The sequence below is a fragment of the Rhamphochromis longiceps genome, linkage group LG6, assembly GCF_057381845.1.
Source record: "Rhamphochromis longiceps isolate RC_006_pf linkage group LG6, R_longiceps_female_GT1.1, whole genome shotgun sequence".
In the NCBI taxonomy this organism is placed as follows: domain Eukaryota; kingdom Metazoa; phylum Chordata; class Actinopteri; order Cichliformes; family Cichlidae; genus Rhamphochromis; species Rhamphochromis longiceps.
The window spans coordinates 33,234,761-33,378,939 of NC_140562.1; the positions used below are offsets into that span (position 1 = coordinate 33,234,761).

The 144,179-nt window shown below is 39.0% G+C and overlaps 1 protein-coding gene across 1 annotated transcript; it reads right to left on the minus strand.

The window, feature by feature from the left end:
- Window positions 1-18,798: 18,798 nt before the first annotated feature.
- On the minus strand, window positions 18,799-104,468 carry LOC146668402 (dolichyl-diphosphooligosaccharide--protein glycosyltransferase subunit TUSC3). The gene is made up of 10 exons (XM_085410304.1): window positions 104,328-104,468; window positions 59,404-59,573; window positions 56,831-56,948; window positions 54,532-54,672; window positions 51,461-51,601; window positions 51,161-51,250; window positions 34,172-34,235; window positions 31,056-31,130; window positions 23,120-23,210; window positions 18,799-19,014 (listed from the first exon to the last, which is right to left on the minus strand). The coding sequence occupies exons 1-10, from the start codon at window positions 104,430-104,432 to the stop codon at window positions 18,999-19,001; spliced, it is 1,011 nt and encodes a 336-aa protein (XP_085266430.1). The 5' UTR covers window positions 104,433-104,468; the 3' UTR covers window positions 18,799-18,998.
- Between the last annotated feature and the right edge of the window lie 39,711 nt (window positions 104,469-144,179).

The following is a 144,179-nucleotide window of genomic DNA, read 5'->3' on the forward strand; positions in this document are numbered from 1 at the left end:
TCCCACGCCTGATTCTATCCTAGCCTGCTTTTTACATCCAACACCAAAATTGCAGTCGTGGTGCTTTCGATTGTACTCAGAACTCGGAAATTCTGCCTTCTGAATAGAAAGATGTAGACCAGACTGAAGATGAGCTGCATACAGAACTGGACTGGGACAAAAAAATCGTCCCGGGCATTTTGACTAGAGACCGGCCCACCATTATAGGAAAAATCATAAAGCCTTTGAATGAAAATAAACACTGTTGTGACAGTGATGTACACTGTTCTGATGGTATATATGTATCAATCTATCAATTGTTTGTTGCAAGACTTAGAAAAGGTTGCTACTTAGAAAAGTATCCTGGTGTTATTTGTCTCTCAGAAACAGTTCATAACTTCCCTTCAACTCATTCATGTCACCTAAAAGGTAAACCTGTTTCTCCATCACAGCTCTGATGGTTCAGTAAGGACATCTCCTGGTTTCGTCTTCGTGTTTCCCTCTCATCACATAACCAAACCGATATCATGACCAGCAGCTTTACAGCTGTGGCTCCAGCCAACATCAGCTGATAGTAGAAATTAATATTAAATAAATTCTAACAACAGCTGATCAAGCTTAAAAGTGCTGCTGTTGTTTACCGCGACATCCGCTGGTTTCCTCTTTCTGACGCAAAGTGGGGGATAAATAAACAAGAGAGAAAAGCCGATCAGCTGATCATTGATCAGTTTCATGATTAAAGTAGCAACAGGAGAGAGAGGGGAGAGAATGAGAGAAGAAGAGGCAGCTGTGCAGCAAAGACAGAATAAATCCAGCTTTGTGTCTTTTTCATTGTAGCTGAAGTCCGGGACAAACTGTTCCTTTTCACCTCAATACGAAACGCGTAATATTTTCTCTGAATACGAGACGATTCCGTTTTTTACGGGACGGTTGGAAACTCTAATAATTAACCTTATGAACAAAATAAAGTCCCACAACTTAGACATTCACATTACTCACACTCTCATTACACATACATATAGGATCTTGGGGGTGGGCACGATACACGGAATCCAAAGTACCATCAGGGTGTACACCCCACCCCTGGCGTCGTTGCCCACCTCTCAATGTTAAATACACGTAGACATTGAGGGCCAGCAGGAGGGACCATGCGCTTACCTGCTGCTCTCTGGCAGGTAGCTCCATGCCCTCCTGGGTTTTAAATGTACCTTAGAACACACATGCATCAACACTACAATGAGCGGGTGGAGGGAGGTTTGGAGTCTTCTCTCACCCCCATTCTCTGCGACCTGCTGGAGCGGGGGGGCTAGGAGGAGGAGTTGGCCGTCCGACTGCGGTCTGGAGTGTGGGGCCTCCCTGCTGCTGCGGAGTCGGGGCAGTCTGCCTCCCCCCACCGCAGGGAAAAGGGTAACACCACCTGGGTCTGGGTGCAGTTCCCCCCCTCCAGGGGCAAGGGTACCTAGACCCGGGGCTTAGAGTACGCTTGGGGAGTGTGATCGTGTGTACAGCGTCTCTTTATGTCTGTCTCCACGTTGGTTGAGTGTGGAGTAAGTGTATATGAGAGCATGAGGGTGGGAATGGATGTTTGTATATGTGTGTGCCTGTATTTCTGTGTCTATATGTCAGGTTGGGTGTCAGGCGCCACCTCTCTGGGGACATCTTAGGCCCTCCAAGGTTTGGAGGCCTATCTCCCCTTACCACCGCTTCCCCTGCCAGTGGCGGACTCCCTCAGACATCGGTGCGTTGGTGGTTCTTTGTGTCCGGGGATGGGCGTCCAGGAGCAAACCGGCTCACTCCTTGGCGGCCGCTTATCGGGGCCTGGAGCCTGGGGCTTGCTCGGGCCACTTCGGAGGTGGGGTGCCCCCGGCCTCTCGGCCTGGGGCTCGGTCACTCAGGCACGGCTGGCTGCCGGCGGAGCTCACGGGCGCGTCACTGCAACTCCCCCTGGCTTCTGCTCCGCGGCTGCTGAGTGAGCCCTCATCTGGGACTCTCCTCAGCTCTTTCTGATCTTTCGTTTTGATCTCCTCCATACCTGCTTCATGCCCTGGAGGACGGGGCTGTGGCCCCCCCCCACACCCTCTAGCAGATCATTACATGAAGGAACCTTTTAAAAAACAAAAAACAAACGCGTCCATGCTCACAGGTGTACACACGGGTGATCACACCCACAAACTACACCCTTTTTGGCTCCTACCTCAAAGCACACTGTGTTCTGTTGATCTTATGTGCTGCACAATAATGTTTAATATTTAGTATTTACTGTCATATTCCCATATATCATTGTGATGTTGTTTATTCTATTACTCTTGTTCTCTTCTGCTTGTTTTCTTTTTTCTTTCTCAGCAGGTGACCCAGGTGATTGATATATGCATTTTTTTTCTTTTTTTCTTCTTTTTTTTCTTTTTCTGCTCATTCTGTTGGTTTTTGGTTTTTGCCCTTCTCCCCCGTCCCTCTTCTCAGCTGTTTCTCTTTCCCTCTTTCTTTCTCCCCTTCTTTCCCCCAGTCATGTCTGTCCCATATTCAGTAAGTGAAAATAAAATAAACAATAAAAGGTGAATCAAATGGACCATTATGGCAAGGCTGGGATGGTCAATTTGGTAAAGTAAATCCGTTGGGCATCTTTCTTTGCCTTTAGACAACAATTCTGATGGCAAAAGAGCCAAACGGGACAGGCAAAAAAAAAAAAAAAAAAGAGAATAAAACATGCTCATGTGTTGTAAAAAAAAAAAAAATGAACAAAATAAAGTTCAACATCAGTAACATAGCACTCACCCAGCTGTATGGAAACTCCGTCATGCTAGCTAGTACGTAGTACGAAAAAGACAGCATAACGAAAATAAACTCCACCTAAACTTGGTTCATATCTGACCCAGATGGACTGCAGGTTATAACTTCTTACCTGAAGTTCAGTTCACCTGACGCTCGGACCAGCGGCCGCTTCGGGTCTCTCCTCTTGCCTCCCTTTTCCTTCATCCACCTGCTGGCCTCCACCACTTGCTAATGTTATTGAATCTGTGGAAGCTCCGCGATAGCCACCACACGAAGTAACGAATAACGAGCCTATCTAAATCCCAGTAACGATTAACGCGTTCCTGATTTTGGCATAATAACTAGTTACCGTGCTCGTTACCACAATAATAACGTAGTTACTGTAATGCGTTACTTAATAACGTGTTAGTCCCAACACTGATGCACACACACAAGAAAATTAAAGTCCAGACACAAAAATAAATAAATAGATTAGAGATCGTAACCATTTCATGAACTTGCATGAAAGAGTGCTGAATATGTACTATAAATATACAAATAAATAAAGTAATCAGCCTTCAAAAGTAGTTTAATTAATGCTACTGATTCTAAATATTTGCAGCTTAGGCAAATGAACAAGATAGGCCAATACATCTGTGCGTGTGCATGTATGTCACTATCCTTCTTTAACATTGTTAGTGAATCTAGCAAGTGCGGAAGAAGGAGGTGGCAGTGGGTGACAAGAGACACAGTGTTGATATAATTAAAAACTAATTTTGAGGGTTATTACTTTTTCATCTGATTTCATCTAAATATGGCAGGTTGTTGCCGAGGGAGAGTGTGAAAAATATAGAGACAGGAAAAAAAGAGGTGGAAAGTGAAAATAGAGAGATGACAACAGAGACTGAGAGTCTCCATGTAATAATTAAAACTCCCTTTGAAGGCTATCCTTTGAAGGGTTCTTTTCCTCAACTTCCAGCACTGCACAGCTAAAAAGCTCTTCCCTTTAAAGTTCTAATGTTGATGATGATCTCAGACCCTTCCAGTTGTGGTACAAAATGTGTGTTTTGACAGTTTGTTTGTGAAAGAAAATTAGCTTGTTGCTCCCTGGCAGGATAGCCACTGAATTATCTAATTCCTCCCTTTGAAGTCTTGGAAGAAGGCCTTTGTTTGTGTTGGGGTTGGGGAGGGAGGAATCATAGCTGTCAGCCCCCTGGGAGACCAAGGGTGGAGCATATTTGGTTCCTGCCTTGGCACTTTAATCAATTTATTAATTATCCACAATTATACTGTTAATTAGGAGGTTATGGTGATTTGATGAGTTGTGATTGTTGTCTTTCTCAAGGTTCAAGGTTCTTTATTTGTCACATGCATAGTTATACAAGTATAACACACAGTGAAATGTAGCCTGACACGCTCCTCGACATGTGCAAAAATTGGGGGGGGGGGGGGGGGGGGGGGTGTAGAGGAAGAACATTATATATATATATACATACATATAGTATATACACTGGGTGAATGTGCAGTAGTAGCAGCAAGCAGGTGAATTCTGTACATTAATGTGAATAGACATCTGACTATTTTACAGGATAGACAATATAAACATATTTAAAGTCAAAGGAATTGAAATGTACATTGTGCCTTGGTTTAGAGTGTCTGGAAGAGAGTCCTGTCTCAGTCAATTATAGATGATGTGAGTGGGCGGGTGTGTGTGTTTAGGGCACGGATGGCTTGGGGATAGAAGCTCCTCTTGAGTCTCTCTGTCCTTGCCCAGATGATGCGGAACCTTCTACCAGATTGCAGAAGTTGGAACAGTTTGTTGCCTGGATGGGACGGGTCCTTCAGTATCTGCGCTGCTCTAGTCCGGCATCTCCTGGTGTAGGTGTCCTGAAGCGGGGGGAGAGCAATCCTGCAGCAGCGTTCTGCTGTACGGATCACTCTCTGGAGAGCATTTTGGTCCTTCACACAGCTGTTCCCAAACCACGATGTCATGTTCTGTGTGAGGATGCTCTCCACAGCGCCTGTATAGAAAATCCTGAGGATCTTTGGAGAGACCCTGAACTTCCTCAGTTGTCGTAGGTGATACAGGCGCTGCCTAGCCTTTTTGGTCTGGACCTGAATGTGGGCAGCCCATGTCAGGTCTGAGGAGATGTGGAGATACTTGAAGGACTGCACCCTCTCCACTGGAGCTCCATTGATGATGATGGGCTTGTAGTCTCTGTGCTGACCCCTTCTGAAGTCCACCACCAGCTCCTTGGTCTTGCTGATGTTCAGCTGGAGGTGGTTGTCCTGGCACCACGATGCCAGATTCTTCACTTCATCCATGTAGGCCGCCTCATCGTTGTTGGGGATGGCACCCAACACCACTGTGTCGTCAGCAAACTTCACAATGGTGTTGGAGCCGTGGGTGGCCACACAGTCTGAAGTGTAGAGGGAGTAGAGCAGTGGCGAGAGGACACATCCCTGAGGTGCTCCTGTGTTGATGGTGATGCTGTTGGAGAAGCACCTGCCCACCCTCACCACCTGAGTTCTGCCAGTGAGGAAGTCCAACACCCATGCACACAGACGGCTGTTAAGTCCCAGATCCCTCAGCTTTGTGAACAGTCTGCAGGGCACTATTGTGTTAAACGCTGAACTGTAATCAACAAACAGCATTCGCACATAGTTACCCTGTTTCTTGTCCACGTGGCTGAGAGTGGTGTGTAGGACGTGGGCGATGGCATCCTCTGTGGATCTGTTGGATCTGTAGGCGAACTGCAGCGGATCTGTGGTGTCTGGGATGGAGGAGGAGATGATGTTCTTCAGCAGCCTCTCAAACACCTTCATTACTACCGAGGTCAGTGCAACTGGCCGGTAATCGTTCAGGGATGAGGGTTTGCTGTTCTTGGGCACAGGGATGATGGTGGATCTTTTGAAGCATGTGGGGACCACAGACTTCGCCAGGGACTCGTTGAAGATGTAAGTGAACACACCTGCTAGCTGGTCAGCACAGCAGCGCAGCAGACGGCCGGTGATGTCGTCTGGCCCCGCCGCTTTCCTTGTGTTCACTCTCCTCAGTGCCGCTCGGACGTCATGCTCTGCGATGCTGGTCACCGGTCTCTCGCTGATGACGTCACTGTCCTCGGTAGTCAGGCGGTAGATAGCATTAGCCGCCTGGCTAACCTCGAAACGGGCGTAGAACCGATTCAGCTCATTGGTGAATGCAGAGTCGGCGTTGATCGGCGCAGTGTCCCTGGCTTTGTAGTCCGTAATGGTGCGTAGTCCGTGCCACATACTCCGTGTGTCGCCCTGGTGGAAGCGGGACTCCACACGTTCCCGGTACCGGCGTTTGGCATCTCTCACCGCGCGCCGCACGGCGTATGAGGCCGCTTTGTAGGCGCTCATATCGCCAGTGGCGAGACCCGCGTTGTAGGAGGCGGTCCTGGCGTTTACTGCAGTGCGGATCGATCTGTCCATCCACGGTTTCTGGTTTGGGAATGTGGTGACTCTCGCAGTGGGGATAATCTCCTCCGCTAGCATATTGACGAAGCATACTGCTACTTCCGTAAACTCGTTGATGTCGACTGCGCATGCTCTGAACATGTCCCAGTCTACGTCGTTGAGTGCGTCCTGTAGCGTAGCTTCTGATTGGGCAGTCCACCGTTTTACCTCCCTCTTGGTCACATCTTCCCTCCGTATGCTTTGTTTATACTGGGGAATGAGGAAGATGGCGTTGTGGTCAGACTTCCCAAAAGCCGGGTGTGAGACAGCTTTGTAGCCCTGCTTGTATGGCGTGTAGCAGTGATCCAAAATCCGATCCCCTCTCGTTGGACACGAGACATGCTGGTAAAAGTTTGGCATGACTTGTCTGAGGTTCGCTTTGTTAAAGTCTCCTGCTACAATGAGGGCTGCGCCCGGGTCCTTGTTTTGAAGCGAGCTCAGCAAATCATGTAATTCGGACAAAGCCATACCTGTGTCCGCTTGGGGTGGGATGTAGACCGCCGTGGCGATGACTGAGGTGAACTCACGGGGCAGATAGAAAGGGCGGCACTTAATGCTCAGGAACTCCAGATGTGGCGAGCAGCCGCTGGAGAGAGTAGAAATGCTCCTGGCATCACACCACTTTCTGTTTATCATGAAACACACTCCCCCACCTTTGGTTTTGTTCGACTCTGCCGTTCTGTCCGCGCGGAGCACAAAGAATGAATCCGACGGAGTTACGGCCTGGTCCGGCACGGTGGGGGTCAGCCATGTCTCCGTGAAGCACAGAATGTTGCAGTCCCTCATGTCACGTTGGAAGGTGACCCAAAAAAAAAAAAAAAAAAAAAAAAAAAGGAAGGTGACCCTTGCTCTTAGGTCATCGAGCTTGTTCTCCATGGATTGTACATTGGCCAGTAGGATACTGGGCAGTGGTGCGCGATGCGCCTGCTGTCTCAGTCTGTTCCTAATACCAGCGCGTTTTCCCCGGCGCTTCTTTGTTCTGTGCCTCAGATGAGCGGCCCGGCCTTTGTTGTTCTCCGCGCCGCGTAGAATCTCTGGCGGCCAGGAAGGGTCAGGTTTAAAAGTGTCCAAGATTAGATGTGCAACCTTGGCACCGATGTTTACAAGTGATCCGCTGTCGTATACTATAAGACTAGAGGATTTTGGGATGTAAACCAGAGCAAAAAATAGGTAAAAAATAAGAAAAGTGGATAGTCGGAGCGGAGCAGTCAGGAAGGCGTCTGGACGTGGCCGCGCCATCTTGTTTCTCCATGTCCTTAGATAGGACAGAAAGGGGAAATGGAGAGAAAGATTGATAGGCTCTGATAATTTGGTGAGAATGGGTGAGTTAAAGTGAGTTAGAAAGAGTAGTGACAATTACTGTGTATTACATGTTGCTGTAGGACAAGTACACTTCACAGAAAATGAATCAGGAATGTCAAGAGTCAGCCTTGAAACCTAACCGTCCTACTCCAGCTGGGTATCAGCGTGACTGCATATGTGAGCCTGTATTACTGGGCAACACAGTGTACCCACTTGAGGTATTAGAACCAACGGCAGGCTGACAGGCCCCAAGGCCGTCACTGTAACAGCATGTAATTATATGCTGCATGGTACAGAGTGCGTGTGCGAATACAGCTGTGTAGGTGTCTGCCCGTGAGCGTGTCTCTTTGTATATGTGTGCATGACAAAGTGCAATTACAGGCTCACTGCCAGATAAAAAAAAAAAACTTCACTAACCCTCTCAAGTCAGTGACTGCAAAGAAAATGATCTTTTTCAAAGAAAAAAACCACGTAGAGAAATCCTGTTGAAAAAAAAAAGTAATTAAAAGCTGTAAAAGTTATATTTAGAAAACATGAGAGGAAAATGCAAATGCAATTTGGGTCTAGCAGCTTGTGTAGCAACCTTGTTTTTCCCTCTAATTTTCTTGTCTTTCACATACACACGACTTAAATAAATACACACGTACACACTTTTTCACAATGATATAAGCGTACTTTGTAACTGGGTCTCAGGGCACTGGTTGCTGGAGATGTGGTGTTGTAGGATGGAGGTTCTGATAACAGCTCTTCAGATCGCTGCAAGAGAAAAGTTGCTGTGGAAGTTGACTCGTGTCTCTTGCAGGATCTTTGTGAAGATAGGAAGAGTGTTTTTTACAGCAAAGGTATGGATGAGAAAGGAGTTGTGCGTTGGTTATGTTATGGGCAAGGTGGCCGTGACTCAGTGGGTCGTGGCAGAGTGGGTCATCTCCTATTTGAAAGATTGGTGGCTCGATCCCTGATTTGTTTAACCCACATGCCAAAGTATCCTTGGACAAAATACAGAGCCTCAAGGTGCTCCCAATGCATCTATTGAAGTGTGTGTGTGTGTGTGTGCATGAGAGAAAGAGAGAGAGAGGGAATGTGTTTGAAAGTGCTTAGATGTAGATAAAAGAACTGTATGAATGTGTGTGAGATTGGGTTAATGAGACTTGTAGTAAGAAAGTGCTTTGAGTGCTCAACTGAATAGAGAGGTACCAGTCCATTTATCATTTATCTCCAGATTCTTCAAACTATATGCAAGTCATGCAGAGTAAAAGATACAAGCTAGTAATATAAATGATGATTTACTCCCCAAAGTCCTGTAGGTATTCAGTGTAGAGAAAAGAAAATTATATATGTGTAGCAGACTTTAGGACCATTCCCAGTAGTTGTGTATTTTGGACACAGTTCTTCGTTTCTATTCTATGCAAATAAGTATGAGCTGGTTCTGGATTGCTGGGGTGGGATCAATGGATTTGCATTTTCACTGATCTGTGAATACAAAATGAGGCACAGATGAAGCATTAAATCTACAGTCTACAAAGGTTTTAATCTTTCTTTCTTACATCAATTACAGTCAGCAACACTTGCTAAAGGAATTAAACCCAAACGCCACATATGAACTAAAGAAAGTTAAAGTAAGACTGATGGAAATGTAGTTTTGCAAGTTTTTGGACATAGCCCAAGGAACGGGAAAGTTAATTTAATAGTGAGTTCATGGTGGTGCTAAAAAGTTAAGTGAAAAAGAGTGAAAGGAACTTTTAAGATTTTTTTTTTTTAATCGCAACATGTAGGGATTTTCATAAGAAGATAATGAAAGTTTGACAGTATAGATAACATTACATCTACTCTGTCCTTGACTTCACATATATACACCCACACACAAAAGGTTTTTTTTAAAAAGATTTTTCCCATAGTGGTCGAGGTTATCAGGGTTTTATCAGAAATATAGATGAAATAGATGAGTTCCCCTGCAAGCAAAAGCACACATGTGGTAGATGGTTCTTCTGAACCCTGCATCTCATAAGATATCAACACCAAAATATTATGTTATCTTTAAACACTTTCTTTTAATACTTTTTTTTTAAACAGACTCTGCAGTTACTCTGTCCCTTTCTCTTGTAAGGCTGCTATGATATACATTTGTGATTATGTTTGAGGCCAAACCCAGGCTTATCTTCATGCAGGGCATTTGAGTTCAGTGAGTACAATTTATTGCCATGTTCAAAAAAGCATCCTGAGATGATGTGAGCTTTGTGACGGTGTTTTCCTGCTAGCAGCCATCAGAAGGTGAGTAGACTGCAGTTATAAAAAGACAGACATGATCAGCGACAATACTTAAATGCTGTTGCATTTAAATGATGGTCAGTTGGATAGTAAGTGGCCCAAAGTGTGCCAAGAAAATATCTTGCAGAAAATTGCACAACATTAGCCTGAACCTTTGACACAAGGCAGGATACACCCAAAATGTCATATTTTTTTAAGCCAAATTCCGATCCTATGATCGGAATGTTGCAACAGAAATCCCCTTGTAACGTCAGTTTCACGTTCTTAGCTGACACGAGTGGCACCCTGATTTGAGGTTTGATGTGTTGTGTGTTCAGAGATGCTTTTCTGTGTGTTTTGGCTTTAATGTGTAGTTATCTGAGTTGCTGTTGCCTTCCTATCAGCGCAAAAATCCCAGCACGTTAACAGATATGGAACTATTCATACCAAACCATATGACACATATCATCTATCCAATCACTTAAATCATCTGTCTTTTACCCTTTTTCATGCTCAGTTTAAACTTCAGCAGGTCATCCTGAGCATGTCTACATGTTGTTTAATGCAAACAGTCCCTGTAGGCGAACGGAAGCTCCCCTCTTCCTGGAGTGTGACTTCGTGGTATTGTGTACATTTGGTTTTGTTTTGTAGGTCTGAACCTTTGATCTGTCACCTGACTTGAATCTTTTCTTTACCCCTTATCGTCAATTAAAGTTTTCATAACTTTAATCCCAGTACTCTGTGGCCTTTGATCAGATACTTCTGCAAATGAAATTCAGATCTCTTCCACTAACCTCTGTTTTCCACGTCTTCCATGCAGTCTTCTGTACAAACAACATTTTTGTTATTGTTGATGGTTCTGTGATGGTTTACCCACTCAGACTCACTCTCTATGTCCACCATATGCTGGGATACTTTAAATACACCAACACAGAAAACCAAAAGAAAACAGGACTTGGAGTCATTACTTCAAACAATGCCTAAATACACTGAGTTGCTGCCATGTGTTTGGCTGCTTAAATACTTGCACTGATGAGCAAATAACAGGTAATAAAATATGAGCGTAAGTGGTTGTTAAAGACTTGTGCATGGAAACATAGAGTTATTGTCAATCCTCCAGTGATTCCTCCTGAAATAGCTTTTCTCACTGATGTGATTAGCGTAAAAGGCAGGAGCAATTAATTAGCCTATCCTAGCTGTCATGGGGAAAGTGGCAGGCTACACCCTGGACAGGTCACCAGTCTATGGCAGGGGCTAACACAGAGAGACAGACAATCATTCATGCTTACATTCACATCCACAGTCAATTTAGAATCACCAGTTAACCTAGCAATCATGTTTTTGGATGGTGGGAGTATCTGGAGAGAACCTATGCAGGAACATAGAGAACATGTAGTCCAACAGTACCAACCACTGCATCACTACTTTTTTAAATTTATTTTACAACACAATTTAACTGACAAATAATTTAAACAAGAACTGCCAATTAACATAAAAGATACTTATTTTCTCCTGTCATTTGTTTCTTTGCTCTTCATATTTTGGGTTTAATAGGCTGTTCTACAAAATGAACAAACAATAGCTTATCAAAGGCGGCCAGCCAACAATGCTACAAAGTGACAGAAGAAAAAAAAGGGAGAGAATACTGCGAAGTAGGGCTGAACGATTATGGAAAATAATCTAATTGCGATTTTTTTGCCCCAATATTGCGATTGCGATGCGATATGCGATTATTTTTTAAGGTCTTTGTCTTCTGTATTATTAAACAAAGACAAGCAATACATCATATAGTATGGCCAATACTATATTACATTAATTTTAAACTGTTCTTTCCTGGAAGACAGACCTCTGTTATGATGACATGAGGTGATGCATGAATTGATGACTGACATTTTTATTTAACTTCTTCAATCACAACAGTATATTTGAACATACACAATAGTTTATTTTTAGCTTACAAACATCTGAGCATAAAGTGCTGACAAGGAACCCTGGTGTAAACATTAAAATGAAAGTCAGTACAATGTGCAGATTGCAGAAATATACATAAAAAAAATCAGTGGCTTTACCACACTCAGTTTTTCGACATCTGTGAACTACTAGACAGTCATTCAATTAAAAAATAATATTAAATAAATAAAACTAATAAATAAAAAATACACACATCTTACTGATCTCTGCAGTCAGTAACATTACACATAAAGTGCAAACATAATAGCAATTGTATAAACACACACACAAACACGCCTTTAAAATTTAAAGGCGTGAAATTGGACGGTCTAGTTCTGATTAGCGTCACCGCTGTCTCGGTGGAGTTTAATAAACTCGGCCGTCTGCTTCTTGCTATCTAAAATATAACCAGACACTGGTGTAAATTCTCGACTGTCTCATACTTCTGTTTAATAAGTTTTCTGTTTGATGTTTAGTCAGCTGTGTGAAAACCAAGGAGGAACCCACCCGGGGGATTAATAAAGTTTTATTTTATCTAATCTAATAACTTTAATCTCAGCCAAACCGATTTACTCACGAACAAACAAAACACTGAAAAAAGCCCAACAATAACATTTTTAGGTTGTCTAAGTGACTTATATATTACGTTTAACCCGAGCAGCGAAACTCCGCGGTGATCTGAAAATGATGTGCCGGGAGTTGTGCCGTTCTCGGCCGCATCAGTAACCCTCGAGCTCCCGGCTAGCTGTCGAGCTGGTGGGTAGCAGACGCCTCTGAAAACGTCGAAGCACTTTTGCAAATATGGGATATCTTGATAAACCGAGCAGATATTTGATGTTTACACAACTACTTTCTCGCCTGAAAATATGTTAAAAGTTTATTTTGTGACCCAGAAAGATTAGTACGAGTAATTTTAAAACTTAGTAGCGGCCGCCATTGCTGGAAACTGGAGTTTGGCTGGGCCGCGCTATGAATTCTGGGATATGGTAGTAATTTGGACAGCCTTCGGCGCGTCGCTGTGACGTAATCGGTCTACAAATGCGGCCTCAGGAGGATGCAGCCCATGAATTTGGACATGTCCAGAGTATAATCGCAGCCTTTGCGGTTAGAAAATTGCACTTGATCATGTCGCGATATTATCGCAAATGCGATATATCGTTCAGCCCTACTGCGAAGTACTCAAACTGCTAAATAATTCTTGCTTCTAACTTCTCTCAGTCTATCACAGCTGTTTCCCCATAAATCAAATATGCCTTAGCTAATAAATTCAACAATACAAAACATGCATGTACTCATGGATAAACACACACACACTTTGATACATTTACACAAACTCAAGAGATACAAGCACACACCACAGACAGTGATGCAACAAAACAGCAACAACTACAGCAGGTCTCTGATGATAATCATTACAGCTCTGGGTGCCTGGAGAAAGTGTTTGTGGCCTATGGGAGGAAAGGTTGATCCACAGTGAGGTGACACCATGCCCTGAACAACAGACAGCAGAAGAGTTTTTTCAAAGTTGGTCGTGGCACAGCAGTAGTTGAAATACAGGTCAGATAAGCCAAGAACATCAGGCAGCAGAGTCAAATCAGACCTGACAGCAGGTTGCAGCATCATTTCTAAGAAAAAGGCTCCAGTGGCTGTGAGGCTGTTTAAAATTACAGGCAGCATGAGATTAGAGACATTTAAATGAAAGGTAAAATTGTGTGGAAAAAAAAGAAGATAAATCTAATTTACACATTTCAGAAAACTGACTTTTTTGAAAAGTTATTTCAGTCCACATAGTTTATTCATGATTGGCAATGATGAACAATAGCCTTTTTTTTAATGCCAGATATCAATATCCCCAAAGAGTACAAAGTAACAGATAAAATAACACAACCAACCTGCAGCCAACTCTTGAATCCATTAGAGGATGGTAGGGACAGATCATTAGTTCTTTGTATTTCAGACTGTAAATAAAAAAATTAAAAAAGATGCTGTTCTTCACCAGTTGTTGTATGTGTGCGATACAAAGTGCAGACATGAAAGACAGGCTCCAGAAAAGAATTTATCTGAATTGCTATCTATAGAACCGAACCACCAATAACTCAGAAATGTCAGACCTGCCATCTTCACAAAATGCCACAAAGTGTATTTCTTTGATTTTAATGCTTAACTTGATGCATGGAAATTAATATTAGCAGGTACTAAAGAACTATAATAACCACTTCTTCTTTTTTTTTTTTTAAACAACAACAATCATGTAACCCAGCTGGTGTGCTTTTGGACTGGAGCAGAATTCATGCTTTTGAGGCATATTACAGGTTTTTCCTAAAATCTATGAAAATATTTTCTTTTCACAGGGGTAGAGGCACATCCTGGCATAGGCTAGACTGCAAGCAGCCTGAGTACACTCTTGCTACCTCTAAGTGAAAGAAACTAGTAACCCCACATATTTACTTCAGTTCGGAAATCCACTTGATGGCATCTGATTTACTCATATTTACAAAAATAATGACCTGAGCTGATCTGAGCATTTCAGAAACTGCTGATCTGCTGGGATTTTTTTACGCCCAAGCATCTCTAGTGTTTACAGGGAATGGTCTGAAAAGGAGCAAGCATCCAGTGAGCAACAGTTCTCTGGATGAAAATGCCTTGTTGATGCCAGAGGTAAGAGGAAAATGGCTAGAGTGCTTCAAGCTGATAGTAAGGCAAGATTGATTCAAATAACCACCAGTTATAACCAAAGTACGCAATGCACAACAAGTCGAACCTTGAAGCAGATGGATTGCAGCAGCAGATGACTACATTAAGTGCCACTCCTGTCAGCTAAGAAGAGGAAACTTCTATTGTGGATAAGAGAAGATGACAAGTCTCACATTTCAGTATGACATTGTAGGGTCAGAATTTAACATAAACAACATGAAAGCACGGATCCGTCCTCCTTTGTGGTGTGGTACATTTTTTTGGCACACTCTGGGCACCTTAGTATTGTTTACAAGCCACAGCCTATCTTGGTATTATTGCTGACCACGTACCTCCCTTTATGACCCCAATGTGCCTGTCTTTTGATGACTGCTTCTAGCAGGATAATACCCCGTGTGACAAAGCTCTGATAATCTCAAAATGGCTTACTGAACATCAGAGTGTTTATGGTACTCAAATGGCCTTCACAGTCACCAGAACTCAGTCCACTATAGCACCTTTGGGATGTGGTGGAAGATTTGCATTATAGATATTTAGCAGCAAGTGTGCGATGCTATCATGTCAGTTTAGACCAAAATCCCCAAGGAATGTTACCGGGACCTTGTTGAATCCATGCTACAAAGAATTAAGGCATTTCTGAAGGAAATAGAGTGTGGAGTCTGGTACCAGCAAGGTAATGACTGAAGTGGCTGGTGACATGGTTTTTCAGTCAGTTTCATATTTGATGAGAATTCTAGATAAATGTGATTTTGAAATAAGGGACATATAGCAGCAAGGGTTCACTGCAGAACATGCAAAACCCAGTTACAAACAAAATATTCTCCTGTGCATAATATAAATTGTGTTGATGGTGTATTTTAAAGAGGATTAAAGGTCTAAAGGTAAAAGATAGACATTAAAGGTAATTGTAAATGTATGGCTGCTGTAAATACTGGCATTAATTTATATGCAGTGCAGTGGCCACAATGTCAAAGTAAATCTAATTTCTGAGATTTCATTTAACCTTGTTTTAATTACTGGGCTGTATTTACTGGAACTGGAGGTGGTCTTCTGATGGATGTTTACAAGGTTTATAGGACTGAACCTGTTGCCATCTCACATTATCAGTTCTGGGAGTAAAACATTGTATTACATGTGGCATTCATGCTAATTTTAGTGCAATAAAAAGAAAATAAATAAAAAAAGAATGTCAAGCTATTGTGCAAAACAGATGAACACATCTGGAAGCTGTGCAAGTTAATGGGCTGTATTTTTAGATTTTTGGGTACCTGCACGGAGGATACACATTATAAAGGACTCAATCATTTAATAGCTTAAACGGTCTTTACAGCAGAAAAAGTGTGTTTTGCTGAAAAGCAGTGTAATCTAAACTTGTAATTTGCATACACTAATGTAGCTGTGAAAGATTAGTGTGTAATTTTAGCCTGCAAACTGTGATTTTTTTTTTCTAACCAGCAGAAAGATTATTCTTCATGTAATTGTGTATTTTGTTCTACAACTGTCCTCTATCTAATATCCACATTGATTTTGCTCTCTTTGCAAATACTTATCCCCCCTGAAGGTGACATTTGTTCTGCTTTCTTCCGACACACGTAAAGGCCAACAGTTGAGGGAAAACAGATGGGAGATTCTGCTTGCAGTGCTGATGATCAGCATTGTTCTTCACTTTTATTCAAATATGTCGCAGCAAAGGGCCTCTCAGCTTCAGACGGCACTTAAAAACCCTCAAAACATAATGCCTCATTTTTGGCCCAATCAATAAGCTCAATATGGTATAACTTGAGGATAGATATTGCGGTGATTACACTTGGTCTCCAAGGAAGTTAGTATTTTCCTGCAAGCCTTAAGAGGGTGGGCATTTATCGAATTGGGTCACCTTTCATATTGGGTGGCTATGCGTATTACCATGCTGTTACACATATTTAGTTGATTACACCATGTCCTACCTGTAAAGAATAAGCCACTCTGTTACCTTTACTTAAGAACGTGTTCTGATGAACTCAAATACTTAACTGTGTATTTTGAAAACCATATTTGAGAAATGGAGAATGGTTCACTGTTCCCATGATTTAAAACAGAAATAGACAAGAATTGGAATATTTTTATAACATTTGTCAAACCCAGTCTATCTAAAGTACCATTTCTCTGTCTGCCCACACACAGCAGGTTACATAAATGGATCCATTGCACATCCCACTCACTGTTTTAGTGGGCAATACAAAAGTGAAGGAATTAAAAATGTATGTATTCTCTAAATGACCTATGCTTCTCACTTTCTGCAAGAAACATAACATTACTACCAACCATTCTTCTCTAAACTCAGTACACGAGCTACCATTTTACATTGGTGATGAGTTCAGTGGCAGTTTAAGGTATGTTTGTTAATGTATTTATTTACTGACTTAATTTTGGGCAGCTGGTTTGCCGTTTGTGTTCTGCAGCACACTAATCATTTTTGATGTTTATTTTTTTTCTATTACATTACAATCACAACCTTTGCCTTATTTCACCCAAGTGGTTTCAGCTGCATAACATGAAGTATAATTTAGCTGCCAGATGACAATATAGTATATACCCAGCAGCTAAAAGACACGTAGTCAGCATATTGAATATTTAGAAACAGCAGGAACAGAGACATTTAAATAACATATTTTCATCTTAGGTTAAGACAATATGTTACAGCTACACAGATGGAATCACATGGTGAAAACTTGAGCGAAACCCATCATCCTGAGTCTCAGCTACCAACAAAAGCTCAAAGCCCTAACGCCTCAATTGCAAATGACTTGATTTATTTATTTATCCATGTTAATCCATATAATGTTACACAATTATGTATCATTGTCATAAACTTACACTCTGGCCATTTTATTAGGCATAACTCTTAACACAAGATGTCTAATCAGCAAATGCATCAACTCAGTGTATTTATGCATGCAGACATGGTCAGGACAAACTGCTAAAGGTCAAACTGAGCGGCAGAACTGGGGAAGAAAGGTGATGAGAGTGATTTTAACTGGTGTGAATGTTGGTGTCAGATGGACTGGTCTGGGTATTGCAGAATCTGCAGAACTACAGACTTTCCCACTAAACCATCTCTAGGGTTTGCAGAGAAAGGCCCTATTAAGATAAGCCAGAGATCGGAGGAGAATGATGTAAATGCTTCAAGCTCATAGGAAGACAAAACAAATTTAAATACACACTAGTTCCAACAACACATTGACCCCTTGATGCACATGGGCTACAGGAGCAGAAGGCCACACCAAATACCACTCCTGTCAGATAAGAACAGGAAACTAAGTCTACAATTCACATTGACTCATCAACACTGGACAATCTAAGGAGCTTGGAAAGAAAAGTGTCTGGAATTCTTTGAGTTGCTTGAAGACGTTCCACCTCTCATCTGAGAAGCTTCTTCCGTTTTAAGGGTCAAATGGTGGAGTCCCAGATTTAAACCCAGTGGGAGTTTCCCCCCAAAGAGGGACGAAGGACCCCCTGATGATCCTCTACCTAATCACATGAGCCAAGGTGTGAAAGCAGGTGTGGGTCACAATCAGCCAGAGTTTCGGGTGAGCTCATTGTGAAACATGGCCCCACCCTATCATGTGATTTCCTGAGGTCAGATGGCCCAACATGTGAGTGGGCGTTAAGGCATCTGGGAAACTCCCACTGGGTTTAAATCTGGGACTCTCCACCATTTGACCCTTAGACCTGAAGAAGCTTCTCAGATGAGAGGTGAAATACTTTAAGTAACTTAAAGAAGTCCAGACGCTTTTCTTTCCAAGCTTCTTAGACTACGATGACCTGGATGACTGAGAACTTTCACAGACAACACTGGACAATAGAAGATAAAGAAAAAAAAGTTGTTTGGTCTGATGACTCCTTAATTCCAATGAGTGTCGAAGCTGTGATGTTCAGATTGTGGGGACAGAATTTGACATGCAACTCCGTCATGCTATTGTTCAGTATGGACAATCAATATGGGGCTATGCCATAAAGAATTAAGGAAGTTCTGAAGGCAAAATGGAGTCCCACCCAGTGCTAACAAGATGTACTTAATAAAGAGGGTTACTTAGTCCATGTTACTTAAAAATACTGAATTGACCTAGAGATTTTGGCCCCATTTTTATCCCCATTAACCCACCATAAATCTTTCGTTTCCAGTTTTACTTTTAACAGCATTTTTGAAAAATATGGTTCAATTCATGTTTACAACAATATGTCACAAATGATTAGACTGCCACTGTCACTGGTCAGTTTATATAACCACATAAAAAACTTCAGCGCTAAAGAGTCATGAAAAAACAACAAAGATACATGACATGCAAAATGGTGCCTTTATTGTCCAGTGTATGAAGTGACAACCAATTCTTATTCAGCTTGCAGATTTAATGGTAGTAGTTAAGTAAAAACAAAACAAAAAACCCCCCAAAAAAACAAACAACCCAAAAAACAACAACGACACATACACTAATAGAAACCAGACCATGCACTTTAGACTCAGTAGTGACACTGCCTCCTCTTCAAGTATGTTCTCAACTCCTCTTCTTCTCACCTACCACCTCTTCGACATTTTTTCTGGCTGCCTCTACTGTGTTTGTTCACTTAATAAGGAAGCTGTGAGACAGAGATAGATTAAAATAAGTAGAGAAGGAAAGAGGGTAGAAAAAAACAAGGAGAGGGAAAAATAAGAGATATAAATAAAGTATTTCTTTGTCTAACCTTGTGTTACATTAAAAACATTTTCGTGAAACACAAAGCTAAAAGGAAAAAAGAAAAACACATTTGGAGTATAAACTGTTTCTGGAAGCATGTAAACAAGAAACATTTCTGAAACGGATTTGCATTTATGAAACAGAAATCTAACTGATGAATAGTTGAATTAGCCCTAAACATTTCTGTATGCCACTCTAACATAACATGGACTTAAGAATAAAAACAAAGCCACAATCAGACTTAAGTAATAGGAATTTAAAACTGTACTGCCGTATTTTTCATAGATAAGGCACAGCGGATTATAAGGCGCATTAAGCGAAAGAAAACAGTCAGATAAGTCAAACTTTACTCAAATCATTCTTCTTGCTTCCTCCACTTCTGTACTATTGATTCATTAATGTTGAATTCTCTCGCAGCTGCTCTATTCCCATGTTGTTGCAGTATATTAATGACTAACCTCATATTGTTGATGGATTATCTCAGTTGTTCTCCTGACTGAAGTTTGGTCCGTTTACAGCATCCTACCATGCGATTGCATTTGTTGCTATATCATGTTTAGGTGGAAACTAGTGAGCTAACTTCCTGCTAACTTGTAACTCCGTTAAATTTAATAAATTCTGTTTTCATGGATGCCTGGATGTTAAACTTAATTGCTACACCTGGTAAAGTAACAACGCTGATCATTTTATTAAGGATGAAAGAATTTAGACAGTTTTTAACTCTCAGTGATGCCGCAGTGTTCTTTTGACTTTGGGACCTGAAGCGGCTGGAGTTTTGGACCCAGATTACTCTGCAAGGCTCCTGACTACGGTAGCCGTAATGCTCCGACAACCCATCAAGTGGTGCGGCTTCGTAGCTTACCAAAGTTGTGCCAAAACAGTTTTTGACAGATTTGTGAATGCTGTGTGCCACATAAAATCTCTTCGAGGTCAATAAGTACGACCAGAATTCATACATAAGGTGCATCGTCAATTTTTGAGAAAATTAAAAGATTTTAAATGTGCCTTATAGTGCAGAAAATACAGTATATGCGGTACTGTATGCAAAAATTGCCATAAATAATGCCACTTTAGAGACTTTTTTCATAAAAGTTTCTATCCTTGTAAAATGTTTTAATTTTTATGACATTTTTATATTTTAAATATAAAATATTAACTAATCAGTATATGACAAGTCCCAATACATCCATCCATATTTTAGCAACTTAAAAATGGACCCTCAGCTAGGCCTTTTGAGACTGTATTTTAAGTCAAGACCTTGCTACAGTCTTACAAACCACATCACATATATTTCCAGCGTATGTAAAATATTAGAAATAAGTTATTGAGTAACCAGTGGAGTCCAAGTGCATTTCAAAAAAAGAAAATGTGCAATTCCTTTAAACCCAACATTCAACTAGTACAAAGAAAACCCAACATTGAAAGTGAGAATCTTTAATAATACATGCTAATTCTGATGTACAGTGGGGCAAAAAAGTATTTAGTCAGCCACCGATTGTGCAAGTTCCCCCACTTAAAATGATGACAGAGGTCAGTAATTTGCACCAGAGGTACACTTCAACTGTGAGAGACAGAATGTGAAAAAAAAATCCATGAATTCACATGGTAGGATTTGTAAAGAATTTATTCGTAAATTAGGGTGGAAAATAAGTATTTGGTCACCTCAAACAAGGAAAATCTCTGGCTCTCACAGACCTGTAACGTCTTCTGTAAGAAGCTTTTCTGTCCCCCACTCGTTACCTGTATGAATGGCACCTGTTTGAACTCATCATCTGTATAAAAGACACCTGTCCACAGCCTCAAACAGTCAGACTCCAAACTCCGCCATGGCCAAGACCAAAGAGCTTTCGAAGGACACCAGGAAAAGTATTGTAGACCTGCACCAGACTGGGAAGAGTGAATCTACAATAGGCAAGCAGCTTGGTTCTGCTACTGAAGCCAGTGCATGTCCAGGCCCGTCTGAAGTTTGCCAGAGAGCACATGGATGATACAGCAGAGGATTGGGAGAATGTCATGTGGTCAGATGAAACCAAAGTAGAACTTTTTGGTATAAACTCAACTCGTCGTGTTTGGAGGAAGAAGAATACTGAGTTGCATCCCAAGAACACCATACCTACTGTGAAGCATGGGGGTGGAAACATCATGCTATGGGGCTGTTTTTCTGCCAAGGGGACAGGACGACTGATCCGTGTTAAGGACAGAATGAATGGGGCCATGTATCGTGAGATTTTGAGCCAAAACCTCCTTCCATCAGTGAGAACTTTGAAGATGAAACGAGGCTGGGTCTTCCAACATGACAATGATCCAAAACACACCGCCTGGGCAACAAAGGAGTGGCTCCGTAAGAAGCATTTGAAAGTCCTGGAGTGGCCTAGCCAGTCTCCAGACCTCAACCCCATAGAAAATCTGTGGCGGGAGTTGAAAGTCCGTGTTGCTCGGCGACAGCCCCAAAACATCACTGCTCTCGAGAAGATCTGCATGGAGGAATGGGCCAAAATACCAGCTACTGTGTGTGCAAACCTGGTAAAGACCTATAGTAAACGTTTGACCTCTGTTATTGCCAACAAAGGTTATGTTACAAAGTATTGAGTTGTATTTTTGTTATTGACCAAATACTTATTTTCCACCCTGATTTACGAATAAATTCTTTACAAATCCTACCATGTGGATTCATGGATTTTTTTTTCACATTCTGTCTCTCACAGTTGCAGTGTACCTCTGGTGCAAATTACTGACCTCTGTCATCATTTTAAGTGGGGGAACTTGCACAATCGGTGGCTGACTAAATACTTTTTTGCCCCACTGTATTTCACAATAACAAATAAAACCCTAACAATGAAAACACTCAGAGATTGTGCAGGCATAATAATATTTCTTTGAATTCGGTGATTGAGGCACTTAATAGCAATGAAAGATCCATCGAATTGGAGGAATCGCAGTATGCAAACAATAGTGCCACAAACCTGATATTGAATGACGGCGCCTTAGACATGACTATATTAGAAACAGCTCTGTAGTAGAAATAACTAAATGGGCTCAGGAAAACCATTTCAGTGAATACCATTCATTGTTACATCCATAAATCCAAGGTTAAACTACCAAACCACTCTATCAAATATAAGCAAGACCAGGCAATGTTGCTATCCCCTGTGCATTTAAGATGGGATGGAATGAAATGGAAACTGTTTTTATGGTCTAAATTGAAACAAAACTTGAAATTCATTTTGGAAATCATGGTCTCAGCAGACCTATAAAGAAAAGGTTTATCACTTTCATACCACAATAAAGTCTCAAGACAATCGTTATTATATTTGAACTCCATCCACTGAACTAGAAGACTACAATTTGTGTCTTTTTAAAGGAAGAGTTCATAGTTCAAGCTTCTATTATTGTAAAGTATCTGCCTTGATGAAGACCCCTTGACATCCTGTTCAAAGGTGAGTTTCAAGAGTTTCAACAGCTAGGGGGTTTGGCTGCTGTAATGTTTTAAAGCTGCTCACGGACGGATAAACTGAACCCAAACTCTGAAGAGTTGTGGGATATTTTCCGTTAAGCATTAAATCTATTATTATGGTGACCTTTAGCACACAATGGAATCAAATTGCTGTAGGTTGACTAGAAAATGGGTTTTAATGTAAAAGTGTGTTCACTACATGAGACCCTTTGGAGAAAAAACCCCTATGACTTTTACTATTTAATTGAGGAAACTTTTGTGTTATACTTTGTATTGAATATACTGCCTCTATGACTGATTCTTTGGCTCTGTGTCTTATATATTTTGGAGAGAGTATTTTTGATTGAATAGCTGTCTTTAAATCAAGGCAGTAATTTGAACTGATGGATCTGTTTTGGCTCTGATTTTTGCATTGTGAAAGCAAAAACTTTGCAGTGATTTTATGTCAGCTTCAGTGATTTTCAGATTCATTGTTTGCTTGTATATTGCGCTTGAATAATTGTTGAGCTGTGGTGGAAGCATCTTTACAGTGGTGTGTGGTTGCTATAGTTACCTGTAGGGGTATCCATGGTACTTCGACCTGAAGATGGAGAGCAGGAAACTAAAGAAAAACACCACCAGGCCAAGGCCAACCAGGCAGATGACTGCAAGAAGACAAAGACAGACTTGTTTTACTGTGCATTACTGGTTAGAAGTCTTGTGCTATAATATCATTAACAATATTTCATTACACAACGACCTCTAGATTTTAAGTTACTACAAGCACATTTTATTCTTGCACATTTTCAAATTCATGACACCCTAATATGTTCTTTTATAATAACTTGAAAAAGGCCTGAGATTATTGTTTTTCTTCTTGGTTAAAGGCATTCATTTCAAGCATTCCATGCCCAATATAAACACAGAAGCAAGTGTTTCTCTGATCCATTTTCAAATTGAATATGCTTACAGGATTCAGACATAGCACATACTAAAAGCATCTTTTTATCTGCATGTTGGTAGTTTACATGTATAAACACAAATTTATAAGCGGCTAAACACAAAAACATACAACTCACTGGTAACATAACATGATAATAGAATATTACTAGAAAGGGAATATAAAACACAAACTAGACATTATGAAAAAAGTCTCCTTTAGCCTTTTTTCTTTAAAAATAATCCCTTAAAGTATGTGCTACTGTCTCTTTGTCGTGATAAACCCTGCTGGGTTACAGAAAATTATCTTTGAAGCCATTATCATCATATTTCCTCAGTGGCTATTCTAAAGTGAAATATACATAAGCATGACCTTTTATCTGCCGAGGAATTATCACTGTATGTGCAAGTGTATGAGTGTATGCACACCCCTGTGCAGTGGCTAATCCCTAAGAAGTACTGTGTTAAATTAAAACTGTCACCACCGACTGATATTGTTAATCAGGGATTAGGATGAGTACCTCTCCTGGAGACTAAATAGCGAGATATGTTCTTGTCCTTACACGGGGCACACACACACGCACGGGGTGTGCGTGCGTGTGTGTGCGTAAAGGAGAATTAGAGTGTTAGAGAACAAGAGGGTGAGTGTGGATGCACGAGAAAGTTGACATCAAAACATTTGGCTGGTAAAATATAAGATGTACTGTATAAGACTACATTTGCTGTTGTGATATTTAAGAGAGCAAGTGATATTGCACCCCAAATTCCCCCAAATCTGTGTAATAAAAAAAAAGAATGCAATTATTTGCAAATCTTATAAACCTATATTTTTTCACAGAACATAGAAAACCTATCAAATGGTTAAATTGAGAAAATTTATTATAACAAAAATTTGAGCTCATGTTGAATTTTATGGCAGCAACATGTCTCAAAAAGTTTGGACGGGGCAACAAAAGGCTAGAAAGGTAAATGGCACAAAAAAAGAAACATCTGGAGGAACATTTTCCAGCTAAATAGGTTAACTGGCAACAGGTCAACAACATAATTGGCTATATAAAAAGTGTGTCTTAGAGAGTTTCTCATAAGTAAAGATGGGCAGCGTTTCATCAAACTGGAAAAAAATTGCATCTACAAATTGTGCAACAATTTCAGAATATTGTTCCTCAACGTAAAATTATCATCTATTGCAAATAATGTTATCGAACAGCTCTGAAAATATGCAGAAATCTCTGTGTGCAAGGGACATTGCCTGCAAACCTCTCACTCTCTGGTGGAGCTGCATTAGAAAAGCTATGATTCTGTCACAAAAATCTCTGCATGGGCTCAGAAACATCTACTGTATTGTAAACGGGTTTACATTACCCTGTTTTTACATTACTCTGATCATTTTGTTTATTCTACTTGCATTGCTCTGTCAATATATTGCTATGCTAATAGGGCACAAAACACTTTAACATTCCATTTGCACAAAGTACATTTTCAGTTATTTAATTTAAAATTTCAGATTTTTAATTTAAACATTACTTTACTTAATGTTTCTCTTTTGCACAGTCAAGGAGCCGTTCAGGACACACCACTCTTATGACTATGCATAAGACAAATAAAGAATCTTGAACATCTCCATCGCCTGTGATATCTCCATGATATCCACAAATGCAGGTTAACACGACATGCTGCCGTGTTCTCCAGGGCAAAGCTCATTTAAATGAATGGAGACAAAGTGGGAAACTGTTCTGTGGTTACATGAATCAAAAATTTGAAATTCATTTTGGAAAACATGGACCGAGCATACTGTGGATTAAAGAGGAGATTGACTATGCACCTTGTTATTAGCACATTGTTTGAATCTCTGATTCTGAGGGGGTGAATAAGTGCCTATGGAATCAGCAGCTTGCACATCTGGAAATGCATCACAAATGCTGAAAGGCACATACTGTATGTTCCTTTAAAACTTGTTCGTTTCCATGCATCAAAATTATGTTAAACCCATTACAGCATGTATCACAGCTGAACTGCTGAACTGACCTACCTGCAGTCTGGACCTTTCACCTGTTGAAAATCTTTGGTGTATTATGAGCCCCCCACCAAAAATAAATAAATTCAAGAAAAAGGTGGCACAACATTCATTTCCTACAATTCCAGCAATTGGTCTCCTCACTTCCCGGATGGTTACAGGCCGTTGTTAAAGGTGAGGGGATGTTATGCAGTGGTAAACATGGCCCTGTCCCACCTTTCTGGAGATTTGTTGCTGCCATCAAATTCAAAATGACTAAATTTTAAAATTTAAGCCTTCAGATTTGACATTTTCCATTGTGAATAAAATGATGGTTGAGATTTCCAAATCAGTGCATTCTCTTTTTATTTACGTGTTACAAAGTGTCCCAACTTTTTTCAAAGTGAGAATGCATACTGACGACCTAGTGCATTGACCACACGGTACAAATCACATGCTCACAGCACTGAAGACAGGGGACATCTGTCACAATGGTAAATTTAAGCTATTTAAAGGTAAACAGTTTTTTAACCTTAGTTTAAAAAAACTTGACAGTGTTTTTCTCATTCACACACACACACACACACACACACACACACACACACACACACACACACACACACACCAGCAACTTGGGATTCACTGTTTTCCCCAAGAGTAAGGGGAGAGGCTAGAGACTGAGCTGCTAAGACTGCGAGTGGTGGAGAATCCCCTCTACCTTATGTTCCTTTTGAGGTCAAATAAGGAATATACTGATGCCCAATTGATGAAAATATCCAAGTACTATATTACAGAAATGTGCTACCAAATGACTTAATTGAAAATAATGTATATTTTACATAGTCTGCACAGAAAGTGCATGTGTCCTTGCTCTTCCAGGGTTGCAACATCCACATATACAGTGGGAACATCAGAACGTCTGTGTATCTTCATTAATTAAGTAGAAAGGGATGCATTTCCCTTACCTCATCAATTATGACTGAGAGATCTTAGTATGCATCCACGGATAATGATACACACACGAGGCATGCAAGTATGCCAAGTGATTTATGACCTTGGCGAAATGACAAGTTGTTTAAACTGAATGATTTCCCTCAGCGACAAAAGTGGTAATCCCTCTTTTGACTGTATGACTTGGCTCAAATCACAATATATTGGCATGGTAAAAATAAATTTACATTTCCCAAGCAAGAGGAAGTCAATAAACATATTAAGTTAAGCCTATTTAATTAGGAGGAGAAAATGAATAGACTGTAAAGCTAAATGATTCCTCATGTTTTCGGCAGCCAATTGCTAATCAAAGAATAAACTGTGAAGTGACTCCATCAGAAGATACAATCACACATAAGTCATTGACTTTACAACAAACCAAGCAGATAGAATAAAAGCCTCCTCCCCCATTACAAAAATATAATTGTTCACAGTGATTTCTTTTTGTTCACTAATATATTCTTTACTGGGGTAGGCTGGGGACAAACATCTTGGCTGGGCCAAACCAAATAATGAGAAAAGCTTCTTTATCTATATTACATGTGGATAATTCCAAGTCTGACTTAATAGAGTGACAGCAGGGTGTTGTAAAGAGACAAATGGGAGAGAGACAGAACCACTTCATTCTTCAGACACATGCTACATACACCTATTTGTATTTTTAAGGAGAAGCATTGATGCTGCAGCAGTGTAATGGCCCCAAACAGACCTCGAACAAGCTAAAAACCGAAGAAGAGTCAAATAAGTATTTGTCTTTTGGGAACAGCTGAAGTCAAGACAAAGCTAATTAACTATTTAAGCTCAAGAAACTACGAAACACTGCAGTACTGACTGGATAAGATACATGATCAGGTTTTGCACAAACTCTTTGCTGTCATTAGACCAACAATGTTGCCCCAATTTGATAGCATATTATTTTTATAAGGCAGATGATCTCCTTTGGTGACCCCTAAAGGTAGCAGCTAAAAGACAAAGGAAAATCAACCCCCCCATAATTAACTTACATTTGAAGAAAACAATATTCATTTTGGCAGTGTATACCTTTAATTCAAAGTTGGCATCACCCCATTTCCTGTACTGTGTTCCATTTTTTCCACCCCCTCCTTGAATAAATCCCAATCTATTAAATGACTTTGATACGCACGTGTTTTTCTGTAAATTGCATAGAAGATTTCTGTAAGCACTAAAATTATTGTGTTTCATTATAATGTAATCCTCATAGTGTGGTTCCTTTAATTTATGTAAATTAGTAGGTAGTATTTCAACAAAAGAGGCTGAATTGAAGTAGTCGATATACTAAAAATACTGCTGGAAATTATGGAGTCCTCTGCAGTGTGCGCATAATATGTTGTCATTTTACAGGTGATAATTAAGTGTGCCACCTACGCATGTGTGTGTCTCTATGTATGTAGAGTGGTATGTGTTTGTGTGATATTGGAAAAACAAGTCCTGATGTTGTTAAAAAAAATATTATATTTTTAAATGTCAAGCTTTAACATCTGAAGAAGTACTCAGGGTTGATACTCTTTCCCTTAGATATTTAGAGTGATCATTTAATATGGGACCTCACAAAGACAAGTGAAACACTTTTTTGAGTTGGTTTTTCATCACATTAACTCTAATTAAATCCCCTAGTGTGTAACCGTGTCTATGTGTTTGAGGTAATTACCAGAGAGGTCATCTAATATCCATCTCCTGCCATAATCTACAAATTATCCTCAAACTCTTGTAAAATATTAAGGGCTGTTTAGAGGCTTGCACTAATTTTCTGATATGATACCCAGTTTGAAGCATGCAGTCTGGTACAAAAAGTACCAGAGAGGAGAGCTCTATCTTAAAATGTATTTATTTAAAGTAAATATTGCAGGTGTAAATATTATGATAACTGACAACTATTAGATGAAACCTAGGAGAAAGACATGTAAATTACTTCCATATTATCATCAATTTAATATGCATATTTAAGCAAATACACACATTAGAATGAAGTAATAGTGACAATATGTACATATACTTAATATGGAATTATTATAGTCAAGTGACCACTTTGCATCTGTAATGTGTCACAATCATAAGACTCCCAGACATTCATGTGAGGTCAGGGACCATAATTTCTTCCTAAAAACATGCTCCACTTTTTAGTACCACACCAAACCAAAGGTATGATCAAGGTGATTAAATAAATAGTCAAATGTGTGCACACCAAGCAAAAGTCCCCAAGGGGTGAAAAGTGAAGCACACATTATAATGTATTGCCAAAAATTGCAACTTCTCTAATCGCAACTTGAGGATGGCTGCAAAAGTGAGTCAATCTTCAGACTTCTGCTTTCACTGCAAATAAAATGGGTTCATAGCCTGGTGCAGACTGGAAGTGTTACAAGCATTTTAATAAAATTACTAGAATTATATTACAAATAGCATGGAAAATTATGGTTCTTAGCACATCTAAGAAGTATGTGCTTAAATTTTGGTAAGCAAAATTGATAAAATCCAAGCCTCTAATCTAAATATTAAACTAGTAGCTTTAAAAAACGAACACGGCTGCAGCCAAAACATCCTTTTTTAGTCTAAAACCAATGATTTACCTCATGGTGCGCGTTTAAAGATAAGGGGTTTATTTAAAAACGGCTACATCCATATGTAGACTAGAAACCTGTATAGGAATTTCTTTTACTTATGTATTAATCACATTATTTTATTGTATGATGCCTTGGTGCAACTGGATTTTAACAAGTCTCACACTCATACAGTAAGACAAATGGTGGGGGTCTAGTAAGGAAGTTGGGGGAAGCAAACAGCTACACAGGAAGAATCTTTTGTCTCTTTGAGGACTATGGGAGGTAGCAAGGGAGTGTGAACCTTAAGGTGTGAAACAGCTGTGTGCTGCCTTTTGTTCCCGGAGAAGGTATTTAACTGAGAGCCATGATAGGCTCAGGGAGACTCTGCTGACCGTCTGCCCCACGGTCATGTAGGCCAGTGGTCCCCAACCTTTTTTGCGCCACGGAACGGTTTATGCCCGACAATATTTTCATGGGCCGGCCTTTAAGGTGTCGCGGATAAATACAACAAAATAAAACTAGTACCGGTACCGAAAAAAAGAAGAATTATTCATAACACATGTGAAAAGACCCAGGAAAACCGAGTAAACGATAAAAACGATAACAAAATAACGCTGAAGACCGATAAAAACCCTGAAAACTATACATTTGACACCTGAGCCTCAACTCTCGCGGCCCGGTACCAAACGACTCACGGACCGGTACCAGTCCGAGGCCCGGGGGTTGGGGACCGCTGATGTAGGCTCTCCACAAGCTTGGTTGTCTGTTCTTTGTGTGTTTTGATTAAAGAATGTTAGCTACCGCTCACCGCTCGTCTGCAGGCTTTATTTAATGGAAAACTTCCACAACAAACCTAAATCTTAAAGATTAAAGGAGTTACAAATTGTAATCCCAGACTCGCCTTAAATGTGATCAATGAAGTGCCCTTTACAAATATAATACAAACTGATCAACGTTTACTATTAGCCTCTACTCCACCTGACATGAAGTTTCAGATAATTGAGTGTATCATTTGACTATATATATGTCCAGAATCAGGTATGATATAATCTTTATTTTTTTAATCTCATAGTTTGTGCTTTGTCCTAGTGTCTTTATGTCTTTTTTTTAAACTTCACCACCCAGGTGGTTACAGCAGATGGCTGTCCAACCTTGGGTCTGGTTCTACCATGTCTTTGTGTTAAAAGGGACTACTTCCTTCCCACTGTTACCGAGTACCTGCTTGTAAAAAAGCCTACTAGTTGGGCTTTTCAAACTAATATTGCATTCTTTTACCTTGAAGTGACTGTTGTTTTGAAGTTGCATCATATAAATACAGCTGAACAGAAATTCTATTGATCCTGCTCTGGTATAACCCATGCTCTTAATAGTTGTGTTATATCGCTGGGGGAATGTGTATTTTTAAATTATTCTGAGCGTTATTATGTGAATCTATTTAGCATTTTACGTACATTAATTTAACTTTAATTGAATACCAATAATTTCCGTAAAACGTTTCCCACAACACTACTTTTAACAGTTCTCAAGTTAATACTTTTTAACTTTCAGGTCATAACTGAACTGTGGCATTAAACTTCTTTACTTGCAAATTGCATAGTTGGTGGCTGCATAATTAGTTGCTGCTTAGTAAATCAGATGTTAATTTCAGACAGACTGCGAGTGTAAATTCAGTAATTATCAGTATTTTTTTTTCCACCCATTGTTAATTGCAAAGATCATAGACGGATCCAGCTGGATACCATTAGCATTTCCATTAGTTTCTGTTTATGTGATATTCATGTAGATTAAGAACATATTTTGCATGAATGATTTTTCTTCTATAAAGTCACAGAAAATTAACTTTTCAAGTTTATTAGTGATACCTGAAATATATTCAATATAAGGGACGCAAGTATGCCACAGCTCCAATGTATTTAGTTTCAGTTAGACAGATACATATGCACGCACGCACACACACACACACACACACACACACACACACACACACACACACACACACACACACACACACACACACTTTGTCAACTTACTTCTTCTCTTGCCAACATCTCCCTTGGAGGTGGCAGCTTCATTGAGAAGCACCATCCCCATGGTGATTGCAGCATCTGGGGCAAGGTTGTCAAGGAAACAACAGACTCGTAAACACGAAAGAAGAAAGTAGAAATTTATATTGAGAGAAAGGTTAGTTAAACTATTAATTTTAATGACTATTGTGGTGTAGCAAACAGAACAGTCTATAGAACAATGAAAAATCTAAAAGAAAGAAAGGATGTTATATATTAGGGGTGCAACGATACACAAAATTCTTGGGTCGGTTCGATACTCTGGTGTCACGGTTCGATATTTTTTCGATACAAAAAAATGTTCATGCCTTTTTAATTTGTCATTTATTAAAATTATAAATATATATTTTTAACTCAAAAGTACAGTTTTTAAATGTAATGTTGCTGAAACAACAAAATATATAAAAAATAAATAAATCTATCTGATCGAGAAATCACTCATCTTTGGAAAAGAGAGTTTATTACAGAGAAATGGCTCTTTCCAAAATAAAAGCTATACTATACGCTTCTTCTGGGCTATATTCTCAGCAGCATATTAAACATATCAGGTCCCCATAAGGAGAATCATGTGCTAATGGCTGTCTAAATGACTCGGGTAAAGTTTGTAGCATGTGCGCTTGTTGTTTTTGTCTGCTTCCACTTGTCTTTGCACTAGGATGATGTCGGTGTAAATGTGCAGTCATATTCATTGTGTCCCCACTAGTGCTGTCAGTGTTAATCTCATTAAAATGACATTAACACCATAATGCGGCAAATCTCTGTTAACGAGTTACCGTGGATCGCCCCGTGCATGGGGGTGGACGGCGTCAACACGTTAACAAGCTAAATGCGCATTGCGTGGCACATCCGACATACTGTTTTACTTTTGTCCATGACACACTTACCACCAGGGTCATACTTCACATGAAAACCAAAATAGTTCCAAACGCCAGATCTGAATGAGGATGGAGGAGGTTCAATTTGCCATGTTGCAACAAGCTTAACTTTTGTCTCGCTAGCTTGCGCTGAGCTCAGTGGATCTGCGCTCGACAGTGCAGCCTTGGCGGAGTCTGAGTCGAACGCAGATCCACTGAGCGCTTAACACAGACAGCATCGTCAGAAGAAAAGTTGATAAAATAAATTAAAAATTTTGTATTGTTAGATACATATGCGTACTGAACCGAAAGCACTGTATCGAACGGTTCAATATCGATACGAGTATCGTTGCACCCCTAATATACACATATTAGGGGTGCAACAATACTTGTATCGATATATATACACACACAAGAAAATAACATAAGAGTAATAAGAATAATAACATAGCTAGTATTTTTGAACAACAAGTCTTTGTCTGTGCTCATGTAGAACATGCATAAAGTGAAATTATTAATAACACACAGCTGCAGAAAGACAAATCACTTTAATCCTAACTGCAAAAAGTAATTTGCAGTTAGGATTAAACTTTAATAATTGTGAACAATTCATACAATACTCATACAATATTGTAAACACTTATATATTACAGAAGCAAACATTTTTTCATTCAACACCTGAGCTGTTTTTAAATCACTTCAAGCACAGGCTCACATGGCTTAGGGCCTAATTACAGATTCTTCTCTCTAGCATGCTCTGCATACAAATGCACACAACTAGGCAAAGCCTGATGGGGTGCACAAACAAAGACTGCCACATGGGAACATACAGGGGAAAAACTAAGGTATTCTCTTGATGTTGGGGTAAAAGATATGGCATGCTGGTGCGACACAAAGACAAGATCTCAAAGTACAGCAAGGTGGCTGTTTGGGTGGCTATACAGAGTGTCACAAAAATTATTATAACTATAGACCAATCTGCATTGATATAAAGTTTCCATCATGTCAAAGCAACCACAGCTTTTTCTCTTACAAGGAGCAACTGAACTTGAAAAAGACTGTAGCAGGGCTGAAACTATTAAAAAAACAAACCAATAAACAAAAAAACAAAAACAAAACAGTCCCTTGGCCTGCAGGCATCCTACACCCTCATCAGTCTATAGTAACAAACATTATGAATATGTGAACCTTAGATTATGAAATAAAAAGCATATTAACTATGCAGTAGCTACCTGTAGGAGAGCTGCTTTAGAAACACAACTAAAACAGGTCTTTGTTTGTTGGATATTTTTACTTTTAAATTATTTGCTTTGTTTAAAGAATATAAAATGTCATTTTGAACAGTCACACCATGTTTGATAAACAATATAAAGCCCTGGAAACATAACAAATTAACACTTGTTTAACACTTCATTCGCACCAATATTAGTTGCAACTTTAGTATAACTAATAACCACCAAGATGCTAGACAGTCTACAAATAAATAATACCATCAAGGAAACATTTAATTGAGTATGGTTTTGTAGCTTAATGTGGTAACTGTTTCCGCATGCATAAATTAAAGATTAAGCAAGATTACATTCTTCTATGATGCTCATAAAATGTGCTCACTCCACCTGCATTAACAACAAAGGTAGCTGTGTTACCATTTCAGCAGGTGCGTATGTTTCATTTAGGTGTAATCAGATGGGCAGAAGATTGACAAAAAAACCCAACAAAACCCTGTGTGACCATGGACAAATAAATATAGCTTTGCAGCAGGTGTGACCTTGGACCTGTTATTTCCTATGGGGGTGAACAGAACAGCTAGGAATGAATGGTATCATTACCCACACACATACAGAAGCCCCACTGCAAGTACACATGGGTATACAAGCAGACAGAAGTAAACAAATACAAACAGAAAAATATATCCTGCCAAACAAGACCCCAAGAAAATACATGCAAAGACACACTCAATCATGAGCTGTTGGAATTTGGAACAAATCAGGCAAGGAGAAAAGTTGAAAAGAGGACAACCCATTGTCTTTGTATTGTGAATTTCTTCAGTCCAACAGAAAGGCCTTAACATAAAAAGTTCTCAAAGGTGCTGTGGGTGAGGAAATGGTGATTTAAAGGAATCTGCTGCCAAGATGAGCTGCTGGACATTTCATGGAGATATATTACTCTAGATGATTAGCATTTTGCAACATGTGACACACAAACAAGAACAATTTAATTAAAGGATACTCAGAAGAAGGATGATGTGAGACTCTGCCACAAACTGTGCCTGACTGCTGCCATGAATATAACTCTGGGGGGGAAGAGAAAGAGAAGAAAACAATGTCAGTTAAGAATTTTCTTTTCAGCGAGTAATTCAGTCACTAACAAACTCAAAAACTTCTATAATAAACAAAAGGACACGGTGGGATTGTGGTTCTGGAATTATTTTGTATTACCACACAGTAATGCTACCAGTTCTTTGAAGGGCTAAACTGAATCATCAGATAAAACCACATTCATAGTTTAGCCTGTTTAAAACTAACTTCAGTTGTGTTCCCAGACAGCAGTTGTATACTCTTTCTGCAGTGTCCATGGAGCGTTTCTACCAGCTGGCAGTGTATTATAAATGCACTAGACAAACAAGCAAATAAACCTTAAAAATAATTGAGTAAAATCTTTCCCAATGTGACGTTCTGAGGGTGGCATAAAATGCATCATAGACAGGACGAACAGGATTTTAAGAGACCCGTCACTAGTGTTTTAATAAATGAATAGAAAGTGGGGATCTGAGTGGAGAAGTAATTGTATTTAATTGTATAAATGTGTGTTGCTTGAGTATGTTTCTAGATCAGAATTCATTAATGTGCTTGTTCATATGACTCAAGCCTGAGGAATTATCCATGTGGTGTGTAGGTGTATAGAAAGGGTACATTTTTCATGCAGTGGGCAGAGAGGTCAACCTAAACCTACATTACCGATCACACACACATACACATATGATTGCTCTGAATGAGAATTGGTATGTTTTATGCAGTCTGCCAAAGCTAAACTTCCCACTTCAGTACAATCTTCTCTAAATGTTGAATTAATTGTACTTTAAAATCTTTCAGAATGAATCGAATACAAAACAATAAAAAAAACAAAATGGAAATAGTACAGGGTCATCAAATCTAACCGTTCCAGAAACAAAAATTATAATTATCCTGATTTCTGTGCATTTCAGACACTTTATGATCAGAATCATCGACATCTAACAAATTGATCTTTTTTCCGCTATAGCTTATAGCCATCTAAACCTGATGATATGCTTGGATCAATGTCCCCGCTGAAGCTCATACTTCACTGAGATTCGAAGCAAAATGCTGGGATTCCAGCTCCTGTGCTAAGATGTCAGAGGTCTACTTTGACTAACATCTGTCTGTTAGAGAAAAAGAAGCAGACAAAATGAGGGTCTGAGGAAAGGAAACAAACAGAAGAAGGGAGAAAGTCTTTCAGAGTGTTTAACATTGTTGAATCCCTGCAGATTATCAGTGTCTAGGCAGATCAAGGGTCTGCTTTTCCACTTGACTGGTGTAGTGTTCATTCCTTTTCTATCAGACAAGAATAAGTATGGAAAGATGAATAGAAGATGACAAAAGAGGTGGAGTTAGAGGGTGGACAGCTTTTTCTTGCTTCAGTGGAGAGAAGTGAAGAATTTTTGCACTTGAAAGCAGATAAAAACAATGAGGCCTCAGTGCTGAAACAGATCCTTTTGTTTTCGGTATAAACCTGTTATTCTCCATTAGCTAGGATTTTTAAAATTATTTTCGGCATTCTTTTCTTGCTGACTAGAAAACAAAGCTCATGTACTAGAACAATGGGAAACTGTTTGGAAATTTTCCTTACATTCCTAATCAGTACATTTGAAACTGGAAGGGGAATTTTGGTTCAGCAGTGGTAGCACTTTGGATAACTTCGGACTGCCTGTCTACTTGCAGTGAACGGCTCTGGGGCAGTGGCAAAAATATGTGGTGCATCTGGTCTGTAGTCTCCTCTTCCTAGTGCTGTTATTAGTCCATCCATCAGTGGCAGAGAAGAGAGAAGTTGTAACATACAAAGAGCTGAAGTGAAGCTGAGTGTTAAAAACAACGAAAAGTCTCCACCGCAGCTGCTGTCTGTACTTCTTTGAGGTTTTTGCCCCTCCTCAGACATCTCCACATAGACAACAGAATAGCAGATAGTGGCTTGCACCTTCACCATTCCCTAACTTCCCTGTTTTGTGTCAATAGAAAAAGCAATTTGCATTTGCTGGTGATGATACTAACCTAATACTCATATACAAAATGAAAAATAAAATGACAACTATAGAACACACCATTTGTGAACATACTGTAGACTCTTAATATCATGTTTACCTATTAGATGGGCACTGTGCCAGATATATTGACACTTACACTGTGATAAACCCATTTCAGATGACGGGGGTACTTTAAACCCATGATTTGCCCCCTTTAAAAGGTTAAAGCTTTTGCTTGCTAAGTTGATAATTGACCCATCACATGAGTTTCAACTGATAACCTCTGTAAGATATAGTTCAGACCAGGATATGCAAGACAAACAATCTCTAGCTGCCTTTTGTCCTTACACCTACATAAGCTTTTTGAATGAACTTCTGGTGTGTTTTTCAGTTAACTGTAGAGCTCTTCATTTTAATACCCACTAAGAAGCCCACTCACATTTTCAGGAGACTATTAGTTAAGCTCGTTAAGTACACACAACAGTATGAAAGGGTTAAAAAAAAAGAAGAAAAAAACCTGCCACAATGACAAAACAAATTAAACAAGTCCTAGAAAGTTTGGGAAACCACACACTGAAACTAATAGGTGCGTCAGTATCCAATGGGGATTTTTCTTTCATTACCGGAACCAAAAAAATCCCCCCTCCAAACAACAAAAAAACAACAACACATCCATACCATTGTTCCACTTGCTACATGTTACCCTTAAGCACAAAACAAGTCAATGCTTGGCGGATAAAACATTCTTCAATCCATGGTTGGGCACTTCCAATTAACCTGATGTATTAAAATGTAGCTGTTTAATTCATTAATGTGCGGAGCAGAACAGAGTGTGCATGTTTCAGTGTACGTAGCTAAACAGGTGTCCACAAAACACGTAAGTAAATGTTTGTAAATTAAACTGTTTAGAGAGAACAGCCTTTTGAGACATTTTGTGTGGCTTTTGTGTGAGTGTGCGTTAATCAGAAGGATTTACCTCAAAGTGATTTGGGGTATAAAAGCAGCAACCTTTAGTCTTCATGTTGCTGAGATAACAAAGACATTTAAATGAGCTAATGCAGAAGTCACATCTTGTAACTTTTTCTCTTACTTAAAAAACAAAAAACAAACAAAAGCAATCCCCCCAAAAACTAAATCCCATTCTCTGATCTATATAATCTATATAATAGATCAATGTACTTGGTGCCATTAACTAAATTTCTCTCATATTGTAAGGTTTGCAATATTATATGGTTATATTTCAAGCAAAATCCCACAAAAAGGTCAAAACATAATATTAGTCATTTGCTCAGTTCTGCTTCAGGTCTATCTGTTGCTGCTCAGTGCAATACATAGAAACCCTCACCCTGACATACTCCATAATCTGTGGAGTATGCCTAATATACAGAAACCCGTGTTAACATTTTTTGTTTTAAATATTTCTTGTTTTTACTTTTGTTTCATTTTTTTAAATACACAAGAAAAAATGTAATGTATGCTGACACATACATTTTCTCCTTTTTAAATAGTCTCACAATGGCTTGCCTGCATAAATTTAGGCAGGTTCATGCTGGGGAGCGTCTGGTACAACTGCAGTCTACTACTGCTCCAATTAATCTGATGGATTAGTTTCTTGCTTTTTGGAGGGTTTTTTGGGTTCTTTTTTAAGACTGCCATGTCTGCAAATTAGGTTAAAACATTGTCTTGTATAAACAAATGATTTAAGTTAAGTAGAGTGGTAAATAAAAGTTGGACATGCGGCCCCACTCTGTATAGACAAGTTACATAAAAAATAACATATTCAATCGATCAATAGCTTGGGTATACATGTGATAACATTCTTCTTCAACAAGAATGAAGATGTGCACAGCAGTATATGCCGACTATGTTCATGGACCCATTTGAAAACACGGATATTAAAATCATCATTATACAAGAATAACCATCTGTAACATTATGACAGAAATTATGTATTTGCACTCATGTAAGTATAAAATATTGATTCACATTTAATATACATTTGTTTAGCCCAGCTTCTGAAATAACAGGTTACATATGAATCAGCCTTCAATTACAGACAGGCTTTCATTTCCAAATAACAGATCTGGTGAATCCTCAAATTAAATTCTACATGAGTTTGAGAATGGCTGAGTGCATACAGTACATACACAACGTTTGGCAAACATTTAAATGCACAAACTCCAGAACTGCTGTAAATTTTCTGGGGGGTTTTTTGAGTTGGGAAAATCTTTCTTAACCACATGCACAGGAATAATCAAAAGCAGTAATGCCACACACTAATTGTGTTAAAGTTTTGCAAAATAAAAACACACAAAAAATAAATTACATAACTAAAACATGTCTCCAACTTCACACTTTGTAACCATTTCAAATGAACACCTCTATTACTTTAGTAAACAGAACGCCCTCAAGTTAAGGAAACAGTGGTATAGGAACAGCATTATTTATTTGTCGTGACCATGCCCGGCTATTGTCAGAGACCCAGCTTTGGGCTTCAGTTTATTTATTCATTTATCTTTTAATGAATGTATTTACTTTCAGGTAATGGCACAGACACAGACTAAAATCAGGTATACATATATATACATATACGTATATATACACATATATACACATATATATGTACATGTACGTATATACACATGTACGTATATACACATATATGTATATATACACATATATGTTCCCACCAATTGAGCATTGCGTGGCACATCCGACATACTGTTTTACTTTTGTCCATGACGCACTTACCATCAGGATCATGCTTCACATGAAAACCAAGACAGTTTCAAACGCCAGATCTGAATGAGGGTGGGGCAGGTTCAATTTGCCATGTTGCAACGAGCTTAGCTTCTGTCTTGCTAGCTTGCGCTGCGCTCAGTGGATCTGCACTCGACATTGCAGCCTAGGCGGAGTAGTCGAACGCAGATCCACTGAGCGCTCAACACAGACAGCATTGTCAGAAGAAAAGTTGATAAAATAAATTAAAAAACAATGTGTATTGTTCGATACATATGCGTACCGAACCGAAAGCACTGTATCGAACGGTTCAATATCGATACGAGTATCGTTGCACCCCTATATATATATATATATATATATATATATATATATATATATATATATATATATATATATATATGGACACACACACACACACCATTCAAAGAGGAATGCCCTGCAGCACATAACAACTTAATGTCTTAACAACAAGAACTGAAAGCATTTAGAGGTGATTTATTCACAGCCGCTGTGAGACTGGTTAGGTTCATTGAACCCTTCATTTGAACAAATATGATAGTCTATTTAAGGGATTCAGGTAATGCTTTAAAATCTCATTATCTACTCAGTGTTTATGCAGTTCAGTGTTTACGCACTCCGTGGAGAGTTCAGTTTAATTACCCAAGAGTCAATTAAAGCCATTCAAACCCATTTTCTTTTTTGAAAACATGTCAATCAGTGAAATGAGGTGACTTTTAACTTCCTAAATATGCAGAATTGTATTAATTATTTTGTTTTCAGTGATATATAGAGAAAGACAGCCAAGGTGAGGGACTTGAGATGACTTGCATTGAGTTCAGAGATTTATAACAGACTGTTACTTGTTCTGCATGTGGCTGGGATTAGTAACAGAGTAGACAATCAATCTGAAGAATGACATAATGGATGCAAAGTGAACTAAGATATACAAGGTAAAATAATTTTAATTATTTCATATAATTATTTTATATGATGACCACTATGATATGAGCCATAGCCTCTTATGGGACTTCTGAATCAAGCTCAATCAAGTTGTTTTTTGTTTAATTTTTGTTTTCTTTTAAATAAAAGTTTCTCATAGCCCAATGTCTGTCTTTATGACTAAGAGTTAGTTTATAGCCTACCGACACAAAATGTAAGTAGCTGATCTTCCCACAATAATAGCTATTTTTAGCTCTGTAAATCTCAGTAAGGCAGGAAGTAAAAGTGTGTAGGAATGGAGACACTAAATTTTGTTAACGTGTGGTTTTTTTGTGAACTGCATATTTTCAAGGTACAGTTTCTTATAAATTATTTTTTAATTTGCCTTGGTGACCACTTTAATTTGACTCACCATGAGCCCTACAAAGCATGCCTCTAATCATCCTGGGACAGAAGCATTAATAGGCCAAGGAGAAATGATGCAGCCCTCCTGAAGGGAAACCACGGCAACACTGATGTAAATTTACACTGATGTACGTCTACATATACTTCAGAGTTTATTTCTTTTATTTTGGGGGCTTATTATTGACTGGAACAATGTGTCAAGTATCAGAAAGCTGCAATCTAAGATGCTGGCAGGCGGTAACAATGCAAAACTCTGCTTTTCATGACCAGTGTCTTTGTGACACTTTGTGACAATTTCAACAAACCAGTTGGTCTACATGGAGCCTTTTAATTTGAACATTTCAGCGCTCAGCCTCATTTAACAACAACAAAAAAAGACCTGCATTGTTTAATACATCTGAATACATAATACATAATATATCTGAGGGGGGGGGGGGGGGGGGGGGGGGGGGGGGAGGAAAAAAGAAATAATACAAAACTAGCCACCTCTTTGTTGAGTTCATCTTGTGCAAAGTTGTTTGAACTTTTGACCGTTCCAATAAACACAACAAAAAAGCAGACAAAAACTCAGGTTATATTGTGCATTCTCCATTAGTGTGTGTGGGTGGGTGTGTGTGTGTGTGTGCACGCGCACGCATGTGGAACCAAATGGAACCAAACATTCACTAGCAATGGGTATTGTATATCCATGCAGCCACTGACCAATAGGAAACCCGTCTTAATTGAAGGGCCTAACAGAGTGTCATCCTAAAAGCTGTTACACTGCTTACCCACTTGCTCTGTTGCATAGTCTATAAAATACCGACAGCTGCAAGTGCTACCCCTCAACCTCCTTGTAGATACACCTAGTGTCATGGTCCTGGGTCGTGCGACCCAGTGTTTTGAGTGTGTTTTTAGTCTATTTTCATGTTTATTGTTTGTTTAGGTTCATTAAGTTATTCTAGCTCATTTGTAATTATATTACCCTTGTGTTAAGTCTCCCTTGCCCTTCATGTGTTTATGTCTGTGTGTCTTATGTAGCCAAGTTCATGTTGTCGTTTCTGTCATCTTCCCTTGTACTCAGTCTCCCTGGTTCGTGCGTCTACCTGTCATGAGTCATGTCTGCGTGGTTATGTTTAGTTCATGTCATGTCTAATCTCCATGTTTCCTGTTTTACTTTGAAAGTCTGTATTCAATGTCAGTGTATTTAGTTTCACTTCTGTCCTGTCTTAGGTTCATGTGTGTCAGCTCAAATTCAAATTCAAATTTTATTTGTCACGTACACAGTCATACACAGTACGATATGTAGTGAAATGCTTGGACAACTGCTCGTGACCTAAAGAAAACAAAAAAGGAAAAGGCTATGAATAAGATAGGAAATAAATTAAAAAGGGTAAATTTAACTAGGAAGGAATAAAATATAAATTAAGGTTAAAAATGAAATAACTGTACAACACAAATTAGAATGAAGGGTAAATTTAACTGGGAAAGAATAAGATAAAATATACAAATTAAAGTTGAAAATAAAATAATTGTACAACAAAATACACAATATAGAACTATATAAGAATGTATGAGAAATATAAATAAATATATACACAATAACAGCAGCTGTACAAGTATTAACTGGAAATGAAGAATATAGTGACCAGTGTTGCGCAATCCACATTATGTCCTGTGCAGTGCAAATATGCTTAAAGTGATTTAAGTGATGAAGTGAAAACAATGTCCAGAATGTCCAGTGTGTGTGTAAGAACTGTATGTGTGGGTCAGTACTGTGTGGTGGTGTGATTGAGAGACTGTATCGCCTGCGGGAAGAAGCTCCTCCTCAGTCTCTCTGTGTTGGTCTTCAGCGAGCGGAATCGCTTTCCTGACCTCAGCAGAGAGAACAGTCTGTTGTTGGGATGGCTGAGGTCCTTCACGATCTTCCTGGCCTTGGTCCAGCACCGCCTGCTGTAGATTGAGTGCAGGTCAGGGAGCTCGGAGCGGATGGTGCGCTCAGCTGACCGCACAACCCTCTGTAGAGCTCGTCTGTCCTGCATGGTGCTGTTCCCGAACCAGGTTAAGATGTTTCCCGTCAGGATGCTCTCTATGGTGCACGAGTAAAAGTTCCTGAGCACCTTGGAGGGCAGTTGGAAGTCTCTCAAGCGTCTGAGGTGGTAGAGACGCTGACGGGCCTTTTTCACCACGGTGTTGATGTGACAGGACCATGACAGGTCCTGCGTGATGTGAACTCCGAGGTATTTGAAGCTGTCCACTCTCTCCACTGGGCACTCGTTGATGACAGGGGTCTGGTAGTTCCTCTCCTGCTTAGTGCTGAAGTCCACTATCAGCTCCTTTGTCTTACTGACGTTTAGAAGGAGGTTGTTCCTCTGGCACCAGTTCTCCAGATTCCTAATCTCCTTCAGGTAGGCCGTCTCGTTGTTATCAGAGATCAGGCCCACCACGACGGTGTCGTCAGCAAACTTGATGATGGTGGTGGAGCTGGTAGTGGCCACACAGTCATATGTGTACAAAGAGTACAGCAGGGGGCTCAGAACACACCCCCGGGGGGCTCCAGTGCTGAGAGTGGTGGAGGCTGAGACATGTCCGCCCATCCTTACTGCCTGTGGTCTGCCAGTTAGGAAGTTGGAGATCCACTGACACATAGATGAGCTGAGTCCCAGATGCTCCAGCTTGGTGGTGAGTGTGGAGGGAATTATGGTGTTAAATGCAGAGCTGTAGTCTATGAAGAGCATTTTAACATAATTCCCCTTCTAGTGTCCAAGTGAGTGAGTGATGTGTGGAGGAGATGAGAGATGGCATCGTCTGTGGAACGATTTGGACGGTAAGCGAACTGTAGTGGGTCCAGTGTGTCTGGTAGTGAAGAAATGATGAAGTCTCTGACCAGGCGTTCAAAGCACTTCATCACTACTGAGGTGAGGGCTACAGGGCGATAGTCATTGAGAGAAGCAGGGTGGGGTTTCTTCGGGACAGGAACAATGATGGACTCTTTGAAGCATGTGGGGATCACCGACTGAGATAAAGAGATGTTGAATATCTCAGTGAACACAGGAGCTAGCTGGTATGCGCAGTCTCTTATACGACCTGGGATGCAGTCTGGTCCTGCTGCTTTCCTGGTGTTCACTCTTTTGAAGGCTCTCCTTACTTCATGCTCGGAGATGAAGAGCACGTTTCCGGTGCTGGCAGTATCTTCCTGTCTGCAGCCATTAGCGCCGCTAGCACTAGCATCGTTGGAGTCCTTAGCTGCAGCCTCGAAGCGAGCATAGAAAGTGTTCAGCTTGTCTGCCAGAGTCACGGCCGCGTTCGTCATACCGGTTGTTGGTGCTTTATAGTCCGTTATTGTCCTTAGTCCCCGCCACAGGCTCCTAGAGTAACTCTGTTGGAGTTGTGACTCTAGTTTCCTCCCGTAGCGCTGCTTCGCCTCTTTCACCGCCCTCCGCACGTTATATGACGCGGCTTTGTACGGGTCCATGTCCCCCGTCGTGAGTCCCGTGTTGTAGGCAGCGGTGCGGGATCTCAGAGCGTCGCGGATGGTTTTATCCACCCACGGCTTCTGGTTGGGAAACGTTGTGATAGTCTTTGTCTTCACGGTATCATCCGCTAGTTTCCCGAAGAATCCCACAACCGCTTCCGTAAACACGTTGACATCATCATCGGAGCTGTTTCTGAACATGCCCCAGTCTGCGTCATCGAGTGCGCCTGTAACGCGGCCACCGATTGATCCGTCCAGCGCGCGACCTTCCTCTGAACCGGAACTGTGCTCCCATGTGTGGCCACTTCCCCTGATCATCCCTCATGTGTATTTAGTCTCTGGCTGTATCCCAATTCAGGGTCTGCAGCCTTAAAGGCCGCATTTTAAGGCCGATTACGTCACCGCGACGCGACGAAGGCTGTCCCAATTTGAAGGCTGCTCAAAATGCGGCCCTCAAATGCGTCCTTAATTTCCCTGAATTTTAAGGACGTGGCGGTGTAGACTTCGTGGCCCAATATATCCCAGAATGCATAGTGTGGATAATTTTGCTGAAAAAAACGGCGGATGAGGGGCGCCCGAAGAGTAAACTTTAAGTACTGAATATCATGTCACTTATTTATGTGCAAATGTTTAATAACGAAGAACATTAAAACATTACTGTTGGCCACATGTCGGCAAAGTTATGTGACATAAGTGATGTTTGTACTAACTTGGTTTTAAAGCCTTTACTTTAAAATATATGCCGTTCAATAGCTGAGCTTAATCTTACAGAGAATGATCAAAGCTCATGTAGAAAGAAACAAACAAATGAACAAAAGATTTTCTCCTTCATTTCTGTCAAACAAAGCTGTATGAAACGTTTCCAGCTGTTAGTATCATGGTTGCTAGGCAACCTGGGCAGCGCAACGGAGGCTAGACAGTCCCATTTCACAAGCCTCGCACTTCCGGCCTTAGCGGTCTTTAAGTACGCGGCCCTTGAGGATCGTTGAGGCTGCGTACTTTAAGGCTGCAGACCCTGAATTGGGATACAGCCTATGTGTTTCATGCAGTCTGTGTTGCGTCGTCTCTGTTCCCACCTCCATGTTTTCACGGTCAGTCTTTGCAGTTATCACCATAGTCTCTGAGTCTTCTTAGTTTGTCACAGTACTAGTTTTCCCAGTTTAGTTATAGTCTAGTTTAGTCACGCTATTCCTGCTGTGTTTGTACACTTTGTCTTCAGCCATAATAAAGGCTCACTTTCTGTTAAAGTTCACTCCCGTCTACTCACTTGTGTACGCACCTGGGTCCATCACACACACCACCACACGGCCTGTCTCCGCAGACCGTGACACCTAGGGTTTAAGTTTGAAAATCCTAGGTGACCATTTTCGCAAAATATTGTGTTTACAAGAGTTTCAGAAAACTTGACCTCTAACTTTGATGTTGACCTTGACGTCACTGATATTCAAGTCCATGATTTTTGCTATATTCACCTATGGTATGAATGTGAAATGTTGTCCTATGTTGGCTCTTTCCTGAGTTATTGTGTTCACAAACTTAAGTGTATGAGGTGCCGTAAGGGACATTATCATGGAGATAAGTATGTAGAACAGTGAGGTTGTTGTTTAAAAAAAAAAAAAAAATTTCCATTTATCCAACGCAAAAGGATTGATATTCTAAGTAGCCAGTAATCAACATAACACACAAACACCGTGCAGGGAGGAGTGGATGTATTGCATGCATACAGACTACCAAAGCACCACACCCCCCTCTTGCCCCTGCCTGTCTTTTAATTCTGGCTGTATTGTCTCTCTGTCTTGTTCTGTGTAAAAGGCACTCTATTTCTCAGGCACTGTTGGTGCTCTCTGTAATTTTTCAGTCTGTTTGACAACAAATGGGTTACACCCTCATCTGATGTAGCTCTCTAATGTACCCTTCAGCTCTTCTTTCTTTTTCCCTGTCATTTCCACATCCCTCTAGTCCACTCATTTGCTATCTCTTGATTTTGAAACACTTTTATTCATGCCCAAAATAGCTTCTTCAGTTGAAGTTGATGGTATTGTTTGTGTGTAGAAATAATTTATTTTTTAAAAACCTAATTCATCTGTGCTAATGCATGGTATTGCACACATGACAGGGAGCAGTTTTGTACTTTTGCATTATATAATTGAATGAAAGTTATGTACATACATACAGTTTTTACTTTTCTTTATTTTTGTCCCAACTAAGTCCTTATTCAGTCTGTTTATCAGTTCAAATAATTACTTATTTTTGTCTTCCTTCTGCTCCTCTTTCTCCTCCATGCCCTGCCTACTCACTCCCACTCTGCCTGTGGTCAGCTAATTTGAAACAAACATACCTGCCTGACTATTCATACTTACAGCCAGTTTAAAGTCACCAACTAGCAAAACACCTTTAGATTGTGACAGTTAGGCAGACTATGCAGGCACAGGGTGAACATACAAACTCCATACTTGCAGGCGATTGAAACCCAAAGCATTCTTGCTTTGATGCAACATTACTAACCATTGTTTTACAGTGTCACCCTGCAGTTATACTTTCCATATCCATGAGTTCATGAAGGTCCACTTGAGTATGACTGATGTAAAATTCATCACCATAAGGCTAACATGAAGCTTCGTGTGACTCTGTGTTCCTGCCATTTTTTTAATGACCATGCTGACTATGCATGCCTACGACAGGCTACAAAATATACTTAAAAAAAGTTTTATAACAATGACAATGTGTGCAATGAGTATACTTTTGCTCTTAAAAGGTTATAGTGATAATGGTGCCCTTTACTTAATAACATTTCAAAGTGTTCCTAAAATCCTGCCATCCACTATTCTTTAACAGCAGTAACTCCACTCACATAGTTTGCAAAACATGCAATGTGTGCTTTTACTCTATTATTTTTGCTTTGTCTTGAATTTTGGACCGACTTATCTGACATAGGAGCAGGACTAGGCTTGGCTATATTTGACTACAAATGATGCTCGTCTTTTTTTCTTTACACTTTTGAACCACACCTTAACCTTCCTCTCTTGTTCTCTCCATCCCCTGATGGTAAATGGCAGTGAATGAGAAGATGATTCAGAAAGGATCAGTATCATCTTATCCTTTCTGTTTCTTCCCACCCCTTTTCATGTTACCTTTTCTCACCTCTTTTTCTAATCTCCCACATTCACCAGACCGTGTAATTCCTTCAAAATGATGAGCGAGCAAGACCAGGTACACTATATTGAAAGGATTTGTCAACTGACGAATGGTACAGTGAAGCAGATGAAATTGTAGTGTGTCTCACTATGGAGCCAAAAAAAAAAAAAAAAAAAAAAAGCAAAAGCTGCTGCCTCAAAATGTGACAGAAACATAGTTTTGCTTTAACAAACCTATGCACAGAGGTTCATACATAGACTATACCCAAAATCCATGTACTCATGAATTACAAGAAGCATGCACATACCAAACACTTACACACATGCTGTGATATGGCAAACTCTGTCAAAAAAGGCAAGCTAAGTATAGAATTATGTCTTTTAAATAGATTTTTTTTTTTTTAACTTAAAGTTAAAGAAGAATGAGGGATTCCTCGCGAACATTTTCTTCCTGTGGGTTTGAGTTGTTTAAAGTACTTTTTTTGTCAGTGTTTTTCTTATGTGTTTGACTTTGACCAACTCCTTTTTTCACCTTTATTGGCTGATTCAGCTGAACAGGAAGTTGTTTCCTGACAAGGAAACTGACGGAAAAATTGGTACATTTCAAACCACTACAAGCAACCTGCTAGTACAGCGGTCCCCACCCTTTTTTTGCGCCACAGACCATTTAAGGCCAACAATATTTTCACGGACCGGCCTTTAAGGTGTCGCGGATAAATACAATAAAATAAAACGTGTACCGGTACCCCCCAAAAAGAGAATATTTAATCATAACACATGGGAAAAGACCCAGGGAAACAGAGTTAACAATATAAAAGATATAAAAATAACGATTAAAAAAGCGATAAACACCCTGAAAACCATAAATTTCAAACCCAAGCCTCAACACTTGCGGTACCAAACGACTCACAGAGCGGTACTAGTCCAGGGCCCGGGGGTTGGGGACCGCTGTGCTAGTAGCCTAAGTGAAGCAACCGCATTACTTAACAATATATTAGCTTCCTTGAACGTGAAACGCGGAATTCGGAAGGATGTCCTATTTCCCCTAAGCTTTTTATATTGGCACCTCAACTGTTGCCAATATACAAAAACTCAACACTATGAAAAAAGAATTCTAACAACATACAAGGAGTATCAATTTTTAATGAAAACTTCAAAATAAGTCAATTCGCAGATGATACATCTATTTTTTTTGAAAGATAAATCAGTGGTAGAAAAAACTCAATTTTCTCTAAAGCTTCTGGTTTATCTCTTAATACCAAAAAATGTGAACAACTCCCGATTCATACAAGCTCTGACTTCTCAATAGCTTCGGTTAGAGTTTAATGTAAAGTTAAATATTTAGGGCTGATAATATCTAAATGCCTAATTAGAAGAGATTGTAATATTTCTAACCGTATCATGGAGATGAAGAAATCACTTAGCCACTGGTTAACCAGAGACCTCACTATTTTGGCAGAAACATCGTATCTAAAGCTGAAGGCATCTCCAAATTGATTTATCCTTGTCACTCTCTATATATCTCCTCTAAAAACATTAATAAGGCTAACACAGTTATTTTCCAATTTTTGTGGAGGAATAAAACCTATTACATTGAAAGATCTCAGCTTGTTAAGGAATACAATAAAGGTGGCATCAAAGCGCCAGAATTTGAATCTATGGTTGGCACCCTCAGAATTAAATGGTTAAAATCTTGTCTGTCACAACCCTTGTTTAGTAAAATAGGAGGATTAGACTTTATTTTGAAATGTGATTTTGAGGTAAATAAAATCCCGATCAACATATCGAACTTTCCCAAAGAGACTTTGCAATGATATTGCACGAGTAAAACGATATTTACCCACAACTTCTCTCCTCATAATTCAACCTTATGGAATAATAGGGTAATAAAATGTAATCGAAAATCAATTTTCAAGAGCGACTGGTTTAACAAGAAGATTATATTCATAACAGATTTGTTGCATGAGAACGATGTCATTCTAAGTTACACAGACTTTTCAGAAGAATATTGTCTAAACTGTTCTCAAAGAGAATATAACTAATTTTGTAAACTGATCCCACTGCCTCTGCTTCATTTGATTAAAAACTTTATGATATACAATAACTTCTCATCAGTGCTTCCTAATTTATTGCTAGGACAATGTCAGCTGTTTGAAAAAATGCAATAATAAATGTATTAGTAGTTTCTTCAAATACAAAATATTTCATAGCTATGACAGAATGGTTACATAACATGGTTCTAATTTAGTTATTTCAGATACACTCGATAAAGCAAACTCGAAATGTATGAAATGGCCTATTCTACCTAAAGTTAAAGAAACACACTTTAAAGTCATAAACAAAATTAATCCTGTGGCAGAATTTCTAAAAAAGAGATTTGGCTTTGAGGTGGATCCGTGTTCTTTTTGCACTGATGAAAATGAAACCCTAGAACATCTTTTTTTTCTATGCCCTATCACACAATGCTTTTGGTGTGACTTAAAAATGGATTTCCCTAAAAATTAATGATGTGCCACCATTTGAATTACATCATATAATTTTTTTTATATGGATCATCTAGCATTGGGTGTCTCAGACATTCTTAACATCATCATACTTTTGAGTAAATATCACATCCATTGTGCTATATGGAGGAACACTAAGCCTTCTCTCCCTGGTTTTATTAACGATTTTAAGATATTTTCTTCTTCGCTAAAAAAGACAAAAAGCAAATATGCCAAAAAAAATTAACCAGGATATTGCCCGTCTCCTGCTATTCTAAATTTTGACTTATGCTGAAGCTAATATATTGTTAAGTAATGCAGCTGCTTCACTTAGGCTACTAGCAGGTTGCGGAGTAGACATCTGTGTAGTGGTTTGTTTGAAATCTACCACTTTTTCCTTCAGTTTCCTTGTCAGGAAACAACTTCCTGTTCAACTGAAATGCCTTGGTTTTCAGTGGAGTGTGTGAGAGGGTTTCAGTGTGAGAGTGTTTCAGTAGTGTGTATGAGAGATAAAATTTCAATAGTGTGTGTGAGAGCGTTTCAGTAATAATGTCCCTTACAGCACCTCATACACACACGCACTCGGCTTGCAGACACAAACATAATTTCTCAGATTCCTCCCTTTCTTCTATATGGCCATTTCACTTTCATTGTTCTGATCCTACTCTCCTCCAAGTTCATAGTTTTTTTCCATTTTCCTTCCATATTTTTATTTTAATTTCACACTTCAGTGGAGAAACCTAAATGATGACCTGCAAAGCTATATCTGGAAATACTGTGTGAGTAAGTATTTGCACACATATTGATAATAAGTGGCAATTCTCTAAAACACAGCAACTATATGAAAGAAAGGATGGTTGAGTCAAATTCCTTGTTTATGTGCACAAACTTTGTCAAATATAGATTACTCTAATTCCGGCTGATAGCTAGGTTAAACAAAAAGACCTGAAAGGAAGACAACATGAAAGGAAGAAAGCGCAGAAAAATGGGGGCGATCGTGGCGAGTTGGCAGTTTGTCTTTAATCGAAAGGTTGCCGGTTCGAGCCCCGGCTCGCACAGTCTCTGTCTTTGTGTCCTTGGGCAAGACACTTCACCCGTTGTCTACTGGTGGTGGTCAGAGGGCCCGGTGGCGGCAGTGTCCGGCAGCCTTGCCTCTGTCAGTGCGCCCCAGGGTGGCTGTAGTTACAATGTAGCTTACCATCACCAGTGTGTGAATGTGTGCGTGAATGGGTGGATGACTGAACATGTAAAGTGCTTTGAGGTCCTTAGGGACTAGTAAAGCGCTATATAAATACAGGCCATTTACCAATGAGAGAAAACAAGCAAGAAAGAATTACGGTAAAGAAAAAGTCTTTTGGCCAACACCTCTCTCTTTCCCACTCTGCTTGGCCCAAGATGACTCTGAGATGCCTCTAGGGTGATATTAACACAAAATGACTCTTCCCAGCTGTCCAGTAACATACGCACACACACGCACGCACGCACGCACGCACACACACACACACACACACTGTCCCATGTCTGACCCGTTAGCAGGTGGTAATGGCACAGAGTCTATTTTACTTGAGGCCAATAATCTTACAGATGTTTTTATCACTGATCTAATATATTTTCACTTACAACCTGGTAAAAAAGATTAAACTTATACCTTAAAATACAGCTTTTAAGGTAAAAACATAGCTAAGTTCGATCGATTGAAGGACAGAAGACAGTACAAAGCCAAATAGAAACAAAACAACTAAAATTAAACCATATATATACATTTATATGCACTGGCAGGGCAGAAAGAAATGTAACTCATACCACTTGTCCATTCTGTGGATTTTTGTGGGCATAAGGAGGACCTCTGATGTGATTCCACATCTGACCAGATGTCATTGCAAACACCACACACTAGAGAGAGATAAAATAACAGATGAGAGAGTCAAGCATAGATAAGTAACTTTTCCATTACATAAAACATGACATCATATTTTTGTTAAAATGGGGAGAAAACTACACCCCTAATCTCATTTCACACAACGTCCCTGACATGTAAAAGTAGATAAATATGGAAAAACAAATATTTCACTCCAACCTAATGTTGGTGTATATGTATCATACCAGTGCAGCCATGGCCCATCCAGTCTTGTTGTATATAAATTCCAAGTTGTTCCTCCTCAAATACAGCAATCCTCCAACTAGAGATACTAAGAGCGCCAAAGCAATAGTTCCTGAATAATTAGGAGGACGGAAGACCCGAATCTGAAAAGCCAGAAAGAAAGTGAGATGAAAGTGAATAACATGGTAACATGTTGCAGTTGCTGTATGACTTTAATTTTGTAGTAGTCTGTATGTAAAATTATATTCTATATCTGATGTAAAGCAAAAATTTCCTATGATTTCTTACACATTCAAGATAAAACTCAGTGAGTGGATGAAAGTAACATTATGTACTCAGTGTTTTTTATATTTGAAATTTTTGAGGGTTTTTTATTGAAGGAGAAGCAAATATAAAGCTGATTTAAAATGTCAAATCATTTTCTGAACTAATACTAATGTGAGCAGAAAAGGGTCCTTGAAACTGTCAAATAATTCCATAATTTCAAATAATTTACTTCCAGTACTAAAATATGAATTTTACATATAAATTAAAAACTCCTTGCAGTTAATTTCTGTGACAGAGACATAAAAAGAAATTTAAGAGAGCCACAACACAGCAAGCACAATTACTCCATCTAGAACAAAGACCATGAATCTGTTTCTGACAGAATACTCTTCCTCCACATAATCACACACTACTTTGTGAATTAAAACTACATTATTAATTATATAAAATAATAATAATAATAACTTGTGACATTATACTGGGGTACATACTCAGTTCCATTAAACTCAGTAATATTTGAGGATGTGATCAACCAAGGCCAATAAAATTAGTCTATGAAATTCTCTGCAATATGTTTTTTTTCTTCTATTTTCAGTGTCTTTCTTCTTGAGGATATTTCAGTGCGACTATAATACCAAACATTGTTATTCCAACAGATCAAGATGTTCTAAAAGATAAATGTGTAACTGGTGACAATTTTATTTGAGGTGATTGGTGTTGTGATTTGGTGTTATATAAATACAATTGAACTGGCTTGAAATTATTATATTGCAAATGAGAATGTGTTGACACTCTACAGCTATTAAAAGTTTGCCCTACAAATTTGCCATGTACCAGGCTGCAAATGCTTGACTATGTATGCATAAAGAGGAAAAAACATTTTTTTTCCTGTTTATTTTAACATGGTTCTACTACACCCACACTAGAATCTTGATGAAAGGTTGAAGGAAAAAGCAAGAATAACTTATTGTTGTATTCCATCCATTCAACTTTCATTTCCAGAATACAGTGCACACATGACACTAAATGTCAAAGTCAAAGGACACTGATGTATGAATTATTAAAGCAAAAAAAATGTAGCTAGGTCAAGGGATGAATCAGTCTCGTGTCTACACATAAACAGCTTTGTTACTAGCAGTCGTCACAAAAATACATAATTTGTTTCCATTTATTTAGTTGAATCTAAGAAAAACGTAAAAGTTAAAGTATGGCAGGCATACAATTTTTGCAACAAAAAGGTGATTCCCAAAGCTATTAACTATAAGCTTGGCATATCTCAGCATGGTGTGCAGTATGTGCTTAAAACATAAAAAACAAAGCAAAACAAACAAAAAAACCCAACAGCTGATGAGCAGAATCTGAAATTCCTGCCCTTACAAGGAGAGGGAATGCAAACAGCAAAGACACAGGACTTAAGAAATGCATCTGACCTTTGAAGTTTGCTAAACAGGAAATAACCTGAATCGAAAGGTGGCCAACAAGAAGCCTTTCTTAAGTAAGGAAGGGGAAAAGGGAGACTGAGGTATGTCAAATTACACAAGAAATAAATTGAAAAAAAATATTGACAATAGGCCAAGGCCTTATGGAGCGATGACTCCAAATATGAAAGTATTGGTTCATTGTCATCAACATGTGTAGAGGAGATCATCGGGCCAGAGGTACAACAGTGAGTGTCTACAGTCACTATAGACAAAACACTGTGGATAATCTGTCATGGTTTGCATCAAACTGAATTTCACTCAGTTGTGATGGTGACCTTGTCAAAATCGATTTAATTACGAACACAGAAAAGAACCATTAGAGTTTGATCCACCGTGTAGATGCATCTGGAAAAGTATCAACTATATTTTTGGTATGTTATAGCAACTGCCTTATTTTTCAGCATGACAATGAGCCAAACATACTGCCAACAAATTTTATTTTATTGGCAGTTAAAGAAAATCATCACCATGACGGAGAATGGAACAAAAAGAAGCCAACAAACAAAAAAGTGCCTTCGAATGTCCTTTAAGAAGTCTGGACGTATTTATAAAGTAGTATTTATAAATGGAGAAGGCTGGAAGTATTTATAAAGAGTCCTTTAAGAAATTACAAAGAAGCTTTCCTAAGACTCCAGGTTGTGTTTAAGAATAGAGATAGTCATACAAAATAATGACTTTCAAGCTCATTAGAACTGCATATGCAATTTTTTCCTTACATAGTTCACCTCTATCTATATGTTACAATCAAACTCTTATTCCCCATTTTCCTAACAAAATATAAAGAAATGAAAGGAGATTGAAGACTTTTGCACATTACTGTAGGCTTCTAGAATATCCATCTGCTAGTCAAGGAAACTGCCAAGGAAAAATTATAAGTAACTTGTGCAAGCAGGTTACAAGCATATTTTTTGCTGGAATTGAAAACTGAAGGTTGAATTGAAAACCATAGAGAGAGAGAGAGAGAGAGAGAGAGAGAAAACAACCTGGGTCAAAAACACCTCAGCATTACACAGTAATAGCCAATTTGAAGGAAAGCGTTGTCGGGGATGCATCCACTGAAGACAAAACACTTAGTCACATAGAAAAGTGTTGTATGAATTTATGAGTGAATGAGACTTGTAGCAGAAAGTGTTTTGAGTATATAAATACCAGTCCATTTATCGAAAAGGTCAATAAACTGCAATACACGGGATTTCAACAGTTCTAACCATATCTACAAAAACTATTGTGGGTGTATCTACACAGGTTTCTTCATCATTTCTCACAAACACGTGAATGTTTCTGCAACTGCACAAAACTGAATAAATGTTTTGATTATAAAGTACCTGAACATCTGTGCGGTCCGCAATCCACTTGGCAAGCTGTTCTGAGGCAAAGCCAATCCTTTGCAGATCAAATGTATCAGCCCTTTTTGGCTTTCCCTTTGCTGGGAAATGCATAAAGGTTGGGGCGCTGTTCATGTTCAACTAAGAGAAAGAGAACACACAATGAAGAAGATATTAAGTTAATGAATCATTAAATACACAAGGGCAAAATATTATCCTAAATCATAACATATTAGCAGACTGGTGGCATAGGCTTGAATTTGTTTTCATTGCTGGCATTTCCTCCAAATACTTCTATCATGTGGGATGATGTAGCATTTTTCACTTCCTCAGCTTTATTTTGTTATGAAGTTCGGCAAATAAAAATGCATATGTTGTCATTTAAATGTGGACACAGTAGTATTTCCAGCACAAACAGTTTCATGAATGAGTCATCATTAAGGTGACACAAACAACAAAACATTAGCCAAAACTTTCAGTGAAGATATCCTTACTGCCAGAGAGCATCAGAGAGCAAAGCTGCACTCACTCTGCTTTTGTATCAGTACCATTTCACAGGAGCCAAATTCTAAAGTGCTGCTGTCAGGTAAATACTGCATTTAAACTTCAACTTTTTGCTGAAGTTTCAAATCCTGTCTAGACTTTGCACCCAAGACATTTGAGACTGTTGTTAAAATTTATGAGAACTGTCAAGGAAAAAGTTAGTTATGTTTTATTATGTGAAACCTTTCAACTGCCAAAATGATCAAACAAATTTGACTATCTTTACAGTTATGCTATGTAACTTCAAGGACTTTAACCCTTTAAGACCTACCATAGAACCAAGTCCGCCAGAGCTTATATTATATTTTTACATGGTGTGGTGCCATTTTTGGGAGCATTTCAAGTTGCTATACATCAATACAACAATTATAGCCCAGATTTTAATAATTTATTATTCATTAAGTGCATAGTAATTATATAAATTGCAAAAAAGTGCAATAAACTACAAAAAAATTGAAAATCGTTTTGGCTTTTTTAACATATATTTCTAGTTAGAGAAATTTAAGAGGCTTATCCCTAAAAACTGTTAATACAAAAAAGTTGCACAAACTAGTTTCCCACCACAGGATATTTATTTTGAGTGTCTTCATAGTTTTATTTTTGAAATACACCAATTTTTATACACTGCAGGAAAAACGAAAATAAATATTATACTGCAAATTTGCAAAAAAGCAGCATATGCATCAAAATAAACTATTTCCAGCAGTGCAATATGAGTCCTAAGCATCCCAGAAACGACACAGAAAGTCATAAAGTCAAAGATAACTTTTAAAAACACCAGTATAGGCCCTGAGGCCCTGATGGTTAAAAAAAAAAAAAACTACATTTCCGCGAAAATGACGTCACTTCCGGTTTCGGGCAGGTAATGGCGGACATGCAAAAGTTCGTGCTGACATCTATTCCAACGTAGGAAGTGTGATGAACAGCTGATCGGATCGGCAAAGCGTGTTTCTGGAATATTATGTTTTTGTTGCTGCAAGTGCTTTTTATGCAGTTTTTGCAAAGCTATATGTGGAAGGAAACTTTGACCTAGGACAAGCTGATGGCATAAGATGTAAGTACAACTCCTCCGGTTTCATATGCAAAAAAAATTATTGCGCTAACTCACGTGGTTGCAGAGCTACCGGGATTTAAAAATAGTTACGCAAAACAGAGCGTACCCGCTCAGACCGGCTTTAAAGGGTTAAGGAAAGTCCAAAAATCAGGTCAGGACCCTGCACCATGCTAAAACTCAATACTAAACAACAAAATACAAGACAGAGGACAAGAAGCAACCATTAAAACAATATAAGAGAAGGAAAAATATACCGAAATAGTAAGCAGAAAAGAACAAAAACAAAAGTAGTAAAAGCAAAAAAAATCTTAGCACTTAAAATGTTTTTTTCTGGATTATTGTTAATCTAAATCATGATAAAAGAAAGAAAAGAACTAAAAACAGGCTTTATATCAATATGCATCTATTGAAAGTTCTAAGAGTATCTTATAATAACAAAACAAAAAAACCCCCCCAAAAAACAAAAATGACAGCTATTTTTTTGACGCCTCTTTTCTGAGTTTTAAATATCTGGTAAAACAAAAACAAAGAAGGAACCAGTGGAGGAATAACAAGTACTAACAAACAATCTAGTTCTATCCTCAATCCAACAGATGCATGAACACACATCAAATTATCATTATTTTTAGTGCAACTTTAGGTAGTGAGTATGACAATCTAAAGACTGCAGTGGGTTTAAGCGAACCAGTTGAAAATGGTTACCTGCTGGAAAACATCAGCTCCCTCATCATAGTCCACTACCGTGAAGAATAGCTTGTTGGAGAAAGCAGATGAGTACCGCCATGAGTTTGCCAGGACCTGGTACTCCTCATTTGCCTGCCTACAAAATAAACAGGACAGACAGAAGAGATATATATTAATTTACTATTGTAAAATGCAACAGTATTACATTCACAAAACACAAGCATGTGCAAAAACATTTTCCATCAGTGCTATGCTCAAAAACAATCATTCTTTTGTGTACTTAAATTCCAAAACTTAAAGAGCCTAGTTAAAATTAGTATGTAGTATGAAACTGGGACAGAGCTTAAGAGTGATGTGGGAGTGAGGACTCCAGTGATTAGCCATCGTTTTCACTGCCCGATAGTCCTCTTAAAGCAGACACTCAGGTCACCATCTAACATCCATCTTACATTCTCTCCTTGCTCTCTTTTTCTAATGATGTCACACTAATGTTAATAAGAGAATGCTTGGAACAAGGAAAGACAGAGAAAGTGAAGACAAAAGACAAAAGGAGTGACATTAATGTATACATCTGTTAATTATACAGTATAAGTTTTATATAGTAGTTTATATAGTTTTATATAGTACGTATTATATAAGTTCCCTAGTTTGTTGTTAGATTAAAAACACATACAAACAAACATTTAGAATTTAGATATTTTGAATGAAAGGACTTTGTATTTATGGTGTGTATGAAACTGTAAATTGCAGAATCTGGTTTGGCAATGATTTATTGAGTTACTGTCATGCAATTTCAGCAAAGATAATTTTATACGAACGTCAAAAACAGAAACAATAATTTTTTGTGTTGCGTTACTTTCATACACTGAGTCCATTCACTCTGTCTGCCTGCTGTGTGGTACTGACATGGCTGACGAATAACTTATCTAATCAAGTGACTGATGACGTAGAAGAGTGGCTGATTAAAGAAACCAGCCAGGTCAAGATAGAGAAGGTCAGTGATGATTTCATCAGCTGGCTGGATGCCCCTTTGGACACAACGATATGGTCAGCTACCTGGTTTTTACTACATAGCAAAGAGGAGCTGGCTAGGTTTACCATACAAAATGAAGCAGTTACAGACTAAATTTGTATGTAATTTTTACTACATTTTCAGATTAAGCTTGTTATTTGTGTAAGCATTCACTATTTGAGTTCTCAAACTGAAAATTCCTAAAAATTGTAATAGCCACTATTTTTAATATAAATTAGTATGACTGAAAAAAAAAATACCATCAAAAACCATCATCACAACCAACCATCAGACAAGCAAGAAATAATTAAGTAATATGCAGCAGACTGCAGTATCACACGTAACACCACATTTTGGGTTCTCTGACAAGAAGCTTTCATAACCATGGACAGCTCTAGAGCTGTCTCAATTATGAACTCCAGTGCCATGATAAGAACTGTCCATGGTGCTGAAATACAATTTAACACTTGTCAGGGCGTTAAAGTTGTAGATTCACATAAGAACAAATTTTCATTAAAAATAGAATGAGAGAAATAATTACTTCAGCCACTGCTGAATTTTAATTTTTCTCACTTGCAAAGAAATGAACAGTGTCTAATTTTCATGGTAGTTTCATTCGGATGGAGAGAGATAATATCTACCTGCCCCCCAAAACAAAACAAAAAAGCAAAATATATGACATAAAAGTTATAAATAAATATTTTTTTTGTTATTGAGTGAAATAAGTATTTGATCCAACCCAACCAGAATTCTTAATCAAGGTTTTTAGACAAAACTGGTGTTTTTTTTCTATTGATTAAGCACTGCTTCCAGCCAAGAGTGATACCATATATGCCCTATAGCTGCAGAAAAGGCTAACATTGTTATCTTTTTACAAAAAAAAAAAAACAAAACCAGATAAACATAAGAGGTTTTTGGACAAAGTGTGTGTTCTCCATTCTTTAAGCACCGGCACCGTTTCAAAAGTACCGGTTTGGTACTGGTATCGGATAAAACCTAAACGATACCCATCCCTACTCATTATGCGTATAAAACATAGCTTTACACAGAATCAATTTCTTCCATTCCAACCTCTCCACCATCACGGACAAGACAAGAAAAAAAAAAACTGTTGAAGAACCTCAGATTAGATTAGAGAGACAGTAATCTTAGAGAGAGTAATCTAATTTGTTATACAGGTACTTGACCTTGCTGTGTTGTACCTCATTCTGCTGCAAATGTGATACAGGTTGGATTTTTTTTTAAGTAGTAATTACAATTTAAGATTGCAGTTGGAGTTTTGTCTGTTGTTGTTGTTGTTGTTGTTGTTATTTTTTTTAAATCTCCCTGTGCATTTAATGCTTCTAGTATATAAGTGGCTATGGGACTTGTTCTGTGGACAGTATTCATTTCCTTTTGGTAGTACAGAAGAAAAGAACATGAGTTTAAAGGACTTTTTCACTGTAGCCCACTGAGAAAACTCACAGGAGGGCATGACATCTTGGGCAATAGCGGGAAGGACAAAGGAATAGCTGTTACAGTAAGAGCTATGGCACATTGTGTCCTACAGTAGGTGTACTGCGCGTGTACGTGTATATACCTGCAGACAGAACATTGCCTTTGAGGCTGTAGGGCAGTGAACATGACGATGACAGAGTAGTTTCTGGGTGGGGCCTTGACAAAACGACGGAACTTGTCCCCATTCATCCGGATAACTGAACGCCGAGAAGACCACTCCATCATCTGGTCAACTTTCTCTGACAGCAGGTTCTGAACACCCAGAAAAAGAAAGAGGTGGAAATAATACATCCCATTAGGATTTTATAGGAAAAAGAAGAACAATGCAATCATAGTTAAGTAACAATTCAGGGAAATAAGACCGTAGTATGTATGATCCTGCTTCCTTACATTTTATCTTAAAAAACGGCAATGTTTCTTCCAGCCTTTTCTCCTCATGTGAAACATGTATACTCTGACTGAAAGTCCAAGGGTGACTCAGTGGTGGGTGGTAGAAGACTTAAATAAAAATAGGTTTGACTACTGGCCTATAAATATTAATAGGGTACAAACTAATTTCCCCCCGAAAATTAGGGCTGTCAGCGGTAATGCGGCGTTAACGTGGTCATCACAATTAACGCAATTTAAATTTTTTACGCGCTCAACCCATCTGGAGTGCAGAATGAACAAACTTCGGACAAACTGCCCGACAGGGGCATTTCAGGGATTTCGACTCCAGATGGGTTAATTGTTAATCGCGTTAGTCGTGATGACGGCGCATTGACGATGACAGCACTAAAAAAAAAATATAAAGTTGCCAATGTGAGATTTCTTTGCCTTTAAACCAGATGAAAGAGGTAGAGAGGAAAGAGGCAAAGAGGTGTGCCGCTTGTGCAGACGTATAGTGCGAGCAAAGTACTCAAACACGACTAACTTGCATGAGCATGTACGTGTCCACCATCCGGCTGAGTATGCAGCTATCACCACCTTCTGCAGCTCCATCAACAAGCATTTGGGCGGACTCTGAGGAGGGTGCATTTGCTCGCAGATGAAAGAGGATGCTGTTAAAACAGCGCTATTATTATTATTATTTTTTTCTGTTGATGCTTCTATTAGCTCCATCGTTATTAGCAAACTTACTCATGGGCAAATAAATAAATAAATCATCCCTGTAAAAACAATTGACGATGGGCTCAGCCTATCGTCGATAGTCGATATATTCGTCCAGTTGCCCAAGCCTAGTTTACGATCATGCTTTCTAATTCTCACTGTCAGTTTTTAGAAGCCATCATATGCACGCATCTCTGGTATTGGCAGAGGGACATTTAATTCAGGGTTGAAGCATGGCAGAGATCAGCGGCAAGCATTCTGTCATCACATATTACATATGTAGATTAACTTTTCATCTTACTGTCTCCATTACTCTCTCCCCAAATTTGGTAGCATTGGATCAAGTAGACAGTAACTAAATAATTTAGCATTGCACTTCACTCCAGCTACTAATTGGGCACAAAATCTTTTTTGCTCACTCTTACATGTACGTACACACACACACACACACACACACACACACACACACACCAGGTCATAGACTTGGCTGAAGAAAGCAGAGCTGTTGTCTAAATCTCTCCAGTAAACTGCCTGGGGATAAGATTGACAGAGACAAACAAAAACTAAAAGGAGGAAGAGGAAGAGAGTGAGGCAGAAATAGGCAATACACACAGCTGCTGACATGTGTTTCTGCAGTATTGCTTGTGTGTTTTAGACAACACGCACACACACACTCCTATATATACATGGCCCAGGAGAGCCATGTATAATGAGGAAGGAGATTCCCAAGGGAACACGAAAAGGCAACAATAAGTACTACACAAAAACACAAATGTATACACAATAGTGTGAATGTCCACATGAGGTACAAAGTGGTTTCTATACACCTCTGCTTTTCTGCCTTTGATTTATGTACCTTGTTGCTGCCCGTGTGCATTCACCCCCAAAAGGAGAACTGTCAGTCCTGGATGCCAATCATACTGCAGTAATGATGCACTGTCTAACATTTGTTTTACACACACACACACACACACACACACACACACACACACACACACACACACACACACACACACAGAAAAGATTCAGAAGTACTATGTGAGTATAGATAAGATTGCACACTATTTTTTCAGGACCATTACAGAGTAGCTAGTTTAAAAAACTACAAAAAAAAAAAAAAAAAAACACTTTTACTTGTGCCAATTTTCAGGTATGAGCTGCTGTATGGAGGTCTAAAATGAGGGGCTGAATCAGCAAGGAAACACAAAAGTTATTGAGACAATATAAAAGCAAGCCACAAAACATACATTTATATTTAAATTTAGATTTTGCACTGTACTACATTATTTTCTGACAACTAATTGGCATAAAACTGCATAATTACATTATCACACCATTTTGAGAGTGAAATTATGGGTCTTATGGCATGTATGATTAGCCTTACTGAAATTATTTTACAGCTGCACTGCTACCAGTATTAATGTTTTACAGCTCTACTAAACTAGCAATTTAAAGTAGTTTAATTTAGCTTGAAAGCATTTCTCAACTTGTCCAGTCCCACAGTTAAAATTCAATCAAGTAAAATAATTGCGTGGGCAAATAAGAGACTTATTAAGCTATATATGCGATTAACTGCACTCCAACGTTCCTGGTTATTTTCTTTGTGAATGTGTTTGAAAGTGAAGATTTTTTTTGACAATGCAAAAGACTGTCATTAAATGTCAAATTTAGTCATTGTGTATGACGTGTAAGGTCAGATAGGATGACTCTTCAAAGACATGATGATGACAACAGCATACCCCTATACTGTGGTATGATAATGGGGCAAAGAAATGAAATGTTCCTAATAGCCAAGTGTTGGAGTGATATTTCACGATTGTCATTTGTACTTAGGAACATATAATCAATAATCTTTAGAGGTATATAATCAATTGCATATTGATAGGATGTCTGATCCTTAGCAGTCTGCGAAGACTGTTCTCTTTCTGATTTATACTATGGGAGGACACCTACTCTGTATCTGCTTAAGTGTAAGAGCCCTTTGGTTAGGTGGACCGCTGGACTCCTGTCACCAGCTTTTTAAGGAGGCGTTCACAGGGCCATATCTTGACACAAACACACACACACACACACACACACACACACACACACACACACACTGCTCTTTGTTCACATATATGCCTGTGTAAGATGTCACATGTTAATGAGACTATGCATATTCATGTGTGTAAGCAATAAAAGCAGCCTGCAGGGGGACGCAAGTTGAAGTGGGTTGGAAACAACTGCTTCCCTCTCGCGAGTGAAAACTTGAGCTTTGTGTGACCTCGTTCCTGAGTGAGTTTCTGTTTATCCAGCAGTATCAGAGTTAAAGCATTCCAATGAATTCTACCTAAAATGCATATCGCAGGCATACAGTAAACTGAATACTGTTCTTGAACCGTCTAACATTCATCATTTTGAAATGTAGCATTTTCTTCTTCTAGCACTGAATAATTAAACATAGAAGAAAAAGACTTTAATTTTGGCTTTGCTTTGCCTTTCCTTTTTTTTTTTTTTTAAAGATGCCTTCAGATGACTAATGAAACCATACACACTGCAAAGTAAAAAAGTAAAAAAAAAAAAAAAAATCTATCCTATGTCAAGGATACAGCACTTTGTGAAAAAACAAAACAAAAAAACAATGTTGTTGGGAAACTTCAAAAAACCCTTGGTAACAATAGAAAATGAAGCATAAACAGGTGCACATAAGAGAGTCATAAACAAGTTGAGTGATGCAAAAAAGAAACTTATGTGAAAAGTAACACATTGTAGTGCTTTCTTTGCTTTTTGAAACTTAACTTTGGGCAATACAAAATGTTAAATATAAGAATCACATCAATTTGTCACCAAAGCACTAGTTGTTATATGAGAGTCACAACACACACTTTGGCGTGGGCATGGAAATGAATCTTAACCAAGCGTGCATGTGTGCGTGTTATCCAGTGAGTAAAACGCACAAATGGTCTATAGATATCCTGTTTTATCCATCTCCTTTTGTATTACTAAATATGAATCCCTTAACCTCTCTGTAACACACACACACACACAAAAACTATAGTTCATAGGGTATGGAGCAAATTGTAACACTAGAAGTAAACCTAGAAATAAATATTTTCTATGTTCACAATTTTCCATTTTGCTCTCACTCTCTTGTCTCATCATATCTATTTCTTACTTAATCTCCAGTTCATTCTGTGCCCCTGCTTTTCTTGTTTCCTGAATTGTTTTATCCTCTTGTCAAACACCTCACTGTCATTTCACATTGCTTTCAGCGCAAAGCCACTACAGTGCTAAGAACTGAGTGTCATGACTTGTAAAATAAATACAACAAAAGTTACTTTACAACAAACCCACAAAGATCTTACTAGCAGTGCATCCCAACAGCACAGGAAGATAATTTGAAGAGATGTGATTAGACAGCCAGGAGTATGATGCATGACATATAAGGCAAGTGATTCATCCAGCAATGACCATGTAGAAAGAGGTTAAGTGGGGCATGAAAGAGGCCAGTTAGTTTCTTAGTCATCTAGTTGCACAACCATACACTTACTCTGCCAGCCATAAAACTGTTAGAAAATATATCAGTAAGTGAAACAAGGGACCAGTTTGTGAATTAAGAAAGCTAGTTATAAATTAATCTGTCAGCTATGTAGTGTTGAATCAAAAGCTGACATGGTCAACTTTGCAGCTGATAACACTTTTGCATCACTTTGTTTGACACCCAAAATAAAAAGGCAGCAAAGGTTTTCTGTGAAGAAGAATGATGTGAGAAAGATTTTCGAGGAACATTTTAAAGACTGATTCGACTCGTTCAGTCATGGCTGCTACGAGTTTTATTTTTGTATTTTTTTCTTAATAAAAGTCCTTCACCTCTCATTTGAAAAAAAATTGTAGTTTCTACTTTAGAAAAGCCACAGAGGTCAATTAGTTTAAATCTCTATTGTGCCACTTGAAATTCTCATTTTGATTTTCACTGTTTAAAAGATAAAATGCACATGCAAATTTTTTTTTGTCATTTCGAAAAAGCATGCACAGAGAAACAAACTGTCCTGTCTTCATTTTTCTGTCTTCAAAGACCAACTGAGAAGTTCCTTTGAAGAAATGTAGAGAGTACAATTTGTAACACTCTTCAATGATGGTGCCATAACAAGGGCACATGCACGGGAAGGGGTGGGGTTGAAATAAATGATTTAAAAGTTTCCTACATATGTTTGTATATGTGTGTTTCACATCAGCATTAGTCTTAAAACCTCTATGGAGTATCTTTATATACCTCGTTTGCAAACAGCCAGGGGTTTGATCTGTGAATACTCAACATAAAAGCTAACAGTGTTTGTTTCTCTCAACAATCCCTTGCTCCAGGCAGTCTTAACCAAGGGCTATTGTGAGTGAATGGGTTTCTGCTTTGGTCATCAGCCTCCAAACAGTTTGCTTCAGTTCTCCCATTGAAAGGGGGATTACTAGAAATTGACTTCATATAATAAAGGAACAAAGACTCGCTCTTCCTCTCTCATCATCAGAATCATGTTGCTTTTGTAAAACCCAACAAAGACTTATTCATGGTCAGTTTCTTGTAATCATAGTGTCCTTATGATGACCTTTCTGTGTTGTGCTAAAGTAAAGATACATAAAGGATACTCATATACTGATGCACTATAAAAGCTCAAGAGGACACAGGAATTGAGGAAGGAAGGAAAAAAATAATACTCAGTGGTTCTTTTCTTTTTATTTATTTATATTGAATAAGATATAATGAAAAATATAGGAAGGATGTTAGCAAGAGGTTAAAGAAATCAGGGTGTATAAATTAATTCAGTGGTGGGTAGGGCTGCCACGATTAGTCGACTAGTCACGATTATGTCGACTATTAAAATCGTCGACGACTAATTTAATAGTCGACGCATCGTTTGAAGCTTTGTAAGATCACAAAGGACGCAGGAATGAGTACCGGTAGTAGGATTTAAGAGTGTAATAACGGACTGAAACAGAAGATGGCAGCACTGCATGTACAAGGATGCCAGCTGCCGTTAAACCCCGAAGAAGAAGAAGCTGTGTCCCAGAATTCATAGCGCAGCCCAGCGCAGTTGTCAACAATGGCGGCAGCTAGTTAGTTTTAACTTTACTCTTATTATTCTTTCTGGGGCACAAAATAAACGTTTAACATATTTTCAGGCTTGAATGTAGCTGTGTAAACCTCAAATATCTGCTCAGTTTATCAAGACACCACATATTTTCAAAAGCGCTCCGACGTTTTCGGAGACGTCTGTTACCCACTAGCTCGTTAGCTAGGCGGGGGCAAGGCTAACTAGAGCCGTGAGAACACCGGACTCCCGGCAAATCGTTTTCAAACCCACCGCCGTCTTTCGCTAGTCAGGTTAAACATATATATAAGTCACTTAGATAACTTAAAAATGTTATTGTTTGGCTTTCTTTAGTATTTTATTTGTTCCTGAGTAAATCGGTTTGGCTGAGATTAAAGTTATAGTTTTTGCACAGCTAAAACTGTCAAGCAGACAGCTGATTGTCAGAAGTGTGAGACGCTGGAGAATATACTCCGGTGTCCTGTTATATTTTAGAAAGCAAGGAGTTTATTAAACTTCACCGAAACAATCTGCAAATTTCATTAAAAATTAATAAACTACCATCTTGTCTTTATTTTTAGTTAGCACAAACACTTCAAGCTGTAAGCTAATGATAGTTATGTAAGACCAGATGCTGCTGGTGCAATAAGCTGTACGTCCAATGGATGATGATCTGATTAGTCGACTAATCGCAAAAATAATCGGTGACTAGTCGACTATCAAAATAATCGTTTGTGGCAGCCCTAGTGGTGGGATAGAAAATAAAAAAAGAATCCTGCATGTGGCAGTAGGTACTAACTAAGGGGATAAAAAAAAAAAAAAGAGGAAAGAACATATTTGAAAAATAACATTTAAAAGAGGGAACAAGACAACATAACAGAGAACAATTATTAATATGGACACGTGAGCACAAAGCCATAATAAGAAAACTTTCCCCCAGACTAAAAATAATGCAAACATTTGTTTTGCATCAATTTGTCCATTTTCAAGCAGATCTCTCTCACACACACACACACACACACACACACACACACGTAATCAGGGAAATTCTGTGAACATGTTTTCAGGATTTTTAAAAGGTAGAGAACATATAAGGTGTTAAGATGCTATCACATATAACATCAGACATATTGGCAGCATATCTGTGCAAGTCAGTTATTGCTCCTCTCTCTCTCACCTCCACTGAATAAAACAAGCATTCATTTTGCCGACTCCACACTTGTCAGCCCATAATCTGTGCTTCCCAGAAATATCATGACTTGTCACTAGACATGTTTGGGTAAGGATTTGTCAGCTTATCTGCCTAATAACAATTATTTGAAATAAATGCATTTTTCTGTTCCCTTTGTCAATCCGTCACCCTCCGGTGATTAAATTTTACTTTATATCTTTTCTTCTATTAGTGCCAATGGTTGTCTCTGTCAGCGATGCTTATAGAATATCTGAAGGTTTGCCTATTTTTTTTTTCCTTACAGATTACAGTTTTTTTCCAAACCTCCAAGGCAAATGGTTTGACATTTTAAATCTTCTGTCTTTTTCCCCCCATAGGGTGCCTAAGTCTTTTGTGTTTGTTAGTTTAGATTGTCTGCAAAGTTTCAACTGAACTTTTTAACTTTTTTTTTGACAGTTTAAATGCCCATTAACAAGAGATACAGGCCAAATGCGAAGAACATGAAACTAATAAAACAACATGCATCATGCGAATGACTAGACTGAATGCTCAAAGGGTAAATGATTATATTATGAAACGGCTTCATTAAGACCTGCGTTTAGAGCTCTGGGTAAAACGGTTTATGTAAAACGGTTTATTTCCTATTTGAATTCAATTTGACATCACTTATTTTTCAAACGAGTCACTCTTTGGGCCATATTTACCAAGCACGGTAAATTAGCAAAAGCCACAATCAGAAATGAGTCTGTTTGGAAGTGAAAAGTTCTGAGAGGATCTAATTATCTAATAGCGCAAATTTATGAACACGGGGGGAGACAGACTGATTTAATAATAACCAAAGTAATCTTACCAGACCAAAGCAAATTGGCAGATTCAAAAACAAGTAAGCCTTTTATAGAGTAGAAGTGTATCAGTGTAAGTAATCTAACCATGCAAACACATCTTGTTTCTTGCAATCTAACATATATAAGTATAGGCTTTCTGCATGTCCCATATGAAATAGTAAAAACATGATTTACTCATGAAAGTGGCCACTTTCATGAGTAAATCATATATAAATCATATAAGGCTTAACATGATTTACTCATGAAAGTGGCCACTTTCTCATTACTTTCATATATTTTTTAGTATGTATACAAAACATACAAGTTTCATTATATAATTTTTCAAGGGATCTTATATGTGTTTTCACTCTTGTATGCTTTTCATACAAGTTTCATATAAAGTTTTTATCTGTCTTGTAAGATTTATATATATCTTTTCCATATGGGGTGTTTCGCTCAAGGAACAGCTCGCCAGCACAGATCAAAGAGAGACTTGGAAAGTCTGCATTACACCATAAACCAAAGGACTACATTTAATCTCTATGGTTGGTAGGGTTTTTCCTCTTTTTTTTGTTTGCTGATTTTCGTTTAAAAAAAGAAAAAAAAAAACCCAAGCAATCTTATGAGAATTACTTGTGGAACAATATTTTAACAAGAATTAAGAGGGTAAGTAGCAGCCAGGTGCTGATTATCAAATGCACTTGATTAACTAATCATCAGCAAATGTGACCATCACCTATAAAAACTGATGTTCTGGAGGATTTAGCTGTCTCAAACAATACTAAAGAGGAAATACATCAATATCGATGTTTGAGAAGCAGTTGTTGCTGCTTATTGATCTGGAAAGACTTCTAGGGCCGTGTCCAAACAATTTGAAGAGAATCATTGTGTTGTGAAAAAGATTATTATTTTCCAAATGAATTTGAAAAATATTCAAAATAGTTAAAATAATTAACCCCAAGGTTTGACCATGGAATGATCAAGGAGAAAAAAAAACGCTTCTCTCTAAAACAGCACATATCAGGACAGAGCAGCTTTACAAGCACAACAAATCAGCACAAACACCTCATACCAACAGGGGAACACAGTGGTGAAGGGGTAGGCTTTTTTGCAACACAGTATCTGGGCATCTTGCATGTATACCAAAGTATTCCACAGTGAAATATGAGGCCATTTGTACAACTGTTTAAGCTTGGCTAAAAATGGATCACGTAACAGGATAATGGTCTCAAGCACAATAGCAAATCTGATGGCTGGGGAAAAACCTGATTGAATTGCTGTATAGGATCTTAAGACATCTGTGACTAAACAAATAAGCACAAATCTCAAATAAATAAAGCAACAGTGTAAAGAAGACTGTCAAAATCCTCTACAATGATGTGAAAGACTGATTACCACATGCAAAATAATTACTTCTATTTTATTTCTGTGTAGAGTGGTTCTTCAAGGTTTTGAAGGATGGTGCATACTTTGTTTTTAATCACACTGCTTCTTCATTTTGGTTTAATTTTCATTAAATAATAACATGTGCGCACTACGTTAGGGCTGTGCGATATGACCAAAATCTCATATCCCGATATAAGAATTCTATCGTACCGATAAGATAAGATAGAACTTTATTAATCCCTCGGGTGGGTTCCTCTGGGAAATTCGATTTCCAAAAAAAGCACAGCACCGACAGAAGTTACAGAGTTACAGAATATTATTTACATACATACATACATACATACATACATACATACATACATACATACATACATACATACATACATACATACATACATACATACATACATACATACATACATACATACATACATACATACATACATACATACATACATACATACATACATACATACATACATACATAATATAAATAAAATATACGAAGGGGATAAATAGAATAAATAATAAAAAATAAAAATACAAGTGAATTGCACATTTCAAGTATTGAGGTCTATTGCACTGTTGACTATTTACAAAAGTATTGCACAAAAGGTATTGCACAGTGAGGTGAAGAGGCACTACAGCTTAGTTGTTCCCCCCTCCTTTGTCCTCCTGTTTCCCCTCCCTCTCCCCTCCAGAGAGGAGTTAAACAGTCTGATGGCGTGTGGGACAAAGGAGTTTTTAAGTCTGTTAGTTCTTGTCTTTGGGAGAAGCAACCTGTCACTGAACAGACTCTTCTGGTTGTTAATGGCCGTGTGCACAGGATGCCTGGCATTGTCCATAATGTCCATCAGTTTCTTTAATGTCCTTTTCTCTGCCACTGTCACCAGAGTGTCCAGCTTCATGCCGACCACAGAGCTAGCCCTCCTGATCAGTTTCTCCAGCCTGGATGAGTCCTTCTTTGCTGTGCTGCTCCCCCAGCACACCACAGCATAGAAAAGTACTCCAGCAACCAGCGATAACGATATAAATCACAAAAATGTAACATTTTTTGTGAATTCTGTGAATCTCGTGCAGCTCGACTTGCGGGAAGTGTTTCCAGCTGCGCGTCATGTAGCTGGAGTAGAGTGTTTTAACCGATGCATGAAACGATACATTTTTAGACATAAGTTGTAACGGCCGCCGTTTTCTTTGTGAGTATTTATTACACGGCGTGCTGCGGGGAGAAGCCTGTTCTAACGTTTGAGTCTAAGGTTTATTTCTTAGCACCTGGCGGCGCTTTTTTACTTCTCATCCGTAAATAATCTGCTCTTTCACGTGATTCAGTTTATTTTGAAAAGTCTCAACAGGATCTTGAGCTTTATTGTGAAAGGTTTGTGGAACATAAACAAGCGGGCACGCGATGGTGTTACCGTCGTCGTTGCTAACCACAACGCATAAAAACAGGCGCTTGTCCGTCCATAGTGTGGTTATATTAAATATAAGAGAAAGAGAGAACTTTAAATTAATATAGCCACTACAGTGACCATCAGAACGATGAAAAAATATTGCCGTAAACAGTTTATTTTGCGACACCACGAAACAAACGATAGCGTAAAATGAAACGATAGACGTTTTTATATCGTCATCCGATATATATCGTTATATCGAACAGCCCTACGCTACGTCATGCGCGCTGTTTTTAACTAATTTACCTAAGGACTACAATTGTTTGGGGTTTTTTGTGTGTGGGGTTTTTTTTTTTAAATATGTCAAATACATAAAACATTACGTGACTGTATTTGATTTATATTCATCCTGTCCTCTACCCTTATTTTTCATTTCCCCCACCTTTTCAAATATAGAGCACCAATTGGTTTTATAGAGCAATGGTGCGGTTTGATTTTGTTATAAAGACATCCTAATAAAAAAAAAAAAAAAAAAAAAAAAAGAACTCAGGATGGAGACACAGGGCAAGGGGTGAGTCTGACAATAGCGAGTCAGTGCAAGAATCAAGGAGCATATGGTCACTATACTACTTCCAGCAATAAATCCAGGTGGATGGAAGGAGGATCAGAAAATAAATGAAAAAAAAAAAAGAAAAAAAAAAAGGATGAAAACAAGGTATGAGGGGGAAAATGAAAAAATAAATAAATAAATAATTTGGGCAAGTAACAAGTAACGATGACAGAGGGAGAGAAAGAGAACGTAATAAAGAAAAAGAAACTGAGAAAGAAAAAGTTATGAAGAAGGTCAGGCAGTCAGAAAAAAACTAAAACCTTATGTTACTGGGAAAGGGTCTCAAGTCTAATGTGAGTTAATATCAGTTTTAAACCTGAACAAGGTCAATATTAACTGAAATTATTAAAAATTAGTGGAATTCCATGATGAGGAAAAGGTAGGTCAATCATACAACTACTCCACAGGACTATTAGAATGAACACATACTGCTTAGCTTACCTGACTTTATACCATCGAGAAGGACACAAATGTTGCTTTGTGTTGAAGAGTTAATCATTAAGAGGAACTTTATTATATTGTTAAAGTTATATTTTCTGGAAGGGACCAAATCTAAATGAATTTCAGTGCACTGCAAAAAATTGTAGTTCTTTGCAAAAGTCTTGAGACACCCCTCATTTCTTTATAGTTTTCTAGGAAAATTGCAAATCTGTGCAGCAGTTTATTAAAACAATTGCAAACACACGTGGAAATACAGCATACAGGGCAAAACAGAGTTTGCACAATCCTAACAAGTTTGAAGGTCCGTCCTTCTCTCACCCCCACGTGGTCACGGAAAATGGCTGGCTCTCCCTGAGCCTGGTTCTGCTGGAGGCTTCTTCATGTTGAAAGGGAGTTGCTTGCTCAAATGGGGTGATTTGATTGTTTGGGTTTCTCCCTCTTTTTGTAGGGTTTTTACTTTACAATCTAAAGCACCTTGAGGTGACTGTTGTGGTGATTCGGCACTATATGAATAAAACTGAATTGAATTATTTAGTTTGACCACCTTTATTCTTCAATACAGCTTGAGCTCTTAGGAAAGATTTCTTGTAATTTCTGTAAATAGTCTCCAGGAATAGATCTCCAGACTTCCTGAAGAATGCTGCAAAGCTCTCCTTTGGATCTTTGCACCTTTTGTTCAATTATCCGCCAGTATGATTCCACACAGCTTCAGTAATGTTGAAGTCCCAGCTCCCAGGACTTCACTAAGGTGTTAGAATGTGTTTTCATTGGTGTTAGGGATCATTATCACGCTGAAAAATTAAGAAGTTGGTAATCAGATGCTTTCCAGACAGCATTGAATGAATATATAAATAAGAATAAATTGAACTGAATATCTTACTAGACATCACATTATTTTCCTTCCCACACATAGTTGAAGGAATACAAGGCAGCATTGTAGGCCAAATTATTTACGGTTGCACATGGTAAACTTTTAAATTGTGATATATTACTAGCCAGCAATACATTTTTTGGGGGGAATGACGAGAAATAAAAGTTTGTTCGAGACCAAAGACACATTGAAATATCCTCAAAAAGAGAAACCAAGGGGGGGAAAAAACTAACACATTGCAAACAATTTCATAAGATTTCGTTTTATGACCTTTAACTTTGTAATATTTCAATGTGTTATTACCAGAGTTTATTATAAAACTGACCTTTATAAATCTGATTTTATTATAAATAACCCTCTGAAAAGGTTCAGGAATAAGGACTGGACTAAAAATAAGTGACAATTGAGCCAACGTCCAAAGACAACTACTGGAGAACTACTCCTCAAGACTACTGTAAAACATTTACAAGAAAGTCTGGCTCCTTGGAAGGAAAAAATAATAATTCAGGGGTGGCTCAAAACCTTTGCACAGCACTGTATTTCAAAACCATTTCAAAATCATTTTATTCTTAACAAGAATACCTAAGTGGAGCCCTAAAGATGTGTTAGCTGTTCCTTTAAATTTGAACAGAAACGAAGCGAATGTTAGATTGGCTTTTTTAATGAGTTAAGTTAAGTTGAGTAATTTCTCTACTTGAAATGTGCCTCACAATTTGAAGTGAGCAAAAGACAAAACAAACAAACAAAAATGTATGTGTTACACTGTTACTGTGGCAATATGTGCAATATGTGCAGTAGGGCTGCCACGATTTGTCGACTAGTCACGATTACGTCGACTATCAAAATCGTCGACGACTGATTTAATAGTCGACGCGTCGTTTGAAGCTTTGTAAGATCACAAAAGACGCAGGAATAAGTGGCAGGATTTAAGAGTGTAATAACGGACTGAAACAGAAGATGGCAGCATTGCATGTACAAGGATGTCAGCTACCGTTAAACCCCGAAGAAGAAGAAGAAGCAGCTGTGTCCCAGAATTCATAGCGCGGCCCAGCGCAGTTTCCAACAATGGCGGCAGCTAGTTAGTTTTAATGTTATTCTTATTATTCTTTCTGGGTCACAAAATAAACGTTTAACATATTTTCAGGCGAGAATGTAGCTGTGTAAACCTCAAATATCTGCTGAGTTTATCAAGACACCACATATTTTCAAAAGCGCTCCGACGTTTTCGGAGACATCTGTTACCCACTAGCTCGATAGCTAGCCGGGGGCTAGGCTCACTAGCGCCGTGAGAACACCGGACTCCCCGCAAATCGTTTTCAAACCCACCGCCGTCTTTCGCTACTCAGGTTAAATATATATGAGTCACTTAGATAACTTAAAATGTTATTGTTTGGCTTTTTTTTTTAGTATTTTATTTGTTCCTGAGTAAATCAGTTTGTCTGAGATTAAAGTTATAGTTTTTACACAGCTGAATAAACATCAAGCAGACAACTGATTATCAGAAGTGTGAGATGCTCCAGAATATACTCCAGTGTCCTGTTATATTTTAGATAGCAAGGAGTTTATTAAGCTTCACCGAAACAATCTGCAAATTTCATTAAAATTTAATAAACTATCATCTTGTCTTTATTTTTAGTTAGCACAGACCTTAAATACTTAAAGCTGTAAGCTAATGATAGTTATATAAGAGCAGATGCTGCTGGTGCAATAAGCTGTAGTTTTACGTCCAATGGATGATGATCTGATTAGTCGACTAATCGCAAAAATAATCGGTGACTAGTCGACTATCAAAATGATCGTTTGTGGCAGCCCTAATGTGCAGCATTCATTTAGTATTTCACACACAATTTGAGTGTGTAATTGAAACTTTTAAAAGAGGAACAAAGAAAGGGCCAATCTTTACAGTGTGCTCTGTGATTTTAGAAGCACAATTCAGTTGTGGGTGGTATTGTGGTTTTATTAAGCACAGAAGCAATATGGTGGTACAGCTTGATCTACAACCCCCATCTTTCTTAATCCATCTTACAGGAAAATCAGAGGAAAAATAAGAAAGCAGAAGACTCAAGGACTTTAGTCAAATGGTGTGAAAGGCTATTGTGTAAAAATGAGTATGTAAAGATAAAGAATTTGCCATTTGACGCACTAAAACTATACAAAAAAATAAAGAGATGAGATCTAAAGAGTGACAGGAGCATGTTAGAGAAATGTGTAAATCTGAAGGGTGTATATGTAGTCAGTCAGTTCTTGAAAATGCCATGCCAATAAAGTACTCTGGACTCAAACATATTTACATATTTGATTCAAAAATCAAACAAAGCCTGGTTCATGGCCATACGTTTAAAAAAAAATGTTAAAAGAAGGATGTAATCAGAAATGACACTTATTTATAAATGCATTCTGCCACAAAATCTCTTCTTAATATGATAACAGACCATATTCAAGAAATTTACAGCACCATCGACCATTTACTATTACATTTTTTTTTTTTTTGGACACTATTGGACACTAAATCATGAATATTTTAAAATAATTATTCTGAAAGCCATTTATTTTGTTTCATCCCTTAATTAACCATTCAGTGCGTTCCAACAGCACAAGATCTATGGTTACAAGTAATTCAGTTCAGATACACTTCAGCACACTTCAATTAGGTGAGAAAGAAAAAAGTAAACACATTCCTTGTCCTGTCTAACAACAAAAAAATGAAGGTTCTTTTTTTTTGGGGGGGGGGGGGGTCTCAGTTTAAATTGATACACCTGTCTGAGATATACATCAATAGTTTTTAATAGGCTTTAATAGACTCCCCCTGGCTTCTGCTCCGCGGCTGCTGAGTGAACCCTCATCTGGGACTCTCCTCAGCTCTTACTGGAACAGTGGCGCGGCTGCCCCTCTGTTGGTCTTCCATGGTTTCTTGTGTTCTGGGGGCCTCTGGATGTCTGGAGTTTTGATCTCCTCCATACCTGCTTCACACCCTGGAGGACGGGGCTGTGGCCCCCCCACACTCCCTAGCAGATCGTTACATGGAGAAACCTTTGGAATACAAGCGCGCTGATCCACACAGGTATGCACACGGGTGTTCACTGCTCGTAGACCCAAATTACACCTTTCTTGGCTGCTACTTCGAAGCACATCTGTCCTGCGTGCTGCACAACAACATTGAATATTTAGGGCCCGAGCACCGAGAGTGCGAAGGCCCTATTGTATCTGCTCCGTTTCTTATTATTATTATTATTATTATTATTATTATTATTATTAGGGCCCGAGCACTGACAGTGCGAAGGCCCTATTGTAATTGCTCTGTTTCTTATTAGGGCCCGAGCACTGAGAGTGCGAAGGCCCTATTGTATCTGCTCCGTTTCTTATTATTATTATTATTATTATTATTATTATTATTATTATTATTATTATTATTATTATTATTATTATTCACCCCAAACAAGGGCCTTTTTGAGGGCCTAAACATGCTCAAAAACTCTTGAAATTTTGCACACATGCCAGGTCTGGTGAAAAATTTTGTATTTTAATGGTTTTACTTATGAGCACTGGGAAATGGCTCTAGAGCGCCACCTATGCCTTGTTAAATGCAGCCCTACGACCACATGGTTTGAGCTACATGTATGAAATTTGGCACACATGTGTATCATTCCAAGACGAACAAAAAAGTCTGTGGGCCCATTGACGCAAACCCAACAGGAAGTCCGCCATTTGGAAGAGAAGGTGACATTTTGGCTCTAATTTTGCCATTTCCATGCCTCGAACTTTAACGAACTCCTCCTTGGGATTTGGTCCTATAAACTTCAAATTTGGACAGTGTCAACTACACCCTTGTGCCATGTTAAATTGCGGAGCTTTTGAGTTTTCACAATACCATGAGGCCGTGGCGCCATGGCGAATTTCGATGACTCGCCATGAAAATCTTATTGCCTCTCATTCTGTCATACATGTTCCGATCTGGACCAAAGAGCACACATATGATAAGGCTCCAGCCCTGAACATATTTCAACTGCCATATTTGACATCAAGGACAGCGCCACCTAGTGGGAACAGGAAATGTCATGTTTTACACTTTGGGGTACAGTATAGTGATGGGTGACATCTGCAGCCTCAAATTTCTCCAGAAAAGCCTTAAGGAGTTGGTCTTGGGTTACAGTGAAAACTGTGACTTTTCGCGAAAGGGTGTGACCCCAGCAGCATGGCGAACTTTGATGTCACGCCATGAAGAAACAAATTAGTATAACTCAATGAAATCCAGTCTGATCAGTACCAGACTTTATAGGCATGATGTCAGACCCGCCCTGAACAGATTGATGTGCCCATTGTCGGAAATACGGACAGCGCCACCTAGTGGCAACAGGAAATGTCATGGCTTTAATTTTGTTGTACTGATTTTCACAGGTTCATCGTGGCCACCTCAAAAGCGGTGAATATCACCATCAGTCCCTCGTGATGCTTCAGTGCAAAAAATGTGACTTTAAACTGAACGGCGCACCCTGGTGGCAACGCTGTTCAACATGAAAGATGAAGTGGCTTTTGAGGGGCTTGGAAAGTTTATAGAGGCTTTAAACTTGGCCCACGCCTCCAATGTGATGAAGGCTTTGTTGTTATGTAACCATTTTCCTTGAATAGCGCAAAATGGCTCCACAGCGCCCCCTACGAAATTCCAAAATATCAGCCCCTGCTCTGTGTTTTATCTATGAGTCTGAAACTTGGTAAGCTTATGGAAGATCTTAAGATGTACAAAAAAGTCTCTTGGAGCAATATCCCAAATCCAACAGGAAGTCAGCCATTTTAAAGTTAATGTGTAATTTTGGCGACATTTTCCCATCTTTTCAGGCACCGTACTTTGACGAACTCCTCCAAGGGATTTCATCAGATTGGACCGATCTGCAGTTTGTGGAATCTAAAGACCTTTGTGATGTTAAATTGCGAAGCTTTTTACGTCCAGGGAAACGGGGTGGTTATGGCGGCACTTAGAGTTTGAATCACTCGCCAAAAAGCAGTAATCTGCTGTCACTCAAAAACACAATGTCCAATCTCTCCCAAACGTCTCAGGTGTGATGAGACTCGAGCTAGGAAATGTTTGTTATGCCATTTGTCAGTAATGGTTAGAGTGCCACCTAGTGGAACGACTAGCTAATCATGAATGAATGAGTTGAAATGTTAGCTGGTGGTTAAATGCATGAATTCCATCAATGTGACATCAGATCGGAGGTGCTGGTTTTAGGTGTTGGGCGTGGCTCGACGCGCCGGGGTGCGAGGGCCCTCATAACGCTGCTTGCAGCTTTAATTATTATTATTATTATTTCGGCAAATGAATTGGCTTTTTGAGGGCCTAAACATGCTCAAAAACTCATGAAATTTTGCAGACATGCCAGGTCTGGTGAAAAATTTTGTATTTTAATGGTTTTACTCATGAGCACTGGGAAATGGCTCTACAGCGCCACCTATGCCTTGTTAAATGCAGCCCTACGACCACATCGTTTCAGCTACATGTATGAAATTCGGCACACATGTGTATCATGCCACGACAAACAAAAAAGTCTGTGGGCCCATTGACGCAAACCCAACAGGAAGTCCGCCATTTGGAAGAGAAGGTGACATTTTGGCTCTAATTTTGCCATTTCCATGCCTCGAACTTTTGCGAACTCCTCCTTGGGATTTGGTTGTATAAGCTTCATCTTTGGTCAGTGTCAACTACACACCTGGGCCATGTTAAATTGCGGAGCTTTTGAGTTTTCACAATACTATGAGGCCGTGGCGCCATGGCGAATTTCGATGACTCGCCATGAAAATCTTATTGCCTCTCATTCTGTCATACATGTTCCGATCTGGACCAAAGAGCACACATATGATAAGGCTCCACCCCTGAACATATTTCAACTGCCATATTTGACATCAAGGACAGCGCCACCTAGTGGGAACAGGAAATGTCATGTTTTACACTTTGGGGTACAGTATAGTGAAGGGTGACATCTGCAGCCTCAAATTTCTCCAGGAAAGCCTTAAGGAGTTGGTCTTGGGTTACAGTGAAAACTGTGAGTTTTCGCGAAAGGGTGTGACCCCAGCAGCATGGCGAACTTTGATGTCACGCCATGAAGAAAGAAATTAGTATAACTCAATGAAATCCAGTCTGATCAGTACCAGACTTTACAGGCATGATGTCAGACCCGCCCTGAACAGATTGATGTGCCCATTGTCGGAAATACGGACAGCGCCACCTAGTGGCAACAGGAAATGTCATGGCTTTAATTTTGTTGTACTGATTTTCACAGGTTCATCTTGGCCACCTCAAAAGCGGTGAATATCACCATCAGTCCCTCGTGATGCTTCAGTGCAAAAATTGTGAGTTTAAACTGAACGGCGCACCCTGGTGGCAACGCTGTTCAACATGAAAGATGAAGTGGCTTTTGAGGGTCTTGGAAAGTTTATAGAGGCTTGAAATTTGGCACACACCTCCAAATGGATGAAGGCTTTGTTGGCATGTGATCATTTTCATTGAATAGCGCGAAATTGCTCCACAGCGCCCCCTACAAAATTTCAAAACCACAGCCCCTGCTCTGTGTTCTATGTATGATTCTGAAACCTGGTAAGCTTATAGGAGATATCAAGATGTACAAAAAAGTCTCTTGGTGCAATATCCCAAATCCAACAGGAAGTCAGCCATTTTAATATTAATGTGTAATTTTGGCAACATTTTCCCCTCTTTCCAGGCACCGTTCTTTGACGAACTCCTCCAAGGGATTTCATCATATTGAACCAATCTCCAGTGTGTGGAATCTAAAGACCTTTGTGATGTTAAATTGCGAAGCTTTTTACATTCAGTGAAACGGGGTGGTTATGGTGGCACCTAGAGTTTGAATCACTCGCCAAAAAGCAGTAATCTGCTGTCACTCAAAAACACAATGTCCAATCTCTCCCAAACGTCTCAGGTGTGATGAGACTCGAGCTAGGAAATGTTTGTTATGCCATTTGTCAGTAATGGTTAGAGCTCCACCTAGTGGGACAACTATAATCATGATTGAATGAGATGAATTGTTAGCTGGTGGTTAAATGCATGAATTCCATCAATGTGACATCACATCGGACGTGCTGGTTTTAGGTGTTGGGCGTGGCTTGACGCGCCGGGGGTGCGAGGGCCCTCATAACGCTGCTTGCAGCTTTAATTAGGGCCCGAGCACTGATAGTGCGAAGGCCCTATTGTAATTGCTCTGTTTATTATTATTATTATTATTATTTCGGCAAATGAATTGGCCGTTTGAGGGCCTAAACATGCTCGAAAACTCATGAAATTTTGCACACGCGTCAGGTCTGGTGAAAATTTACGTATTTTAATGTTCTCAGACATGGCCAGGGAAAATTAGCTCAGTAGCGCCACCTAGAAAAATGAAAAACGCGAGCCCCCGGTATGGGTATGACCTACATGTTTGAAAGTCGGTACACCTATATAATGTTCAGAGTCGAACAAAAAAGTCTATTATGGCAATGTCCTAAACCCAACAGGAAGTCCGCCATTTTGGATTGAAGGTGACATTTTGGCTCTGATTTTACCATTTCCATGCCTCGAACTTTGACGAACTCCTCCTTAGGGTTTGATTTCATAACCTTCATATTTGGTCAGTGCCAACTACACCCTTGTGCCATGTTAAATTGCGGAGCTTTTGAGTTTTCACAATACTATGAGGCCGTGGCGCCATGGCGAATTTCGATGACTCGCCATGAAAATCTTATTGCCTCTCATTTTGTCATACATGTTCCGATCTGGACCAAAGAGCACACATATGATAAGGCTCCACCCCTGAACATATTTCAACTGCCATATTTGACATCAAGGACAGCGCCACCTAGTGGGAACAGGAAATGTCATGTTTTACACTTTGGGGTACAGTATAGTGATGGGTGACATCTGCAGCCTCAAATTTCTCCAGGAAAGCCTTAAGGAGTTGGTCTTGGGTTACAGTGAAAACTGTGACTTTTCGCAAAAGGGTGTGACCCCAGCAGCATGGCGAACTTTGATGTCACGCCATGAATAAACAAATTAGTATAACTCAATGAAATCCAGTCTGATCAGTACCAGACTTTACAGGCATGATGGCAGACCCGCCCTGAACAGATTGATGTGCCCATTGTCGGAAATACGGACAGCGCCACCTAATGGCAACAGGAAATGTCATGGCTTTAATTTTGTTGTACTGATTTTCACAGGTTGATCGTGGCCACCTCAAAAGCGGTGAATATCAACATCAGTCCCTCGTGATGCTTCAGTGCAAAAATTGTGACTTTAAACTGAACGGCGCACCCTGGTGGCAACGCGGTTCACCATGAAAGATGAAGTGGCTTTTGAGGGGCTTGGAAAGTTTATAGAGGCTTGAAATTTGGCACACACCTCCAAATGGATGAAGGCATTGTTGTTATGTAACCATTTTCCTTGAATAGCGCAAAATGGCTCCACAGCGCCCCCTACAATATTTCAAAACATCAGCCCCTGCTCTGTGTTTCATCTATGAGTCTGACACTTGGTAAGCTTGTGTAAGATATCAAGATGTACAAAAAAGTCTCTTGGAGCAATATCCCAAATCCAACAGGAAGTCAGCCATTTTAAAATTAATGTGTAATTTTGATGACATTTTCCCCCCTTTTCAGGCCTCATACTTTGACGAACTCCTCCAAGGGATTTCATCATATTGAAGCATTCTTCAGTGTGTAGAATCTAAAGACCTTTGTGATGTTAAATTGCGAAGCTTTTTCCGTTCAGGGAAACGGGGTGGTCATGGCGGCACGTAGAGTTTCAATCACTCACAAAAAGCAGTAATCTGCTGTCACTAAAAAACACAATGTCCAATCTCTCCCAAAGGTCGCAGGTGTGATGAGACTCGAGCTTGGAAATGTTTGTTATGCTATTTGTCAATAATGGTTAGAGCGCCACCTAGTGGCATGACTATAATCCTGGTTGAATAAGATGAAATGTTAGCTGGTGATTAAAAGCATGAATTCCATCAATGTGACATCACATCAGACGTGCCGGTTTGAGGTGTTGGCAGTGGCTCGACGTGCCGGGGGTGCGAGGGCCCTCATAACGCTGCTTGCAGCTTTAATTAGGGCCCGAGCACTGACAGTGCGAAGGCCCTATTGTAATTGCTCTGTTTATTATTATTATTATTATTATTTCGGCAAATGAATTGGCCGTTTGAGGGCCTAAACATGCTCGAAAACTCATGAAATTTTGCACACGCGTCAGGTCTGGTGAAAATTTACGTATTTTAATGTTCTCAGACATGGCCAGGGAAAATTAGCTCAGTAGCGCCACCTAGAAAAATGAAAAACGCGAGCCCCCGGTATGGGTATGACCTACATGTTTGAAAGTCGGTACACCTATATAACTTTCAGAGTCGAACAAAAAAGTCTATTATGGCAATGTCCTAAACCCAACAGGAAGTCCGCCATTTTGGATTGAAGGTGACATTTTGGCTCTGATTTTACCGTTTCCATGCCTCGAACTTTAACGAACTCCTCCTTGGGATTTGGTCCTATAAGCTTCAAATTTGGACAGTGTCAACTACACCCTTGTGCCATGTTAAATTGCGGAGCTTTTGAGTTTTCACAATACTATGAGGCCGTGGCGCCATGGCGAATTTCGATGACTCGCCATGAAAATCTTATTGCCTCTCATTTTGTCATACATTTTCTGACCTTGACCAAAGAGCACACATATGATAAGGCTCCACCCCTGAACATATTTCAACTGCCATATTTGACATAAGGGACAGCGCCACCTAGTGGGAACAGGAAATGTCATGTTTTACACTTTGGGGTACAGTATAGTGATGGGTGACATCTGCAGCCTCAAATTTCTCCAGAAAAGCCTTAAGCAGTTGGTCTTGGGTTACAGTGAAAACTGTGACTTTTCGCAAAAGGGTGTGACCCCAGCGGCGTGGCGAACTTTAATGTCACGCCATGAAGAAACAAATTAGTATAACTCAATGAAATCCAGTCTGATCAGTACCAGACTTTACAGGCATGATGTCAGACCCGCCCTGAACAGATTGATGTGCCCATTGTCGGAAATACAGATAGCGCCACCTAGTGGCAACAGGAAATGTCATGGCTTTAATTTTGTTGTACTGATTTTCACAGATTCATCTTGGCCACCTCAAAAGCGGTGAGTATCACCATCAGTCCCTCGTGATGCTTCAGTGCAAAAATTGTGACTTTAAACTGAACGGCGCACCCTGGTGGCAACGCGGTTCACCATGAAAGATGAAGTGGCTTTTGAGGGGCTTGGAAAGTTTATAGAGGCTTGAAATTTGGCACACACCTCCAAATGGATGTAGGCTTTGTTGTCATGTGATCATTTTCATTGAATAGCGCGAAATTGCTCCACAGCGCCCCCTACAAAATTTCAAAACATCAGCCCCAGCTCTGTGTTTCATCTATGAGTCTGAAACCTGGTAAGCTTATGGAAAATATCACGATGTACAAAAAAGTCTCTTGGAGCAATATCCCAAATCCAACAGGAAGTCAGCCATTTTAAAATTAATGTGTAATTTTGGCGACATTTTCCCCTCTTTTCAGGCTTCATACTTTGACGAACTCCTCCAAGGGATTTCATCATATTGAACCATTCTCCAGTGTGTGGAATCTAAAGACCTTTGTGATGTTAAATTGCGAAGCTTTTTACGTCCAGGGAAACGGGGTGGTTATGGTGGCACTTAGAGTTTGAATCACTCGCCAAAAAGCAGTAATCTGCTGTCACTCAAAAACACAATGTCCAATCTCTCCCAAACGTCTCAGGTGTGATGAGACTCGAGCTTGGAAGTGTTTGTTATGCCATTTGTACATAATGGTTAGAGCGCCACCTAGTGGAACGACTAACTAATCATGAATGAATGAGTTGAATTGTTAGCTGGTGGTTAAATGCATGAATTCCATCAATGTGACATCACATCGGACGTGCTGGTTTTAGGTGTTGGGCGTGGCTCGACACGCCGGGGTGCGAGGGCCCTCATAACGCTGCTTGCAGCTTTAATTATTATTATTATTATTATTCAGGCGAAACAAGGGCCTTTTTGAGGGCCTAAACATGCTCAAAAACTCATGAAATTTTGCACACATGCCAGGTCTGGTGAAAAATTTTGTATTTTAATGGTTTTACATATGAGCACTGGGAAATGGCTCTACAGCGCCACCTATGCCTTGTTAAATGCAGCCCTACGACCACATGGTTTGAGCTACATGTATGACATTTGGCACACATGTGTATCATGCAAAGACGAACAAAAAAGTCTGTGGGCCCATTGACGCAAACCCAACAGGAAGTCCGCCATTTGGAAGAGAAGGTGACATTTTGGCTCTAATTTTGCCATTTCCATGCCTCGAACTTTTGCGAACTCCTCCTTGGGGTTTCATTTCATAACCTTCATATTTGGTCAGTGTCAACTACACCCTTGTGCCATGTTAAATTGCGGAGCTTTTGAGTTTTCACAATACTATGAGGCCGTGGCGCCATGGCGAATTTCGATGACTCGCCATGAAAATCTTATTGCCTCTCATTTTGTCATACATTTTCTGACCTTGACCAAAGTGAACACATATGATAAGGCTCCACCCCTGAACATATTTCAACTGCCATATTTGACATCAAGGACAGCGCCACCTAGTGGGAACAGGAAATGTCATGTTTTACACTTTGGGGTACAGTATAGTGATGGGTGACATCTGCAGCCTCAAATTTCTCCAGGAAAGCCTTAAGGAGTTGGTCTTGGGTTACAGTGAAAACTGTGAGTTTTCGCGAAAGGGTGTGACCCCAGCAGCATGGCGAACTTTGATGTCACGCCATGAAGAAACAAATTAGTATAACTCAATGAAATCCAGTCTGATCAGTACCAGACTTTACAGGCATGATGTCAGACCCGCCCTGAACAGATTGATGTGCCCATTGTCAGGAATATGAAGAGCGCCACCTAGTGGGAACAGGAAATGTCATGTCTTACACTTTGTTGTACTGATTTTCACAGGTTCATTGTGGACACCTCAAAAGCGGTGAATATCACCGTCAGTCCTTCATGATGCTGCAGTGCGAATATTGTGACTTTATACTGAACGGCGCACCCTGGTGGCAACGCTGTTCACCATGAAAAATGAAGTGGCCTTTGAGGGGCTTGGAAAGTTTAAAAAGTCTTGAAATTTGGCACACACCTCCAATGTGCATAAGGCTTTGTTGTTATGTGATCATTTTCATTGAATAGCGCAAAATGGCTCCACAGCGCCCCCTACGAAATTTCAAAACATCAGCCCCAGCTCTGTGTTTTATGTATGAGTCTTAAACCTGGTAAGCTTATAGGAGATATCAAGATGTACAAAAAAGTCTCTTGGAGCAATATCCCAAATCCAACAGGAAGTCAGCCATTTTAAAATTAATGTGTAATTTTTGTGACATTTTCCCCTCTTTCCAGGCACCGTTCTTTGACGTACTCCTCCAAGGGATTTCATCATATTGAACCAATCTCCAGTGTGTGGAATCTAAAGACCTTTGTGATGTTAAATTGCGAAGCTTTTTACGTTCAGGGAAACGGGGTTGTCATGGCGGCACGTGGAGTTTCAATCACTCGCCAAAAAGCAGTAATCTGCTGTCACTCAAAATCTAAATGTCCAAATTCTCCCAAAGGTCGCAGGCGTGATGAGACTCGAGCTTGGAAATGTTTGTTATGCCATTTGTCAGTAATGGTTAGAGCGCCACCTAGTGGGACGACTATAATCATGATTGAATGAGATGAAATGTTAGCTGGTGGTTAAATGCATGAATTCCATCAATGTGACATCACATCGGACGTGCTGGTTGTAGGTGTTGGGCGTGGCTCGACGCGATGGGGTGCGAGGGCCCTCATAACGCTGCTTGCAGCTTTAATTAGTATTTACTGCTGTTTACACTTAGCTAGATTAATGCGATGGTGTTGTGTTTAGTATGTTGCTTTGTTTCTTTTTTTTTGTCTTTTTTTGCTTGTTTTCTATTCTTCTCTCAACAGGTGATCCAGGAGATTTTTATTTTTTTTCTCCCCCCCTTTCTCACTGTCCCTCTCCCCTTCTGTTTTTCCTTTCCTTCCTCTTTCTTTCTCCCTTTCCTATCTCTCACTCATGTCTGTCCCGTCTGTAACATCTGGAAATAAAATATAATAAATAATAAAAACAAAGATCGACCAAATGGACCAATACGGCAATGCCACGATGATCCATTTGGCAAAGTAAATCCATTGGGTATCCTTGTTGGTCTTCAGACAACAATTCTGATGGCTAAAGAACCAAATGGGACAGGCGGAAAAAAAAAAAAAAAAAAAAGTTTTTAATAGGCTCAGTCAGGGCCAAGTGCACAACACACATATTTTTAAAAAGTATGACTGGCCTATTTTGCTACTTCATTAGCCTTTAAAATCTATTCCTAGTATTAGTACAGACATACTCCTAATAAGCCTCATTCACATTTGATATACATTCACGCCTTGGTAAGCAGTTTCACTCATTCTCACAGCTTTCAACAATAATTCTATGAAAAACCTCCAAAGAATATCGCAAGTACACCTAGATCAATTAGAAATTTGAACTTTCTTCAAATCTACTGTCTATGCTCTACAATTCAGTTTCCTTACATTTTGTCTGGTCTGCGTACTTTCTTCTTCCATTCTTCTCAAGCAGTTTTTAAACTTCAACATGGATAATATCACTTGGATAACAATCATTTAAAATTTCAATCAAATAACAGGCTACTGAAAGTCACTACATCTCTGCTCAAATGAATCCAAGAGAGACTGAATGTCAGACAACAATTTGTTTTGTTCTAATGTATTACTACCATATTCAAACAAAATACACTGCAAAGGAAACTGTTGTGCATACTGTGGAAAAAAACAATACTAAAAAATATTTTCAACTAATAGTTTAACATAAATCAGGATTATATAAAGAATCTTCTAATATGATGGGTTACTCAGTGGATTTAGCATTGCTTTTCTAAGCAAGCTAAGAGTAAGCAAAGAGACAAGACTGAGCAACATAACCTGTGAGCAAACATCTTATCTAATGATGGCAACTTTTTTTTATTTTTTATGTTTAACCTTAGTTTAATGAAGCACATACACCAGAGTGGGGTGGCAAACAGGCTAAAGAGGCCATTTCAGAATGAGCCAGCATAAAGCCAATGCAGAGAAGCTGCTGTCCAGAACCTTTTTATTTTACTGCCTGGAAATAAAACCCATGCATTAAAAGCTTAAGCCCTTGTTCAATTGCTCAGAATGCAGAACTTAGAGCAACTGCAGTAATGTTATTTCTCATAGCCCAGCTGTCTTATAGCCAACTGCAAAGTGGTGTCAGTTGGGAAATGGTGAACTAGTGCTAAACAGATAACGGTCTGAGCTCATCAAGCGAGACTAATTGGCTGTTCAATAACAGTATGGATGATACGTGACCACGAGTTGCTCAGCTAAAATAAGAACTGCAATCATCGTAAATCAAGCTCCTTGTTAGACATGATCTGTCAGTCATAGTACAGTTTTTTTTTTCTTTTTTTCCAGTCAAGAGAGTCTTTGTGAAAGTTTTACTGCATTTCAGCATAGGCTTCTGTTAACTTGTTGTTGTTTTTGTCAACATAGGAATCAAAAACTTAAAATAAATAAAAGCGTGACATGACTAGAGATGGGAATTGGGAACCCAGTTCAATTACTTGAAATTGTTAGTCTGCTTGCCTATCAGTTCTGCTGATCAGTTCTACTTGCACTTGCGCTGCAATCAGCTGATTTCAGTTTGTGTGCCAGAGGAGGAAAATAGTGACACAGTGTGCAACGTGGATATAAATATTACTTGTATTCTTTTATTTATTTATTTTTTTTGCACAAAAGTGCAATGGTAAAGTGCAAACTGCATCCAGGACAGAAACAACCTCATTATACTTTTAACAGAATGTCAGCTCTTTGCAAGCATCTGCACAGATAGCATGCTAATGCTAAGCTAGCCAAGAACTCAAAGTGATGTTACAGTTGAGTGAATGCTGACCCCAGCACAGTTCCCTGACCCAGAACAGGCAGGTTTCAGCCTCTGTTTCTACCTGTTCATGTTTCTAAAATATAATCACTTAAAATATAATCACTATGGCAATCGCTTTCAAATCTCTTTGTGCCAATTTTCAAAGCTGCCTTGTCCAGTCAGCTTTCTCTTCATACCCAAATATTAGGAATAAGATCATATGTGGGTCCTCATTAGGATAGGGATTTGTGTTGGTCTGTGGGATTTTATCCTATAGTTCTCTATTGTTTAATGGTAATTATGACAATGCGTTAGGTCATTTTACAGAGAAAGCAATGTAACAAGTAGTGTAACAAATTGCTTGCTCTGGGAGTAAGTAACTTATGTCACTGGTGACTCCCAAAGCTGAGCCAATGAGAAATCAATGAGAACTGATAAGGATTCAAATAGATAAGTGATATTAGCACTGCAATCAATTCAATTCAATTTCAATTCAATTTTATTTATGTAGCGCCAAATCACAACAAAAGTTGCCTCAAGGCGCTTTAAATGAATCAGAATCGCTAAATTCATATCAATTCCCATCCTTAGGTGTGAGATCACGTATTTGTCACCAGCAGTGTCCTGTGTTTTGATCATGTTGTCATTGTATTTAAATGATATACATTATGTATGATTCTTAGTTTTTATGTACCATGTATGTAATAGTTTTAGGTTTTTACTGCTCAAATAAGACAGTGGTGTTATTAGATTCATATGACTTAAATGAAGCAATGTGACTTCACTTTAGTTTTCCCAGATAACTGTCTTAAGTAAAAACTCTAAAATTGATGACACTTCATCCTGTCTAGAACTCCAATAGGGTCAAGAGCAAGAGTTTCCAAAATTAGTAAACTCATAGTAGTGAAAGGGAGAAATAGATGGAGGTCTGACAATAAAAGACATTTGGCATTCAGCTTTAATCTAAACTGATTTGGTTCATTGTGTCACAGTTGGCTCCGTAATTATTTGGACAACACCCATGTCGTTTTGCCTGTAGATTTAAAATCCATCCAAAATCCATCCACAATGGATTTAAAATTAAACATTCAAGATGTTTCAAGAGCACTTTAATTAAAAGAGTTAAACAACCACACTGAATTAACTTTTTAAAATCATAATCATTTCTATATACTCATTTCACAGTTCCCCATTCTCATATCCTCAAAAGTTTAAATACTAAGTGTAAAAAAATGTTGCTTCCCTTTGTCAGCTCTTTAGTACAGCCACCTTCTCATGCTGCTTGTTTGTGGGTCTCTCTGACTTCAGTAACTGAAAAGCATGCTCTATTGGGTTGAGACCAGGTTACCAACTTGGGCACTGATGAATATCCAGTTTACTTACTTGAGATATACTTTGGTTGCTTTGCAGCATGCTTTGGGTCATTACCCATTTTCAGTGTGAAGCTCAATCCAATTACTTTTGTAGTATTTCGCTGCATCTGCTTTTATATAACTATCATTAGCTTACAGCTTGAAGTGTTTAAGGTATGTGCTAACTAAAAATAAAGACAAGATGATAAACTTACACTTTTTGCAGATTTGGAGTTTAATAAACTCAGCCGTCTGTTCTTTGCTCCCTAAAATATAACAGGACACAGGAGTAAATTCTCTACAATCTCACACTTCTTTTTAATCAGTTTTCTCTTTGACGTTTATTCAGCTGTGTGAAACTATAACTTTAATCTCAGCCAAACTGATTAACTCAGGAACAGATAAAACACTGAAAAAATCCAAACAATAACATTTTTAAGTTATCTAAGTGACTTATATATCATATTTAACCTGAGTAGCAAAAGACCGCGGGAGGTCTGAAAATATGGCGTTATTTTTGTACCACTATTCTGAGCGCATGTAAAAACTTTTGAGGAAAATTTTATTTTGAGCGAAGAAAAGCTAAATTTGACTGACTTGCTGCGTGCAAAAAATTTATTTTAGTGTTTGCTATTATCCATACACACACACACACACACACACACACACACAATAGCAGCCCCTCTCGCTCAGTTTTTGCATTTGCGCTTGCTCGCAATGTGTTGCTTGCGCTCTCAACATTTCTGCCCGTGCGCGCTCAACTCTTTCTGTACACAGTTATATTTGTGCCACAAAACCAGCCAATCACAGACTTGGATGCAAAAAAATCTGATTGGCTGTTTTGGTCTCCAATCAGATCGAAATGATGAAATGCAATATCCCAGAATCCATTTCGTCCAAAACAAACAAGGCAGTAGCGAAGGAACACAGAGTGGTGGAGTTTGAAATATTAGTCTTTCTGGGTCACAAAATAAATTTTTAAGATAATTTCATGCAAGAATGTTGCTGTGTAAACTTCAAATGTCTGCTCGATTTATCAAGACATCACATATTTGCAAAAGTGCTCTAACGTTTTCGGAGATACCCGTTACCCACCAGCTGACCACATAGCTGGACAGGCCATTGGGCATACCGGGCATTTGCGCGATGAGCCAATAATGATTTTTCATTTTTATGTTTGTTTGTTTGTTTTTGTAATGGTATAAACAATGAAAGGTGGTGGATTAGCCAATTGGTCATGATCAACTCCGGGCTGGACCAATTACAATATTGAGGGGAAAAGGAACGCGATTCGTCCCGTACTTCAGCTAGAATGAAAAAGACACAAAGCTGGAATTATTCTGTCTTTACGCTGTCAGCTGCCTCTTCTTCTCTCATGCTCATCCCCTTCCTCTCCTGTTGCTACTTCAATCATGAAACTGATCAATGATCAGCTGATCATCTCTTGTTTGTTTATCGCCCACTTTGCGCCAGAAAGAGGAAAGCAGCAGATGTTGCGGTAAACAACAGCAGCACGTTTAAGCTTGATCAGCTGTTGTTAGAATTTATTTAATATTAATTTCTAGTATCAGCTGTTTGCTGGAGCCACAGCTGTAAAAGCTGCTGGTCATGATATCAGTTTGGATATGTGGTGAGAGGGAAACATGAAGGTGATACAAATCATACATATATACCAACAAGACAGTGTACATCACTGTCACAACAGCGTTTGTTTTAGTTCAAAGGCTTTATGGTTTTTCCTATAACACCTGGTGGTGTAGTCGGCCGATTTTTTGTCAGTTCAGCCTTATATATTACATTTAACCCGAGTGACCACCCGGTCAGCTGGAACACTAAAATAAATTTTTTGCACGCAGCAATCAATTCTGTTCACTCAAATTTAGCTTTCTTCGCTCAATATAAATTTTTCCTCAAAATGCGACACTTGCACCTGCAAATTTTTTTTACATGCGCTCAGAATAGTGGCACAAAAATAACGTCACATGAAAACGATGTGGGATGGGAGTGCGCTGTTCTCGCCGGCTCTAGTGAGCCTTGACCTCCCAGTCAGCTATCAGGCTGGTGGGTAACAGACGTCTCCGAAAACGGAGCACTTTTGCAAATATGTGATGCCTTAGTTTTTTGTGTAATAACCTCATCACTGAACACAAGAGGGGAAATATCTCCAACATGTTCAAACACCTGACCACACAGCATGCAATTAATTTGAATGTCACTACCATTGCTACTTAACATTAACATCTTTGAGTCAAACTATGGTCAAACTATGGACCACTGCAGCAGTTTGCTGGTGACCAAAGTGATTGCAAGGACGGTGATGCTTTCAGCGCAGCAATGGATACCATTTTGTAAAAATTTCATGTAGCAACAGCAAGCAACCTCCTACCAACAAATTGGGGGAATATGACCTGCAGTTACCAGGGGGTTGCTGATCAGTCTCTAGGCCTGTGTGACTGGGGCTTAGCAGTCAATTTTACAGCAACTGCCAATAACCAGTCACAACTGGTTGGGGAATACGCATGAAGTATCCTTGGGCAAGATACTGAATCCCAAGCTGCTCTCTGATGCGTGCATTGAAGTATGAAAGTGTGTGCCTGTTAGACAGAAAGCACTCGTGAAGTACTAGAAAAAATATATATAGTGCATTTACCAATTTTTTTAGAAAGCGGTGGTTGAAGGGAGTCGCCAATTGATCTCTAGGACTGCGGAGTCTTAGAGTTGAAATTTTTAGTAAATATATTTAGCTGGAGAAAGATGAGCAGATTCTAACATTAGTCTCACAGTACTTTTAGGTGTTTTTTTCTGCTATTATAATCACGAAAATCAAACCCCAAACATAATCATCAACACAGCTTCTTCCAGCTGCATGACAGGCCTCCAAGACTATTTGACTGAGCAAATGAGAAGTAGCCAGAAACACGACAGCAATTACTGACATCCTCTGGACAAATACATTCTTTCAAAAAGCAATGTTAACATAATTTAATAACGCATTACCTGTTCAATTTCTTGGTATAGCCTTCCCTAACATGGACTAACACTAAATATTGTGCCCAGGTCAAAAAACAAAACAAAACAAAAAATCTGTCTCTCCTAGCTACTATCTGCCCTAACACATCTGTACTTACCCGCTTATGACAAGTGTTTTTAATATGGCAGACTTATGACAATCTCTTTTTCATGCAGAGGAACACAAAAGAACACACACAGTTTTAGCCCCATTTTAACACTAGCTTTCATCCATTGAAGCAGAAAGAAAAATAAGAAAGAATAACAAGTTATCTGTGAAATTTAACATTAATAAATACATACATGTATACATCTAAAGGCATTCAGTATAACAATCCAGTACATAATGAAATGTACACATGTATATATGTTAGTCCATATAATATGGACTTGAATATGTTTCTGTGTGAGTGCGTATGTGGCCTGTGAACACATCAGTGTCACACAGGTCTGTCTGGGAGGATAACACCATGACGTCTTATCAGCCCCAAGCCAGACAGACACACAAACACGCTCTGAGACAAACATACACACATAATACACAGTAGAATAATATGGCACCTCATGTCAGCTATGTAGCAAGCCCTGTCACTGTGGTGGTGGGATGATGCAGTGGTGGGGTGTGCAGAAAGGGAACAGAAGCAGGGAGACAGAAGTTTAGGAATAAAGTTGTTTTTTTTTGTTTTTGTTTTTTTTTTTTGGGGGGGGGGGGGGGGGTCTAAAGGAAGATGGAATGAGAAGAGAGTTGACAGGAAAAAATAAAATATAAAGATATAAAGCAATATGGCAACAATGCATTTTCCATAATGAGTAATGAAGAAGTGTAGGGATCAGGGTTCAAAAGTGACAGCCAAGCACCAAATGCAGGTAGATTTTCTGTTTAGTAAGTGAATCTCTAAGGTTATGTTTATACCAAAATAGTAATTTAATTAAACAAAAACATGCCTTCTACCACGTTTTTGTGTAATTTGTGGGCACACCGCAATGTCTTTGTTACAGTTTAACAAACAAAGAAATTCTGCATCATGAGGTTGCTTTGAGTCTATAAAAACACGGGAGGCAGTAGAAGTGTTTTAAAGGCTTTGCAGCTGTCGAAATGGACTAAGTCTAAAATTCGGTCTTACTTTGGATTTTAAGAGTGCCAAGAAACTTTAGAGAAAATGGTCACCCTGTGTACAGACACATACAAAATCTCTTCATAACCTCCACATTATAGTGAATGCAGGCTAAATTAACTTTTAGTTCAGTGTATGATGTAGACACTTTCATAGCAGGACAGAAATATCGTAGCTTCTCTATCTAACTTGTGAAAAGCTTGTCAATAATGTAAGAGTTCAGTGTTACTTTTCTCATTGTGTGTCTGCAGACTATGTTCACTGACTGCAAATGGTCACAGGCTGCAGAGTCACCCAAACAAATACAGGGTTCCTTAAAAGCTGGTAAGACTCAAGTCGGTTAAAAAAAAAACAAAAAAAAAAAAAAACAGCTTTAACAGAAAAAGTAGACTCAAATAATGACTGTTAATATTTGTCAGTTTTTGCGTTCATTGTATCATCGTCATCTTGTGACTCCATATTGTAAAGTGGGCCTAGGTCATCTCATTTGCTTAAATGCAACCTATAGAACGGGAAAGGAATGTCTTTTAGTTAATGTTTTAAATGTTTTTATGTGTCAAAAGACAACCCAAACTTTTGGTTTCCTACAAAAGCAGCACTTTTGCACATTTTATATGCAGTATGAAGAATTAATTATAAATCATTGTGTGCATCAGTACTTCTTGAACATTTTCCACATATTTTAGTTGTGCAATGATTATGATAACTGTGATCATTTTGGTCACAATAATCATCAAATAAAATTTTCATACCATTTCATCTCTAACAACATAATTATGAAAATGTTACATGGCAGGGCAGAAAAGGGTGATTACTGGAAAAAAAAAAAAACATGAGACATGACAAGAGAGCAGAAAGAGGGTGGATAATGGGAGGAAGGGTGGAAAATCTTTTTCCCACTCAGAAATTAGATACACATGCTGGAAATTCAAGGGGGGGGAAAACAGAGATAGAAAGGGAGAAATAACAGGGGTGGAAAATGACGTAGCAGCATGGGCCATCAGTCACTCCGAAAGCAGGCCTGACACTAGTGCATCAATAATTCAGATAACTATGGCTAATGAGCAAGATCCAAACAAAATAACCCTTGAATTAACTGGAAGTACAATGAAACATTTCTATGTGCAAAATGTGGCACCATTATGCCTTTTTGGGTTTGGGTTTTATTGGCAACAGAAGAAAAACTGGCAATTGGATACAATATTTATTTCTCTTGACCTGTAAAACATAAAAATGCATTTATTTTCACAAGAAAGAAATGACAGAGAGGACCAACTAAAAATGAGCATTCTGAGTATGCATATCTGAACAGAATAGTAAAGTGGATGGTCCATTCCTCCACAAAGTGGAGGAATGGACCATTTTATATTCAATGTAAAAGAAAATTAATTAATGAAAAAAAAGAGTGGTCCAATATTTATTAGTATTCCATATTTTTTCCAGTTCAAACATTTTAATTGTACAGGGTGACAATGGTGTGCTTGGTTTCAACGTAACTTTATTCTTTCATGAGTTATTTACAAGTTTCTCTTTGTTCACAGCCATTGACATGTCGAAGAGGTTAACACGTGAGGAGCGGATCGAAATTGTGTTGATATCTGGTGAACGCAGTAACCGGGTCATTGCAGCAGATTTCAATGCATGACACCCTACGAGACCACCCATCTCCCATGTTACAGTCAGCAAACTGCTTGCTAAGTTTCCTGAAACTGGTTCAGTGTTGGATTTGCCGAAATGTGAACGCAAGAAAACTGTCACTAATGAAGAAACATCAGTGGCTGTCCTAGCTTCATTCAGCAAGAGCCCACAGCGTAGAACTTGCCGCATGTCACTGGAGAGTGGCATTAGTCGAACATCCCTTTGGTGGATATTAGCTACTCACAAATGGCACCCTTACAAACTCCAGCTACTGCAGCATCTCAACGAGGATGACCCAGATCGGCGCACAGAATTTGCAGAATGGGCAAAACAAAAATTGGAACAGGACCCTCAGTTCACGCAGAAGATTTTGTTCAGTGATGAGGCAAACTTTTATGTGAATGGTGAAGTTAACAAACAAAACCACTGCTATTGGTCTGACACTAACCCACATTGGATGGATCCCTCCAAGACTGTTGGAGCAACAAAAGTGATGGTTTGGTGTGGTATATGGGGTACAACGATAGTGGGTCCATTCTTCATCAATGGAAACCTCAAGGCCACTGGATATTTGAAATTGCTACATGATGTGTTTCCCTCTTTATGCACTGAAGCTGGCACGTTCCCTGAGTTTTTCCAGCAAGATGGTGCACCACCACATTATGGGTACCAGGTCCGAGCATTCCTAGATGAACTGTTTCCTGGAAAGTGGATTGGTCGTCGTGGGCCAGTTGAATGGCCCCCAAGGTCTCCCGATCTGACCCCCTTAGAGTTTTATCTTTGGGGTCATTTGAAGGCAATTGTCTATGGTGTGGAGATACGAGATGTGCAGCACCTGAAACTACGGATACTGGATGCCTGTGCAGGCATTTCTCCAACACAATGGGCAGCACATTGAACACATTTTATAAGTGGTCAGAAACTTGTAAATAACTCATGAAAGAATAAAGTCAAGTTGAAACCAAGCACACCATTGTTTTTCTTGTGACATTACCAATAGGTTTGATGTGTCACATGGCCCTCTTCCTAATGAAAAAACAAAAGTTGTATCCAAGATGGCCGACTTCTAAATTGCCACCATGGTCACCACCCATCTTGAGGAGTTTGCCCCCTCACATATACTAATGTGCCACAAACAGGACTTTTATATCACCAACCATTCCCATGTTATTACGGTGTATCCATATAAATGGCCCACCCTGTATTATGGATTGCATTATAGATCATGGGGTTGTATGGAACACAGATTTTATCTATAACAAGATTTATGTCTCCAAGTAGGGGACATGATTGCTATAGCAATGCACGCCTTATCTCTTACCATCCAGGAAGTTCTCATCTATCCAATGAAAACCAGAGCAAGAAACAGTGGACCCGTAATAAATACAAAATGAAATTAAGTAATGCCAGCCCTCCCTCATTCTCTTGCAGAATTGGTCCTTCCTAATTCTATGGGGTTTATAATTCCATATAAAATGGAGAATCACTGAGTCACCCAGTCTTATAAAATAGTTTTTAGTAAGATAGATGAGGAAGTTCTGACAGAAATAAAGCAACTGTGACAGAAGCATCATCTTCACAGCATACATTCCTCCCAGTAATGAAATTGTTTGTGTCTTGCAGAATTTAATCTTCTTTTATTTATTAATTTATTTTTCACTTAAAAGACTAAAATTAGACTCAAACACAAAGCTGCACTTCTTAACAATCACAATTCCGTGACATGTAGTGTTATTTTTAACAGAAATTGCTTAAGCCCTTTTTGGACAGTCTTTAGTCTGTTTTTCTCTAATTAATCCAGCAATGTGCCAAATAAATAATGTTTCCAGCTAAACTGGGTTAATCAGAGACTAATGCATGATGTCAAAAGCTACTGCAGCCTTTTCAAAAATAAAACCCTATTGACTAGATTCTTAAGTGTTTCGTGTAAATTTTAATATTTTAATATTTTAAGATGGTAATGGATGCAAATTCAAGAACATAAATCAGCACAGTGCATTAAACATCAAAATATAACATGATACAACAAAAAGAACCACACATTTTCTCAGTATCTGCTGGTTCTTAAAAATCAATCAGCAAAATTTGTAACTTGTAAGCTAGCATTTCCCATGAACAAGTCAGACAGAAAACCAAGAGTCAGTACTGCTTACACAGCTTTATAAGCCCCAGTCTAAACTGTGGAAGTGGCTTGGGTTATGCCCTGAAGGGCCTACCCAGTAGTTTATTGGGCCTCTGTGTGCAGAGGTAGCAGTCTCTTATTATTCCCATCCACTTATTAGACTGGTCCCTGGGTGTGGTAGCAAGCCCACTACTTTGCAATCTCTATCTCTCTGAAGATATATAATTCTCTTGATATATAATTTCTTCTTGCCTGCCGCCCTGAACTTTTTTCTCTTTACCTCCCCTGATTCCACATACCTAGGTATAGGAAGTGCTTACACCGGTTCTTTCTTTGTGCTGCGGTCAGCCTTGAGACAGAAACACAACCAGCTCTAATATCTAGCAGAGCCGGTGTGATGAACGAGGGCTTACTGAAGGGATATAAATATTCTTTCTCTCTCAATGACCATTTCTTCCTCTAACTTAGTCACAAAAAGTAGGAATTAAAAACAAGGCAGGCTTCAGCACTGTTGCCTAAGTTATTTGTTTATTTATTTTAATTTGTTTTTTTGTTATCATCAGTCTTGATTAGGAATTTCAATCTCATTTCACATTTTACATTGTGGGAAACATAACTTAGAAACTTATGAAAATACAGTCTAAAATCACACAATCTTTGCAGTCTTTTACATTTTCCAACCTTCCAGTAAGCCAAATGGTTTGCCGGGACTATTCTACTGAAGGGATTATCGGACAGCGTGTGCTGTTTTTAAAGGATATTGCATACACCCCATGATAGCTGTCTTTTAACTCTGCAAACCAGAGTGACTGTTTAGATCAACTATAAATAAAAATTTGATGTGCTCTGCCAGCACACCTTAAGAATTGGCTTTGAGGAATCAAATCCCAGCCCGATTGTCCACGCAGTATACATGCCAACAATAAATGTGCTAGAACAATGTTCAGTTTGTGCAAAATGTACAGTAGGTCACAAAGTTTTTATAGTAGCTACAGATTTTACCTATTTTTCTGCTTTTTGTTATTTGTCCACTCATAGTGACAAAGGAGATTTACTTCATTCTGTACGGAGGATGCAAACATGTTTCCAAATAGAGGTTCCAATATACTTTTCAAGAATATCCTAAGCCTTCTGACACACAGGCCAAGAAACTGGGCAATGACCTCCTGGCAATCTCTGGTTGCTAGGATAAAAGTGAATTTCCTGACCTGTTGGCAAAGGACTGCACCATAAACCTCCTCTTGATTGCTTTGGTTGCTAGCAAATTGCTGCTCTAATCCATAGCTTGCATAGTCAGACTTCTCTACAAACACCACTGGCCAAGTAAACAAGCTAACTTTTTTTTCCACTCGATAAAAGTTAACGTGAGTGTTCTCGGTGGTCAGGAACAAATGTAATCGCATGGCAGGATGCTGTAAAAGGACCAAACTTCAGCCAGGAGAACAACTGAGATAATCCATCCATAATACCAGGTTAGTCATTCATATACTGCTGCATGGGCTGGGCTGTAGTTACATCCTAAGGTTTTAAAAACTGAGCTTAAATAAATGATTAGCGGTAATAAAAGCCGAGGGAGGTCAACAGTGATCACTGACTGTTTTAGGAGCTTTTCGAGATCAAATAGAAGAAAATACATAACATTAAACATGTTAACAACACAAAAGCCATATTAAACGCAGACTACTTTAGACCCGGAAGTAGGATTCGTCGCGTCATCACTGAACAACCGGATTCCAGTTTGCAAACCATCCTAACTTGCCTGAACTTCCTCCCATAGAATGTTCAATTACATTATTTAAGAATCAATAAGAGATCCCTTGTATGCAGACTGGACAAAATCTCAAAAATGTATTTTAATAAATACGAGCTAACATTTTTTTGGTAATGTGGGATGATGGGTGGTGGGTTATATAACCAGAGCTTAACTAAGTATTTTCACGCAACTACTGGAAGAAGGAAGGCCTGCTAAGGACGTGGTCACTGTTTTTTAGAAGGCAGCTCATAAAAGAGACTGGAAATACCCTTCCGAATATCATCAGGGATGGACTGTAAAGTGCTGCGTGGACAGTAGCAAAAACCTGACGACATAAAGAGGTGGAGGGGAGCTCCCCCAGACCGGGCAGATCTGAGGGTTTCACTGTGCCATTATGTTATTGTCAGTGCATATTATGTTTGTTTGTTTGTTAGGGGGTTTTTTTGTTTGTTTTTTTCATGTGGATGACTGTCATAATTACAAAACTTTCAAAAAATAAAATAAAATAAAATAATAAATATGAGCTAAAGCTAGTGCTGTTCGATATAACGATATATATCGGATGACGATATAAAAACGTCTATCGCTTCATTTTACGCTATCGTTTGTCTCGTGGTGTCGCAAAATAAACTGTTTACGGCAATATTTTTTCATCGTTCTGATGTACACTGTAGTGGCTATATTAATTTCTTCTTTTTTTTTTGTGTGTCCCATTTGGATCTTTAGCCATCAGAATTGTTGTCTTAAGGCCAAGAAAGATGCCAAGCGGATTTATTTTACCAAGTGGATCATCATGGCCTTGCCATATTGGTCCATTTGATTGACCTTTATTATAATTATGAATTTCTTTTATTTTCAGTTGCTACAAACGGGACAGGACAGGGAGAAAGAATGAAAGAAAGAGAGGGAGAGAAAGAAAACCAAAGGGGAGAAGAGACGGTGAGAAGGGGGGGGGACAAAAAAAACCCCAAAAAAACCCCCAAAAAAACACCTGGGTCACCTGTATGGAGAAAAAAAGCAGAAGAGAAAGCAAACAACAAAGAGCAACATAATAAAAAAACCTGGCACCATCACAATAAACTAGCTAGCAGTAGATATCAGTAGATACTAAATAATAAACGATATTGTGCAGCACGCAAGATAGACAGCGCACAATGTGCTTTGAGGCAGCAGCCAAGAAAGCTGTAGTCCGCGTCTGTGAATACCCGTGTGTACACCTGTGTGCATACCTGTGTGGATCAGCATGCTTGCATTCCAAAGGTTTCTCCATGTAACGGCTATATTAATTTCTTAAAGTTCTCTCTTTCTCTTATATTTAATATAACCACACTACGGACGGACAAGCGCCTGTTTTTATGCTTTGTGGTTAGCAACAACGACGGTAACAGCATCGCGTGTCCGCTTGTTTATGTTCCACATAAACCTTTCACAATAAAGCTCAAGATCCTGTTGAGACTTTTCAAAATAAACTGAATCACGTGAAAGAGCAGATTATTTACGGATGAAAAAGTAAACAAGAGCTGCCAGGTGCTAAAAAATAAACCTTAGACTCAAACGTTAGAACAGGCCTTCCCCCGCAGCACGCCGTGTAATAAATACTCACAAAGAAAACGGCGGCCGTTACAACTTATGTCTAAAAATGTATCGTTTCATGCATCTGTTAAAACACTCGAATACAGCTACATGACGCGCAGCTGGAAACACTTCCCGCAAGTCGAGCTGCCCGAGACTCACAGAATTTACAGAAAATGTTACATTTTTGTGATTTATATCGTTATCGGATGATAGAATTCTTATATCGGGATATGAGATTTTGGTCATATCGCACAGCCCTAGCTAAAGCTATGATCTAGTTCCAGTTAAGTGACTAAAGCCAAAAAACAAACAAATATGCAAACCTATGTGTACTTCTTTAACAAAAGAAAATTTAAATATTTAACAGCTTTACCTTTAACATTCAGATCATGTTATCCTTCACTACAGTTTAGAGTTAAATCATACATTGGCCAGAGCCAGAGGAAAGGGCAGTGAGGGAGAGCAGAAATTGGTGAGAGGAATACAAAGTGCTGCTTCACCATTTTGTCCATTTCCAGCTAAATAAGATCTTCCTCCGCCTCCTCCACCTCTCCTGCTATGGCCTCTGGCAGGCAACTGGGAAAATACATTTCTCACATTATAACCCCTCAATATTTCTCCTGTGGCTCATCAAAAGTATGGCTGTCTCTCACTCTGTGTGTGTGTGTGTGCTGTGTGTTTTGTTTGTGTGTGTGCGTGTGTGTGTGTAAGTGTGACTACCTCCTCTCTTCTATTTGGTACTTTATAAAGGATGGTCCAAAGTTAAATGTTGGCAGACAAAATACTTTAACTCCAAAGTTTTAAAGAGAGGCGGTTCAATGTCAGAGAAGCAAACTAATAATAGCTGGATAAATTTAAGCCGGGTAAGTAATTGAGAAATGCTTTTTCTGCCACTCATTAGGTAATGCAGAGGTGTCCTTGAGCCGGTCAGTGTCTAACAGACTGTGACTATAACAGGCAACTCCCCTGTGCATTTTTGTGAAAGTGAAGCAAAGCATTGTTGCAAATAAGCACTGATGCACTTACTACCCTTGCATGAATAATGTTACAAATAAGAATTTTATAATAATCTATTTTTTAAATCTATTCATTGTCATTGCCACTTAACAAGACATTATAAATTTGGTTTAAACCAGCCACAGTTTCCCACAAACTACACAAAACGGATTATTTATATAGTAACACATTTTCATTTTTTCATTTTCATAAAGATACACAAGCCTGAAGTTGTTACTTTATAATTATTGAAAGTCTCCTAGATACAATATGGCACATTAATTACAGATACACCTCCCAAGCCATTAGAAGTAGTGACAGAAAGGGTTTACAGCAAGGCAAACTTGCCATTTTCAATTATTCATTCATTTGCTCACTCATTCAAGTACTTTTTCATCAGTGGCTAATCAGTTATTTATTCATCATTTCTTACACTCAGTCAGTTCTTTGTTCATTCATTAGTTGACACATTCAATTCATTCATTCAGATGTTCATTCACCTGTCATGTATTTGTCCATGCATTCTTTCTTATACTCATTCCACAATTAGTCCACTCAATTAATTTTCTATTCATTTTCAAAGTCAGCTCAGAAAAAAGGTGTTGATGAAGTGGTCCAACAGGAAAGGCACAACAGCATTCTGACTTGATCCAAGTCCCGTGGTCTATAAAAATATATAAATGCTCAACATACTATAGTCAGCAGGGTTCATCAGACTTTAGGTAAATAACTTCACCACATATAGCTAAAGGAAATGAAAGGGAAGAAAGTGATCTTGTGATTTTAATAATGGAAACCATTACAGGATAGAATCACAACACAAGTTACAATCAACTCTGCAGATAAACCAACAAAAACCTATTATTGAACTGAAGTTACCCACATACAAATCCACTGATCATGACTATGTAGACAAATAAAATTCCTACAATGGCAAAGGACTATAAAATCCAATCTGGTCTAGAACATCTAGATATCCCAGAGAGCTAATATATCATTTTTATACTTTTGTGGCTATGCTTATTAAATTTGAACCTGCTTATTTAATGCTTAATTCTGTATTCTGTGTTGTCAGGCAAGCATCTAGAGTCACAGGCAAGCATCTAATATGCCCTTTGTATTCATGTTTTAAAAAGTACAATACAAAAAAGTTTGCATCTTTTTTTTTATTATAAAATAGGTCAAAATTGAAAACAAAAAACCTTGCACTTTTGCATTTTCAGTGCCAGTGGCACTATCACTGATTCTAATTGTTGGGTAAAAACTTTAGGAGTGCTAGTTTAAAGATGAATGTACTGCAAACAGTTCAAAAGCAGAATTAATGTAATTTTAAACATGGCTTGGTCTAAATTTACAGAATGTTAAGGTTTTAAAAATAAAGTGTTCCTGTTTCAACTCCCTAGTTGATGCTGGGAGCATCAGGCTTTTACTGTGTTTGTGTAGATTGTAGATTGGTAGCACAAAATGTCTGGCTACATATATTTAAAAATATGATGTTCTATCAATAAATAAAATAGGAAAACATATAATGGAAAAAAAGAGCCTGATACATGCTGTGCTTTGTAGCTCTTTTCTACACAGTCCGATACTCTTAGCTCCAGTGCTGAATGCTGACGAGTTTACCTAAAACTACTTCTAAATCTGACTAGATGCGGACTCCACTTCCTGCATCACCACCCAATATGATAACCATTTTGGTTGACAGTGCAGTCAAGAGCCATTTACAAAAGGTGCTCAAGATTTTATGACCAAACAAGCATGAGGTTCTACACTTTTATTTCTTTAGATATTTGCATCACAGATGATATCTACATTTGATGTTATCAAAAGCAATAAAAACTACATGTTCAAACAAAAACTACTAAAGCCTGTTGTTAAAATTTTAAGTCTTGACACATATGCCATTAAGGAGGTTGGAAACATAAGACTTTGTCATTAAACATGTTCATTAAACAGTTCTCAGATTTAACTTGGTAGCTCAGGGTTTCTTAGTTTTTGACTGGTCAGTTAGCCTAATTCTTTTTTCACATTTAGTTGATTTAGAAATTAGTCACTAGGAACATCCCTAGAAGAAAGGCAAGATGAAGTGCTTCAATCAAAAGAAATCTCTTGTGCAATAAGGTTAGACACTCACAATTTGATCTGCATGCAGGAAACAGTGTTGAAAGGGTGGTTCAGCTAGCTGTCATGCTCCTTGTTTCTCATGAAAACCCCCAAAATATCAGCTCACTGAAGGATAATTGCATAATTATGATTAAGGAACTGACCTCCCAGCCCATTGTTCCTTTAGTGGGCTGGTTCCAGTCATTATGCAAATGTACTATTTATAAGATTTGGGGAAACCTGCAGTCAGCTGAGACTGAAGAAGTCACTTGGATGAGTGACGAAACGTTTCTCCCACAAAACACTACGTCCATATTTAGTCAAAAGACTATGACTAGAACTAAATGGTAAATGGCCTTTCTTTGTATAGCGCTTTTACTAGTCCCCCCTAAGGACTCCAAAGCGCTTTACACACCCAGTCATCCACCCATTCACACACACACTCACACACTGGTGGAGGCAAGCTACAGTTGTAGCCACAGACTGTAGACTGTAGCCACAGACTGACAGAAGCGAGGATGCCATATTGCGCCATCGGCCCTTCTGGCCAACACCAGTAGGCGGTAGGTGAAGTGTCTTGCCCAAGGACACAACAACAGAGACTGGCCAAGCCGGGGCTCGAACCGGCAACAAGGCAAACTCCCAACTCTTGAGCCACGATCGCCCCTAAATCAAGAACAAATAATAAAACAATACCAACGTTGCACATCATCCCAAAATTGCTAAAATATGTGTCATATGCCTGTTGTTGATATAATTAGGAGGCTTATATTGTAACTCAGAACATGTATTACTTACTTTAATGAATCAAATACAAAGCTGGTGAACAGACCTTATTCATATTGTAAATACATTACAATGACTTTCCCCTCACTATCCTTTTGGATTAAACTGTTCCACTATAACTTCAATAAAACCACACCACCCTCTTTTACTAATCCGGCAACCGGCGCATCACAGAAACCTCAGCACGCTGCTATCAGTTGTGGGTATTCTGGCATCCTCACCAGCATTATTAAACTACTAATAAGTAAACCGTAACACTTCCTATTCTGACAGATTTCAAAATAAAGTCATTACTCGCCACACTGCACCAGTGTTTGAGTGAGCAGTGCCAAAAAGCACCAATAGAAACTCTTTCCAAACAAAACACACTTTGCATGCAGCAGCTGTTGACAGCCCGCATTAGCTTGCTCTGCTTATTCATGCGTGTCCTTTTGTCATCGTCAGAAACACAGGAGGGCGTAGTGACGCAGAAAACGTGACAAGCACACCTTTTTATAAGACTTTTCTTTAAAACACATATTGGCACCAATGGAATTTATTGCAACTAAGAAACGGCATGTCAAGAGCCTCTCTCTGAGTTACTTCCTGGGAATTCTGACTAACCCAGACTAGCTTAAAAAACACCGGTAGGTTAAACCTGCACATCCCTTTCAGTGAGTAGCGTGGCCATTTTACATGAAAAACACATTTTTACGGTTGAAACATTACCTCTTTCTTCTTCTGTCCTCCCCCCGGTGGCAGACATACCATTAGGCAGAAAAAAACAGCCAAGACCTGCAGGTTAACAATGGATTTAGCCCAAATAGACGCCATGACGGAAGGATGCTATGAATGCGAGACACGTCTCGACCAAGCGATTGGATCCTACGTTATCCAATCAGCGGAAAAGGATTTGAATATGGAGACCTCTGGGGTTTGTAGTTTTAACGTTCACAGTACTGTCCTGCTAACTAATACGTTTCTAATCCATGCGTTGGAGGAGGCGTAGCCAAAAAACTGTATTATTTCCATGATTTAGGTTTGCCTCTCATTTATAATCTATGACCCTGACCTAAGTAGTTAATGAAAAAAGCCAGGCTGTAGTCACATCATGATTCTGTAGAATTATGATTTCAGGGCAACCAAGTGAAGGTAAAAATATACATATATGAAATAAGTACTTATTTGAATACATCAAAAAATACATTAACAAAACTGATCTTGCAATAAATATTGCAATAAATATTGCAATATATTGCAATAATATTATATAATAATATAAAAAATATTGCAATAAATATTGCAATTGCAATTGCAATATTGCAATAAATATTGCAAATATTGCAATAAATAAATAATCAACTTTTAAAGCAACATGCATTTTATATTTTAATTGACTTGTTTATTCATTCTGTGGTCTTAAGTCACAGTCCGTTGGCAGTCTGTGGGCAGCTTCAGACCGCCCATCTACACAGAGAGAGAGAGTCTGTTTTCTGATGTGGAAGTATCAATAAATGTGGTACAACCGGTTTGTGGGTTTCCTTGTGCTGTTTTTGATCTGTCAGACAAATACAGAGAAGAGCAAAGTTAAAACATATAAGGAGCTGAGGTTAAACCAAGTGTTAAAAGCAATTAGATGTGTCCATAGCAGCCACTGCCTACTTTTCATAATGTAATTTTTGATCTTTGATTTCTTTTCTTTTTTTTCTTTGCACGTCTCTCGTTTGTACTAAACTGCTGTCACTTCTTTTCCTGACAGGTCCACTAGTCAACCAATCAGTATTTGGCCAATACACAGCATTATGCATGTTGGGCAATGTGCAGTTTGGATTTTGGAGGATTTCACAGGAGCATGTTTGTCTGTGGGCAAACAGATACAACACTGTAGCATAAATTAAACATTTATCTACATTTATAACAAGCTGCCCAGTACAACATAGCGTGTTAGGGTGAAGATGCTTTCCTTTCTAGCTGTCAGAAGGAGAATAGGGGTCTCTAGAGTGGATTGCACCGGACATGGGTCTTAACTTTTTTGGTCCCTTTATGCATTTTAATAGCTTTCACAAACTTAACTCTGTAATTTCTTAGCTGCAGTGGCAAGCTACATAAATTCTGTAATATGTTTTGCTTTATTATCTTAATTTTCTGTAGTACAAGATACACTTAAGATACACTTACACATTTTTTGCAAATTTGTGTCTGTACAGAACCCCTGTTTCTGAAACTGTTTCTGCTGCCAAGCCAGCTCTGCCTAAAACTGCTTTTTCCTAGCAAGTACCATGTAAAATAGTTAATCATATTCCTAAGCGAGTCAATTACACCACTCTGTCATGTGTTGGTCAGCCTGAGAAAGTTGAGTCAGTGTGTCGTGTGTATCAGCCAACAGCCCCAGAGACTGAATATTGTGTTCCTAAGCTTGTTACTCCTGTAACTGTATATTTTGAGACTAGTAATGATGCTTGTGCCTCCTGGTCAGATCCTTCTGAGACTGTTTCCCCTGCTGCGAAAACTGGATTCCCCCAGAGATTGAGGCTCTGCCCAAAGCCTATCCAGAGAATGAATTTGTGGCCTCAGCCAACTCTGGAACCCCAGTAGTCCTTGAACACAACTTCCTGCGTCTGCTGGGTGCTCAGCTGACCCATTCCAGCTTCCTGCAGATTCCGCATGCCTCAGTGACTTAGCCAGAGGGACCCGTGCCGCCTGAACCTGTGGTCTGAGGGGTCACCGGAGCCTACTATGTGCCCTGCGAAGTCCCAGCCTGTCGCCTGAGGGTCCCCACCTTTGTCGCCAGCCTTCCGGTTGGCCTACCAAAAACTTTAGTCTTTTTTTTTTTATTTTTAGTGTAAAATATAAGCAGAGGGCAAGTAAACATTCCGTATAAATCAATCAAAAGATTGATAAATCAATCAATCAGTCTGTCAAGTTAAGATATATTTAATCGAAAACTGAAGCATGTGTTTTTTAAGGACTGAGAGAAGTTACTAGCTCAGTTCCAGTGGCTGTTGCAGACTGTAATGGCTTTCTGGAGAGAAAAAAACCTCCCCCAATGCTTCTCATCTAAACCACTGTTTTTAAGGGGAAAATGAATATATGTGTATGTGAATGAATAAATAATGAGTATATGAAAACACACAGACACAAACAAAAACCCGAGTGTGTCTGTGTTAAATTAAACGCATAATGGACTATTAAAGCCAGTGCACCATGAAACAATCAGTACATGTTACAGACTTGTTAATTCACAGTTCATTCACTCGATAGCGCTCAATCATGGAAACATTCCCAGACTTGTTGGCCGTGGCTGCAAAACGATTTCCTGGGAATTACCTTACTTGGTTATTGTTTAAGTTGTACTGCAGATTGCACCTGGTAAAAGTTTTGATCAGATGACCTCTGGAATATTTCTGTTTTCCTTAAATCTTTATTTCAAGATATAGAAAAACAGCATTGTATTGTGCCAGGAAATGCAATTTCATCTAGGGCTGCCACAAACGATTATTTTGATAGTCGACTAGTCACCGATTATTTTTGCGATTAGTCGACTAATCAGATCATCATCCATTGGACGTACAGCTTATTGCACCAGCAGCATCTGGTCTTACATAACTATCATTAGCTTACAGCTTGAAGTGTTTGTGCTAACTAAAAATAAAGACAAGATGGTAGTTTATTAATTTTTAATGAAATTTGCAGATTGTTTCGGTGAAGTTTAATAAACTCCTTGCTTTCTAAAATATAACAGGACACCGGAGTATATTCTCCAGCGTCTCACACTTCTGACAATCAGCTGTCTGCTTGACAGTTTTAGCTGTGCAAAAACTATAACTTTAATCTCAGCCAAACCGATTTACTCAGGAACAAATAAAATACTAAAGAAAGCCAAACAATAACATTTTTAAGTTATCTAAGTGACTTATATATATGTTTAACCTGACTAGCGAAAGACGGCGGTGGGTTTGAAAACGATTTGCCGGGAGTCCGGTGTTCTCACGGCTCTAGTTAGCCTTGCCCCCGCCTAGCTAACGAGCTAGTGGGTAACAGACGTCTCCGAAAACGTCGGAGCGCTTTTGAAAATATGTGGTGTCTTGATAAACTGAGCAGATATTTGAGGTTTACACAGCTACATTCAAGCCTGAAAATATGTTAAACGTTTATTTTGTGCCCCAGAAAGAATAATAAGAGTAAAGTTAAAACTAACTAGCTGCCGCCATTGTTGACAGCTGCGCTATGAATTCTGGGACACAGCTTCTTCTTCTTCGGGGTTTAACGGCAGCTGGCATCCTTGTACATGCAGTGCTGCCATCTTCTGTTTTAGTCCGTTATTACACTCTTAAATCCTACTACCGGTACTCATTCCTGCGTCCTTTGTGATCTTACAAAGCTTCAAACGATGCGTCGACTATTAAATTAGTCGTCGACGATTTTAATAGTCGACATAATCGTGACTAGTCGACTAATCGTGGCAGCCCTAATTTCATCTAATCCATTTTTCTTGGATAAGGATAAGGAAGCACTGCTTTAGTTAAATTAGGATTACTGGAACTCTCTCACTGTCCCATAATTCTTCTCTGGGGCACTGAAGCATTTTCATGTCAATCCTCTATGTTTTTCTCAAAGTATCTAGCACTCAGCAGTGACCTATAAGTTGCTGTCAAACTTTATACTGCGAGGCAGGGGAAAAAAGTGACCCTCTCCTGAGTTTTTGCTCTCTTTGCATCTAGCAAAGCAAACAGCCGCACTTTGCATTTAAGTAGAATAAAACTCCTGTCTGATCTGAAGCTAGAGGAACAGAGGGAGAGCAGAGGGAGAGCAGGGGGAGAGAGACACAGAGAATCATGTTAAGTCAGTTGCTGCTACTGCAGAACTCAGTCATGCTTCTTTAGACCAGTGTGACAGGTAAAATTACACACTGCATGTTTTGGATGGGGGTTTGTGTACTGACACAAAGCAACAAGGAGGGATACATAGAATCAGAGAGGTTAGTGTGAAAGATGGAAAAAATGAATTGCATCTCATTTAAGGAATTTTGTGTGCTGTAACTAAGTTTAAATAAATAAATAAAAAAAATTTGCTTATTTTTTGTAAAGTAAAAATTGCATTCAGTACAGTGCTAATCCATTTTCATTTTTATTTGAAGACATCTGCACAGAATGCATTTGCTGCACTGAGAGCCCAATTCATAGGGCCACAAAGGCAAGAGAGGAGAGGCCAACGTGAAGTTGCCAGTCAGTCTCCTGACGTAGGTTCTATATGTAAATTTGGGGGGGAAAAAACGGTAGTCTGAGTTGCCAGGTGTCCACCAAGAAATTTAAAGGATTGAGAATGTTTTTGTAAAGAGGAGTGGAACCAAAATTTCTCCTGAATTGTGTGCAAAACTGGTGACCAACTACAAGAAACATCTTACCATTATGTTTGCCAACAAGGGTTTATCCACCAAGTACTCAGTCATGTTTTTCTTGAGGATTAAATGCTTATATCACTAAGTGACATGCAAATGAATTTATAACTTTCATGTAATGTGGTTTCTTTTCTGTATTTTTTTGGTTGAAACTTTTACTCTCTCCATTAAAATGAAGCTACCATAAAAATGAGACACTGTTCATTTCTTTGTATGTGAGCAAACTTACAAATTCAGCAGGGGATCAAATAATTATGTCCTCCACTGTAAATGAGAGGCAAAGAGAGAGCTTGGAAGCACAGACAGGAGAGGGGAAAGATGGGTGATGGCATTTCCAGCTAGCACAGTAGCGAGTACCCGCAACAAGGGTCAGACTCTCCCATATGAAAAATCACAAGGACTAAGAAAAGTGATTAATTGCTCTGCAACACAAAGTTTACAGGGAAAAAAAAACAGAAACAGTGGAACTAGATGGAGGTGGTTGTGGTCTCTGAATTGCAGAGCTGCAGGAAAAAGGAAAATAGTGCAGCCAACAGAAAGGTTGAGAGAATGCAACAATAAAAGGGAAACGAGAGAGTGGAGGAGCGAGAGAGACAGAGAGATTGGAATATGAAGGAACTGGAGGCAAAGATAGCAGCAGGGAAGTTAGAGCGAGTCATGTATCGAATGAGCGTACATAGGAAAAGAGTCAGACAAACAGAGAGGGAGGAGCAAAGAGATTGACTGAGGCATTCATTAATATGATGTTCGTTATCTCTGACGGACTCCCTCAACAAATGTTCCTCTGTTCTCTAGTGTGCCATTCAATAAGTCTATGGCTGTGTGTGTGTGTGTGAGACAGAGAAACAGAGAGTGGGAGTTATTGTGTGTTTTCCTATGATTATGTGTTCATCAACTCTCAGTCTTAGCTCTGTACAACAATAATGCACTACTGCTAAATATGATATGACTGTGCAAAATGATAAACAAATCTTTCTTGTAACTGTATGGCTATATGTTTTGTTTCACTTGGGAATGCGTTCTGTGACAATATTATGTATCATAACCACACATCTCTTAGGGCTAGTGATAGATGCTAAAGTCAATTATAGATATTAACAATACTTTTAAAGCACAGGTCTTGAAGATTTTTAGACTGAATAGTCAGCATTTCTGACATTTCTTCCCAACATCTTGTCACCCTATGTTTCCCATTTTCTTCCTGGTCTGTGCAACTTAGTGCTTGACAAGCCGTTATCGTCACCTCTTTTAAATATTCCTCTCATTCTTTTGTACCCAACTACATTGCTCTTCTTCCCCGTCAGCTCTGTATTAGTTTGCTTTGCTCTCCTCTGGTCATCATCTTCTCTTCGCTTTCTTTTCCTCACCTCGTTTTATGATTACACCTTCTTGCAAACATTTTTTAAAAGGTGTTTTATGGATGAGGAAAAGCCCTGGCAGTCAGCAGGCGGCGACAATTTAAGTAAAGGAATTAGGACAGTTTACACCATAACATAACAAAAAAGAAAGAAATTTTGTCAATCTATATATATGATCTATTCACTGACTCTTTTACAGTATTTTTCTGTTCCCAGGCAATCACAGTATGATTCGTCTTCTGCAATATCAAAAGACTGATAGTGTATCAGACTAATGCTTTTGCATTGCATTTGTACTCACAAACACACTTCAAATGCAGACACACACAAAACCACACACAAGCTTCCCCAGACTTTCTGAAACAACCCTCTTCCAACAGCCTCTGCATTTAAATACCCTTCTTGAGTTCTGTGGCAAGCAGCATTGTCCATTCATCTAATTGATTAGAATGCCCCCCCCAATCCATCTCTCACTCACACACACACACACACACACACACACACACACACACACACACACACACACACACACACACACACACACACACACAGAGAGAGAGAGAGAGAGAGAAGAAACAGCTAACATCACACTCTGGGGCGTCAGACACTGAAATTATATACGTCAACATCATTGCCTATTTTCTAGTTTTCCATCTCCTATCTTCAGCATTTCTTCCATCCGGTCTCTCTCTCTCTGTCTCTTTCTCACTCTCTCTCCCCCCTTCTCTCTCTCTCGCCCTCTCTCTTTCCCTTTTCTTTCAGGGAGAGCTGATATCTCTGGCGGTTTGCCGCATGGAAGTCGCCCAGGCAAGGCAGAATATCATCTCTCTGAGCCGGACGTCTTCTCTCCATTTGCCCACCAGACACAGCACACTCACATTTACCGGGATTCCACGGGATATAACGGCATTTATCCGCTGACCGACTATCAGGAGAGTCTAAATCCCGGCTTCATTCCAGCAGAGGGGCGATATTTCTTAGTCAGATGTAACAACACAAAAACACGTAACGGATCACCAAGTGCGCAAAAGCCGCAGCTTAAAACATTACGCACGGCGAATTCTTTTCTTTTTCTATCTATTTTCAAATTCACCCATCAATTCTCTGCACGGACAAACCGGGGACTGGAGGCGGGGGGTACTTCCATGCTATGGAGTCCTGATTTTACCAAGCGACCCAGAGGGAGGCTTGAAACTGAGAAAATTCGTCGTGCCGTGCTGGAATATTAATAGCCAAATCCTAATAATAATCAAGGGGATATCGCAGCAGAGTTTGGGACTCTCGAGAGCACCCCAACTTTTTTTCTTCCTTTTTTTTGTTTCCGTTTTTAATCTCTTCCCCTCTTATCTTCTCCGCCTGTGGGACTTGTATTTTCGTGACTGATTAGCAGTAAGCTACTTCACTTTCTGTCATGGACCGCTCGACGTCTTTGGATATAGAAGCGCTCAAGGTAAGACAGTCGCAGCATAGAGACGCGCACTTATTCCTGCAGAGAGAGTTGCAATACCCTTCTGTATGGGTGGATGAGTGGAGACACTGGTGGCGTATTGGGTGACTTGGAATGATGAGTGAATTGTCTTATGGCTGTTATTGGCTGGTTGGATTAATCCGCAAATGACTGACTGGTGCTGAAGGGTAAAGCTGATATCATGAGACGATGCTTGTTAACTGTTGGTTAGTTGGATGGGCGGCCAGCAGGTTGTTTGTTCTTTCTGGGGGGACCAAGTGACTTTTCGATGCTGGGAGGTTAACTGGTATCTGAAAGTCTTGAGGTACAATCATCAAATGGGGTTTAACATTCGGGTCGAGTAAACGGATGTAGTTGCAGCACTATCGAAGATATGCTTTCCCTCTCTCTCTCTCTGTTTCTGTTAAGTATAAAACCACACTCGTGCATGTTGGTTAAAAGAGGAGTGTGAGGGCGAGCGTGTGTCAGCATTCAGCGTGTAAGGTAAATTTCACTAAGCTTTGCTTGCACAAAGATTTGTTGCAGTGAACTGTTGTGCGGTGTTGGGACATTCGATCGACGGGACGAATGCGCCCGACGTGTAAATGAATTAGCAAACATTCATAGAAACAGATAGAGAAGTAAGACTGCCACCAGACTTATCATTTCTATCCCCTTTCTTGAGTTATTAATCTTACTTTTCATTTCCCTCGGTGTAATACAGGTTTTTACTGGCTTAAAAGTGAAGCTGGCGATTCCTAATGTCAAGGGGAAGAAATAAATACCTGTGTGTACTTGTGCCCACAGATTTAGGCTATGTGGCTGTCTAGACATTGCTTTCCCGACTATATTTGTGAAGGACGCTTATATAGTTCGCGCTATCCTTTTATTCTAACCGTTGACATTTTTGTCCAATTTCCTAGGCATTTGCATGTCCATGTAGGTCAAATTCGGTGTTTTGTGGGATGAATCTTTTTGCACTTCACAATGAGAGCAACATAATGGGGAAAAAAACAATAATAAGACATTGCTTCTAGTTACGTTTGACCAGAGGTAAGAATTAATGAAGTACAACTACTTTGTTACTTTACTTGAGTAGACTTTTCAGGTATTTGTACTTTACTGGAATATTTGTTTTTCTGACAATTGTTTACTTTTTACTCCTCATATTTTAACACAGATATATTTCCTTTCTGTTGCTTGTTACATTTTCAGAACAGGCTCATTACTTTAGGTTTAATGCATTTGATCTGTGTTGTTATTTCACATTACTGTGGAATTCCCAGTATCAAACCAATTAAAACTGTAGTCACTATATTCAGGGGTTAAAGTCTGGAACAGTCCATTTTTGGCACAAGTTTAAAAGATGTGTTCATGATATTATCGAGTGAGCAATTCAGAAGAGAACCAAGCATGCAGTCTCTTTTCATGGTAGTTTCATTTTAATGGAGCAAGACAGAATATTAACCAAAAAATCTACAAAAAGCACATTACATAAATTCTATATCCTGTCATGGATGTCACTGAGTGAAGTGAGTTTTTGATTCTCAAGCAAAACATAACTCCGTACTTTGTGGAGAAACCCTTGTTGGCAAGCACAGCAGTAAGGCATTTCTTGAAGTTGGTCACCAGATTTGAACATCAAATGAGGAATTTTGGCTCACTCCTCTTTAAATAAACTTTAAATCCTTTAGATTTCTTGGCTGCTGATTGGCAACTCAAAGCTTTGGCTCCCTCCACAGATTTTCTACATATATATTTTTTCCCCTTGATTTTTGGTTCGCCATCAAAATTAACTATCATGAAAATGAAAGACTGTTTATTTCTTTGATGGTGGGCAAACTTACAAATTGAGAAAGAGATCAAATAATTATTTCCCCCCGTGAAGGAAATCACTTTTTTTTTGAAGCAGCAGGTAATTTCAAATGCAACATTTCTAACAGCTCAACAAATATCAGCTATGTTGGACTGGTGAAGAGAAGATGAGATGTTCATGGTCAATGTTAGGTTACATCAATGGTAGGAGAGCTCAAAATTAATTTAAGGTAAAGATTGGGATGCTGATTAGATTCATTCACTGAATTCCAGCCTTATAATGTTTAGGTGTCAGAAATCAGCTACACTTGCTCATGTAACATCGGCTTATGTTGAATTCTGTTTGGTAAATCCAGAAAGCGCAGTGAATATTGGAGCAGCAGCTCCAGCACATGGCAGCTGATGCATTAAAAAAATCCACTGCAGCTCAGAATAGAAAATATCGAAAATATTGTCCATATGAATTCTTTTCACCACCTTACAACACTACACTCGATTTTACTCATTTTTCTGTTTTGGTGCAGAGGCAAAGTCATTCACACTGTAGGAAACAGAAAATAGAGATGAACTCCATTTGCTTTTAATCTCTGTGTGTTCTAGATAACACCTGTTCAAGCTGACTAAATAGTTTAGAATTAGAATTTGGGTTGAAGTAAAGTTTGTATTATTTTTTTTGTGACATGAAGTTCAGTTTCGTTTGAACAAAATAGCTGGTAGCTGATGTCCTCCAAAGAACTATATTTTACTTTTATACTTTGAGTGAATTTCGGAACTTTTTCCACTTTGAATAAAGAAGTTGAATCAGTACTTTACTTTTGCCAAATCATTTTTTTAAACAATGTGTATGTGTAAGTGTCCGTACTTCTACCTAAGTGAAGAATGTTTGTACTTTTTGCCACCTCTGTTAATGTTTGCTAGTCATTTATCACTCAACTTTCACTCAGTATTTTGGCTGTTTTTAATGCGGTTCTCTATTTATATATGCTAATTCAATTCATTATACATTTGAATTATATAATGAAAATACATTCACTCTAACTCTAGAGTAGGTCATTGTTAGCAGTCATGGACATGTATTGAAAGATAAGTAAATAATTCTAGTTAAGAAAGCTCACTGTAGTATACACATTAATGGCCATTAATGGCCACATACATTGTACACCTATTATACCACTGAGTTTTCAATAGGGAATACAATTTAGACACAGACTGTGGGTGGAAATGTCTATTTACTGCGTGCTGCTGCATTTATTGGTGACCAGTAACTAGATAAATTAACAAATCAATAAAATTCCTCCGAGGTTTGACATTTCAAGCAACATTTTATGTGATCAAATTTCTGAGAAGGGAACCTTGATACCGCACTGATGCAGAGCTCCAGACGGACTTGGACTCAGCTGGCTGGTTGCTGATTTAAAAGATCAAAATTGGCGTTCGGATTTTAAAATGACCTTAACTGTTAGCCAATGAAACTGACCTGCAGAATTTTGTGAGTACTAATGTTTTTGTCTCTGCTATTTTCTGGTGTCTATTTGATGCTTGTTCCTTTTAGACATGCACTCATTTCTGTTAATTTGATGAATCACTTACCGACTTATTAATCATCGGCAAAGGTAATTATTGATAACAAGTTTAAATAAGAACTCTGGGAACTTTGTGTAAAAATATTATGGCAATCTGATAGTTACATTTATGCAAAGATATATATGAAGACATATATATGCGCATCTCTGTTATGAATCTTTGTAAGTTGCACAGCTCACCAACAATCACAACTGTGTTGGATACACACCTAAACAGCAAAAGCAAATGTGTAGTTTTAAAACTTTTAAAACAGCAATGTGGTTGCCGCTAATGCAACTGAGCTTTTTGAATAAAATTCAGCATCGCATGTATTATTCCCATTCTCTCTGAATGACTAAAGGTAAATAATTAAGTTAAGCTGTCATTGCTGTCATTAGATTATGTTTTGTTAATCTCTGTACAGTGGAACTTACTGAATGTTACTGTGATTGCATATTAAAAGTTGGTGGCTCTAGTTTTATAGCGCTATGTTAAAAGAATAATGACCTTTCCTTTCCTTAAAAAAGTAAATGACCATGCAGGATTTCTAGCTGTTATTCTCTAAAAATAATGATCACCCGTACCTCCCATCCCACGTAAGAACTACTACATCACACTACATATTGAGTTTAAAGTATTTCCATCTAGTTCTGCTACGTCCATCTCTTTATCTATCTGCTTGATGTTTTCTGCAGAGCTGGTGTCATGTCCTTGGCAATGGTGACAGTCCCTAAGTTTGAGTGCATTGGGTTTTGGCACTCAGAAGTACTCACACATACACACTCCTGCAGTATGCTCTGTATAGTGAAGGTTTGAAGGTATGCACATCTGAGTGAGTTTATATGCAAGAAATCATAATTCATGATTAAATGCTGAAAAGTGTAGGAACTGCAAATGAATGTAGTGGCTTTTCTAATACAGCAAAAGTGTGTGTGTGTGTGTGTGTGTGTGTGTGTGTGTGTGTGTGTGTGTGTGTGTGTGTGTGTGTGTGTTTGAGAGGGAGAGAGAAAGAGAGAAACTGCACAGGCTTACTGACCACATAGCCTTCTGGACTAGTGGAGACAAACACATGCAGTATATACACACAGCAATCCAATCTAATGAAAAACCAGATTTTTTTTCTTCAGTTAGTCAAATGTGTGTGTGTCTAGTGCCTGTGTGTGTGTGTGTTTCAAAAAGCACTCTCAGGAAATGAACAGAGAACAAGGACAACATCGGGACATTGATAAGACACTGCATTATATAAAATCTACAATTGGTATGTGTGTGCGTGTTTGTGTGTGCATGTGAATGTGTGTGTTTTTAACCAAAGACCTATGGGGTCATAAATCAGTGCAGGTTTCAATATCAATAGAGCAGTTTAAGTGGTATTGATCTTTAGTAATAGCTGCACCATAAATTATATACAGTATAATAAGGGCAGTCAGATTGAATTTGACCCTCTAGATCAGAAGCTCTGGACTTGCAACAGGCAAAGGAAACCTGGAGTTTATCTTTCGTAAGTCTACAGATTATGAGTTAACACTGATGTAACTATAACTATACATTATAAATAGTGTCTATAAATTTGTGACTGGTGAAAAAACAAGGAAATGTAATTCCTTTTCTAGCCACCATAGAACATAACTTCTAAATTATGGTTAGTTAATCACAAAGTGGACAGCCAAATGAACCAACCTATGATACAAGCCTGAAACTGAATGAAACAGCATTTGCAATGTGGCTGTTTTCCCACCTTGGTTACACTCTTTCACTTAAATCCATTTGGTAACCACCCAGTGCAGCCACAGTTTTGCATTTCTGGCCACTGAGCAGCTCAATTGGAGCAATTGGGGGTTCAGTGCCTTTTCCAAGGGCACTTCAAAAGTAGCTGCTGAGGGATGGGAGAACATTACTCATTCATTTAAGTGAGCTGGGCTGCAGCTTGCCTCTCTAACCTCCAAGTTAAAGAGTGCAATTCTTCATCTGTGTATCACCAGTTCAGTTCAATTATGTTACAAGTGCAAAAACACACGTGAACTGATTACTCAATGTGCTCCAGTGTGAAATACATTATATTGTAGTGACAGTCATGTTTGTTGAGGTTGCCAATGTGACAGCTGCACAATTTGAAAGTGGGGGCCTCACTCTCAGCCACACTGACTTCATTCCTATTGTAGTGGAGACTTCCCAAACATTTGCATGCATCCTCATTTTCAGTTTTGAATCCATAACAGATAGGCTGTGATGCATTACGATTCCTGACTGTGGCATCACATTAATGGTAAATGGTAAATGGCCTGTATTTATATAGCGCTTTACTAGTCCCTAAGGACCCCAAAGCGCTTTACATATCCAGTCATCCACCCATTCACACACACATTCACACACTGGTGATGGCAAGCTACATTGTAGCCACAGCCACCCTGGGGCGCACTGACAGAGGCGAGGCTGCCGGACACTGGCGCCACCGGGCCCTCTGACCACCACCAGTAGGCAACAGGTGAAGTGTCTTGCCCAAGGACACAACGACCGAGACTGTCCAAGCCGGGGCTCGAACTGGCAACCTTTCCGGGTGGCAAATTATTCCACTGCAATAGGCAGCTGAATGTGAATTTAACCACTTTGAAGTTTCTTAGCCATTGGAATTGGAACATCACACGGCATTGCATAATGTGCAAATGAATAGAAAACACAAGACTGACATATTAATATTTCTGTTTTTTTTTTCAATTTTGGTATTTAGACAAAATTGTTTGTCTAATTAAACTAATCAACACTTGCTCAAATCAAGGTAACTTATTAACCTATACTATTTTGAACTAAGATAAATCCCTCCCTTCTATCATTCATTGATAAATTTGACACGGACTTACGTTACATTTGGGGTTAAAGTGATAATCAGTGTTGACTGGTAAGGTACTGATGTATTTTAATTTCACTTAACAGAGGCAACCTTTAGTAGCTAGCCAGTGTACTTCAGTTCTCATGTATGCAGAGTTAAAAATGTATTTCAGTTGATTAATATCACCATTGCCTCTGTATTGAACAGTCGTCTACTTTTCCCCCTACTTTCTAACACCTGGAGTAACAATGAAAAAATATTGAAAAAGATAGTCAACTATTAGTGGAATTACAGCAAAATGGAAGTGATTGGGAATAGCAGCAACTCAAATGCAATGTTTTAAATGTTTTAAAGCATGCTGCCACTGGATTCTCTGGAGTGACGAATAACACTTCTGTGGCTTGCAATCCGGTGGACGAGTCTGGGTTTGGCAGTTGCCAGGAGAATGGTACTTTTCCGACTGCACTGTGTCATGTGTAAAGGAGGGGAGATTATTGTGTGAGGTTGTTTTTCAGGAGCTGGGCTCAGCCCCTTAGTACCAGTGAAAAGAACTCTTAATGCTTCATCATAGCAAGACATTTTGGACAATTTCATGCTTCTGACTTTGTGGGAACAGTTTGAGGATGGTCCCTTTCTGTTGAAACAGAACTGCGCACAAGTGCGCAAAGTAAGGTCCATAAAGACATGGATGAGCGAGTTTGCTGTGGAAAAACTTGACTGGCCTGCACAGAGTCCTGACCTCAGCCCAACAGAACACCTTTGGGATGAGTTACAGTGGAATTTGTGAGCCAAACCTTCTCGTCCAACATCAGTGTTCAACCCCACAAATGCATGCACTTCTGGAAGAATGGTCGAGTTGAAGCTGTTAGAGCTACAAAGGGTGGGCCAGCATCATACTAAACCAAATGCATTAAGAATGGGATTTCACTCATGTTCGTATGTGTGTAAAGGCAGACTTGTGAATACTTGGCATTACAGTATATAAATGAGTACAGGTTAAAACTATTCCCAAATTACTCTAGGCTTCTTTTTTTTAAATTTTTTTTTTTACCTTTTTCTTACTCATACCACAGTGTTTTTTAATTTCATTATAAATTCAATAATGCACACATGCCCACACATTCACTTAGAGATGGCCGGGAGCAGGAGTGTGCCATATTGAAGGTAAGTTTCAGAGTGAAGTAGTCAGTAACCTTCTTTATCCACATCAGTTCATTTTACAGTTAATTACCCAATTTTGCAGAAAGAATATTTCCATTACACAACATAGTGTGGTTGTGCATGTGTGTGTGTGTTACATAAATAGAATTTCACTCGCAATCATGGCTTTTCTGTGTTTATGTTTATTCATGTTTGTGTGCGTGTGAGTGTGTGCGGGGGTGGGTGTGCGTGTGTGTATTGCTTGGGTAGCAGTGTTTAAAGGTCTAATAGCTATGGGGCTAGAATTGGCCTTTTAAAGGTTAATTTACAGTGTTTAGACTTCATGAGTGTGTGTGCATATTGGAGTTTACGAGTTTTGTTATGTTTGCTGAGCAGTAAAGTAATTCACAGTATGAACCCCTCTCCTTCACATTGCTTGTAGGCATGTATGTGTTCTGTTCTATGTGTATGTGAACTTTAAACCACCTGACATTATGAATTGCTTGAAGATGAGCTAACACAGCTGTGCTGCGTAATAATTAAGGAAAATACACTGGTAGTTTGGAAAGTAATGCTGTTTTCTTTCTTCTTAGACTTAAAATGGACTGTTTTTTCTTAGCAAAAATGTTTCTTAAAAAATGTTTCTTGAAACAAGAACTAGAAACAGCTGGTCTAGCGCCATCAGAGGCTCCCTAAGAGAACCTTACCAATATGTATTTCCCTCTTTCCTGCAAAAACAAAGTAAATACAAAATACAGTTTTAAATAATGATTTCTTTTATTAAGGGAACAAAGTTATCCAAACCTACAGTGGGGCAAAAAAGTATTTAGTCAGCCACCGATTGTGCAAGTTCCCCCACCTAAAATGATGACAGAGGTTAGTAATTTGCACCAGAGGTACACTTCAACTGTGAGAGACAGAATGTGAAAAAAAAATCCATGAATCCACATGGTAGGATTTGTAAAGAATTTATTCGTAAATCAGGGTGGAAAATTAGTATTTGGTCACCTCAAACAAGGAAAATCTCTGGCTCTCACAGACCTGTAACGTCTTCTGTAAGAAGCTTTTCTGTCCCCCACTCGTTACCTGTATGAATGGCACCTGTTTGAACTCATCATCTGTATAAAAGACACCTGTCCACAGCCTCAAACAGTCAGACTCCAAACTCCACCATGGCCAAGACCAAAGAGCTTTCGAAGGACACCAGGAAAAGTATGGGAAGCGTGAATCTACAATAGGCAAGCAGCTTGGTGTGAAAAAATCAACTGTGGGAGCAATCATCAGAAAATGGAAGACGTACAAGACCACTGATAATCTCCCGCGATCTGGGGCTCCACGCAAGATCTCATCCCGTGGGGTCAAAATGATCATGAGAACGGTGAGCAAAGATCCCAGAACCACACGGGGGAACCTGGTGAATGACCTGCAGAGAGCTGGGACCAAAGTAACAAAGGTCACCATCAGTAACACACTACAACGGCAGGGAATCAAATCCCGCAGTGCCAGACGTGTTCCGCTGCTGAAGCCAGTGCATGTCCAGGCCCGTCTGAAGTTTGCCAGAGAGCACATGGATGATACAGCAGAGGATTGGGAGAATGTCATGTGGTCAGATGAAACCAAAGTAGAACTTTTTGGTATAAACTCAACTCGTCGTGTTTGGAGGAAGAAGAATACTGAGTTGCATCCCAAGAACACCATGCCTACTGTGAAGCATGGGGGTGGAAACATCATGCTATGGGGCTGTTTTTCTGCCAAGGGGACAGGACGACTGATCCGTGTTAAGGACAGAATGAATGGGGCCATGTATCGTGAGATTTTGAGCCAAAACCTCCTTCCATCAGTGAGAACTTTGAAGATGAAACGAGGCTGGGTCTTCCAACATGACAATGATCCAAAACACACCGCCCGGGCAACAAAGGAGTGGCTCCGTAAGAAGCATTTGAAAGTCCTGGAGTGGCCTAGCCAGTCTCCAGACCTCAACCCCATAGAAAATCTGTGGCGGGAGTTGAAAGTCCGTGTTGCTCGGCGACAGCCCCAAAACATCACTGCTCTCGAGAAGATCTGCATGCAGGAATGGGCCAAAATACCAGCTACTGTGTGTGCAAACCTGGTAAAGACCTATAGTAAACGTTTGACCTCTGTTATTGCCAACAAAGGTTATGTTACAAAGTATTGAGTTGTATTTTTCTTATTGACCAAATACTTATTTTCCACCCTGATTTACGAATAAATTCTTTACAAATCCTACCATGTGGATTCATGGATTTTATTTTCACATTCTGTCTCTCACAGTTGAAGTGTACCTCTGGTGCAAATTACTGACCTCTGTCATCATTTTAAGTGGGGGAACTTGCACAATCGGTGGCTGACTAAATACTTTTTTGCCCCACTGTACCTGGCCCTGTGTGAAAAAGCAATTGAGCCCTAAATCTAATAACTGGTTGTGCCACCCTTGGGAGCAAGAACAGCAATCTTCTGAGTCTTTCATATTGGCGTGGAGGAATTTTGGCCCACTCTTCTTTGTTTTACTTCAGCCACATTGATGAGCTTTCAAACATAAATGCCCCGTTTAAGATTATGCCAAAGCATTTCAATTGGACGTCAATTAGGAGTGCCTGGTTTGGGCAATCCAAAATCTTCATTTTGTTTTCTTTATTTTATTATATTTTTTGTATTTTTTTGTGGTTGAGTTGTTAGTGCGGTTTGGATCCTTTTCCTGTTGCATAACCCAACCGTGCTTGAGTTGGGTTATGCAACTTAATTAATGGCCAGATGCATCAGGATTTTCTGTTACAGAGCAGAATTCATGGTTCCATCCGTTACGACATCAATTAAGTCATCAAGGTCCCGAAGCAGCAAAACAGCCTTAGACGAACATGTTGGTCTGTTGGCACAATGTTCTTTTTAAGAAATTTACACGAAATGCACAAAATGTAAAGGGACTCAAACCTTCCAAAAAGTTCAACTTCGGTCCACAGTATATTTTTCTAAAAGCCTTGCAGATCATCAAGATGTTGTTGTTGTTTTTTTAAAATTTGAGATCTTTATGGTCAGCAGTGGTTTTCACCTTTTGTTGAATCACTAAGCTTAACTGAGGCATGTGAGAATTTAATTAAGCATCAGGGATATTTTAGGAATGCATGCAGCATACCTAAGTCACATTCGTCGATATACAAGAAATCATGAAATGGGAGTTGTCTGGGGATGCATTACTCAGTAGATACATGGGGAAAAAGGCAGAGCAGACTGCAGACATGTTTTGTTAGCAGAGAGAAAACATGGTGGGGTTGATCTTGGCCCCGGGGAGACTCTAGGGTCCGCATCACTATATGATTTAAACAATTACAAACACACACAGTTGGCCAGACAGAGTCCTGCAGACGACCACTTTATGCATATAATAACCATTGAGGAAATAGGTGTAAATGTGTGAATGCATTACTATATAAACCTTTTGCATCCACGGGCAAACACAAATGAATCCATTTGTGTTTGCCTGTGGTGCATTTACTGTGTACTTGTCCCCAGATCACCACTCATGGCAGTAATCACTAACATACATACTCAGACACACACACAACACACACACACACACATATCCCAGTGGAGCCTAAAGCTTCCAAACGAGCGATCAGTCTTAACAATGACTGATGCCGCACCTCGCTACTTGCCACTCAACCTTTCCTGTGAAAGCCTCAGGGGGTGCGTGACAGTGTTGTGCATTTGTTTCTCATTGTGTGACCTTTATACCCTATGTTAGCCAGTTTTGCACAAGGGAATGCTCTGTCCACTTTATGTTCTCTCATACTCTTGCAACTACTTTCTTCCTTTTCCACAGCAATCACATCTGCACTTACTGTAGAGTGTGTGAATGAAAGGAAGAAAATTTGGGTTTTTGCTGCGTTAATAATGTGAGTGTATATTATAAAGCTATACACATTTTTGCAGCAGCATTACAGCATACGCAATACCTCCAAAGTTACAGTGGTTTCTTTTAAAAAATATTCTTCTATTTCTCCAGTTAGGCCGAAATAAGAGCACTAATAACAGTAAACAATTTTAAAACCTTGTAGTGCAGTGGTATGTTTATTACTTCTTTGAAACCGTTTACTAAAATCTTTTATTTCAGCTTGATACCTATCTGTCTAAATTCCAAAGTATAACTGAGAAAAGGTGAAATAATAAGAACTGGTGAAAAAACGCACTTTTTCTGTCACTTTGCACACAGCATTAAGCAAGAACAGCAAACAGAGAAAGAGTGGCTCAGCAACGCCAGATTCATCATTCTTATTTTTTTGATATTTTGAGCTGAGTGGAATTTAGTGAAATCATCCAGAATTACCTCAAACAGCATTCACATTCATCTATTGCTTTTTGCAGACATATTTCACTGGTAAACTGAAAACGCTGATCGACTTTTGATGCAAGGGGGAAATCAGGTAAGTGATTAAGATTCAGCCCCAGTGGGAGAAAAGGAAATACATTTACAAGCTTTCATATTAAATAATCTAATAGTTGTTGCTGCATTTTTAGTCTTGGCCAGAGTAGTGGCCCATACTAGCAGCATGTACACCGCAATGTCTAAAAGCAAAATATCACTTTGAACACTGTATCAGTGTAAATATCAATATAATTTTAAATGTTATACAGCAGACACAACAGGTGCCATGGTATGTCAGTGCATAAAGGATCCTTCCTCAGTTTAATGAAACATTTTTATGAGGAGCAGTATTATCAGCACTCTACCATGAAATGTGGCATATGAAAAATACATTGCAGTATCAGCATCATGATCAAGGCTCATGGCACAGTTCATCCTGGATATGTCACATAGCTCGACTACATGGCCTTGATGTTTTCTATACCCCTGATTCTGGCATTGACGCTCAAATGCTTGTTTCAGCTGACCTGTCACTGACATATTGAATGAATTATTTTCAGTATTGCAGCACTATTGAAATTGTGTTGCAAATGACCACAACAGTCTCTCCTTAATTCACTGAAAATTGCAATCAAGGAAATAGCGGGTGTGCATTTGTTCTGCAGACTTTCATTATCTTGTACATTTTTCCTCTGTCCACTGTGACTACTTCAGAGATAGTGGTTTTGAGAGATGTACAAATTTGTCTCTGTCCAAAAGAATGAAACGATGTGGTGCCATTTCATCTGCAGCATAAATGTCACAAGGCTGTTCACTGTTCAATATTAGATTTTAATTTGAGGTGTAGCTCACCATGAAGGGACCTTTACAGTTGTCATCATGTGCACTGCTGCAGGCTATGTCCCCCTGTCCAGCAATGACAAGTTAATATGCTGCTTTGCACAGTGGTGCTAAACAGTCTCAGATCTCAGTCATTAAATTCTTCACAAATTGCTATGATCATTTGTAGCTTATTGCAACATGACTCTGTTTCTCAACAACAATTTTATTTCAAAATTGAATTATGTTGTAATGACAAGGTAATCATGATCTGGTAATTATGTGGTCCAGCTATGACAAGCTAATGATCGCCTGTTTTGTCAGGTACACAAATCAGTGGCTCTTTGTTGTGGCTTTAGTGTAAATCTGGCTGAGATAACATTTTTAACACTGGGCAAGTCTTAGCGCTGCACTTGGACTCATATTCTGTAATGCACACAGGCCATAAACTAAACTTAACTTAAATGGTAGTGCAGTATTTAGCTTAGCCACTCTTCAGAAAATCTGATTATTTTATACTGACAACACATTTTTCTCTAATTTTTACCTCATGATTGTGCAGGAGGCTATACCTCCAAATGCTGTAAGCAGATATGGACTTTTCACTCCCTGCATTCTCAGCCTCCAACTTGCACATGCGGCGTAACCTTTATTCCTTGATAACATTTATTTTGTCATTGCAGCAAGCCAGCTATCATGTGCCCCAGCTTGGTTATCATTTACAGAGACTGTGGAACTGACACTGAAATGACAGGGTAATATTCGTCTCCTTATACACCATCTTGTCCTGTCTGTCACGTCCCAAAGCACAGACTTTGATGCCATTATGACATAAATTTAGCTCAATATTACAATTGAATTAAATATTAGGGTTAAATGATTTTGACCCAGGTTGATAAATACCAGCCTTGGCACTGTTAACACTCTAAAAAGTTCAGTTGTGTTAATTTTATTAACAAACAGTAAAAGTACTGAACAAATCTTATTTAAAGAATTTCACGATACTTCAATCTTGTTAGCAAAATTCTCTGTTAGGGTAAATGGGTTACGTTGGGTTGCTTTTTCAGTGACAAATTTGAATCTCTAAGATGAGACAAGATAGGATTCAATAAGGCATGTTATACTTTATTCATCCCAGCGGTTGTGGTGTCACAACAGCCAAAACACACAGCCTATATTAAAATAGCTTAATTACGCTCCCTGTTTTGTGAACATTTTATTATGTCCTTATATTGTTAATTTTTCTACTTTATTTAAAAATCAGTTTACTACATTGTGCTTTATCATATCAACTGTGATTTGATATGACAGCTGTATAAAAAATACACTATTAATTATAATTTTAACAAAGTAGGAAATGCTAGAAGCAGGTGATGTCCAACCCAAATGCAAAGAACACTCAGAGACTGCAATTCCTCCCGAAGAGCACTGGCTATACCAAAAATTTTATGTTTTATGATGTTTTTATTACAACATGATGACTTCAGCCTGTTTTTAATATATAACATGACGATTTTTGACATTGTAGGGCATTGCCTTAAGATTGCCCCTAAGATCCAATATATGCATTTGTGAATTGAAGATTGTTCAGCCTAATTGGATAGCGTTGTGTTAGAACCACATGACCACAGGACGTTCTAACTCTCTAAGCTGGAAAATAAGGTACAGCCAAAAATGCTGAAGATATGAAGGTGACACCATATGAATCATAATTTGAAACAAACATGACTGCAGGAGCCAGACAACCTGTGCCCCAACTCGCTCTGCATCAATGGTCCTTCAGCTGTACTGTCCCTGCAGTATTGCCTAGCATCTTTACATTATCCCACCAGCAGCAGTGCATTTATCTGTTAGCTGTATCTGCCTTCCTGTCCCTCAGCCCCCTGACAAGTAAATCATCTCTTCTCCTGCTGTGACAGCACAATCCTGATGTCTTTCACTTCTGCAGGCTAGGGTAGGCCACACACATGTTGAACACACGCGCATGCACACACACATACACACATACACATTTGCAGCGAAAGGCAGGAACAGGCAAACACATTACACACATGCTGGGATCCATACGCACACACAAACACTTTTTGTCAGAGGGGATTCTCGTCTACTCAAGGACAGAGTGGTGACACCTCATCATGAGCCAAATGAAGCAAGAGCAGCACAGAGAAGAGGAGGGAAAGAGGAGAGATCGAGGGCTGGATGGAGCGGAACGACAGAGTAATATGGAGGAGGTTGAGTTGAGTTATATGCCAGCAAGGCGACCAACACCTGGTGCTAGATTTCAGGGGCATGAAATAAGCTCTGGGAAATGTAGAGGGACAGACAGAAAGTGAGGTGATGGGGGGAATGAAGTGTCCAGTCTAGTCCAGGTACAGACACCTCTAGACACCTTTCTCTCTCGCTCTCTTGCTTCCTTTATGTGCTGTTCTTATTTGTGCCAGCTTTTGCAGTAATTCATTGAAGACTGTGAGGAACTTAGTTTAATTGAGATAGCAAGTGTGACAAAAGGAGAGAGATAACATTAACATGTTTTCCACACCACGCTTCTCCTTCAATTTGCTTGGATTACATTCACAGCTGAAAAATATGCCTTTTCTAAACTCATTAAAATTGGATTTCATTTCCATTTTACAAAATGTAGCAGTCACCTACTTTACAATTTTCCCATCATATAGTGAATAAATGTTATTTTTCTTATGCATGTAATGTATCAATGTACTGCCTGATTTGGATTAGCAATTTACTTTAATATAAATACAGGTCTTGAGCTTTGTGCATGTGCTGGGTTTAAATGTGGCCAAATGTAGCGTCACATGTCACTAACGAATCAACTGATCTTGAAAGTAATTCAGGAGTATTTATAGTTTGTGATTATGACTGTGATCTTCCAGAGCCAATGTTATTTCTAAATAAAAACAGGGACCCAAAGGCTGGGGAAGAGAAAATAAATTGAGAGAAATGAAGCAGAATAGGACAAGGTCCTTGTCACTGTCTGTTCTCGTAACTCAGAAGTGGGAGAGTGAAGGACAGAAAGAGATGGAGTGATGGAAAGGAGGACAGAGGACTGTGTTTCACCTGAGAGAGCTACAGATGGATGATAATGCAGCAATAGACAGAGGGCAGAAAGGAGAGCACGCAAAACAGAAGAAGAAAGCAAGATCGAGGCAAGAAGTGTAGAGGAAGGTATATAGAATGCAAAAAAGAAAGCCAGAGCTGAGTGTAAGAATTAAAGGCAAAAAGTGAAGGTCAGAATGAACATAAAAGAGCCAGAAACAAAGAAAATGGATGCTTCCTAAAATTGTAAAATTGACTGAAAAATGCTAGCTTTTAACTTCTTGACCCAAACTCCTGTAAAAATATCCTTGGCTGCTGGCCAGATTTAAGCCTGATTCTATCTGCTAAATTGATTCAGATCCTGAAACTGGCAGCTAAGATAACCATGCGTCTTGTGCCATATATCTTATGTAATTGATATCTGTCTCTGAATGCGCTATCAGGGTAATAATCACTTAAATCAATACCTTTGAATTTGCAGCTTATGCTCGTTAACATATGTACAATTGATATTCTTCAGTGTGACTGACAAATAGATTCTGTTTTATCATTCCTAGGAAGGCGTGAGGAGAAAAGACGCACAATTGCCTCACTATAGTTAAGGAAAGTAGTGGTGACTTATGGGAGCAGATCACGCAGGAGTTCTTCAGTGGCTGGCAAACTTCAGAGTGAGGCTTCTACCCAGAAGGCAGGACTCTCACACAAATTAGAACATCAAGTAGTGAATGTGCACACACTCTTGGCTGAGATCTGACCACCCACAGAGGTCTCTGGCATCACATCTTTGATTTCGAATGTCAGAGCAGTGTGTGTCTTTTTTTGTAGTTAAGATAACTACAAATTAATAGCATGTTGCCAGTGAATTAAATTGCTGTATAATATCAAATGGCATCACATCATATGACCCCCTATGAGCAAGCACTGTGGCAAAAGTGGGAAGGAAAAACTCCCTTTTAACAGCAAGAAACCTCCTGCTCAGGGATGGGCGGCCATCTGCTGCGACCGGTTGGGGTGAGAGAGGGAAGACAGGATAAAAGATATGCTGTGGAAGAGAGCCAGAGATTAATAATAAGTATGATTCAGTGGAAAGAGGTCTATTAACACATAGTAAGTGAGAAGGTGGCTGAAGAAGAAATACTCAATGCATCATGGGAATACCCGAGCAGCATACACCTATTGCAGCATAACTAAGGGAGGATTCAGGGTCACCCGATCCAGCCCTAACGATATGCTTTAGCATCTTAAATATAAAGTTACTTGAGAGAGAAAGTCCCAGTTTTGGGCCCGCTCATGTCGTAGGGACCTGTGGTCACCCTTAGTTTTGATGAAACCCAAGGCTTGCAACTTCTCGCCATTTACTCTTTAGTGAAACTTAAAAATAATGCAAAATGGAAAAAGAGAACACTGAGTCAGTTGTTGTGTCAACACACTTCAAAAGGAAATTTACTATCAAATGTGACTGGTTCTTATTTGTGTCACACTTTGACTATCACTTGCCAAGTAGTTGGCAAGGGTTAGTTGGCAAGTTAGAATCTTCCATGCCAACTCGTCTGCAAATATTTTATAATTTTACCAACAAGTGGCCACCTTTACTCTTTTCTTCCAACTAAAAGTAACGCCAAGAGGGTTCTCCCGGATGGACCAGCCGGCAAGCTCCAATAACCAACCAACCAGTCGAAGAATACACGTTATGCCACTGTAACTAGTTTAATCAGATGGTCTAGGCCTGTGTAACTGGGGCCTAAATGAATGTCTTTGTGTGTACGCATGTGCTCATAGAGACAACTATAAGGATTGTTGTTCTCTTCTATCATCAATACAACATCAAATAAAGCAAAACTACAACAATATACTGAACCTCCAGTGTGTTGATCAGAGCCTGATCCATATGTTGTGATTTGAGCTCATTATTTGTTCACTTGTTTGCTCAGAAATAGCTTTACATGTTGTTCATGTCACAAAAGAAGATGGACAGCTTATGTGTCTTTCATTCCTGAACTTAAAAACTGCATTGTGGGTAAAATTACTTATTCCTTTTTGTCATGACATGAAAGAGACTTATTTTTGATATTTTGTTGTGATGTTATTTTTTTTTCCATGCAGGGATTCTCTTGATCTTGTCATTCTACCTGCTTTTGATGCTTTGTGTGCATTTGTCTCTGCAATATTAATGTTTGATGGTATCAGGCTACGTGTGTGTGCTTATTTTTGGGAATGCCAGTGTCTGAATAGCTTGATATCAGGTGTTTGTTCTTTTTTTTTTTTTTTTTTTTTTTTTTTTTTACAAAAGACCCTTTAAAAAAATCTTTATGCCCTTACTGTCATTTTTGAGGGTGCAACAGTGTAGCATAGCACATTTTACCAACTTCTATACAAAGAAATCATTTTAAGAATGTCATCAGCAAAAAAAGCTACCTGGAAGAGAGAGAAACAATCTATTAAAGTTTAAAGAGCATCTCTTTCCACCGTCCTTACCACAGCATTCCCCTTTTTATTCTTTTCATTGCTAGTTTCAACCCTTTTTCTCTTTATTAGAAGGGAAACAGAGTCAAAAGGAAAAAACAGAGTGTTGCGCCTTTGATGTGTAATAGATACTCTGCTATTCCTTGTGAGAACCAGCTCAGTAGAAAAAAGGATTTTTTTTCTCAAACTTTTTCTTTTAATTTTTTTTCCTCTTGCATATTTTTTGTCTGTATTGAGTTTTCCAAAGACATGAAAGAAAGTGCAGATAGTTTCTGTTTTAGATGGATTTTGGCACATGCATGCATCGACGTGTGTGTTTCTTTTTCAGTTTACATCTGTAAGTATGTGTGTATGCTCTGCATTCCTGCACTTTGAAGTTCTTTATGCACACAGTTTTTTGTAATTTCACCAAGAAGAGGCCATCTTGCCTTTTTTCAACTAAAAGTAATGTAAAAATAAAGACTTTATTTGAAAAAGCCCAAAGAGTATTGTTATTATTATTATTTTTAACTTTGCTGTTATGAATGGGCATTGATCACAGCAGCATGCTTTACTTGCCTCTCGGAGACCAAGGTCTGGTTGAAAAATAGATCTGCAGCTTGTATTAACTGTAAAGGAGTTTTTGCTGAATCTATTTATCAGTCCACCTTAACAACAAAAAGCACTTTTACACAAAAACACATGTAAACACATTAACCTCACGCTTTTTTCTAGATATGTGGGTATTTCATGAAAGTTTGCTGAAATGGAAAAACAGAAAATACATTCATATGGAAACATAAAATATGTTTTCTTATAATGAAAAAAATACAAAAGAAAAAAGACTAGAGCTAGGAACATGTATTTATTACAATTTTGCACTGTGACATTTTGATAATGTCTTCATCGAAAAGCAAGTCCCCAACACGTAGATCCTTAAAATTAAGGTTGATGTTTTAAGTTTGGAGTGAGTTTAGAGTTAGACAGTGTAACCTTGTTCATCCTCTCCCAGTCCAGGCAGTGAGTCGTAAACTCAGTCAAAGGCAATGCAGTGGTGTGTTATCTGCAGCCCATGTTACCCATTGAATTATTCTTTGTCTTTTATATCCATCTTCATTAAAATGGGGAACAGTGTTGTTTCACATCAATGATTTCAGAATAATTTTGTTTTGATGAAGACGTTAACTGATTGGAGTTAACTGTCTAGCTTGCCTGACACTAAGTATGTTTGTTTTTTCAGAGTTGTTTTAAACTAGTGACAGTATAGTTTAGGCCATGTTTGAGTTAAACTTATAGCCAGTTTCTGCTTAACAATACAATTTAAATTCAGTAGTTAGGGTTAGATTAATCTGTCGGATTGGTTTCAAGTGAGAGCAGTAGTTATGCTGATGTTGGTTTTCAGGAATTAAATGTAAGGCAATTTAATGTTGTCAGGGATACATGATTATGTGTACAATGCATTTGTGTGTGTGTAGGTGGTCAGGCAATCAGGAACAGTGTCATCCTGTTGCTATGAGACAGCTGGTCTCACCAGAGGGGGCGAGAGAGCAATAAGGAGGAAGAGGGGGGTTTTGCAGGACCAGCTGTAGGCTTTTGAAAGTTCTTGGCAATCATTTTTCTTGGAGGCTTACTATGAAAATGGAATTAATTATTATTTAGTTACAGTAGGTGTTTAAAGCATTAGGTTTCCCCCCCACTCTAACATATAATGTTAAAAAAATCTAAAGAGCAAACCTGTCACTGTTGGTGAATTCAGACACAAACATGTCAGTTTTTCCTTTTGTCAAAAAGAGTAATAGACTGACCTTATATTTTATATATAAAATAAAATATGCATAAAATATATAAAAGGTGGTTCCTATTAACCCATAATAGAAGAAAAGTGGTATAAGAGGTAATTTGTGCCGTTTAGTGTCATTAGCTATTTTATTTACATTTCAAAATATTTAATTCTACTTGCATTTAGCCTCCGTATAGGCCTAGTTTGCAACATTGTTCTTGAGAAGCTTCTGTTAATGGTATGGATCCATGCGTGGTATTTCAGGTTTTTGTCTATATAAGCAATTACAACTGCAATTACAAACTGAAAGCAAACCGCTGTCCTCCTGTTTTGGGAACAAATCCAACAGAAACACTCTGTGAAGGTAGGAAGGACAGAGAAGCGGAAGAGAGGGAATGGCCTGAGCACAAAGTGATACTAGCAAACTGTGTGAAATTATAGAGGCAGTAACAGATACACAGCAAATAAAAGGGAAATGGAGAAGAAAGGAAAAAAAAATATTTCGGAAGTGCAACACACAGTGACCCTGTAGCCAGAGGAAGTATTCTGTATACAGTAGCTGTGACACCACTCCAGTAACTAAATGCATTTGCTACTTCTCTGAATAGCTACCATCCACTGATGTTGTGAAATAGATATGGCATATCCTTGCTTACGGCCATACCACCCTGAACACACCCGATCTCTTTGATCTTGAATGATGGCATATGCTGATGTGTTGACGCTTGTCAGCTCATATTAAGACACTGCTGGTGTGTGAGCCTGCATAGGAGAAGTAGGCAGGGGTGTTGTGACATGTTACCCACAATTGTTGTGTGTTGCCCTTGGGGACCAAATGCCTGGTTATTTTAGACTGTTATCTCTGGAAGTGCGACAGCAATGGATATTCTCGCTAGTGCACTAAGTTAACACACTTTTATTTTAAATGGTAAAAAGTTGTAGCAGCCATGATATTTATTTTGAGAGCAAAGGAGGAAGTGAGTCGGTGTTATTAAAAAATGACAAAGAAGTCCACAGAAAGACAAGGTTACAGCAGATGGATGGGTCAACAAAATATCAGACTTTGACGGGAAACTTCCAACATACTCATGAAAAGTGATCATGATGGTAACCATGACGACTAAGCTACCATAACCTTTATAAAGTAATTTTTACTCACACTGTGATCTTTCTCTTTTCTTCCTATTATGATTGAGGAGTGGGCCTGGCTGAGAAAAACAGTAGAAATCCCACGCTCATATGCTCATATCAACTTGTAAATCACAAGTTATATAGGTTTTATAGTTTTGTATTTTCTTGTTAGTTTTTATTTTATATTGTTCTGCTTTTGTTTATAATTCAATTTATTTGCAGTTTTATTTGCAATTTAGTTTTTACAATATGTTTGCTCATTTTGGTTTAGTTTTAATTAGTTTCAGCATTATTGTTATTCTTTTTAAATTATCATTGTAGTTATACCATACAATACCATATTACAATATAAACAGAACTTTCTGTTGTAGTCTATGAATGCCTCCACCCATTAAATAATTTTTAGAATTTTTTTAATGTAACTAAAAAACAAAAAACAGGAAATACTTTGAACCACAAGGAAGCAGTTTCTCTGTACTTCAAAGCTGCTCACCACCCAGAGATTTTGTCTTTGGCAGTTCCTGCGTCTCTCCAGCTCTGCTGTGATCAGCTGCTGTAAGTGTATGGGTTGAATTTGAGTTCAAATTCTTGAAGGGACAAGAACATTTAGTGGATGATGAAAATTAGGAATAAACAGAAAACAGCAATAAAAGAGAAAATATCACAAGGGTGGAGAGAATGTGTGTGTGTGTCTGTGTGTGTGTGTGTGTGTGTTTGTGTGAGGGACAGAGAGATAACTGTTGTATGTTATCTCCCTCTCTATTCTATCTTGGGCTGAAGGCAATAATATGATGATTGGGATATGATCTATATAGGTTTGGCCTTGAGTAGGGATTAGTGTTGTTACACACACACACACACACACACACACACACACACACACACACACACACACACACACACACACACACACACACACACACACACACACACACAGAGAGAGGGACGGAGAGAAGATCACACTTTAATCTAACATGCATTTAGGTGAGATAGACTATTTTGTCTTGTCCTCTAAATATGTCAGCTAGCACTCTCCTTACTTCACTTTCTTCTCTCTCTCTCTCTTTTTATACTTTCTCCTTGGTCCAGCTCTGCATCTTACAACACTCCCCTCATCCTTTGCAGACTTTCTTCTTTTCTGTCCTCTAATTCACCCTTATGCCTGTCTTTGCACCCCAGCCATCTCCACCTGCTTGCTTTCTCTTCCACTGCTTCCTCTTTTCCGATCTAATCTCTCTTTCATCCATTCCACCACCTTTCTGTCTTCCTGTCATCCCTTTATCTTCCCACCCCCACCCTGGGCACACGACACATATACACAAAGGTGTGATGAGAAGGCCAAGTGTGTGGGTGTGCATTGTATGTGTGTGTGTGTGTGTGTGTGTGTGTGTGTGTGTGTGTGTGTGTGTGTGTGTGTGTGTGTAAGTAAAAGTGTGTGTGAGCCAAGAATCTGTCACAGCTTGAGTGGTCTGACTTTTCTTGCTGTGGATCAATGAACACAAAGACTGGTGTCCCACACTGCCCCTAGGAATCTGTGTGTGCGTCTGTCTGTATGCACTTTCATGTATGTGTGTGTGTTTGTATGCGTGTGCATGTGTGCCCATGTGCGTGCGTGTCTTGTTTGGATTGAACTCCCCAAACAAGTGCATCTAACATATTTCCTGTCAACTCTGTGGTAGTTGGAATTGCTGGCGTGTTTTTTGTGAGTGTCCATATGTCTGCGTGTGTGTGTTTGCGTGTCGTGTGACCAGTGACCTATGTGGTTTGAGGCCTGTAGCAGTAATCCGTGTTGGGGCTGGACGAAGGAGGGTGGTGACGATATGGATCAATATGTCAGCAATGCATAGTTGTTCTCCATCTTCCTCCCTTCTTCTGTGATTGCCCTTTGTACCACCTTTTCTCTCTAAGTTGGCTCTTCCCACTTCTGCATCCAAACCAGTCCCTCATTTGAATTCTCTCTTTATCGTTACACACTCTCCCCCTTCCCATTTTTTAATCTTTCCTTTCATTTATCAAATCCTGCTCTCGGTGTGTAGATCATTTTCCTTGCTTCTTTACCTCATCCCCCCCCCCCCTTTTTACTCATCATTCTTCATTGCTAGCCCCCTTCCCCAGATTCCTCCCCCATGACCACTCCCCATTTGGCAAATTTATTTTTCTCATTCTAAATCAACGTCTTCATCATCATGTAGCACTCTTTCTCACTCTTTTTTTTTTTAACTGAGACAGCCAGTCTCCTTTTTCCCTTCTCGCCCCCACTCACTTTCTCTCGAAGGCGGGAGTCTATTCCTGTGCATTCCCAATCTGTCACTGCTGCCCTCTGACAAAAAGACATATTCTATTTTCTTCTTCTGTCTTTGTCCTCTCTCTCCCTTAGTTCAGGTCTATAACTTTATTAGCACAAATCGAAGAGCCAGTAGTTTGTAAGATGAGTTCAACATGAAAATAAATGTTTTTCTCCCTATCACTTGATAAATACGCAACATGTTCATTTTTATTGTGTGTATCAAGGGAAAATAACATTTTTTTTTTCACTGGGTCAAATGATTAGAACCGCCTATGCCAGTGTGATTCATGAGTCTGTTAAAAACAATTGCAGAACTAGTGTGAATATTTTTTCTTAATAGAGAGGTCAGCAACTACGCCTATGACCTTGACACAGGAGGCTGTGGTTCATATTATATTTCCTGGTAGTTTTTATTTTTCCTCTTACCCAGAGCTGCAATATTCTCCTTACCTGAAGTAAACTTTAACAATAGGTAGGGCAGATTACATGAACAGTTGTAAGGAGTGTGCGTATTGTACACTTACAAAAGAGGCAGCAGCATTAGGAAAACGTAGGTAAGAACAAATGACCTTTTTTATGGGTTTTGTTTTTGATGACCTCTATGCTCATAATATTAAAATAGGAAAAATTTACGATAGTAGCTAGGAAACCACAATGTCAAGAATACGAAACTATTACAAATAAGAACTTAAAAGATGGGCACCAGGTCTTTGGTCTTGCAGGTCTATATATGCTTGCCACTCATCACGTTGTACGGTGCTGTGGGACAATAATGATGTTACATCCACTTGCACGAGCTGCCATGTTGGTGTTGCTTTAGCCAAAATTGCATCTCTCAATTTTTTCAGCCTGGCATGTTGTGCTGCTGGAGCCACAGCTAAAAATTGATGATGATACGCTTGTGTGATTATGTCCCTTTTAAAGCACCTTGAGGCAACTGTTGTGTTGTGTTTTGGCGCTATATAAATACAATTGAATCAAATTGAATTTAAATGCTATCTTAATGACATTATGCAGACATTCAGAAATTCACAGATTATACAGAGGAGGATGTTGCAACAACAACAAAAAGGCTCAACATTGTCTTTGATTCGGATTTTGAGTTCTTTGCTATTCTTCTTCTATTCCTGTATCAGCGCTGATTTGCAATACTGTCTGAGTGGTGACACCTTTCATTCAGGAGAACGACAAGTGCTACCTGCATCGCCACAGCGATGCAGGTAGCACTTTAGAATCACTGATGAAATAGAAGTGGCTGTGTTATGAGTTACCTGCAGCACTCAAAGCTGAGCTCAAAGTCTTTCAGCTCTTGCTTTTGCACATGTAACCAGTTTAAAATTAAAACGACACAACACCTAAACATTAGCTACTTACACTGAAAACGTTTAACATTTTTATGACATTTTTTTGATAGATGGATATTGGTCACCAAGGCAAATATTGACAGAGATCTGTAGTGTAAAGCAGGATTTGGACTTATCCAGGTAACTTCATGGTTAACCCACGGGTTGAACCTTTGCATTTGCATGTAGACCTACCTTTTAATTTAGTTCACTTCCACTTCCACCTTGTATTAAAGTACCAGTCAAAAGTGCGGACACATGCACTCATTCATATGAATGGTCTGGTAGTGTGTGTGTGTAACCTCTTCATTCACAGTTGTAGCTAAATTAGCAAACCATGGGTTGACTTATTGAATTGGTAACTTTCTGCATGTAACCGCTTCATCCCCTATCTCATCCCCTCCAATTTACTTTTCTCTCATTATGATTAGGTCCCCGCTTTGACATATGCACACATGCTCACAAACATGTTCGTGTGCATAAACTAGCATCCTGTGTCTGTGTATGTTTGTCACATGTGACCATGATGATCTAGTCTCATATTAGGCATCTCCAGGGCTACACTCTCTTCCATTTTGGCTTTCATCTCCTTCTCTGCTCATTTTCTTCCCTCTCATTCTGTTCCTGCGGGACAGAGCTTCCACCTCTCATTTCTTTAATTATGCTTTTTAATTCCAATAAGCCTTAGGCAATGTTTTCTGAATTTATTAGTCCTCCTGACATACGATATGAAAAAAAATCCCTTAAAGAGACATGTTGTTAATAGCATTCCATATTCTTGTTCTGTTAGTAATTAAAAAGAAAAACTAAATGGAAATTGCATTTATCAAGTGATAGGGAGAAAACCATTTATTTGAACAATAAGGCAATCACCCAGACACTGATAGTAGCCATACTGAGTGCCAAGCCACAGACAGGACTTTTGAAATTATTTACATTTTAAAATATCATGTTTACCTTATACACAAACAGCTGCAGGTCTTCTATGCTTCTCTGTGTCCTTGGGCTCAATGTTATGAAGTGTGTCTTTACAAGAACTGAAAAGAAAATCTAGCAGAAACACAGAGGTAATGAATTCACAACTCTCCGTCATCTTAGTCCTGTCTTCAATCTAATTAATATTCTGCTCACTTCAGCTAAAAATCACAGAGTATCCTCTTGCCTCAGTATCAAATACCAACAAAAGCACCTGGGCAGCTGTGCCGCACTCACCCTACAGGAAGCAGTAGTATTACTTATCTAAACAGGTAATTTAAATTTAGGAAAATGCTTAAAAAATATATATACACACATAATAATATGTGTCGGTTTTATGCTTAGAGTCGTTCTCTTGTTGGAAAACCTAAATCCATGACTTGTGTGCAGGGTTCTGGAACATGAGGTGTAAAAGGGCAGAACTTTATAATTTAAACATAAAATATACCATTTACATTGTTAGCATAAAAACAGCCTCCAAGTATGTGTACTTAACTCATGGTTTTTCAACTTTTAGTGGTGATTTTGCTGCAGTGCCTGAATCAAAGCAACCAACTCTATACTCCAGCTCACTTTGCTCTGGCCTTGAGATTAAAGGCAATTTTAAAGGCATTTTTCATCAGTAATCTAGACGGTATTTCATCTACATAACATTTAAGATGGTAGTTGTGAAAAACCTGCAGGCAGCCAAATATGACTGGACCCTTTTTCGAAAAACCCTGAGTCTCATATTGAGAATCTGTGTCTTAGTTCTTATTGCAAAGTAGGACATCCATGTTAAAATGCTGCGAGTGATATCCATTTTGATGTAGTGAACTACATTGTGCTGTCGCCATAATGTGGTCCAACTTGATGTTCATTAAGCAGTGTAGCTTGACATGGCAGATGCTGCATTTCTCTCTGGCCTTCACCTGATTAAGACAGCTGAGTCTGTGGTGTAAAAAGGCACACGGGGGAATAGTGTAACTCGGCTGCTGACTAAGGTTCCTGGCTGTAAGGAGCTGTTTTAGAAGACGCATTAATTCAAACTCCTTCAGCGGTACTCCATGAGGAGGTGAGTACATTTATCATAAAATGCTTTCTTTTTAATTAGCCGTACGAAATGCGTGTCAGCATGCCTTTGTTTCTGGTTGCTAGCTTATCAAGTGCAGCTGTAGTCTTGTCCTGTTTTGTCACAGGAAATAGAACCCAGGCAACGCCTCCATCACTTTTCCTGCATTGTCAAACTAATTTCAGGCATTTGATGACAAAAGGATCAATTTGTTTGTGAAAAGAGGCTCAATGCGTCTGCAGGGTGATATTTCAGGAGTAATGAAGAAGGATGTGGCTTCAAATGATAAAGGAAATCCACATCTCGTTAAAATGACTTCTCTTTATACTGGAAGGAAGTAGTCACTCTGCAGCAGGCACGCTTCATAGAAGTTGGGGATCAGGGGAAGTATGCAATAAAGCCATGGTAAATTAAAATCAATCACCTTTGATTGCTGTTTCATAGCTTCTGACATTTGCTCGTAAACCTTCCTTTGGCCCTCTATCACTATCTCCATTTTCTCCTTCTTTATCCATCCCACACCCTAGCTTACAGTTCATCTCCCCCTCCCTCTATGAAATTAGCAGCAAGGCACTCCATCCATCTATTCTCTTCCATTTATTCTTATCAGGATCGCCAGGTGGCTGGAGCCTATCCCAGCTACCATAGGGCGAGAGCTGGGTTACACCCTGGACAGGCACACCAATCTGATCCAGGGCTAAGACAGAAAGAGAGACAACCATTCACACTCACAATGTAAGTGTTTAGAATCACTGATTAACCTAACCCCACTAATTGCATGTCTTTGTTCTGCGGGAGTACCCAGAGAGAACTCATACAAACACAGGGAGAATATGCAAACTCCACACAGAAAGGCGGTGGTGGAGTAAAGTCCAGACCTTCTTGCTTTGAGGCCACCACTAGCCAGTACGCCACCATGCTCCCTGCAGCAAGGCACTTCTCCTATAACATTAAAACAAAGAACCTATATTTAATCTTTTCAATTTGATTTCCTATTAGTCGGCCTTTTTTGCCTATTTATGTGTGATGGGTATTGCTGTAGAATACCCTCTCAGGTCCCTTAAAACATGTGTAGAACTTGTATTAGACATCTTGCTTTTTCAGATCACACACACACACACACACACACACACACACACACACACACACACACACACACACACACACACACACACACACACACAGAAACACTTGAACACAATGCTGTCATTGTGTTACAAAAATTCCTGTGACACAAACTGAAAAACAGATGAATAAGTAGTGAATTGCCTGTGTCCTCATACCTTGCCCTAGTAACACTACTATGTTCTCTTTCTCTCTTTCTTGCCCTCTCTCATGCAGTTGCTTTCTTTCCTGTACTGTGACTTGACTTCAGTTAGGTTTTTTATATATTTATTTTATTTTTTGTCTGAGCTAATGAAAGATGTGGAAGCTCAGCATTCATTTCTTTCTTTTGGAGGAGAATACACACACACACACACACGCACACACACGCACCCACACACACACATTAAAATTTTATTTATGTGCTGCCCAGCTGTTCTCCTATGCACCTAAAATAATGACACCTCCACATGCATATGTAAGTCCCCATTGTATATGCGAATATATTTCTGATCTTGTAATTGTGCGATTGTGTATCTTACATAACGTTTTCTCACAGCCGCACTACCACCAGAATAATATTAAGATTAGTTAGGAAACTCGTAAAAATCCTTACCACTTAACTTCTTGACCCCTAAGAGTTAGCAGTTAATTGCGATTTTAATTTCAAGGCTGTCATCTCTCTTGTTAGGGTCGTTATACTGGAGAAAGTAATTTGATGCACATTCCTTGATGCTTTTTAAAAAAAAAAAAAAAGTAATGTAAGTAATGGATTATGTAGATGCATTTTCACATAATTACCAGTTTACAATTTAAACCTTAGTCTACAAAGTGGAAAAGAAACATCACAGCCATAAGGCTCATGCCACCGATACTCCTCAAACCCCCTTGATGGCGGCTTTGCAGCTCTTTCAGTGTTAGATTTGATATTCCCGTGTGTGTGTGTTGAGATACCCACATGTAGGAAAGTGGTTTTGCCAATATATGTGTACTTCTTTGTGTCAGCATGTGTTGCAGATTATAGACTTTCACCCATCACTGACCAGACAGCACCCGTGGGTTCACTTACTCATCCTTGTTCTTTCCACAGTTTTACTGGTAACAACACACGGCTTTAAACTGTTGCGTCAAGACTTATCATAACTCTACCAAACATACACACACACACACACACACACACACACACACACACACACACACACACACACACACACCTATCACATTATTTTGTATCTTTTCTTCTTTAGTTTTAGTTCCGTATTATTTACTGTTTATGTCAGTCCTCGTGGGTCATCTTAAGTATTCAGCATCATTGTGAATCAGCACCAGCCCTCATACGTTTTTCCAGCTTAAATATATTCTCATCAGGTCTGCTTGTTTGTGACCTGCTAATGTGTGCTTGCCCTTGGTCATTATTCAAATGAAGGCTATTTATAAATTTTGCATGTTGTTAGTTAGATCACCTGCAGGACTTTCTACCACCAGCAGCACTGTGCATCTTACCCTAATCCGGTTGTTCAGTGATGACACGACGAATCCTACTTCCGGGCCTAAAGTAGTCTGCGTTTAATATGGCTTTTGTGTTGTTAACATGTTTAATGTTATGTATTTTCTTCTATTTGATCTCAAAAAGCTCCTAAAACAGTCAGTGATCACTGTTGACCTTCCTTGGCTTTTATTACCGCTAATCATTTATTTAAGCTCAGTTTTTAAAACCTTGTAACTACAGCCCAGCCCATGCAGCAGTATATGAATGACTAACCTCGTATTATGGATGGATTATCTCAGTTGTTCTCCTGGCTGAAGTTTGGTCCTTTTACAGCATCCTGCCATGCGATTACATTTGCTCCTGACCACCGAGAACACTCACGTTAACTTTTATTGAGTGGAAAAAAAGTTAGCTTGTTTATATTATGCTAGCATAGCTGTGTCGCTAGCGGTCACGTAGCACATCATTATATACCAGCTAGCCAAACTTCAGTAACCCTACAAACGTCACTGCTTTTTAGTTTTCTGTCTTCATTTATGCTGGAAGTGATAACAGAGCTGTACGTTTTAATTTGTTTCCAAAACCCCGCAGTCAGGACATGCTATATTGTATTTAGATAGAAGCTAGTGAGCTAATTCCCTGCTAACTTCTAATCGTTAAATGTCATAAATTTCGTTTTCATGGATGCCTGGATGTTAAACTCAATTGTTACACCTGGTAGAGCAGAACGCTGATCATTTTATTAAAGATGAAAGACTTTAGACAGTTTTTCAACTCTCAGTAATGCCATAGTGATTGTTTGATATATGGACCTGCAGTGGAGTTTAGGTCCAGACACGGCTAGTGACGTCAGACTGAACAACCGGATAACCCCCAACCCAACCCAACCAAACCAAAAAAACCTCCAAACATAAAAAAAAAAAAAAATCCACACAAATACATGTTAAATAGATTTTTTTACAGCAAACACAAAACTGTGATGATTCAATGATTGTTATATTACTTTTTAATTGTGTAATATGAGCTCTACAGCCCAAAAAGAGAGGCAGGTGCAGCTGAAAGAATACATGTCATTTGATGGATTCTTATTTGTGACAATCAGAAGAAATAAGAGCTGATATGGGATTACACCACACAAGAAAATACAATTCAACAAATTAATGAAAGCACATATTTTACTGTAAAGATTTTAAACATAACAATGTTATTTTGTGCTATCATTATCTGTCATATTATTGTCTGTTACTTTTAAATGACCCACAAGTAACCTTGAACATAACTTCAGGTGATTAGCATCACTATGTATTTTACCTTCAAAAAATGCCAATTAACTACATGAATGAATCTTAATCTGAATCACTTGCTGACAGTAGTTCTGTTGAGTAAGTTAGAAAACATTCAGTAAAGTTACATAAACTTCATGTATTATAACATATTAGTCATTTGCTATTAAAACACAAGTTATTATAATAATGATAATAATTGATGTGGTCTGTCTAAAGAAATCCTCAACAACATTTGGTTTTCATAGACGATAAACTTTATTGCCAGGCAGGAGGAAAAGAGGAACGCCACACAGAAGATTCATGGATTCTAAAGGACGACACACAGAGGGTTTGTGTGACAAAAGAGGATGCTATGGACAGTGTTGGGAAGGTTACTTTTAAAATGTATTCCATTACAGTTTACAGAATACATGCCCTAAAATGTATTCTGTAACGTATTCCGTTACGTTACTCAATGAGAGTAACGTATTCTGAATACTTTGGATTACTTAACATATTGTCATGCTTTTTACAACTACATGAATGTACTATTGCTGTGTGATTTATTACTATTACTGAAGGTCCCCGGCTCCGAACCGTAGTAAAGGGACCTCTGACTAATACGGGTTCCGTGTTGGGCTCGTAGCCGAAAACTAGCTTTACTTTGTTGTCTGGGTCAACTTAGCTTGCGAGAGACAGAGAGAGGCGTTGAAAGGCTGCTCCAACGGAACTTATTGTTTCGGAGGAAAACACGAACACAGCGTACAGTCGAGTCTTAATAGCTTACTTACAACTGGGCTCGTCAGGCACTCTTCTTGGCTGCAGTGGTTATTATTATATTTACATGCTTCCAGCTCCTGTTTCTGCTCGATGACAACTCTTACTTTTCGACTCTCCTTTTTCTCCCACCTCGCGCTCACAGACACATAACGGGTATGGCAGTCCATTCTCCCTGCAGCACGGACTACACTTCCCACGAAGCTACATTCTGCCTATTAGCTTAGCACAACAACAACAAAAAGGCGCTCTCTCACCCAGGAAACACACAGAGCGAGAGCATCACCCTGTAACCATGGCAACAGTAACGCTGCCGCCTGGAACTACAGAACGTAGCTGTCAAACAAAACCGAAACAGTCCTGACCCGCCACAATATGAAACAAGAAAGTACCGCCGTGTAATCCATTTATTTCAACAAAGTAATTGTATTCTAAATACCACCTTTTTAAACGGTACCTGTAACGGAATACAGTTACTCATATTTTGTATTTTAAATACGTAACAGCGGTACATGTATTCTGTTACTCCCCAACACTGGCTATGGATAGGGGGAGATGGGTGCAGATATTTCCCTGTGGCGACCCCTAAAGGAGAAGTCTAAAGAAAAATAAGCTCTCCATGAACATTTTTTTGCTGAGTAAGGCTAGAGGTAATTAGATGAGTTTGAAACAACAAACAGGGCTGTTCCTGTTTGTGTGTCATTACAAATGTAATTATTTTTAAGTTTCTCCCAGATGATCATGTGGCTCTAAGGACTGAACAACTGTAAACTGTTAGCTAAAAAGTTAAAAGACTACATTTGCATGAGTATATTAGTTGTATTTATAATATCCTATTGTATTATATAACATGTACATATAACGTATAACATACCTTATACATCATGGCACAAATGCGTACAGTATTTTGGAGGCATGTTAAATGCTTAAATCATCAGGTAATAGTCGCATAAATTTTGCAGTGTATAGTCATATACGCTGACTAACAGAGACACTTCGGGAAGGCTGTGACTCCGTATAAGACTTCCATATTAGGTGTCTGATAGCTGAATCACTATAGCATTATACTGACTGTCAGTCATAAAAGAAATAGGTGCAAGGGTGCAGACTCACATACTCCACAGTTGCCTAACATTCA

Bases quoted from the DNA above. Each gene is read 5' to 3' on its own strand.
- LOC146668402 (XM_085410304.1), bottom strand. From the start codon at position 104,432: ATGGCGTCTATTTGGGCTAAATCCATTGTTAACCTGCAGGTCTTGGCT. The intron at 34,236-51,160 runs GTATGAGTTACA...CTTCCCCCCCAG, and splicing joins ATCCACAGAATGGACAAGTG to AGTTATATTCATGGCAGCAG. The intron at 31,131-34,171 runs GTATCCTTTAAT...ACCTTGCCCCAG, and splicing joins TCACATCATCCTTCTTCTGA to ATGCTGCAATCACCATGGGG.